This window comes from Myxocyprinus asiaticus, chromosome 24 (genome assembly GCF_019703515.2).
Source record: "Myxocyprinus asiaticus isolate MX2 ecotype Aquarium Trade chromosome 24, UBuf_Myxa_2, whole genome shotgun sequence".
NCBI lineage: Eukaryota > Metazoa > Chordata > Actinopteri > Cypriniformes > Catostomidae > Myxocyprinus > Myxocyprinus asiaticus.
In genome coordinates, this window is record NC_059367.1 from 38,738,627 (window position 1) to 38,882,805 (window position 144,179).

Genomic DNA, 144,179 nt, shown 5'->3' on the forward strand with positions numbered 1-144,179 from the left:
CTTAAACAGGCAAGAGTGGAAAATGATTAGCAAAAAATCATCATTTCATGTCACTTTTTATATCATTTGGACTTAAGTAAAACATATCCAAAGGAATTTGTGATATATTTGATATATTTTGGATTTTATGAGTTGTTATCTCCCAGGATACGTTGCCCTATTAAGGTACAAAAAAGTAAAAGTCATCAATATTTCTGTTTTATTTGATGCAAAAAATTTGTAATTTTAAAACATATCATACGTGTGTGTGTGTGTGTGTGAGAGAGAGAGAGAGAGAGAGAGAGAGAGAGTGTGTGTGTGTGTGTGTGAGAGAGAGAGAGAGAGAGAGAGAGAGTGTGTGTGTGTGTGTACAGGTTTTACTATCCTTGGTCCCCACAAGGATAGTAAAACCTGAGATCACCTACATTGTGAGGATCAGCCAGTGGACCTCACAAGGGAAATAACATATTAAATGATGTTTTTTTGAAAATGTAAAAATGCAAAAAGTTTTCTGTGAGGGTTAGGTTTAGGGGATAGAAACTATAGTTTGTACAGTATAAAAATCATTATGTCTATGGAGGGTCCTCATAAGGATAGCTGCAGCAACACGTTTGTGTGTGTGAGTTAGAGTGTGTGTGTGAAAGTGTGTGTGAGGGAGTGTGTTTGTGAGTGTGTGTAAAAATACTGAGAAAAGTCGCATGTAAGGCATGTGTAAGTGTAATAAATGTGTACGTGTAGTATTGTGGATTAACCCTTTTTCTTCCTTTAATCTGGCAACGTATCTCAGGGGATACGTACACAAAATGTGCTAAATAAAAGCATGAACAACATATTACTTCATTTTCTTCTTCCGCATCTTAAGACAATGTTTACAATTAATATTAGCAGTTTTTTTTTTTTTTTTTTTTTTTTTTGCTGAAGAAAATTTTAATATATTATTAATCACAAGGTCAGCATGTCCTGCACAATGGGTGGCCATGTTGGTTTTAGGTCAAGCTGACTTAACGATCACAGAAAATTTTAACCAAGTCATGTGACCCACATACTCAAAACAGACCCAAATATGATCAATGATAACACAATTGGGTGAGAAACTCTTTCTCATACCCCCTATAAGAAACTAAGGAGTATGTATTTTGTGGTGCATGTTGCCTGTTTAAGGGCTAACAGAAGAATTAAAGGAAGTGATTTTATAAAATTATAAGCTTCACATTTCTGCCCTTAAACTCTCCAAAAATGTACCCCATTAACTTCCATTGTAAATATACAGTTTCATTAAACTAAGGCCTACTGTTGTGTTTTTGTGACATGGTGTACAATTGTCAAAAGTTTATATTTTTGGAATGTTGCTATTTTTCTATAATTTGGTAATTTTGAAAATAAATACTTAATTTGATCCAGAACAGTCAGCAATGATGTCAGAAGGAAGTGAACATGTTGTGTGACTTTGGCATGCTTGGATGTAAAATTGTAAATATGTTCCTGTCAAACTTGTTGCTCTGATACAATGTCAGACAGTGAGCTGCTGTTTTAACCCATACCCAGAGTGAGAAAAATAATTGCTTTCAACATGTTTTTCAATTTTGCTACAGTGTGTCCATGAGGGTTTAGAAAGAGCCTATAAACACATATTATACCACCCCTTTCTGCACATAATTTTTAAAAAGCCAGTTTGTCGATTTTTAATGACTTACATTTATTACCATCATTTCAGCAGTTTAATGATCCATTTCTCTCAGGCGCTTTGCAGCTGTAAAGAAATACTGTCCTGTGCAGTAAACATTTTAATGACACTCTTTTTCTCTTTTTTCCCAAATCAATTAAATCAGATCCCTGAAAGCACACGTACATCACCCAGACGTCTATTTGATGTGTGTGTTTACATCTAGAATATATATATTTTAGGTTGTTTGCTCGCCTGCAGTACACAGCATTTCCTTGCGAATGTAAAAAAACAAAACAAACAAACAAACAAAAAAAAAAAAAACATTCAGCAGATGTCTTTGAGATGTTTATGATTTAGAATGTGAGAGAGTATGTCAGATTTGTAAATCTGATCTTTTTAAGATGTTTATCAGATGTTAATTAGAATTTGATGCCTTCCAGATGAAAAGATCTAAAACAGACATTTTGGAAATGTACGTGGCCTATCTGGGGTATACAATGGCAAGAATAATTATGTAAAACCTTTGGAATTAGCTGGTTTTCTGCATGAATTGCTCATAAAATGTGATCTCATCTTCATTAAAGTCACAAGTATAGATAACACACAAACAATTATAATCTTTCACATCTTTATTGAACACATCCAACCTGGTCTCATAGTGAAAACGTAACTCTATGTTTTTGCAAAACTTGTTATTTGTGTCTCCAGGTACAATTCCCTGCAGTTTCCAGGTGAAATGAACACTAGAGGCACTACAACAACTGTGTTTTCTTCGCTTTTACTCAAATCATGACTTCAGTGGCTGATTATGACTTTATAAACACTTATTTTTGTCTCTGTTATTCAGATCCTGCTATGTTATGATATCAAGACACTTTTACGCTACGCATTTTTGAAAAATTATATATTTTAACGCTTGTATTACAGACCCACCTACATATATACACTTATTCCAATATGATTAGCTTGCACAGAAGTGCACCTCATAGAGTGTTGGACTTTGGACTCGGAGGACTGTAGTTCAAAACCAGACAAGAACTCAAATTGGCACGTGACACGACAGACGCGCGACACAAATTGACGTGGTTGCTTCAGAAAACGTGCTTTTCATTTCGCTTCAGCATTTCTGCATCGGTTAAGGTTAGGTCTTGGTTAAGGGTAAGGATGTCTGTTTTGTTAAACTCTCATTTCTATATTCGGATACTATTGGTTAAGTTCAGGGTAAAGTTTTAGGTTAATGAGGTACGTTTACTAAAACCTCCATCTAAAAGTCACCTTAAAAACCTCATCTGATTACAACCACATTTTGCTCGGTTTTGACAACCCCTGCTGGACATTTCACTTAAAAAGAGCAGCCAAACGTGTTATGCAGCATGTAATTTCAGTTTTTCAAAAACTTTGCAATGCTCACATAAATTTCATGAGACCAGGCAGATTACATCCCATTAAGCATCAACAGTGCTGTGGAAAAAGTGAATCCCTAGAAAAAAAAAAAAAAAAAGCTAATTTGAGTCAGGAGTTGGCAAACCTGGCATCCAATTAATGAAACGAGATTTGAGGTGTGGGTAAGAGCTACTTGTAATAAGCCAAAGCACAAAATAAATTTGAGTTTGCTATTCATGAGAAGCATCTGTTGATGTGGACCATGCCTCACTTAATATTTAAGAAGACCTACGATCAAGAATTGTTGTTTTGCATAAAGCTGAAAAGGGTTTCAAAGTTATCACAAAGAGCTTAGATATTCATCTGCACACAGTTAGACAAACTGTCTATAAATTTAGATGATTTAGTACTGTGGCTGCTCTCCCTAGAAGTGGCCGTCCAGCCAAGATGACTCAAAGGACACACCACAGAATGCTCAGTTAGGTAAAAAAGAACCCTAGAATGACAGCTTGAAAAGAATCATTAGAACTGGTTAACATCTTTGTTGATGAGTCTATTATACAGAAAACATTAAACGGGCATTGTGTTCATGGCAGGACAACACGAAGGAAGCTGCTGCTTTCCAACAAAAACATTGCTACGTGCCTGAAGTTTCAAAAGACCACCTTGACACTACACAGCACTACTGGTTAAATATTTTGTGGACTAATGAAACTAAGGTTTAATTGTTTAAACCAGCACTACGTATGATGTAAAAAGGGCACCGCATACCAACATGAAAACATCGTCCCAACAGTGAGGTACGGTGGAGGGAGCATCATGATTTGGGTCTTCTTTGGGGCCTTTACCACTTGCCATATTCGAGGGAAAAATGAATTCCTAAGTTTATCAAGATATCCCGTTATTAAATCCAAGGGTTCACTTACTTTTTCCACAGCACTGTGAATGTTTAATGGGATGTGTTCAATAAAGACATGAAAGATTATAATTGTGTGTTGTAAGCTTAAGCATATTGTGTTTGTCTATACTTGTGACTTTGAAGTTGAGATCACATTTTATGAGCAAGTAATGCAGAAAACCAGCTAATTCCAAAGGGTTCACATACTTTTTCTTGCCACTGTAACTGAACGAGCAAAGTATCTTATTTGATCTAGACCACCAGCAAAAAACAAAAAGATCCTTTAATATCTATGAATTTTGCAAAAACAGTGTGTTCACATAAACATTTTGAATGATGAAAGCCAGTATGGAAATAAATACATAAAAAGGAGAAACAACAAAGAAAATAATGTACAAAATGAAATGCCAAAGAATTATGAAAATAACACAAGGTCAAGGTGTAAGGTCAAGTCTTCAACAGTCTAGAGTAGATGCTGTTCTTGCAGGTTGTAAGGCATTTATCAGCAGGTGAGTCTTTAAACTGGGTTTATGTCTATAGGATCCTTGGAGAAAAGCATTTCCCTCAGTGCATCTGTCTGAGCCTTTGGATTCTCATGTTGATGGCCATTGCAGCTTCACATATCAAACATTTCAAGGAGCTTCTGGTCACTGTAAGGTGAGAAATTGATGGACAAAAATAAACATCTTTATAAACTATTCAGAGCCATTTTTGCAATGACTTGCAACCAACTGGTGTCGAAGTAATTTCAATTTTCCAAATAAATTTTGTGTTTATATATATATATATATTAACGACATACCTCAAAATGTGTGGTCAAATATAATATTAAATTGAAAGAATGAAAGACTTATGTATCAAAAGCATTCTTATATCAGCAAAACTCATTATGAATACCTAAGTGATCTACAGCACAAGTGACAATCATATAATTATGCTCTTTAGAGCGATTAACCAAATAATTACACCTCATCTCTGCCTGGTCAAAGATACGGTTGCTACAGCAACTGTTCTGATGAGACTAATTGCTCACACTGCAGAGGATGAAAAGCTGTGATTGAACAGTGGGGGGGACAGTGAGTAAACAGCATTTGACAGAAGAAAAAAAACAAAAAACTGATTAATCAGTGTTAATGAGGATCCAAAATGACTTTGAGGAGTAACTCTGATTTGTCACAAGAACATGAGAGCCAAAGCAAAGGGAGTCAAAAAGCCAAAGAGAACTGAAGTGTTTGGACTGGATTACCTGTTCTGTAGGCTCTGATGCTTAAATCATATAAAGTAAAATAACAGACTGCATTATATTAGTTTTGTGGAGAATCGCAGCTGTAGATCACACACCTGGTTCTCAGGTGCGCTGTAAGAGGGCGCTGTCGCCCCAGAGTGGCTGAGAGCGGCTATTCTGCTGGGCTGACCTCGCAACGTCACCGTGATAGTAGTAGGGGCTTTCAGCCCTGCTGACAACCACACACAAAATAAAGACATCTTCATTACAATATTAAATAATTATTGACAAGTGTAAAGTGGAAGTAACTATTGTAGAGCTTATTCAGAGTAGCGCCATATTTATTGTTTGACGGGAATGAAAACGAGTCTCTTCAAATATACTGTAAAGCTGTATACAGCTCCTCGATCACATTTAATTTTAACAACTCTTGTTTTTGTAACCGGTCCTACTCAACCTGCTCCAGCGTCTCCGGCATGGGAGGCGGGCACGCTAACGAGAAGGCTAAAGGCTACAACCCCCAGCGTCAGTCGCTAGTGCGCCTCTTGATGCCAGGGGAGTGAGGTTTACACATTACACAGCTATCTTACCAGCTGGCTACCCTTACACTCACCCCCCTAAACCTCACTCCCATCTGGGTCATGGCACCACTGTCACCAGTCCTGCTCTGCCCGCTCCAAACAGGACAGCTACCTTACCAGCTGGCTTCCATTACATTTTCTTGAATTTTTGTTTACTGAAAGTTTTGGAAATATGTTTTTTGTTCAATGTTTCATCATCTATGATCAACACCTCCTTTATTGAAGAGTCTGTAAGCCTTTTCCACACAGCATCGTTTTCATTTTCTGTCAAAAATGTAACATGGCACTGTGTGAATAAGGTCTATAGACAACTGGTATGATCCCTATTCCCTATTTTGTTATCAGTATCAAAATTATATGTTACCATTTATATAAATCCCCATCATTTTAAACAACTTCTACCAGTTGAAATGAATTTTACAAGTACTTATTCCATGTAGCATCTCAATAAAAGCTGCATGCACAGTAATTATAGAAGAATCAACAAAATGCTGTTTAAAATAGTTTGAGATCGGAGTATAGCATGTAATGTCGAAGGACCCGTCTACTTCAAAAAAGGATTGAATGTCAAACACCTAACAACAGTAACTATATGTTGTTAGAAACCGTTAAATGTAAAAATGTGGAATAAAGTGGTTTAAAATATATGCTACTTCTCAAAGTGTTCAAAAAGCACATTAGGTTTACGCTTAATTAAATGTCAACATCTTGAATATTTCTATTTTCTTCTAATTGTATGTGTACATTGGTATAAAAGGGACATGGAAAATACATTTTGTCGAGGGGCATTCTACACTCAAAAATAGCTCTTTAGCTGAACTTGATTCAATTGTGGACAGTGGTTTCACATGTTTAAAATTTAGAGTTTTCTTAACTTAAAATTACTATGTAATCTCAACACATTGTGTGTAAAAAGAACATAGCTGAATTGGGTAATCCCAACAAAATTAGATGTGTCAATTTAACTCAAATGAGTTTATTTTTTTATGTACTAACTAGTAAGTGTATGTTAACATGCTAAATACACGCTGGTTTGAAGCACTATAAAGTGTAGTTTATTAACTAAGCTATGGCACAGCATTTGCTCAACGCAGTGAGCAATCATTATTATGTGAGGCAGGTTCCTGTCCTCATCTTTAGCTCAAGCTCCACTCTTCACCACAATGGAAACCCACAAAACTCAAACATAACAGAAACTCTTCTAAATCTCAACATAAAACACTAACAAGTATCTCACTTTATATTCATCTTGACACATTAAATAACACTTAATTTTAACATACTTTTCCTTTCGAGTCATGCTGAGAAATGGAAATCACCTGCCCAGTTTCATCAGTGCTACATTAACACCACAAAAACTATTCATGTAGTCCCAACTCAAATGGATTAAGTAAACTTCCATTTTACTAATTTAAATGGATTGAACACAATGAAATCAAGTTGTGACAAAATGTTCTAGAATTGTGTTGCTTTAGTTCATTTTAATTAAATAAATTGAACAAGCATCAAAAAGTGTACTTTTATCTTAAAAAGAACTTATAGTATTTGCCAATCATTTTTAATATGGTAAAGGCTATAATAAATCATATTTATTATAATAAAAAGTTCCCTCAATACACTTAAAATGTATTTTCAAGATTACGCAATTTCCTAACAAATTTCAATCAAATTGAAGAGTAATCTTTAACAAAATTAAATAACAATAATAAAAAAACGATTTTATTAAAGATGACAAATTTAAAGATGCAAATTTGTAATGAAATTGAAATGTGTAATTCTTAAAAATAGGCTTAATTGTTTTCAGTGTATGAAAAGTGAAAATGATGTTTTACACATTCTTTTGACTTTACCACCACCCATCCCCTTAGTTTTAAATTTGGATTGAATTTAATTAATAAACTGCTGAAAACTCTAGTGTATTCATTCATGCATGCTGGGAGAAGATGAAGATCAACAAAAGATGCAACAATAAAAACAGAGGAAGAAAAATGAAGCAAAAAAGAGGTAGAAAAACTGACAGTTTGCTGTTGGGCATTTAATGAACATCTGTGAGTGAAGCAACCCATACTTGTTACACCAACAAATCAAAACAGATAATAAAAATGAACAAAACAAATAATGGAACATAAAACAAAACAATGAGGTGGTAATATTGAGTGCATCAGACAAATGAAGCTGATAATGTGTATATTTACCAATTTAAATTATCAAAATTTAAAATTTTTACAGTACTGATTGCCATATTAATATTTTGGTCCAGCTTTAGTGAAATATTAGCCCCTAGGGGCCACTACAAATAACAACGTATGTAAATCAAAAAGTACATTAGAATGCAAGCAGGTTGACTGAATTAGCCCTATCATTGTAGAATATCACTAAATACACCAAATGCTCTTTGCATGTATTCACCAGAAAATTTTTTTGCGTTTTTGGTACATATTTACATGCTCAGATTACTGTATACTGCTCCAAGTAATAACTTATCAAAACTTCTACCAACCCACACTTTTTACCCATCACTTCTGGATTTATTTCTGTTTCCTGGTTTTAAATGCCCTATTTAGACTGTTAGCATTACTGTGCTAACTGTATAAGGGCGACTTTTGACCTGATTGCTACATTAGTGACTACAGTCCCTACTCATCGCGGCCGTCGCTGTTTGGAACGCAGTGTCGTCAGTGGCGATGCGGACGTACCCGTGCTCTGACTAGATATGTGGGCCAGTCCTGGCAGACTATTGGCTAGTTTGGCCAGGCCGCCGTTGGTGAGAAGATGATGAATTGCTGTGGTTTTGGTCATCCCAGAGTTGGTTGACACGACTGGTACTGCACGAACTAGAGTGCCACTGCCTGGGCTGAGAGAGCTCAAGACCTGTCCCTGACACTGTGGCTTCCCTCCTGACACCTTATGAACATGACAAACAGACGAGAATGGATTAAGGTATTAAATGCATCATGAAACTATTATGTTCATGCTTATTAAAGTAAAAAATGTAACTTGAGGAAAAAAAATAAATATCAGTTTTATATAAATATCAGAAGGGACAGTTCACCAAAACTAATGTCTTAATTTACTCACCCTCACGTCATTCAAACTTGTTTGACTTTCTTCCATGGAACACAATAGAAAATACTGCAGAATATCCAGAGTGCTCTTTTTCCATAATGGGACTACAGGTGCTGTCAAACTCCAAAAATGACAAAAAGGCACCAAAGACATACTATAAAAGGAGTCTTCTGAAACCAGGCTTTCTATTCAAAATAGGGAGTTAAAAACTGTCCAGCAAAGTTTGTTGTCAGTGACCAGTGACTTTTGTTGTTCTTGACATCAAACTTGGTATGACGCGCCTTTCGCACGGCATTCGAACTCGCAATTCCAGGGACGGTAGTCAGCGCCTTTGCTTGCTGAGCTACCCAGGCCCCCATATATATATATATATATATTCACTATTCAAATTTCCAGGACTTTTGAGATTTTATTAATTTCCATTTTAATGTTCCCTGATATTTCCAGGTTTTCCATGACTGTGGGAAACCTGGTGCATGACTATTGGACTATGGACTATTTTTATTCTGCTTTTTTTTTTTTTTTTTTAATAACGTTTGGAACTCGACACCATCCGTCCCCATTAACTTTCAATCACCATGTTTATATGCACTTAAGAAAATGATTTATTACCGTGTTTTTCCAGAAAGCACTGTTCTAAAACGTCATTTAAACGAGAACACCGAATTCCTTACGCCGTTTAAGAGATTAAGAGAAAGCGGTTTCGCACCAAGGTTTCTGCTTGAGAATGTGACTTAATGTGGCCATGTAAACACATAAACCACATTCTTAAAGGTTTTTGAGGAGTGCGCATGTGCTTGAACAGACCAGATAACTAATATCATAAGATGGAGCCCAACAACAAGTCAACACAGTGGAAAAATTCTACATTTCTGGGTATACAGTTGGAAAAGCACATACACTATAAACTACACCCATTTATACACACCAATGTAAAATATCGACTTTCCCTTATGTTTGCGTATATGCACTTGTACATTGGGGGAAATCACGGATTTTAAAGTAAGAGGGAAACACCATTATTGCAGCATAATTCTGCTTCAGGTATCGATGGAAAGTTAAGGAAACAAACACAGCAACAACTCTGGAATATCTGGAAATAAAGTGAAGCAACAGAGAATAAGATAAAGTATCCTTGGATGCCATGTTTGTTATTTACACAAGTGTTGTGGGGAAATTACATTGCAGTGAAGAAAGCTGCTTACTGACTGAGCTGCATGTATACGGGAGTAAAGAGTACAATGCTTATACAGTGCATATAAACGGGCAGGCTGCTTTCTCGCAATATGCCACTTTCTGGTGTCCATGTAAACATAGTCACTGTATTGAAAAGAGCAGTGTTAACATTCTGCTCATTGTTCTCCTTTTGTGTTTCATGGAAGGTTTGAGATGAATGAAGGTGAGTCATTACAAGAACTTCCAGTATTCCTTTATCAATTTTTGAGACTCTTGGTTCTCATCCAAACTCAGTGAGAAAGTTACTGAGCACTGATGACCTAAAAACAAAAGGGTGCAGAATCTTAAATATTTCCTGCCTCAAAACATTTATTTCCAGACTTGGATTCTAAATTAGGGATGGGCATTAATGAGTACTTTTGTAGTAGAGTACTCTAACCCACAAAAACTAAGTAAGCGATTACTCGTTACTTAAAATGGAAGTTAAACAGATTTTCAAATTGGACTCACTCTTTGGAATCCCACTGTATTTCGTGTGATGACTGACCAGTTCAGTGAGACATGTGCAAGGGATATTTGGAAACTGCTGCATTTCAGATTGTGCATGCTAATTACAGACAGGCTAAATTTGAGCATACAGATATCAGACCTAAAGATATTATTTGTGACTTGATGGGGGTGCCATGTTCGTGTTAAGCAGCAGGGCTGGCACCTGTGTGGTGGAGGGCACGCCTGGTGATTTAGTGTTGATCTCTTGCAGACTGAGGCTGAGGCCCTGCAGCAGGCTACTGGCAGAGGGAGCTGAACAAACACAAACATACAACAATCAGAAAGGATTTAAACTAAGACCTCACAGATGCTGGGCTGACAGATTCTGAAGGCTGCTGTACCTTGAGCAGTTGCAGTGGCCTGAGTCTGGACAGGAGAGGAAGAACCCGACATCACTCTGCCCTGTAGGCTATGAAACAACCCATCACTTGAACCCAGAGCTCCAGATACCTCTCCCAGACCACCTGACCTAGAAGAGCACAGGACACCAGCTCAGAATCAAGCCACCATAAATACTGCACCATATTCTACACTTTGTAGCATTTTTTTCCCACTTGTACTATTAGTTTCTTGCACTAAATACTGTTCAGTTTAATATTACATGCTGTTTTTCTACTGTATTTTAAAGACTTCTATATGTAAATGACCTGTTGTTATTGGCCAGACTCTTTGCATGTGAAATCGACCAACAACACTGCCATGTTGCTGAAGGCTGAATAGATGTTGACATGTAAATATGAATGGTCATACGTTATGCAGTTTAGTTCTATAAATGGTTCAGTTGGACTGGGCAGGAATCTTTGTGTTGTTAATGTTAGAAAATGTCTGCATGGTACATGAAAATCTTGCTTCAACAGAGCAAGGGAAATAATATTTTCCATGATATGAGCCCTTTAAGTTCTGTTGACGGTTCCAAGTACATCTGGAAATGTACAAACTATAATCTGGTTGCAAATGGAGTCAAAGTGTGGCCACATTATCTGACAGCAGATGTCAATTTTTTCGACACTGCATAAATCAGGCAAACATTTCCATGTAAACAACAACCATCCAAGTCTAACAGTTGTGCAGTGTTGTCATCTCTTTATTACACAAGACCAAAAAGCAGCACTGATCATTTCTTCAAGCTTAAAGGGATAGTTCACCCAAAAATGAAAATTCTCTCATCATTTACTCACCCTCATGCCATCCCAGATGTGTTTGACTTTCTTTCTTCAGCTGAACACGAACAAAGAAAAATATCTCAGCTCTGTAGATCAATACAATGCAAGTGAATAGTGACCAGAACTTTGAAGCTTCAAAAAGCACATAAATGCAATATAAGTAATCCATACAACTCCAGTGGTTTAATCCATGTCTTCTGAAGAAATTCAATTGGTTTTGGGGAAGAAAAGACCAAAATGTAACTCAGTTTTCAATATAAATCTTGACATTTGCAGTCTCCTTGGCGATCATGATTTCATGCTTGATTACACTTCCTAGCACCAGCTAGCGCTCTGCGCATGCATCAAGCAGTAGGAAGTGTAATCAAGCTTAAATGATTGTGCTGCAAAGGCAAGATGTACAGTGAAAGATTTAGTCTTTTCTCACCCCAAATCGATAAGATTGCATCACAAGACATAGATTAATCAACTGGAGGCTTTTGGTTTACTTTTAGCTGCCTTTATGTGCTTTATGGAGATTCAAAGTTTTGGTCACCATTCACTTGCATTGTATGGACCAACAGAGCTGAGATAAAAAATAAAAAATAAAAATTCTTCTAAATTTTGTTTGCGTTCAGCAGAAGAAATTCATACACATCTGGGATGGTATGAGGATGAGTACATGATGAGAGAATTTTCATTTTGGGTGAACTATTCCTTTCATGGTCTCTGCTTCAGTAAAATCTATCAGTGAAAAAGGAAAAAGTACCTTTGTGCATTGAGCAGCTCAGACAGTTCTTTGGCTCCCGATACCGTCTGGCCCACAGTCACTCCAAGGGGCTTTCCTGACAAACCCACAGCAAACAAAACACACAAATTCAAATGTCAACACATTCAGGTTGTAACCAGCTGTAAGTTTGGTGGCCATGTAGAATAGACGTTTACCACCTTCAGAGTAATGCTAAGCCTAGTGCACACTACAAAACTCAAGCTCGTCTCCTTTGATGTTTTAAGTTGGTGACTGGTCCGCGATATGTCTCAGATCCCACGACCGATGGTCGTGTAGTTGTGTCCGCACTTCTGCGACATGCCCTGACTAGTTGCAGACACTATGACATATCAAAACCCACTTAATATCTAGACGTGTTGTTATCAGGTGTGTGCACTGTTCCAATGATCGAGAGGCAGAAAATTAGCAACAGCCAATAGAATACAGAGAGAGCATAAGAGGAGAGCAATACATTGAGAAGCAAGAGACCAAAAATAATAAGAAAATAAAATAACACAATACCAACATGTCTCTACCCACTGTCTCATTACTTTAATTTTAATTGCAAGTATAATTAAGAGAAACCGTGTGCGGTTTTTTTTCTTCTACTTTTTGCAATTTATTATCATGCAGTAATATACTGATGGATTGATGTATGCCGTCATGAAATCAGAGACTTTTCCCTTGAAATATGAACACATGTGGTCAAAAGAGAAGTGGTCTACTTGTGATCGGATCAGCCAAAACGCATCTTCTATACCCTGTGTAAACAGGGCTTCAGCTGGGGACAAATGGTCGTGTAGTTGACACAACCAGACATGTAGTGTGCACATCACCATGCCCAAAACCAAAAAGACTGCGAGTTGTTAAGAGTGTGCAGGGCCCTGAATGCAAAAAATGGTGTGCTCTTGGCTTTATGGTGACATATTTGTGAATACTATGCCCTGATCAAAAGAAAATTCTAAGAAAAAGACCTGTTCATGCTTATTAGGTTGGAAAGATTCTAATCCACAGACACATATAAACACAGAAGAACCCCACAATCTGACTTTCCGGGGGTGTTTGTCCAATAAAAACCCTCCAAGAACACACTATACAATAAACAGGGAGTCATAAATCACCAATGGGTAACGTAAGAATTTACAGAGTTTGTGAGCATCAGTAAAATGTTAATCAAGAACAGACAGTGTGGAAAAACATGTTTTGCAGAAATCACTGCTGTTATAAGTGATGCCACCAGTTACTCAATGCAGAGATGTAGATGGTAGCTTAAAAGAATAGCTCACCCAAAGATGACAATTCTGTCATCATTTACTCAGCCTCATGTTGTTCCAAACCCATATGACTGACTTTCTTTCGTGGAACACAAAAGATGTTTTGAAGAATTTTCATGCTGTTTTTTTTAATATAACAAAAGCATACTGTGACCACAGGTTTTAAGTTCCAAAAAGTATTATAAAAATGGCATGAAGTAATCCATTCTTTTGGATTAGCAAGTACACAAAAGGCTTTAAAGTCTGGACCTCCAAGACTATTTAATTACTTATTTTTAAACATAATTCACAATTGTATTTTATCATACAACACAATGATGACTCTAAGACATTATAGATATTACAGTTTCATTTTTTTGTTAATGCATGATTTTCTGTAAAGCTGCTTTGAAATGATGTGTGTTGTGAAAAGCGCTATACAAATAAAAATGACATGACTTATGGACAAATTATGAAGTTTCCCTCCTCTGTTTGAATGATGTTTGAACTTAGGAAATAAATGGGATAATAAATATAATGGGCTCATATAAATAAATAGGCTCATACACTTTTAAAAGGGTGGAGAGAAAACTTATTTTTGTTGTTGGCATCAATAATAATGTCACTTGATGCATACCCTTATACTTGAAAACCATGAACAAAACAATGCAAGTTAAAAGAAAATCCGACACAGGATACATCAGGTCATATTTTTTACTATGGTGGGTCGCCACTTGATGTCCAGTGTAAAATCTGGGTCCCGAAGCAAAGCCAGTTGAGAACCACTGGTGTATACAATGCATTCTGACTAGCGTGAAAATAATAATAATAATAACAACAACAACAACAAGTCATGCTGATCAGCTATCACACTCAGCCACATGTCATCACAAATACAGATTTTAATCCATAGTGATTCCGTCACCAAGTGTTTTCCTGGTGTTCTCCTAGACTAAAATGAAATCAGAGAGCAGAGGCACTACAGTCTGTCCTTACAGAAAGTAATTTCTTCACTGAAAGCTGCATATGGACATACGGAAAGCCTCTAGGGGATAAATAAACAAACACATTACCAAGGTAAAGTTACTCCATAAATCACATCCTAAATCACCCTAACACAACTGTTTATGGCGAGCTCCAAAATAACAATGAGAGTCGTCATGTCTGTACTCCTCCATCATTTTGTATCGGCAAGTGTGACCTCTGACTGAAGAGAGCGAGATCTCAGCAAAAAAGTTGGCAAGTGTGACAGCCACGGCCAAAATAGAGTTTGGAGTGTGCCAGTGTGACGCTGGCTTAAGGGAACTACCCCGGCATTTAGTGAACTGTCAGTTAAAAGCAACTTTTAAAGACAATAAATGCTTGCTTTGTTTGTTCAGCTATGTTTATTTGTTCTATTCCCATGTGTTACAAAGACAGCAGGAATACTGAAAACAGGGAGTTAATAGTGGTGAGACTTTCTCAGAAAAAGGAGATAATTGGCAGTGCATGCTAAGTGGATTTTAAATCATTACTGACAAACTTGGCTTAAACATTCGAAGTTGATTAAAGCAATGTCTTAACAAAAGGATTTACAGTAGCATAAAAACCAACTATGCTGTCAATCTAGTGATTCAACTATTTAAATCCAAATTTCATTCTGCACAAATGCACCAGTATGTCTCCACATAGTTTAATCAGCAGCTCAATGGTTGAATGAGGACTTTGTTTTTATTACCTTCCTGAGTCGTGGAGCCAGCTGTGCCCCCTGCTGTGTCTCCATGAGAGACGATGGTGACTTTGATCTTGGCTCGTTTTGAGGTGGTGGGAGTGGGACTTGGAGTCTGTCTCCTCTTTAGGTGGAGCCTCGGGTCGTCTTGGTCCAAACCCCCCATCTGCTCACTGGGCACTGGCACTGAAACACACAATGCTCACTGGTTAGGGGCCAATAGTCTCCAATAGATTGAAGCGCAATAGCTGCGTTTCCACTATCGGGCCAAAAGAGGGCGTGCTAGTGCGTGCCAGTTTCTATCCCACCATCACTTCTGGGGCTTCATCATACTGCCTCTGGGATTTCTCGGGGCCAACGGCAAATGGCCTTTGGCCTGCTTTACCCTTGGGGCAAACGAGGCAAAATGGGGGTTGAGGCGGGGTCAAAGGCGGAGTTTCGCTGAGTCAGGTCAGAGGGTCAGCACCAACAAGCCAAGTTTTGCATCCAGCGCACAACGGTAAAGGTTTGGGAAAAATTAAAAAAATTATGGGCAAAGTACAAATCCGTTAAGACTTGCTTGTGCAGTGGGCGGGGTGTCTGACGTTGGCACCAGGGCAGTGTATTAAGGGCAGGCTTTAGGGCAACACTGTGGTGCTATTGGCCCAATGGTGGAAATGCAGATTGATTTTGGTCTTGCGTCTCGAGGTCAGAGGTTACTGGCCCCAGCTGACCAGTTGATATCCCTGGCCGGATAGTGGAAAAGCAAATATTGAGGGGTTCAGAAAGTGCCAATACAGACAATATGTTTTGCTGCTGAGGTCAATGATTTATATGCTTTCAAAAGACTTCACACAAGAGCTTTTCACTGGCTTAGAATAGATGACGTGTACCGGTAATTTTGCCGAGTAACACATTTCTCATTGCTACTTGTCTCTCCAGAGCTGAGTGACTCAAAATTGTTTGCAATTATTGCAATTAATTCGCAGCAGGCAGATGCAAGAGGCACTCTCCGTCTGTTAAGTTCTGGTAGTAAAACCAAAAGGCACAAAATTAGTGGTTAACCAAGGAGTCAATGGCCGATGCTGAAACCGATATCTAGAGGCAAATAAGATCACGCATAATTGATGAAATTAAATGTAAATTTATGAGGGCAGGGGGGAGAGAATTGGAATCAAACTCAGGTTCAGACCAAGCAACTGAATACAGAGTGAAAATAGCACTAAATGTGTTGAATTAGCAAGGGACATTAGCCAAAAAATATACACCAACCCTATTAGGGAACATAAATAAAAGTAATGAGAGATTTTTAAAGAATGCAGGCAAATCTGTTAGTGCTTTATTTTGCACTCTCCACCAGATTTATGGTGCCTTCGGTCAGGAATACTGTAAATATGTAAGCAGTCAATTTTTCAAACATTCACTATTGTTATTGACTTAAGCAAACAGAAGCAGGTGAAATATTTAGAGAAACATTGACCCAGATGATATGACAGACAACTAACTTTTAGCAGAGAAAGACAGGGAGATGAAAGGGGAAGAAAAGACCCAGACAAAAAGGAAAAAGATAGGAAGAGATACTTACCAAAAAGACAGGAAGGGCTGCCAGGAGGAATGCTTTTCCTCACCAGCATATTATGTTTCATAAAAGCAGCAAACTGAGCTGTAGCGAACGGAAGACAAAGATGGAGAGTGAAGAAGGAAAGGAGAGGGGATAGAGAAGAGAGGAATCACACACAACATTACTGCTGGATGGGACTTCAGATTCTCCTCAATATAAGGAGGATTTCACTGTACATTCAGGAGGGTTAACGTCAGTTCTCAGTTCAATGGTTAACTGCATAGCCCAGGGGCATTGCTAGACTTCACTGACATCTGGGGCTTAGCCCACAGGGCATATTAAAATATAAAAATAAGAAGAATTCTTCCTTCCATGACTTAAATTACCACCCTACCTGTCAAACAATTAGGGCCTATATTAAATGCACAACACTGACACCTGTTCAAAACTTTAAATGAGCAAATGTCCATTAGCACCAATAAATGGATCAAAAAACATTATTTAAATTGCGAATCAAAATGAAAATTACAACATTTGTTAATTGTGCAAAAACTAACTCTAACAATAAAATCAACGTAATTTAACAATTTAAATTTGCAATTGTCATTTATCATAATATTTTGAGAATAAAGTAAAAATTATGGGAAGAAATTTGAAGCAGTATGAGGTTAAAGTCGTAATATTTTGAGAATAAATCAAAAGGAAAGTGATGTGGTGGACAACAGCAAAGTGGAGCATCTGGGTGTTTACATACAACACAACTAAACAGGGAAATAACTTGGCTATGCAACAGAGCTGAATTTGTGGGAAGTTTTTGTGAGCTCTCTGTTCATAAATGAGGGTGTGCATTGACATGCCTGTCAATGGAGGCGTGAGATACAGGCTCACAAACAAGTGAAGTGAAAAATAATTGGAACTGCTGTGAATTATATACAGTAGGTCCATTTATGACATTGTATATGGTAATATCCCCTCAGTTACAGTACTGTTTAGAGAGGAAAACCCCACAACAACGCAGAGCAGAACTGCATGTATCAGTCTGGTTCTTTCTCCTGAATAAATTACATTTCCTACATAACCGCTGCAGAGTCCAGATACTAATAAATCTGTACTGGTGAGGCAAAAGACCAAGGATTTTGTTATTGCTAAATCCTAAACTAAAGTTTTATGATTTACAGTTGAAGTCAGACATTTACATACACTAAGTTAACTGTGCCTTTAAGCAGCTTGGGAAATTCCAGAAAATGATGTCAAGCCTTTAGATAATTAGCTTCTGACAGGAGATGTTCTGAATTGGAGGTGTACATGTGGATGTATTTTAAGGCCTACCTTCAAATTCAGAACCTCTATGAAATTCAATTCAAAAGAAATCAGCCAAGACCTCAGAAAATAAATTGTGGACCTCTACAAGTCTGGTTCATCCTTGGGAGCAATTTCCAAACAGCTGAAGTTAACACGTTCATCTGTACTAACAATAGTACGCAAGTATAAACACCATGGGAACACACAGCCATCATACCGCTCAGGAAGGAGATGCATTCTGTCTCCTAGAGAGTGCAAATCAATCCCAGAACAACAGCAAAGCACTTTGTGAAGATGCTGGAGGAAACAGTTAGACAAGTATCTATATCCACAGTAAAACGAGTCCTATATCGACATAACCTGAAAGGCTGCTCAGCAAGGAAGAAGCCACTGCTCCAAAACTGCCATAAAAAAGCCAGACTAAAGTTTGCAAGTGCACATGGGGACAAAGATCTTACTTATAGAGAACTGTCCTCTGGTCTGATGAAACAAAAATTGAACTGCTTGGCCATAATGACCATCGTTATGTTTGAAGGAAAAAGGGTGAGGCTTGCAAGCCGAAGAACACCATCCCAACAGTGAAGCATGGGGGTGGCAGCATCATGTTGTGGGGGTGCTTTGCTGCAGGAGGGACTGGTGCATTTCACAAAAGAGATGACATAATGAGGAATGTGTGGATATATTGAAGCAACATCTCAAGTCATCAGCCAGGAAGTTAAAGCTCAATCGCAAATGGGTCTTCCAAATGGACAATGACCCCAAGCATACCTCCAAAGTTGTGGCAAAAAGGCTTAAGGACAACAAAGTCAAGGTAAGAGTGGCCATCACAAAGTCCTGACCTCAATCCGACAGAAAATTTGTGGGCAGATCTGAAAAAGCATGTGTGAGCAAGGAGGCCTACAAACCTGATTCAGTTACACCAGTTCTGTCTGGAGGAATGGGCCAAAATTCCAGCAACTTTTTGTGAGAAGCTATTCTCATTAAACAATTTAAAGGCAATGCTACCAAATACTAACAAAGTGTATGTAAACTTCTGACCCACTGGGAATGTGATTAAAGAAATAAAAGCTGAAATAAATAATTCTCTCTATTATTCTGACATTTCACATTCTTAAAACAAAGTAGTGATCCTAACTGACATAAGACAGGGAATGTTTTCTACCATTAAATGTCAGGAATTGTGAAAAACTGAGTTTAAATGTATTTGGCTAAGGTGTATGTAAACTTCTGACTTCAACTGTAACTACATCCTCTACATCCATCTCTTGCATTAATGAAGCTGCAGGCTTGGCATCTATCGTTGTGATAATGACACTGTTTACCTAATATTGAGATTTTTTCCCCTCTAATATACTACTTTATTCTCACATTGCAATGACTTTATTCTCATACAAAATGTAATATAATGCTATGATTTTATTCTCAAACTATTAAGCAAACTATTACTATTTAATCTCATAATGCTTCAACTTAACTCGTCATTTTTACTTTATTCACAAAATATTCAGACTTTATTATAATTTTTTTCTTTTTTAACATGGCAGCAAAACTCCATCGTGGCATCACAGAGTAAAGTTAAAAATAACTTTATTTTTTAAAAACGCATCTCAAAACACCTGCGTTGGGTTTCATGATTCCAGGTTGTTTTTAACAAAGCAAAGTTTCAGTGCTTGATAAACAGTAAGACTGGTGTGCAGACTTAAGTACAATAATTAGACAAGTTCAATGTAATTTGATTTTAAACCATTTAAAAATTAAGGCACCCCAAAGAGGCTTTTTAAACACAGTAGTGTAACTCCACGCACATGACATGGAAATGTGAACCAGCCCTGGCAGAGTGTATATACAGGTAGTGACAGTGTGATCATTTTTGTTTGACTTTAATTTGTGATTTATAATTTTAAAACTTTTGTATTGTGCAATGTAGGCTTATAGCTCACGGTCCTGCTATTTTGAGTTGCGTTTGAGGAAACTCCATTGCACTAAACATTCTTTATTCCCGCATAGCCTACTGATTCCCAACTAAACCCGAATAACCGAACAAGTTGACTGGGGCATGCATTAAAATCTACTTGGTGTGTGGATTGTTAAAAACAAATGAGGCTTATAGAATATATATTTAGAAATAAGTCTTGAGCAATAAAACCTGATTCAGAAAAGCTGCACCCCTGTGAGAGAAAATGGAAAGCTCCCACTCGAAGGCGTTCGTTACGTTTGATGAACTTGAGAATGAACAGGAGGTAAATGTCAAAGTGCGAACTGTCGATTAATGCAAGTTGGGCTCACTGATCAGAATTAATTTACATTTAAACCCAGAATTGCAGCCTGCCTTGTTGCTTTTGTACCCTGATGTAATGTGATGTAACATTAAGCCTTAATCTTTTTATTTTTATTAATCACAAATAAAACATTCAGGGCTATTAACAAAAGATCTAGGGCTTCAGCCAGGGTTACTGGCATAGCCCTTGCCATTTACCACACACAGACAACAGCAGAACAACTCAATTGTTAAAGATGGGGGGCATACACACAGGACAATAGGCGAGGTGCAACGGAAGAGAAAAGAACACAAAACAAACGGGTTTTAGGCATTTTTAAATACCCAGGCTTGTCACCAGGTATCCTTAAAGTAATAAAACAAACATTTCTCTCCAAACTCTTATTTCTTAAAACGGTAATATGTTGTACAACTCTAGGTAACTGGTCACTGCCACGATAATAACCTACTCTGACACTGTAGTAGCAACTATAACATTTGTCAGCTACAAACACTCATTGTGCTAGATATGCTTATCCCGCCCTCTGATTGGTTCTTTTCTTTAAAAACAAGGCTGCACCAGACTGCTTAACAAGAGGAACGTCCATGGTGCAAGATGTTGGAAAGTCAAAACTGTGTGAGTCATAAGTATGTGGACCACCAAAACAAGATTTCTACCTTTTTGGAGACAACATGAGTGGTGCTTCCCTGTGCAAAAGATGCCACCATGATGTGATAGTGATATTAGCCACTGTGTGAATGCCCCCTTATAGCTCTGTGACCAACTTTGTGTGTTTATACCTGAAAAGATACACACCTTGGGCTTGTTTGTGTGTGAGCACAGCTCCTGAGCGATGCATGTGGGTCTTCAGGAGCTGTGTGGCAGTAATGAGGCTGGATTTCTGAGCTGGAGACAGACCAATGGTCTTGGGTTTGGGACTGGCAGTAGGACTACTGCAAACACTGAACATATCCTGAAGGGGACACATTATTGCAGGTGAATGAATTACATCAGTGACGAGGTGTTCCATAGCGACGATATTTTGGCTGGAACTATACATGTGACTTCATATTCTGAAGTAAATAACTACATTAAAATAAGAGGACAAGAAGTATAGTTTAGGAATCTATCTCTACAAAACGTTCTTCTGAACCTGATGGGGAGATAGGTACCCTCACAGCAGGTGAAGAGGGTCGTGATCGTTCAAGGTCAAAGGGCAGCTCACGACGTTGTTTCTTCTTCTTTTCTGCATCCAGATCTCGTGTTTCACCTGAGCCATGTCCATGACTCTCAGTGTGGGTCAAAACTCCGGTCAGAAAATCCACAATCTCGTCCTGAAAACAAAGGGGGGGGGGGGGAGAGCATTACAAAACGAATCACCGACAAATGGCCTTTTCACATTAAAAGCAAGGTGAATGATTGGCGTTAACACATTCATGCCTTTACAATAGGTGGCGCTAATTGACAAGCAAATTTACCCCAGCTGGTCTGCACTTCGCCCATCACGGATGAGATGAACTACTTGACAAGTTCAATAGTATGCAAACATGGAATCATAATACGAAAGACAAGCAAGCTCTCTAACAAGCCGATCGAAAAAAGAAAACGTATCTCCGTGGTGACGAGTGTGTTGTTGATTTGCTCAATGAGAAAGAAAATATTCGAGACACTTCACAAACTAATGCAATTCACCTGCTGGAAAAATCGGCTGACAGTATTATCATGTATACACAATCTAAGGGGTGATTAGAAAGAATAGTGTAAAAAAAATATTAACAGTTAAAAAATTTTATCAATTGGAACAAAACTGATCTTTTTGGCATGTACACCTACTTGTATTATACACTCACTGTTACCACTTTATTAGGTACACCTGTACACTACTTATTCATGTGATTATCTAATCAGCCAATCATGTGAAAGCAGTGCAATGTATAAAATAATGCAGATATTGGTGCCAGATGGGCTGGTTTGAGTATTTCTGTGACTGTTGATCTCCTGGGATTTTCACGCACAACAAACTCTAGAATTTACTCAAAATGGTACCAAAAACAAAAAAACATCCAGTGAGCTGCAGTTCTGCGGACGGAAACACCCTGTTGATGAGAGAGGTCAATGAAGAATGGCCGGACTGGTTCGAGCTGACAGAAAGGCTACAGTAACTCAGATAACCACTCTGTACAAGAACAGAAAGCTGAGGCTGCAGTGGGCCTAACATCTGTTTGCCTCAGCAGAAATCAAGATTTATCAGACCAGCCTATGTTTTTCCAGTCTTCAACTGTCCAGTTTTGGTAAGCCTGTGCCCACTTCTGCCTCCGCTTTCTGTTCTTGGCTGACAGAAGTGGAACCTGACGTGGTCTTCTGCTGTTGTAGTCCATCCGCCTCAAGGTTCGATGTTTTGTGCGCAGAGGTGGGTAGTAACGCACTACATTTACTTGAGTAACTTCTTGAAGAAGAAAAAAAAAATTACTTTTAGAGTAGGTTTAAAAGTGGGTACTTCTTACTCTCACTCAAGTAAATTTCAATTGATTTTTTTTTACTTTTACTTCTTTACAATGGGCGGCGTTCCTGTCGTTACATTACTGGGTTTAATTTAATGAATGCATAATTTATTGAGGGATTACTGACTTTTACAAGAGTGGAAGTTCACACAGCTGAGCGTGCACAGACTGTCACTCAATCACTGCTGCAGCATCAAACTCTTCAAAGTCAAACACTTTCTTCGCTCCGCACAGTGAAAAAAAGAATAGTTTCATCATGCAATGCCTTCATTTAACACCAAGACAAGCGGGTATTTCAAGCTCAAAAATCACAGCTTCAACTTAAGGCAGCACGCTGAGGTAAGTTTTGGCTCTAATCCTAACATGGGTTTTTCTGTGTAATGTGATGGTCATTTTCAGGGTGATTCTGTAACTGGGCTCTTATGACATCAGTTTTTAAGTGTACATTTTTAAATCAGTGCAGCAATATATCAGTGCGCTTTGTCCCGCATGTCATGAGCAGTTTTTACATATTTACCCCGCGCTCTTGCGGGGGTACTGGAAACTATCGCAGCTACTTCAGGCGGATTAACTATAAATCCATGTAAACATCCAAGTTAAGTGTAAATAAATGCCTTGGCTCTGCTGTTCGTGTGATTGACAACTGGAGCGAAAACAGATAGCATTTCTGCGCATGCACAGCGAGGTATGCGTGGCATGCACGTGAGAGAGATGTGCGGGACTCGAGGTGATCGTATGGCTAAGAGAGTGGCTGTGTCCGAAATCGTTCACTCATTCACTATTTCCTATACAGTGAATGGCAGTGAGTGCACTATATCTCAGCAGTGAGTGAACGAAATGAGTGAATTCGGATGCTGACGTATACACCGAGCATCGGAGCTCTGGGGCTGTCACAGAAACAACATCACATATGAACTTTTTAAATACTTGGGCCTTACTTGTTATTCTTATAAAATAATATATTAATACAATAAATCTTCATTCTGTTTGTCATTTTTAATATATCCTGTGTTAATATAAAGAGTAAACACATTTGATCAAATAAAGAGTACATTTTAAAATGTATCTGTATGTTTTGCCTCTCTAAATGTTATGTTATTTTAATCAAGTAATGATTTGTCAAAAAGTAAAAAACATTGCAGGAGTGAAGGAAGCAGTAAACTCCCAGCTCGTACGTCTTCCCCACGGTGGATTGTGGGCAATTAACCGCCGCGTGTACAACAAATGTACACTTGAAATTAGAGTGCATTGTGGGTAATAATGAAAGTAAGGAACAAGTGGCTCACTCAGAATTCAGACAATCCTACAAAATGGCGGAACACTCGAAATAGTGCACTATATAGTGGATGGGGGCAGTTTCAGACACAGCGAGTGTTCCACGACTGGGATTGGTGCCCTACGCACTAGGCTGCATACTTTGCATTTAGAGAGCGAAGGTACTGCTGTACAGAACTAATGATCTAAATACAACACTGAAAACTGTAACTACACTGAAATAAGAATCCGCGCAGAACTTTTAAAAGCTATGAAATAGCGAAAGAAGGCATTAATAAAGCATGATCTTGCTTTGGTTTATATTTCAGTATTATATATAATGTCCTTGTGGGACATTTTCACTGAAATAATTACTAGAAATGTTTCCAAACCTCTCCTATTGACAAATTCATCCAGATCTGACAAGAGCCCTTAAAGGGATAGTTCACCCAAAATTAAAATTCTCATTATTTACTCACCCTCATGCCATCCCAGATGTGTACGAGTTTCTTTCATCTGCTGAACTCAAATGAAGATTTTTAGAAGAATTTCTCAGCTCTGTAGGTCCATACAATGCAAGTGAATGGGCGGCAACATTTTAAAGCTACTGGAGTCTTATGGATTACTTTTATGCTGCCTTTAGGAGCATCAAAATCTTGGCCTACAGAGCTAAAATATTCTTTTAAAAATCTTAATTTGTGTTCTGCAGAAGAAAGGAAGTCATACACATCTGGGATGGCATGAGGGTGTGTAAATGATGAGAGAATTTTAATTTTTGGGTAAACAACCCCTTTAAAGTGATAGCTCAGCTATAATTGAATATTCTGTCATCATCTCCCTACCCTCACGTTGTTCCAAACCAGTGTGACGCTTTGCATTATGTGGAACACAAATATTTTAGACAGAATGTTAGAGACTGACAGTCTCTGTCACCATTCACTTTCAAAATATGGAGAAAAAAACAATTCACTGAAAGTAAATAGTGACTCACTCTGTCTAATATCTACTTATTATTTCCATTAATAATAATAATAATTCTGTAATACATGTTAAATGTGTATTATGTAATGGAATATAGGGGAGTTAGTCCATTATGTCATTTGTGAAAGTAACGAGTTACTCACTACTTGAGTACTCTTAATTGGATACTTTCTTACTCAAGTAATTACTTATGTTAGTACTTTTACTTCTATTTGAGTAATTTTTTTTTTTTTTAAGTAATTGTACTTTTACTTGAGTACAGTTTTTGGCTATTCTACCCACCTCTGGTTGTGCATTCTGAGATGAAATTCTGCTCACTACAATTGTACAGAGTGGTTATCTGAGTTACCGTAGCCTTTCTGTCAGCTCGAACCAGTCTGGCCATTCTCCATTGACCCTCTCATCAGCAAGGTGTTTTCGTCCACAGAACTGCCGCTCACTGGTTGTTTTTTTTCCTTGTTTTTTTTGCACCATTCTGAGTAAACTCTAGAGCAGTGGTTCCCAAACTTTGTAAAACAACTCCCTTATATTAAACATGTTATATTTTTACATGTTTTGTACATGTTATAATAATCATATACATACTGAATAAATTGCTTACCGATTGAGATGGGTATACTAGATATGATATAACTGCATAACTTGAAAACTCCCCCCTCATTGCATCGCGGTATGCAAGAATAGTGTTTGGTTCTTTGTCTGGAATTGCGCATCATTGCAGGTACGGCATTGCCGGCCGAATTCGAGCATTGCAGGTATCTGTGCAATTGCGCGGTCAGCTCAAGGTGATTTTTTAATGTCACATGTGACACTGTTAGCAAGGTTGAGCTCATTTGCTGAAATAACATCATGCAACAATGTAAAAACAGGTCTCTAGCGTGCGAGCAAATGTGAGTGAAAATTACTGCGTGTGTGGAAAATTATTTGGTAGCACTGAATGTCTGATACCTGTCAAAGCTTTTGAACTTATACCATCAGAAACAAAACTCCCTATGCATCTAACCTTAAATAAAATTACTTTTTAAACTGCGAAAAAAAAAAACCCTAAACTAAAATCGTGGACGACTGACATGTACGAGTCTGGTAAAACAGTGAAGTATATCACTTGCTTTCACTAAGCTATGTCACCTAGCAGTGTGCTGGGCTGGCGAAAAAAGATACTTGTGTGACGCACGACGCATGAGTAGATGCATCTTTTTAACCGCAAAAGATAGGGTTATTTCATTGCATATTTATCTGACCTTTATGACAACCATTTTGGCGTTTCTACACTAGAGGGCACATAAAACTATTTTGGCCAGTGAGAAATACATGAACTGGGTTTGAATACTATTTTAGACTGTGATAAAATTGAAAGAATGGTAAATCTCACAATGTTATTTGCGTACCCCCATTGTATCCTCACGTACCCCGGTTTGGGAAACACTGCTCTAGAGACTTTTGTGCATGAAAATCCCAGGAGATCAGCAGTTACAGAATTACTCAAACCAGCCCGTCTGGCAATAACAATCATGTCACGGTCCAAATCATGGAGATGACGGTTGATGTGAACATTAAATGAAGCCCATTACCCGTATCTTATATCACGATAATGATATATCACAATATAGTTACATTTTTTTTTAAATATTCCAGTCAGTGAATTAAATACTTTATAAATAAAAACTGCATCTTATATAATTTTCTTTATTTGCAAGTTGACAAACATAAAGTAAAAAATAAATAAGTAATATATATTAAAAAAAAAAAAGATTATAATAATTATTATTATCTTTCCTCAAGAAACTTAACATCTCAAATCAATGCAACAAAGAAAATAAATAAATTATCCATAAATAAACACTTAATTAGGCTCTTAGTGTTTTTAGTAATCTATATAAAGAAAATATAAAGTATCTGAAGGAAAACACGGTATGGATGGTTTGCTTCCTGATATCAAACATCATTCAAACTGAATTTTAGAAAGGGTTTTGATGTGTACTTAAAAACCCAAATGACATTGAGAGAAACCAGAATGAGTAGTGGGTGTGATCTGCGCTTTTTCTGTCACTGGAACACAAATTAAGGGAATGGGATGACCTCAAGACTCGCGCGCACTTGCATGTTTCAGACTGCGTGCGCAACACTCGCACAAAACACAGCTGCGCTTGTTTGGATGGGAGGCATGTTTGGAGCACAGGATGAATCTCATTGAATTTGCTTTGACGGTCACGCAAGCAAAATTTCAGGCCTCAGAAGCACATTCAGTGACATTTTCTTGTGTTCTAGACATGCTTTTTATCTAATGACAAGTGCGGCTGTCAGTGAAAAACCATTTGTTTCATAATTTCTCTCAGTCTCCAGAGAAGCCCTGACCACTGATAGACACGCGCACATGGATATTTACATATATCGATTCGACATACACAATGTACAAACCTTGCAAATCACTGTTTTCTGCTCTGTATCATGTATTCTAAAGCCAAACCAATTTCCTTCATAATCTCCTCTTATCTTCTCATTCAAATGAATTTGAGGAACGAACAGTTGCTTTGACTTCCTCCATTATCCGACAGAGTGTGTAATGCGTGCGTGTTATGTGCTGTACACATTTCTCGTGTGGCAATTTTGCGTTACCGCAATAGAGATTATAATCCAAATGTTTCCAAAATGGCAAATTTCTACCGGTTTATCATGTCTACCAGTATATCGCCCACCCTTATCAGATAGTTTTTAAAAGGGGATGCAAGGCAGTGATGCAGCAATATCTTTTACATGCTAAGAGAACCCATGAGATGTTTTTTTTTGTTTTTCTTTCTCCAGTTTATAAGGTATTTGATGCAAATGAAAAACACATCATTTGAGTTTTTGTGCTTTAATGTCCCAGTTGCACTGGTTTTGGTAACTGCAAAAAACAAAACAAAAAACAAGCTAGCTTTATCAGCGTGCGAATGGTCGCTCCATGTGTAAATGGCTTCATAGGAATCCACTGTTTCTATTCAAAATGTTAATGTTTGGTGTGCAAGGCCTTAAGGATGAAAAACAAGAGATCTTGTATGTACCAGAGCTAACTTTTAGGACTAGGTTCCCCTAAAAACAGACTCAGAATAGAGTGTGCTGGAGAATTCAACTGAAAATAACATTAACAGTAATTGCAGTTATCTAATACTGCATGACTTAAGAAACTTAGTACTTCTCTTTTTTTCTCTTTTTTGCTCTTATTTAAGTAGTTTGTATTCTCATAACACAATACAAGCACTTTCTAGTTATTTTACAGAATTATTTAATAAAATGAAGGAAATGTTTGTAAACATAAATGTTTTGTTGATTTTATTATCATTCTTTCTAAAAATCACAACTTGGTTTGCTGGATATGTTTCAAAATATCTTGGCTTAAACCAAGATTTTCTGTTTTCAAACCAAGCTCAAGGTATAGCCAGCTATGCTAACAGAACCACCTCATCTGACTTCTCTGAACTGTTTACTGGTAGCCTAACTATTCCAGTTAATATCCCAGGTGTGTGCCAAGTTATCCTGAACTTATCCGGGTAAGCAAGTAAACAATATTTAAACAATGGGACCTACATTTTGGGGAAGAGAAGTGAGAAATACTTACTTGAATGCAGCGATCCACCATGGTCTGGGTCAGGCCCTCTGTCTTCATCTTAGTGGAGTTGATTCTGTAGACAAAGCCAAGTGCTTTAAGTCACAAACTCTGCTGGGTGCTTCCCAAATAAATAACAAATTTCTGTATCTGAATGTATAAAAACATGCACACACAAACCTCAGGTTGTCATCCGCCCCTCCGACAACTACCATGCTATTGTCGGCTCGTATTTTTTCCCTGAACTCCTCCATGTTCTCTGGGCTGCACTGCAGTGCGTTCTGACCGACCACAAACAGCACTGGAGTCTTCATGTCCAACAGCGGATCATCAACATCCTGCCAAACAAAATATAAACATTAAAGGCACGGTCACATTTACCTTTGCATAGCGAAAATCCGCGGACGGAGCGTTGGCGGACATTGAGCATGTGTGAAAGCAGCAAAAACTGATAAATAATTACCATTGAACATTGGCCAAATATTTAAAGAGAGCAACAATAAAAGTAGAAGATAAAAAGAGATACAAAAAATAACTACATATAATAACATGATGCTATTTTGTACATTTTTTGCACTTTTGTTTTTGCAGTTCAAAACAACAGAACTCACATTTAACATGCATGTACTGCATATGATTTAACATTACAAATTCATACCATGCATATGCTGGGCAATTCCATGGAAATGTCAACCACATCATGGAAAAATTAAGCCAAAAGGACCAATACCCTCTTTCAGGGCTCCAGACTAACATTTGAGAGCTGTGGCACTGGTGGCACCAGCACCTCATTTGGTAGCACCGGTGGGGGGTGGGGTTCTGGGGCCTATAAAATGAAAAATTTTAAGACTGAAACTAATAATAAAAGTGATATTATTATTATTATATTACAAAAATAAGTCTGATATACTCATTCAACAGAAAGGTGTTGATTCTGAGTTGGTATACAGATGTAAATTTACTGGTATTAACAACAGGAAGGTTATCTATAACATTGATAAAAAGTTAACACCTAATTTATATAGGGCTAAATTAGTTTTTTAATAGTTTTAACAGTGGTTAATCAAACCATGGTAAACACAGGTAAAACCAAGCATTGATCGTCACTACTATGGTTAGATGTAACATGTTTTCTATAACAAATTTAAAACTATAAATACATAAACATAATACATAGTTGTAACAAAAATGTATGATATTCCCTCACTCCCCTAATGTAGCCTATTATAAATTTAATAAAGCTATAGCAGTAGTATAATATTTATTATGAAAATATTTATGCCTAAAATACTAGTTAATAAAGTTAGTGTAACTATACTAAATACATGGTAATTCTTTAAAGAGTGCTGATGTTTGAAAAGTCTTATTTATATCTGTGCTTCTGTTCATCTTGTCAGCGCTGTTCAGTTTGTCCGGCTATTTAATGTTTTAAACTAGTTTACTCACCGAGGGTTTTCATAGAGGTTTGCACCACAGAACTCTGTGCTGAATTAAAATAGTTTCCGGACTCGCACCAAACTTCTCACTGCTTCTCGCAGCGCTGTGCGTTTGAGAGCTCGAGACTGGATCCGCGAGTAAACGCACATTTTCTGCACTCGCTTTGTGCTTCTCACTGGTCCTCACGGTGCTGTAATGATTTTACGCTTTGCGAGTGAATGCACCTGTTCTGCACTTACACCGCTGTCCATTGAGCCGTGCTGATAATTAGTCCGGATAGAAGATATAGCACTGCTTTGTTCCATTTTGATGCATTTGCCATTTGATATTGCTTAATAGAATACGACAGCGCATAAACGGAGAGAGAGTAAGAGGGAGAGTTGGCAAACACTGTAGTCGCACCAGTGTGACCTGTAACAAAACTTAGTCACACAGGCGGGAAAAACGGTCGCAAAATGCGACCATTTAGTCGCAGTCTGGAGCCCTGCCCCCTTTTAAATTCTGTATTATAGTGGTATAATGGATGATGCCATCCAGACCGCTAGAGGGCGCCACTTGCTCACACAGCGCTGAATGCAGACTATATTTTAAAATGCAGCCTTTTAAGGTTTAGTAATTGCGCAAGGCCATATTGCAATCTTAATCTTAATTTAATCAATCATGCAGCAATAATGGACTACAGATGTCTCAGAAGTTAAAGTCCGCTAATTTCAAAGCCATTTAGATGGTTTCCCTCATCATGTAGCCTATAGGCAAGTGCTGCTTTCACAACTTCACATTTGTTTATGGCGGGTTATTTAGGAGTGCCAACCCTTCTACATATTGTGACAATTATTATTGCTGGATTGTGCATTTGAATTCACAGAGCTTTTACAAGTGTGTTACAAATGATTTATAAATCAACAATCGTTTTTTCATATCAGTGTTTTCATGCTAACAACCAATATGCCGATGGTTTTAATTTGGTCAATAATTGGCCGATACATATTCGCAGCCAATAATAGGAACTTTCCCCATATGCAGCCTTTTTTTCTTCCTTTTTTTTTTTTAGTTTAGAGGTCATGTATGAAGAGGACTTGTGAAAATGCCAGCATATCAACTCTGCACATTTGCCACCTTAAGAAGCTGTAACACCTCCAGAGAAGTTCAATATAAATGTAATGTGCAAAGAAAACACAGCACATACAGCTGTTGTTTGTGTGAATGTGGTACCTACACCACAGAAGTTAATCCTACAATTTAATGGCAATTTAACAGGTTTACTCTGGACTGCATTTCCTCTTACCCCTCGTGGCCCATTGACTGTTTGAAGCGGGAAACCCAAACACACAACTGCCGTCATGTATTCCATAAGGGACACCTGGATGCAAAAACGGACATTTGTCTGTGAATTCATCAGCACCATAGCAGATCATATGAGACAAATCATAAAGGAAACTCATGTTGAGATGGACTTACATGGCAAGCCATCAGTGCCCCCACATTCCAGCCCACCAAAATGATCGGTTTGTGAGGAAAGTGACTGTGAACCTGCAGCATACAAACAAAGTTCCTCAATTCTATTATAGATCTATAAAAATAGACAAACATCTAATAGCACTGTTTGAAACACTTGCACATGTAGTCTTCCATTGTATGTGCATTCCTGTAAACTATTTTCCCTCCTTTTAAACAAACTAAGGGGTGAGTCAAAATGATTTCTGTGAGAAGCTTAAGTTTGAACCGGAACATACCTTTAATTTGAGACATTTAGACGCCATGACAAATAAAGGGCATGGCATTTCAATTCTATAATTTCTGTAAAGTGTATATGCAAGCATAATTGGCAAGTTAAAGTAGTGTTTTGTTGTTGAATGAGTGTTAGTTTGTACCTCGATGACTTTTCCTCTAATTTTGCCAATCATATGCTCTAAACACTGTGTGATGCCGATGTTAGCTCCACTACCCACGTGAACGTTGATGGGAATAACCTGAATCGCCAACAAACAGAGTACAAAAACATTTCAATTCCTTTAAGGAGTTTAATTTCAACACCAATAGAGAATTGTGCTAAATATTAACTTCAGCATAAATATGTTTTACAAAAGAACAGCTTGCATAAGTGCAACATTTAGTTTATAATTAATGTTATGCTCAATGGAGCAAAGTTCTATATCAGAAATAATAGTGGAGATCACTATACCAAAGTGGTCGTGCCGAGTCCTGTTCAATTATGAAATTGCATACCTTCCCAAGACATGAGAGCTGAGACTGCCAGAATCTCATTCGTCGAGAGGTAGAGAAGGTGGGGTTGGTTGGTCCTGAAGGAGCTAACAGGATCAGAGGGGAACCAGGAAGTTTACTCTGAAAATATAAACATGCATACACCGATTAGAACTGGATAATAATCATGATGTCCATTCGATGTATACAAGGCATTTCCTATTTTTTTTTAAATGTATATCCATCATGAATATGCTAAGTATCCATTCGTACACCAAGACTGTTTGTGCCACATTTAAAGTCAACATTAAATCGCATTCACAACACATTTTACTTCTATGATGTAACATATTTATAAATGAAGTAGAACATTCAAGAAAATGAACAAGACAAGAAATTACAGGGCGGAATTTGATTTTATCCTTTGGGAAATTAATGGAGCGTCAGTTCTATACCGGAACGGACAAGTGCAGCTAGGTGAGCATGGTTTCTATGCGAGAGGTGGTTTAAGGAAGAGCAAAGTATTACATTTTTATTTATTTTCTTTCCTTTGGAATAACATAAAGAGTAAAATTTAATGTTGACTTTAAATCCTACTTAGAACCGATTGGTCTTTCACAAACAAATCTTTCCCATTCTCAAAGACAGCAAAGAAGCCAACAAGTTCAGACACGTACTGGTTTGTTGTGTGAGAGTACGCCGACAGCAGGGTCCCATGGGCGTTTGAGGAGCAGAGAAAGAGCCTCGGCCCCTGCTGCTCCTGTTTTCACTGAAGATGACAGCAACATCCTGTCGATCAGCGAAGGTACCTGGAATTTGGAGATGCCATAATTAAAAAACAACAACATTTTTTAAAATGCATTCCTATAACACTGAGGAGTGTTCCTGCTGAATCTGCAGCCCCACAGCAAAATTAATTTTAGCTGCAAGTTGTGATCTTGCAGTCATTGTTAATGTTTTACAGTTTCTTGTTTCAGTCATAGTTTTTGTTTAGTTGCAAATAACCTCTACATTTAGGATTAGGGTCATATTAATTCGTTTTCAGTCTATTATAATGGGAAATTCCGATCAAGTTGAAAATATGCATTGTGAAAACACCTTATTGTGAAAACCTGAGCTCCTGAAATAATAGAATGAGTATAATAAAGTATACTCATTATACTAATATGTTTAAGACAGTTTAGGCCATTATAATCGCTCATTATAATCATTATATCTCACATTAAAATCAACAAAAGGAATCTACAATGGAAGCATCCATCTGCGACACAGTTTGCTGAGTAGACTACAGTTTTCTGCTTGGTATCGGATTGTTTCAATTGTGCCACAGATAAACGGTACAGCCGAATCTCTAACTGTTGATCAATTTCTACTGTCACACAGTATATACGGCCCACACTAATTTAATCTGGTTACTTTAAAAGAAAGTGCTCAGGCAGATTCATTCTTGAACTCACAATTTATCAGTCTGAATCTGTCCCATACCTCAGTCACTCACTGAAGCACAAGTCAACAAGTGCAACTGAGTTAAGTGTACATAAGGATCATGAGCCTTACATCAGTCTAAATAACATGCAGTTAAATGGATGCTTCCCGGCCAAAACAAAATCGTGTTGGGGAAAACATCTTAAAGGTTCTAACAGAAGCTCTGACAGAAAGAGCATTCACTCACCTTGCTTTTGAGTGTCTGCAGCACATCAAGATAAGCAGCCAGCATGGCAAGACTCAAAGACTCAACCAGTGTACTATGGAGCCACTGAGTAAGCTTTAAGTCCCAGCTGACACTGGCCAGAGCGTGGCGGACCTTACGAGCACATTTATCTACAGCTATCCTGCGCAAGACAGGCTCATTACAGGCCTGTGGAGAGCAGAACAGAGATACTGAGAGTGAGAGAGAGAACACAACATGCAGAAATTGATTTACCACTGTCTGTCGAATAGAACAGCTCTCTATCATTTTATTGTATAAAGTCTGCTGTTTGCAATTCAATAAACATATACAAATATCAAAGGAATTTCAACCAATACAATTTCTACCATTTACATAAATCTGAACAAAAAAAGATTTATTTTTTTTGTCAATAAAGTCAATATGAAATGGCAACCACAAACCATTTAACTTCAAGAAGAAAGTATGAAAAGTGGTCTATATATGACAGGTGTTTGGAGGGGAGCGCTTGAATAAGATAGCAGGACTGTGCATTTGCCTGCCGTGGGCAACGCTGAATGGTACGAGAAACTCGGAAGCTTATCAGACCAGTATTTGTGAATGTGTGTTGAATAATACAATGTGAAAAAATATGATACCCTTTTTATGTAGACTCAGCGTTTATATGTGCATTACCCAAATGCCCTCAGTATTGGTTTCTATGTAAGCTCTGAGTGAGTGCAAATGTTTTTACTGTTATTTCTGGATCTTTTTTTATTTTTTATTAATGCATATTATTCATTTTTCTTTCCCAAAAGAAAAGCATACCTTGAAGTTAGTTCATTTTGAAACCGTTCTTTGTAACATTTGTGAATAAAACAAAATATACATTTCACATACGTGCAACGCTTGATATTTTTAACTGACATTTTAATGTACGACTAATCTTTTTTTCTTTTTTTTTGGCTTTTTTTTTTGTGGGTTAGAGTACTCAAATACAAAATTATAAAAAAATGCCCTTCCTTAATATAAAGATAGAAATGCACTAAAATAGCACCACTGAAATAACATTAAACATATACCGATATGTAAGCAGGAGGTTGACTAAATGAAAGAATAAGTCCCCATTGGTTGAGTATTCATTGCAATGGGCATTAAATCTCTTAAACCCTCATCCTCCACAATATTAAATCAAGGTTATTCAAAAGTCGCATTCATATGGTTCCCGCCGACTAGAACTCCACATGAAAAGTGCTGCAGAGAATGTCTTGTTTTGCTCCGAGCGCTGGCACTGCGCACATTAATAATACTTCATCTGAATTGTCCCACAAGACCAAAGCACAACACGGCGCTGGGGAAATGCTAATGCTTCACTCCAGTGAGTCATGTGAATGCAGCAGGTTTGTTTTGTACAAAACAATATGGTTAAGAGGTCCTTTCTCTATCACTTGATCATTTACAGAAATCGCTGTTGGGGGTGTGTGTTTGAGATGTGTATGTCAGTGTAATGATGACTCCCAGACACATTGCAAAGGTTTCACCCTATTCCAACCAGTGTTCAGCACTCACATGGAATGGAATAAAATGTTAGAACAGAATGTGAAAATGGGTAAATGCGTTGAAAAATTAACGCGTTAAACATTTTTAATTAATCGCATTAATTTCAAAAGCTTAAGTATTAAGAAATGTAAATAGGGTTAGTTTTAATTTGTATGTTGACTATAAGAAACAGCAGCATTTTACAGATCTGAAATTTTACACCCATTTTAAATACTCACACCCTCATTGGCCAGTCTGCCTAGTCTTTCTGCTTGAAGGGCCTTCAGTACTTTATTAAAGAGCTTGTTCTGTGCCAATGACCAGCCAGCCCTAAAAGAGATTCAAGAACAGTGGTATCACACATTTTGCATATATAATAGCTAAAGTGGAGAAAACAGCAGACAACCAATTAACTGATTGAGAGTTTTTTGTTGTTGTTTTTTATTATTATTGAATGAAAAAATGTGTAGTTTTTCCTTACAATGACATAACAGTCTGGACAGGACATACAAGAGTTAAAAATTAATAAAATCTCAAATGCAGTTTATTATGTAGATGTAGAATGATGTATCAATTTTACAGATTAATTGGTGCCGATAGTTTCTTTTTAGAACTATCATTATCGGCAAACAATCTCTGCTGATAGGTTTTTTTTTTATTATTATTATTCCACATCAATAAACCTCATCTGGAGAAATATATATATATATATATATACACACACACACAGTTGAAGTCAGAAATTTACATACACTTAGGTTGAAGTCATTAAAACTCATTTTTTTAACCACTCCAACAATTTTTTACAGACAGATTGTTTCACTTTTAATTGACTATATCATAATTCCAGTAGGTCAGAAGTTAACATACACAAGTTAACTGTGCCTTTAAGCAGCTTGGAAAATTCCAGAAAATGATGTCAAGTCTTTAGACAATTAGCCAATAAGCTTCTGATAGGCTAATTAGAGTCAACTGGAGATGTACCTGTGGATGTATTTTAAGGCCTACCTTCAAACTCAGTGCCTCTTTGTATGACATCATGGGAAAATAAAAAGAAATCAGTTCAGAAACAAAAATTGTGGCCCTCCACAAGTCTGGTTTATCCTTGGGAGCAATTTCCAAACACCTGAACATACCAGGTTCATCTGTACAAACAATAGTACACAAGTATAAACACCATGGGACCACGCAGCCATCATACCGCTCAGGAAGGAGACGCATTCTGTCTCCTAGAGATTAACATAATTTGGTGCGAGAAGTGCAAATCAATCCCTGAACAACAGCAAAGGACCTTGTGAAGATGCTGGAGGAAACAGGTAGACAAGTATCTATATCCACAGTAAAACGAGTCATATATCAACATAACCTAAAAAGCTGCTCAGCAAGGAAGAAGCCACTGCTCCAAAACCGCCATAAAAAAGCCAGACTAGAGTTTGCAAGTGCACATGGGGACAAATGTCCTCTGGCCTGATGCAACCAAAATGCAACTTTTTGGCCATAATGACCATCGTTATGTTTGGAGGAAAATAGTGAGGCTTGCAAGACGAAGAACACCATCCCAACCGTGAAGCGTGGGGGTGGCAGCATCATGTTGTGGGGGTGCTTTGCTGCAGGAGGGACTGGTGAGCTTCACAAAATAGATGGCATCATGCGGAAAGAAAACTGTGTGACTATATCGAAGCAACATCTCAAGACATCAGCCATGAAGTAAAAGCTCAGTCGCAAATGGGTCTTCCAAATGAACAATGACCCCAAGCATACCTCCAAAGTTGTAGAAAAATGGCTTAAGGACATCAAAGTCAAAGTATTGGAGTGGCCATCACAAAGCCCTGACCTCAATCCGATTGAAAAATTGAAAAAGCGTGTGCGAGCAAGGAAGCCTACAAACCTGACTCATTTACACCAGTTCTGTCTGGAGGAATTGGCCAAAATTCCAGCAACTTATTGTGATAAGCTTGTGGAAGGATACCCAAAACATTTGACCCAAGTTAAACAATTTAAAGGCAATGCTACCAAGTGCATGTAAACTTCTGACCCACTGAGAATGTGATGAAAGAAATAAAAGCTGAAATAAATTATTCCTCTACTATTATTCTGACATTTCATATTCTTAAAATAAAGTAGTGATCCTAACTGACCTAAGACAGGCAATGTTTTCTACGATTAAATGTCAGGACTTGGAAAAAACTGAATTTAAATGTATTTGGCTAAGGTATATGTAAACTTCTGACTTCAACTCTATATATACACACACACACAGAGTATATATACAAAACTCTTCATCTGGTGAATACAAAGGCTATAAAAAGCTTCATTTGGTAAATACTTCCATTTAGAACTTATTAGAAGTCCAATGTTATGCACCAAATTAAAATTTTTCTGGTTATTATTGGGACTTTTGCTGCTTACCAAACTGTTTTTGGGATTTTATTAATTTTGGACTCTTGTAGCGTCAATGTCTGTGCCTGTCATAGTGAGGACAGACTAAAAAATGTTTAATCATTCTATAAATCGATAAAATAAAAAAAAACTACTATTGGCCAATTAATCAGTTAACGGCAAAATCCACTATCAGTCAACCTCTAGTATAATGCAACCAAAAATCCCAATGATAACCAGAAAAGACGAAGATTTCGGTGCACAATGTGGGAATTTTAACTATAAACAAGCCAAACAAACAAATGAGAGAAACAAAATATGCACTCTTCCAATAATCTACAATGTATTACAATTAGGGCTGAAATGATTAGTAAATAAAACAAAATATTGTCGAAAAAAAAATTCATTGTCGAATTGTCCTTTGATCTCATTTAACGTAACATGAGATCAGATATGAAACTTATGATGGCGCACGAGAGCAGCACTGCAGCTCGCGGATGACTGAGGAGAGGAAGAATTACACAGCTCACAGTCCAGATGCACTCTAAACTTATACAGCTTCAGTTGATGTAGATCGCAAAGTAAGTAAATAAGGGGGCAGTGGTGGCTCAGTGGTTAAGGCTCTGGGTTACTGATCAGAAGGTCGGGGGTTCAAGCCCCAGCACTGCCAAGATGCCACTGTTGGGCCCTTGAGCAAGGCCCTTGACCCTATCTGCTCCATGGGCGCCGTATCATGGCTGACCCTGCACTCTATGTGAAAAAAAAAATTTCACTGTATATGTGCAAAAAATTTATAATGTGTGATAAATTATTAAATACAGAAGCACTCTCGATGTGGAATAAGTGGAGCTCCGCTGTAGCAAAACATGCATGTCAAGAGTCTTTAAAGGAAACACCCCAGCATTACATCTTAAATGCAGTTATATTTCATGTGTAATAGCTTTATTAAAGTTCAAATAATAAGGAAGCAGGTCATATATCGGTGCGGTCAGCGCCTCTTCTATGAGTTGCGTGAAGTGTCCCGATCTAAGGGGTAAGAGACTGAATCTTCTCCCGGCTGATGCAGTCACGGGGACGCTCATTCCTCGAGCGTACATAATCGTTCTAATAATCGTTAGACTAGTTGATTATCAAAATAATCGTTAGTTGCAGCCCTAATTACAATAAAAACACTATAAAGTAAACACTGTCACATAGTAGTTCATCAGTGATCACTCGTCTTAAATATCCAGTGATCAAGTATTATTAAAACAGACTTTTTCCTTTTATCAAGGAATACATCAGTCAACATTCAAGCAACTTAATCAATAATGGTTTTATAAATAAACTTTTTTAAAAAATGCCCACGATTCATTCATTTTTAATTTTATCGAAATTAATCGATTGAAAACTCAAAGATTAGTTGTCATGTATTAAAATGTTTTAGGAAATAAATATGTAGGCAAATAAATATTGCTATAACCTCCAATAAATTAAATTCTCATTCATTCTCATTGAAACATCTGTGATCTTGTAGTTAACCTACAGCAATATCTTCTTACTTGTTAATGTGTTCCTCCCAATCATCCGGAGGAGGTGGTCCGTCAGCGACTGTTCGGGCGAACAGAACGTGACGTTCACACTCGTTCATCACACTACGTGCTTTTTGATTGTCATAGAGAGGCAATGCTGTAGGTGTGACCGTCTCCACGTCAATGGAAATGTCTGAATCACTGCAGAGAGTAACAACACACCACAACATCTTTTAATCATCCAAGATGAGTTTGATGTCAGCCTCTATATAGCCTCTTTGCTGTCAATCATGTATGTTAGGGCTACCAACCTCTCTCATCTGCTAGTAAATATGGCTGTCAATCCCAAACACTGACTGTGTGAACACAGCCTTAGTAATTTGACACAACAGACACTAATGAAAAAACAAAAATAAAAACTTTACTCACACAGATGGGTCAGGCTGCCGTCTAGGTGTGACGAACAACATATGGGTGGGCCGTGCACTGCTGGCATCGGGGTGGGCATTCCAGGGCTTGGCATAACTGTGGTCAAGGAACACAAGGTCCAACTCTCGCTCATGAACAGACAGCTGGAAGAGCAGGGACGTTCCCATCCTTCGAGCCGATGTTTGGAAGTCTCTCTCTCCACCAGGACGGAACATGGTCCTCTAGCCCCACACAGGGGCTCTGTAGTTTTTGGAAACAGGGGCCGCTTGCACCGCAAACATGAACCCTAGAATTCAACAGGCCTCAGTTCAGTGTCAAACATCACATTAAATACTACAGTTCGACACATATGACGTCAGAGTCTTTATTTCATATGTACTAATGTACTGCAAAGAAACAGCAACCTAGTGAACTACCTAGACAGCATTTTTGGGCATCATAGGTCCGTGAGCTCGCCTATGATGGCTCAGAAGCTTTCAAATTATTGTCATTTGATACATTTCTTTATGAAGACAGTGCCGGCTATATAACAAGTTACAGTTTACAGTAGTAACTGGCAATTTGACGGAAACATTACCATGGTAATTTTTTGAAAACGACACTGTCACTAAGAACCAGTGTTGGGTGTAATGCATTACTAAGTAATGAACTACTGTAATTAAATGACTTTTTAATTGAAACAAAAAAAAAGGTATTACACAACTTTTCTGTAATTTAATTACAGTTACTTCTGATGTAATTGCGTTAAATACTGTATAGATTCTAGAACAATTCTATATAAAACAATAGTGAATTTAGAATAAAAATGTTACGTCTAATGTTAAAATATATGTTTTTAATTTAATGCTGCCCACTTAAATTCTTTGGCCAGTTCATGAATAATTTATTTGATTTTATATGATTTATTTGAAATAATTAAAAGAAGAGTTTCATGTCTTTCCTTGTATTTTTCATCTTGTCGAGGTTGTTACAGGTTTTAGAAAGTAATTAGTAATGTCATGCAATTACTTTTCAGTCAGAATAATTAGTACAGTAATCTAATTACACTGTTGAAGATGTAATTATTAGTTAGTAATTAATTACTTTTATAGAGTAACTTACCCAACACTGATAACAACGAATTAATGCACAAAAGTGCCTTAAAAGCAAAAGAACATGCTGCAAGTTGTTCCTGAAAAAAACACAACATACGGGAGTTATGATGTCACGGGCCTATTTATTTAAAATGACGTAAAACTGTCAATTAATGTTGATCGGTTTCAGCTGAAGGGCTGATCTTGTGGCGCGCCACGAGCCTGTCGCGAGGTTTCTCAGTCATGGGCGTTAGGCCCACACCACACAAGGCGTCAAATGCTTTGGTCTATTAAATAACAAAATGCACCAGAAATACTCTCATCCCCTGTATAGGTTGACCTACAAACCAATATATATGAATATATGCGTTTAGTATGCACCAGAACGCGTGGCTTGGCTCGTAGCTCTCATGCTAACTCATCATTCCACAATACTCACTGTCCAGTATCAGGCTCCTTTCACGTCATAACGGTTCGAAGAATGATCTTCTGAATGATTCAAAAACTACTGAAGATCACAGGTTCACACGGCGTGACAAGAAAACCACTCCAGAAAAATAATATCCACTCTGTTAACGTTCGGCAATGGCCGACTGCCTTTTGTTTTACTATCGCGCCACAGCGGATAAACAGAAAACCCGGACTGGAATTCATTTGGTCGTTTCTAGAAGGTAACTCCCCAGTTACCTACAGTCTCGCGAGAGCCACATTTAACGATCACACACTGGCTGTGTCTCATTTGGAAGAATGCTTCCTCCGGAGGTCGCATTTGTCGGCCGTATACGTCATCGAGGCTGTCTCGTTTCAGAAAAGCGAGTAGGACACTTCGTATGCGACCTGTTTCACGGGAATCCGGAGGATGCATGAGGTTTATCCTTCGTGGGCTCTCACAACCCACAATTCTTTGCTTCAACGGAAATGTCTAAAAAAAAATGACAACGCCAATTTGAACATAAATATGATGTTCAAAAGCAAGTAATGTTAATACCCAAGTTGAAGTACCTCAGTAGATGGGTGCAGAGTATATAATATGTATAATTATATTAATATATAATTAAAATAAAGTATTAGATTAAAAGTACACCTGTAAAATCTATTTTCTTTTCTCTTTACATCTTTATAACTCTCCTAAAATTTACCTCATACATTCCCTTCTAAAGGGACTTTGTTCCCTTCTCACTCAAAGCACTCGCGCTTGTTAAAGAGTGGCGTGCTGTCATAATAACCATGTTACGTTCTGTTTCCGTGTGTCCTACGAAGGCCGTCTCGTTTAAACGAGATTTGTTTAAAGGAGGACGCTCGGTATACTGCAGCCTTCAAAGGACGCGTCCCACCTAGCATGCAGCCTTCGAGACAAGACACAGCCACCGTGACTTTTGTGTTTATTTAGAGTCCTACAGAAACCCTACACATAAAGCTACCCCTATCCTTAACCCTACCACTATAACATGGTTATTTGTTTTATTTGTGTACTATTATGTGCTTTTCTGTGTATAGTGAAATAGTTTTCCTACCTAGAAATATAAATTGAAATTATTTGATATCACAAGAAAAAGGCACCAATGACAGCAGTAAAAGGCAAAAAAGAAAAAGAAAAAAGAAAAAGAAAAGAAAAAGACGTTTGATATAATTACTGGACACAGTTGTTCAGCATCAGCGAAGAGCATCAAAAACTAGCACGAGTGCAATAACATGCAGTATTTTCACAAAGATTCATTTATAAGTTAAATTTAAAAGTATGTACAGTCCCGCCCCTTACTGAAACAGAAAATATGATTGGTTAGCAAATATCCAATCGCATCTAAAATGAACGTTTTGATTGGTGGATCAACTTAGACGGACTGTCTGTCTTGCCCTTGCCATCAGTTGTGCTCCCACCTCCCACAGCTCTGCGTGCGTTTAGAGAGAATCTCTGTACACTTATTAAAATAAAACAAAAAACAGACACAATTCACTCAATGGTGCTTCTGCATGGCATTAGTAGATTGAAAAAGTTCCAGATCAAAAGCCTACTCCTTGTTCTGGCGGCCATACGTATCATCAATTATTTTAAGTGGGCATAAGCAAAATCCTAAGAAAGATAGGTGGGCATATGGCGTATGCCTGCGTATGCCCTAGACTATACTAATGAACCTTAGTAACAACGAATGAGACTCTCGCAAGACTTAGGCTGCCAGGGGGTTACCTTTTATGGAGCTATAAAATACCTTTTAGACACAGCCACTGGAATTCAACAAACTCCAGCAATGGGGGAAACCCTGACTGGACTTCACACTGTTGTAGGCTATTTTCGGAATGGAATAGCAGCTTGCTACTTATTGACTGCTGAACAGTACTGTATACTGCCTACTATTTTTATAATAAATAGTGAAACAGTGGGCATTATTCGGCTACATTGTTTTCACATGACCTCATGGTGTTGCATGTGAGAAGCATCCATTTATCAACTTGGTAATTCAAACTGTTTTGCATTTTGGATGGAAGGAGAAGAAATAAGTGCATTGTTTCTGGCAGGGCTGTTTCTAGCTATGCGAGGCATAAGGGGACGCATAGGGGCCCCAGAGCCACCAGGGGGCCCCGCAAAGCAAGGTTGTTATTTAATTTTTTTTTGTATATAGTTATTTATTGTTATTTATAGACATTTATTGTTCATTTGTATTTATTGATAATTTATTGTTAATTTTTGTTTTTTTGAGTAATTAATAATTTAAGTTAATATATTCAAATTTGTTGAAGACTCTATTGTGGTGTCATTTTTGGGTAGGCCTGGATCAGAGTAAGAATTCACTTAGAGCTCAGAAATGGCACTGGCTTTGTGTAGAATACAGTATTCTGTGCAGTCTGCTCATTTTGGAAAATGAACTATAATTAATGAATTATAAATGAATGAATTAAAAAAAATATATAATGTTATTCAGATTCATTCGGATTCATTTTTGAGTGAACTATTAAGTAACTTATTTCACAGGTCACAAAGCTTAATGCACCTGAAAAACAACAACAACAACAAAAAAAACTTTACAAAGCAGATAAGCAAGCATTAAGGTCACATTGTTCCATCTGAGGCCTATTTCTCACATTGCCCACTTTTGTCTCAAAGAGACAAGTTCCTCAGATGGCTATTCAAAAAATCAAATCTTGTTTACCTTACATTCTATCTTTTACTCATTACCATCATCTTCAAGGTTTATCAGAGCATAATTAGCATTCAAAGCGTTATCAATGATCCTATTGACCAGTGCTTTAGCACATGGAATCACACAACAAATCAGTAATGCTATAACAAGTAAAATTACTCCTATAGGTATTAAAGCATTAAAAAAAAAAAAAAAAAAAAAAATTCAACCATTTAACCATGTCAATAAGTCATTGACATCATCTACAATTTCTCTCGCTGTCAAGTCCCCTGCTATCTTCGTCATGTTTTTCAGGCCAATTTCTACGGCATGTCCATCTTCATTGTTTTCTGGAATGAAAGTACAGCAACTCATTCCCACGACAACACATAATCCTCCACTGGCAGCTGTTAACTGGTCAAGGACCAGTCTATTTTGTAGCGCTGTTAATCTTAGGCCTTTTAGGTTTTGGCATACTGCATCAATCGTTGTTTTTGCCGAATTTATGAATGATATCAGTTCATATCTAGTCATTTCAACTTCTTGCTCTATTACTGCAACACCCACTTGTGGGAACAGTGCTCCAAAGAATTTCTCTGTTCCTGTCCATAATCTGTGTTGTCTCTGTGTGTTATTGGGTCTATTTAGACTATTTCTCCTTCTTCTGTTTGTTGTTTTCTCAATAGCTCAGACCACCATGGTGCAGTCACTTAATTCTAACATGGCACATCTACCTGTCCACAATTTCGGCAGAGCAGTGTACCTTTACGGCTGGTGTAGATGTACTATGCAGCATATGCACACATACATAACAACTACCTTTCTTTCCCGCATTTTTGGCCGTAAAGTTAGCTAGTTTCCACCACAAATTGGTAGCATAGGTATGAGGTGCATCATCATCATCTATGCATGTCTCATTACCACTAGATATACGAGCTTCGACTACTGTCATAAGACAGAGCGACATTATAAAGAACTTCATTCTTCGTCCCTTCTAATTCTCAAGTTCCTGGTTAGGCACTGGCACTGCATGTTCAGAACCTCCAGGTCTTTCACCGTTCACTTTCGAAATACTCAGGCTCTCCCCAAGTGCAGGTTTCATGCGGCTTGCGTGTATCCACTGTGGTTGCAGATGTGTCAGTATCCCCGTCCTGGTTACCACCAGAACAGTTGTTGGACCCAGATACTTGTGTTCACTGAGCTTCGTTGGTTTCAGACACTTCACTAGGACCTGCTGGTTTGGAACAAATGGGTGAGTGGGCTTTTCTATGGGCATAGGGATAGAAAGAGAAACATCACCATTTATGACTATTCAATGTTTTGACAAGGGAATCCACGTAATCAGCTACTACCACCTCCAAATCACCTGTGGACAAAGAGCATGCAGGGCCTTTGACCCAAGGGGTCGGGAAAGGCCTACCAATTAGTATTTCAAATGGAGACAGTCTTGTTGTTGCTGATGGAGTCATTCTTATCTCTGTTAAAACTGCTGGTAGTATATCTACCCATTTTTGGCCTGTTTCCAGGCATGCCTTAGTCAATCTATCTTTTATGTTCTGTTATTTTGTGCACACACTAAGCACGTGTCTACAGTTAAAGAGACTGTTTTTCTCACATTTGCAATGCAATACAATTTATTGATAGTCTGTATCACCTATTCTTTTGAAAAATGTGGTATGCCATGATAATGTCTGCACTACAGCACTATAAGTATGCTTCAATAATTTGATTGGGTAGCTCTGTAATTGCGTAACCACACCAGTACACATTGTCATTTGGTTTATAGCATGAGCCAACTACATACCAGTGTCTCCCCTCTTGCAGAGCGGATGCAGAAACATCCGGTCTGCATTCAGTGGAAACCTGTATTCTCTCCATACAATCGTGTGAGTCATGCTCGAAAGTGCCCTGAACCAACAAATTAGGCAGATGGATTGTTGGTCTGTGGACCACATTGGTTGGTTTTAGAGTCAAATTAGCAATAGATGTTAAAATAGCTTCATAACTAGACCGTCTTTGTGCAGTCATGTGTTGTGTTGGAATATTGTGCATAATAGCACCTACCTGGTGAGTTGTGTGCACAGTCAAAGGGTGTGAAAGCACAACTTGTTCTGCATCCTGTACCATCATCGCTGTTGCAGCCACTGCTCGTAGACAACCAGGGAAGCCCTTTGCAACCAAATCCAATGTTTTAGATAAATACGCCACCGGGAAGTAAGAACACCCGTGTTCCTGGGCAAAGATTGCAGCAGAAGTCCCCCCAGCCTCATGCAGGTACAGATGGAAAGGCTTGCTGTAGTCTGTAAGACCCAGCACTGGTGGTTTCCCAAGGCATTACTTCAGATGTTTAAATGCCAAGTCCTTTTCCGTAGTCCATTGGATTGCATCATCATTGTTCAGTGTTGCAAATTGTCTTGATTCGATCTGCAGACATGCATACAGTCCCCTTTGTTACCACATGTCCAAGGTATTCAACCTTTTGTTTGACCCACTGTAGCTTTAATTAATAATTAATGCTTTTCTGCAATCCTCTGATGTTTCAGCAGTAACCAGGATGTCACAGGCATATGTCAGGTGGCAACTTCACATCCTGTAATGTACAGTGCACAACAGCTGATAAGACAGATGGCGAATCTCTGTACCCTTGTGGCAATCTCGTCTATGTATATTGTTGGCCCCCGTAGGTGAATGCGAACAATGGCTGGATCACAGGAGAAACAGGTACACTGAAAAAGGCAGAACATAAATCAATTACAGTAAGATTACCATGTGTTGATGGTATTAAATTAATAATTGTTTGTATGTCTGGGACTATTGGAGAAAGTGGTTCAATTAAATCATTCTTGTGTCAACCTCCAAGTTCCGTTGGCCTTTCTCACAGGATTTATTGGAGTATTGTATGGAGAGTGTGTTGTATTAGAATACCTTGTTCAATCAATTGCTCAATGATTGGCCTAATAACAACAATTCTTCCTTTTCAATCAATAGTGCAACAGGATGCCATTTATTTAAGCAAGTGATTTTGGATTGCTTTGGTACAGGCACAATGGTGGACGTTTTAAAGCATGTGGGGACTACAGACAAAGAAAGGGAAAGGTTGAAAATGTCAGTAAAAACAGTTGGTTCATGCGCGCTCTGATGACGTGGCCCGGAATGCTGTCTGGACCCGCAGCTTTACGGGTATTCACTCGTCGGAAGGATCGGGATACGTCCGCTACAGAGACGGAGAGTGAACGAACCTCTGTAGCTTCGGCCGAGAGAGCTCTCTCCGTGAGGGTGGTGTTATTTCCCTCAAAACAAGCATAAAAAGTATACAGCTCATCCGGGAGAGAGAAAGCGGTGTTCACGGTGGAGTTTTTATTCCCTCTGAAGTTTGTTATGATATTAATTCCCTGCCACATGCTTCTAGAGTCGGTGGTGTTGAACTGTCCTTCAATCTTGTCCCTGTACTGGCGTTTGGCTGCTCTGATAGTATTGCGTAGAGCATAACTTGCTTGTTTATGCTCCTCCGCTTTCCCAGCATTAAAAGCGGAGTATGTATATAACATATAATGTTATAACAGTAATGTATTAACAATAATGTTATATACTGTAAATAAGACCACTATATTGTATACTGACCTGATGGGATGAACTGGATCCCGTATCGCCACCATCACAATGTGTACTGGCTGTTGTGTGTATAAAGATAATTTAATACTTCTTAAATATGTCTTTGCATTTATTTTGACTTAAGTAACTTCTTTATCAAATTAAAATATTAAGTTTGATGAACATTAAATATTATTAACTGTACCAATAATTTAAGCAGCAATGGTGCATGTCATGCCATCACAAGCTGTTTTTAATGCAACAATCAGAAGTTGTTCAAATATATAGGGTGACAAATAAAATTAATTGCAATCAAATTATATATGACATTTGTAAATAATATTTTATTTAGATGGACAAGGAAAATGAAGAACTCTGTTCACATGTTTTTAGTACTATACAATGACAGTTCTCACCTAAAATTAGGAATTTCACCCAATGGGGAAGAAACTTCAAGTGGGATTCTAATTTGGTGAACTTTGGCGGACAAGCAAATTTGCATTGTTGGTTAGGCAGTGACCTCTGCATAGGACGGTCCTGTATACATACAATTGTGCTCAAAAGTTTTCATACCATGGCAGAAATTGTGAAATTTTGGCAATTATTTTGAAAATATGACTGATCATGCAAAAAAATGTCTTTTATTTAAGGATAGTGATCATATGAAGCCATTTATTATCACACAGTTGTTTGGCTCCTTTTTAAATCATAATGATAACAGGAATCACCCAAATGGCCCTGATCAAAAGTTTACATACCCTTGAATGTTTGGCCTTGTTACAGACACACAAGGTGACACACACAGGTTTAAATGGCAATTAAAGATGACTTTTCCCACACCTATGGCTTTTTAAATTGCAATTAGTGTCTGTGTATAAATAGTCAATGAGTTTGTAAGCTCTTACGTGGATGCACTGAGCAGGCTAGATACTGAGCCATGGGGAGCAGAAAAGAACTGTTAAAAGACCTGTGTAACAAGGTTATGGAACTTTATAAAGATGGAAAAGGATATAAAAAGATACCCAAAGCCTTGATAATACCAGTCAGTACTGTTCAATCACTTATTAAGAAGTGGAAAATTCGGGGATCTCTTGATGCCAAGCCACGGTCAGGTAGACCAAAAAAGATTTCAGCCACAGCTGCCAGAAGAATTGTTCGGGATACAAAGAAAAACCCACAGGTAACCTCAGGAGAAATACAGGCCGCTCTGGAAAAAGATGTTGAAGTTGTTTCAAAGAGCACAATATGATGATACTTGAACAAAAATGAGCTGCATGGTCGAGTTGCCAGAAAGAAGCCTTTACTGCGCCAATGCCACAAAAAAGCCTGGTTACAATATGCCTGACAACACCTTGACAAGTCTCACAGCTTCTGACACAATGTAATTTGGAGTGACAAGACCAAAATAGAGCTTTATGGTCACAACCATATGTTTGGAGAGGGGTCAACAAGGCCTATAGTGAAATGAATACCATCCCCACTGTGAAGCATGGTGGTGGCTCATTGATGTCTTGGGGGTGTGTGAGCTCTAAAGGCATGGGGAATCTTGTGAAAATTGATGGCAAGATGAATGCAGCATGTTATCAGAAGATACTGGCAGACAATTTGCATTCTTCTGCATGAAAGCTGCGCATGGGACACTCTTGGACTTTCCAGCACTACAATGACCCTAAGCACAAGGTCAAGTTGACCCTCCAATGGTTACAGCAGAAAAAGGTGAAGGTTCTGGAGTGGCCATCACAGTCTCCTGACATTAATATCATCGAGCCACTCTGGGGAGATCTCAAACGTGCGGTTCATGCAAGATGACCAAAGACTTTGCATGACCTGGAGGCATTTTGCTAAGATAAATGGGCAGCTCTACCACCTGCAAGAATTTGGGGCCTCATAGACAACTATTGCAAAAGACTGCACACTGTCATTGATACTATAGGGGGCAATGCACAGTATTAAGAACTAAGGGTATGCAGACTTTTGAACAGGGGTCATTTAATCTTTTTCTTTGTTGCCATGTTTTGTTTTATGATTGTGCCATTCTGTTATAACCTACAGTTGAATATGAATCTCATACGAAATAAAAGAAATGTGTTTTGCCTGCTCACTCATGTTTTCTTTAAAAATGGTACATATATTACCAATTCTCCAAGGGTAACTTTTGAGCACAACTGTATATGCAGGTTTCACACTCGCATCACATCCAGTGGTCAGTGTGACTGAGCCTTTATCTGAACCTGATCAGATCACCTGATTATATTTAATTTAACAATTTTTATTTTAAAAGAACAAATTTGCTTTTGGCCTAGTTCACATAGTTTAATAGCACCAGGGAGATTTATTATTATTATTATTTTAATTTTTATTTTTTTACCTAGCTCCAGAAATTTTGTTTCAAAACATGGATCAAAAGACAAATGCAATGCAATGCTTCTGCAAAGGACACAATGACATTTCAGTTTTATAATAATCTGATTTGATTGCCAAAAATGCCCATAGGCCCAATGTTCTCTTTAACTCTCTTTTAGTGCTTATACTGTTGCCACCTCTGAGACCTGTGAGCAATTTTCATATTTTGTTATGTTTCAGCCTTAAGCTAAAATGCTTTAAATTATTTAATTGTTGCTGCATTCTATACCCCATAATGACAAAGCAAAAAACAGATTTTTGATAACTTTGCAAATTTATTAAAAAGAAAAAAAGTGAAATATCACACTGACGTAAGTATTCAGACCGTTTGCTATGACACTTGAAATTTAGCTTAGGTGCATCCCATTTCTCTGTAACATCTTTGAGATGTTTCTACACTTTGATTGGAGTCCACCTGTGGCAAATTCAATTGATTGGACATGATTTGAAAAGGCACACACCTGTTTATATAAGGTCTCACAGCTTAAAATGCATATCAGATCAAAAACCAAGCCATGAGGTCAAAGGAACTGCCTGCAGAGCTCAGAGACAGGATTGTGTTGAGGCACAGATCTGGGGAAGGCTACAAATAAAATTTGGCTGCATTGAAGGTTCCCAGGAGCACTGTGGCCCCCATAATTCTTAAATGGAAGAAATTTGGAACAACCAGGACTCTTCCTATAGCTGGCCGCCCAGCCAAACTGAGCAATCGGGGGAGAATAGCCTTTGTAAGAGAGGTGACCAAGAACCCGGTGGTCACTCTGATTGAGCTCCACAGATCATGTGTGGAGATGGGAGAAACTTGCAGAAGGTCAACCATCACTGCAGCACTCCACAGATCTGGGATTTATTGCAGAGTGACCAGACGGAAGCCTCTCCTCAGTGCAAGAAAGCAAAAAAGCACCTAAAGGACTCGCAGGCTGTGAGAAACAAGATTCTCTGGTCTGATGAAATGAAGATTGAACTGTTTGGCCTCAATTCCAAGTGTCATGTCTGGAGGAAACCAGGCACCGCTCATCACCTGCGCAATACCATCCCAACGGTGAAGCATGGTGGTGGTAGCTACATGGTGTGGGGGTGTTTTTCAGCAGCAGAGACTGGGGGACTGCTCAGGGTTTAAGGAAAGCTGAATGCAGAAAAATACAGAGTAATCCTTAATGCAAACCTGGTCCAGTGTGCTCAGGACCTCAGACTGGGACAAAGGTTTACATTCCAAGACAATGACCCTAAGCACATAGCCAAGACAATGCAAGAGTGCCTTAGGGACAACTCTGTGAATGTCCTTGAGTGGCCCAGCCAGAGCCTGGACTTGAATCCAATCGAACATCTCTGGAGAGACCTGAAAATGGCTGTCCACTGATGGTCCCAATCAAACCTGACAAAGCTTGAGAAGATCTGCAGAGAAGAATGGCAGATAATCCCCAAATCCAGGTGTGCAAAGCTTGTTGCATTATACCCCAAAAGACTTGAGGCTGAAATCGCTGCCAAAGGTGCTTCAACTAAGTACTGAGTTAATACATGATATTTCAGTTTTTTCTTTTTAATAAATTTGCAAAGTTATTAAAAATCTGGGCGCAAAGCCACTTGCTTTTTTCCTCCAAAATAGGTATTGTGCTAAGATGTTTCAAAAGCAGGTCTTATCTCAGTGCAAAGTCCAAATTCAGTTCCTGCATTTGCAGTTTGAAGATTCAACCAGAATGTGGCAATAATGTTAATGTCCAAACTCTGAAAATATAGTAGAACATATTTTTATCACCCTAGATCTATTGCTAAATTAAAACATTTTCTCACACGTAAGGATTTGGAAGTAGTGGTTCATTCTTTAATTACTTCTCAACAGGATTATTGTAATTCCCTGTATATGGGCCTCCCTCAGTCTGCTCTCTCCCTCGATTCCAAATGTTTCAAAATGCGGCAACCAGGTTTCTAACAGAGACCAAGAAACAAGACCACATTTCTCCCATACTGGCCTCTTTGCATATACCAGTTAGTTTTAGAATTGATTATAAGATCTTGCTTTTTGTTTTGAAGGCACTGCATGTACTAGTGCCTCAATATATTAGTGATCTCTTGCAATCTTACTCCCCCTTGAGGACACTCAGGTCAAGTAATCAATTTCTCCTTATGGTGCCCCGTTCAAGATGTACACTGATAAGCCAAAACCTTATGACCACTCATAGGTGAAGCGAATAACGTTGACCATTTCCTATCAAGACCATTTCCTATCAAGGTGGTAGATTAGGTGGTAAGCGAACAATCAGTTCTCATAGTCAACATGTTCAATGCAGGAGAAATGGGCAAGAGTAAAGACCTGAGTGACTTTGACAAGAGCCAGATTGTTATGGTCAGACGACTAGGTCAGAGCATCTCTGAAATGGCAAGGCTTGTGGGGTGCTCATGGTCAGCAGTGGTGAGTGCATACTGACAGTGGTCCGAGGAGGGACAAATCACAAACCGGCGACAGGGTGTTGGGTGCCCAAGACTCATCGATGCGTGAGGGCAACAAAGGATATTCCATCTGGTCTGAACCGACAGAAGGTCTACTGTGACACAAGTCACAGAAAATTAAATGATGGTGTAGAAGAGGACGCAAGAAGCAGTTTTCCTTTTTCAGGTGATGCTTTATTTCCCCTCTTCCTCGACACCACTTTACAGTTACCTTTATACGCTCTTTAAACACTAACACACACACTGTTTCTACAAATAACTTCCACTACTCGGGAATCGTTGCTCTGGCTCGGCTCTGTCATATCCTGTCTCTCCGACTGAGCGTTGTGTCGCTCTCTTTATGCCGCTCTCCCCATGCTCACTGAAATTAGAGACAGGTGTTAGACAATTTAGCTCAGGTGTAAGCGCCCTTACCGCTTTCTCTCTCCGGAGAGATGCTTGACCACGCCCCCGCTGCCACATATCCTCACCGCCCGACTCAGGCCGGGGCGACATCCGGCCTGCCTACCACTCCCCCCATTCCTGGAAAGGAAGTCGGCGACAGCCATCTGCGCCCCCGGTCTGTGGACCACCCTGAACTTAAACGGCTGAAGAGCCAGATACCAACGGGTGATCCGGGCGTTAGTATCTTTCATGCGGTGGAGCCACTGGAGTGGGACGTGATACGAGCAGAGGGTGAAGGCCCGCCCCAACAGGTAGTATCGGAGAGTGAGGACCACCCACTTGATGGCAAGACACTCCTTTTCCACGGTGCTGTACTTAGTTTCCCTTAACGAGAGCTTACGGCTAATGTACAGCACCGGGCGCTCCTCCCCCTCCACCACCTGCGAGAGCACAGCCCCCAGCCCCCTGTCTGAAGCATCTGTCTGTAAAACAAAAGGGAGAGAGAAGTCAGGTGAATGTAACAGCGGCCCCCCGCAAAGTGCGGCTTTAGCTTGCGTGAACGCCCGTTGACACTGCTCCGTCCACTGGACCGGATCTAGAGCTCCCTTTTTAGTGAGATCAGTCAGCGGGCTGGTGACGTCCGAATAGTTAGGCACAAACCTTCTATAATAGCCAGCCAGCCCCAGGAACTGTCTCACCCCCTTTTTGGTCTTGGGTCTCGGGCAGGTCGCAATCGCCGCTGTCTTGTCAATTTGGGGACGCACCTGCCCGTGGCCCAAGTGGAACCCCAGATACCGTACCTCAACCTGCCCAATCGCGCACTTCTTCGGGTTCGCTGTGAGTCCCGCTCGGCGCAGCGATCTCAGAACCGCCCTCAGGTGTTGCATATGCCGCTGCCAATCATTGCTATAAATGATGATGTCATCTAAATAGGCAGTGGCGTAAGCTGAATGCGGCCTGAGGATTCGGTCCATGAGACGCTGAAACGTAGCCGGGGCTCCAAACAAACCGAACGGAAGTGTCACAAATTGGTGTAATCCAAACGGTGTGGAGAAGGCGGTTTTCTCACGGGAAATTGGTGTCAAGGGGATCTGCCAATAACCCTTCGTCAAATCCAATGTCGAATAAAACCGAGCAGTGCCCAACCGATCGAGCAACTCATCAACGCGAGGCATTGGATACGCATCAAATTTAGACACCGCGTTGACTTTTCTGTAATCCACACAGAATCGCACAGACCCGTCGCTCTTAGGCACTAGAACAACTGGGCTGGACCAATCACTGTGGGATTCTTCTATTACCCCCATATCAAGCATCGCATCCAATTCTTCACGAACAATTTTCTTTTTGTGTTCGGGTAGTCGATAGGGGCGGCTACGTACCACGACCCCCGGCTCGGTCTCGATGTGGTGATGGATGAGGTTTGTACGTCCCGGTAGAGGGGAGAACACATCTGCAAACTCCTGTTGCAACCTGGCAACCTCCGCGAGTTGGCTCGGTGAGAGGTGGTCTCCGCAAGTGACCGGGGTGAACTGTTTATGTTTTGAACTCACCTCCGGTCCGAGCTCCGCCTTCTCAGGAACCACCGTAGCCAAAGTCACGGGGACCGCCTCCCTCCACAATTTTAGGAGATTGAGGTGGTATATTTGACGTGCGTCCCCTCTATCGGTTCGTTTAACCTCATAATCGAGATCTCCCACTCATCGTGTGACCTCAAAGGGTCCTTGCCACTTGGCGAGTAATTTAGAGCTCGATGTGGGAAGCAATACAAGCACTTTATCTCCCGGTGCAAATTCCCTTAGCTGAGTTCCCCTGTCATACAGTCGGCGCTGTCGTTCTTGAGCTTGGAGCAAATTCTCCTGTGTTAGTTTCCCCAAAGTGTGGAGTTTTGCTCGAAGATCAAGAACATATTGAATTTCATTTTTACTGTTTGAAGGTCCCTCCTCCCAGGCCTCTCACATTACATCAAGCATGCCGCGTGGGCGTTGCCCATATAGCAGCTTGAATGGGGAGAAGCCAGTGGAGGCTTGCGGGACCTCTCGTACTGCAAATAACAGGGGGTCGAGCCATTTATCCCAATTTCTAGAATCATCGTGCACGAACTTACGAATCATGTTTTTGAGGGTTTTATTAAATCGTTCCACCAGGCCATCCGTTTGAGGATGGTATACACTGGTGTGAATCGATTTAATATTTAATAGTTCGTACAGCTCACGTAGTGTCCGTGACATAAACGTTGTGCCCTGATCAGTGAGGATTTCTTTCGGAATCCCCACCCGGGAGATTATTTTGAAGAGTGCCTCCGCAACACTGCGTGCTGAGATGTTGCAAAGAGGCACTGCTTCCGGATATCGCGTTGCATAGTCCACTAGGACCAATACAAAGCGATGTCCGCGTGCTGACCGTTCTAATGGCCCGACGAGGTCCATTCCAATTCTCTCAAAGGGGACCTCGATCAAAGGGAGAGGGCGCAATGGCGCTTTTGGGGTGGCCGGTGGGTTAACCAGCTGGCATTCGCGGCATGCCGCACACCACCTGCGGACATCGCCGCCAATGCCCGGCCAATAGAAACGGGCTATTAGACGGTTCAGTGTTTTCCTTTCTCCTAGATGACCTGCCATGGGATTATAATGAGCCGCCTGGAATACCAAAAGTTGGGTTGTATCCTCTTTGGTTCGAGTGTCCTGTGTCACTCGATACAACCGCTCATTTATAATTGCAAAATAGGGGTATGAAAGTGCGATGTCAGGCTGGAGTCCTTGACCATCGATGACTCTCACTTGGTCAAAGGCATGTTTGAGGGTTTCGTCTCGCGACTGCTCCAAAGGGAAATCCCCCTCAGGGAATTCCCTGAGAAGGGGAGGGGCTGCAGCCTCTCCCCCTCTCTCGTCATCATGACGTGGAGCTGTCGAGGACGGCCCCAGCTCCGCCTCCCCTGCCAGAGCATCGCACATCACACATCTCCCCATTTTCACACAGGACCCATCCGCGCAAATTCCCTTTAATAAAACTCTAAAATCAGGCCAATCAGTCCCCAAAATCAGCGGATGGGTGAGGCGGGAACTAACCGCAGCCTCCACTCTATGCTTTTTCCCCCGGAATTTAATTGTCAGGGTCACCACCGGATACTTGTGAATATCCCCGTGTACACACTTCACCTTCACCGTTTTGGATGTGACCAATGCCTTGGGTTGAACCAGGCGTTGGTGGATAGTGGTTTGATTACACCCGGTATCCACCAACGCTTGGTGAGTACCCCCCTTGACACTTACCGGTATCCGGTATGCTCCGGCCTGGTCGGGGGCAGCCTGTGGGAGGTCAGAGACCCGCACCACCATCCCCAGCTCCATCAGAGGGCACTGATCTCGGAAGTGGCTCGGGTCTCCGCACCTCCAACAGGCCGGCCCAGGCGCTACGCCCGCACTTGCGTCGGCGTGCGCCCCCCCCTGAAGGGGAGAGCGGTGGGGCATTGGAGTAGGGGAAGGTGTCGCCTCCCACAGGGGCTGAGTTCCTCCTCGCCTGCGTGGGGCAGGAACGGGACCTGGAGAGAGAGCAGACGAGGGAGAGAGAGGGGAGGGGGAAGAAACAGAGGGAGGAGAGAAAAGGTAGGAGGGATCTTCCGTCCTCGGGATCGCCGCCATGTGGTCCTCCGCAAGTCGGATAGCTTCCTCCAACGACGCCGGGCGGTGGCACTGGACCCACTCCGCCATTCCTTTTGGCAGTCGAACTATGAACTGTTCCAGTACCACCTGGTCGATAATTCCCTGGACGTCGCGATCCCCTGCTAGCAGCCATCTTCGGCAGGCGTCACGGAGCCGCTGAGCAAAGGCAAACGGGCGGTCAGAGCTTTCCAACTTCAAGCTCCGGAAGAGTTGACGACTTTCCTCCGGAATGCGACCAACCCGTTGCAAGATGGCTTTTTTTAGATCTCCGTAGGCCAGGAGGCTCGACGCTGGCAGTTGTTGAGCCGCGAGCTGGGCTTCCCCGGACAATAGTGGGATCAGTCGGGCTGCCCATTGGCCGAGCGGCCAGCCCCAGATCTCGGCGGTGCGCTCAAACAAATCCAGGAAAGCCTCGGGGTCGTCCGCCACCCGCATTTTCTGTAATGCTGGCGGGGGTAACGGCGTGGGTGTGTCCGGGGTTGCGGCTGAGGATGCCCCCTGGCTGAGGAGGCTCCGGATCGCCTGCCGGTCCTCGGCTTGAGCATGCATGAGCTTGACAAACCGGCGGTCTTGATCTTGTCGGAGCTCAAGCAGCGTTTCTTGGTGGTTCCGATGTAGGCTGGCGAGGGCTTGGAGGATCTCCGCCAACTGGGAGGACTCTACGGGACGACCTCCATCCATCTTCGACCCAAACTTCAATTCCCGGGTTTCGGCACCAGTGTAGAAGAGGACGCTTTATTTCCCCTCTTCCTCGACACCACTTTACAGTTACCTTTATACGCTCTTTAAACACTAACACACACACTGTTTCTACAAATAACTTCCACTACTCGGGAATCGTTGCTCTGGCTCGGCTCTGTCATATCCTGTCTCTCCGACTGAGCGTTGTGTCGCTCTCTTTATGCCGCTCTCCCCGTGCTCACTGAAATTAGAGACAGGTGTTAGACAATTTAGCTCAGGTGTAAGCGCCCTTACCGCTTTCTCTCTCCGGAGAGATGCTTGACCACGCCCCCGCTGCCACAGATGGTTATGGGAGGAATGTGTCACATCCTCACACAGAGCATCGCACCCTGCTGTGTATGGGACTGCGTAGTTGCAGACTGGGCAGAATGCCCATGATGACCCCTGTCCACCATTGAAAGCACCTAAAATGGGCACGTGAGTGTCGGACCTGGACCTTGGAGCAGTGGAAGAAGGTCGCCTGGTCCGATGAGTCCCATTTTCTTTTACAGTACATCACGTGGATGGCTGTGTATGTATGTGCCATTTACATCAGGAAGGGATGGCACGGGGATGCACTGTGGGAAGACAACAAGCCGGTGGAGGAGTGTGATGCTCTTGGCAATGTTCTGCTGGGAAACCCTGTGTCTGGCCATTCATGTGGACGTCAAATTGACATGTGCCACCTACCTAAACATCATCGTAGACCAGGTACACCCCTTCATGGCAATGGTATTCCCTTATCGGCAGTGACCTCTTTCAGCAGGATAATGTGCCTGCCATAATGCAAACATTGTTCGGGAATGGTTTTAGGAACATGGTGAAGAGTTCAAAGTGTTGTCCTGGCCTCCAAATTCCCTAGATCTCAATCCAATTTAGCATCTGTTGGATGTGCTGGACCAACAAGTCTGATCCACAGCAGCTCCACCTTGCAACTTACAGGACTTGAAGGATCTGCTGCTAATGTCTTGGTGCCAGATAACACAGGACACCTTTACATTTACATTTATTCATTTGGCAGATGCTTTTATCCAAAGCGACTTACGAAAGAGGAATACATTATAAGTGAATCATCTTAAGGAGACAGTGGTACGAAAAGTGCTATATTACAAAGTTTCAATAGCATCAGAATAGTAGTAATCAAGACAGATTAAAGTGCATCAAGAATGTTTTTTTTTTTAGTTTTTTTTTTTTTAGTTCTCATGGAATAGATGTGTTTTTTTTGAAGACAGAAATTGAGTCAGCTTCACAGATGGAGTTGGGAAGGTCATTCCACCAACATGGTATGATGAAACCGAAAGTCCGGGAAAGTGTCTTGGTGCCTCTTTGTGTTGGTACAACAATGCACCGTTCCTTAGCTGACTGCAGGCTTCTGGTGGGAACGTAGCTCTGCAGAAATGATTTTAGGTATGCTGGAGCAGACCCAGTGTCTGTTCTGTACACATGCCAGATTTGATACATGCATCAACCCGCAGCCAGTGAAGAGAGACAAGAAGTGGTGTAACATGCACTCTCTTTGGTTCATTAAAGACCAGACGTGCTGCTATATTGTGGATCATTTGCAGGGGTCTAATTGTGCATGCAGGGAGGCCTGCAATGAGAGCGTTACAGTTGTCCTGTCTAGTTATGACAAGTGACTGAACAAGAAGTTGTGTGGCATGTTCAGAGATGAAGGGTCTTACCTACCTGATATTGTAGAGTGTAAATCTACATGATCTGATAGATGAGATGGTCTTTGAGATGTGGTCTGTGAAATTTCGTTGGTTATCGATGGTTACCCCTAAATTTCTGACTGTTTTGGAAGGCGTTACAGTAGTTGAACCCAGCTGCATGGTGATGTTGTGTTCAACAGCAGGGTTGGCTGGAAAGACAAGGAGCTCAGTCTTGGCTGGGTTAAGTTCTAAATCTTACACATATGTAGCAAGACTCTTACATTTTGCAATTTTTGTTGCGCATTGATATGGCCTTAAGATGCAACTTACACCAAACTCATCCCCCAATTTTATCTTGTACACTGCAAACAAAATGAAAAGATAAAGAACAGTCTTTTCATCCTTCCACAAGTGTGGTTTGTAAAAGATAAGCTGAGATATGTTTTAGAGAAGTTTAAAAATGCAAGATCACTTCTGCAAAAACATCCTGTTGATGAGTTGCACTAAGTTAAAGCTGAATAATTTCAGTTTTCTGATAAGACAATATAATTTATGACAGTCCAGTGTAAGATTAATAAAGTGCAGTGCTGATGTATTTTGATCGTGAGAGATCAAGAGTTCAAAATTCTGATTGCTTGGGGGAAGAAGCTGTCATGGAGTCAGCTGGTGTGGGTCCTGATGCTGCGATACCACCTGCCTGATGGTAGCAGTGAGAGCAGCCCATGGCTCGGGTGGCTGGAGTCTCTGATGATCCTCCGAGCTTTTCTCACACACCGCCTGGTATATACAGTATGTCCTGGAGGGAGGGAAGCTCACCTCCGATGATGTGTCTGGCAGTTCGCACCACTCTTTGCAGGGCTTTGCGGTTGAGGGCAGTGCTGTTGCCATACCAGGCGGAGATGCAGCCAGTCAGGATGCTCTCTACAGTGCAGGTGTGGATGGAGCATGTGAGTTCCTCAGTGATGTAGACACTGAGGAACTTTAAGCTGCTGACTCTCTCTACCAGTTCTCCACTGATGGTGATGGGGCTGTGTTCTCTGACTTTTCTCCTGAAGTCCACCACAAGCTCCTTTGTCTTACTGACATTGAGGGAGAGGTTGTGCTCCTGACACCAGCATGTTAGAGTGTGCACTTCCTCTCTGTAGGCTGTTTCATCATTGTCAGTGATCAGACCTACTACCGTCGTATCATCAGCAAACTTAATGATGGCACTGGAGCTATGTGTTGCCACACAGTCATGTGTGTACAGGGAATACAGGAGTGGGCTGAGAACACAGCCGTGCGGGGCTCCAGTGTTGAGGGTCAGTGATGAGGAGATGTTGCTGCCCATTCTAACCACCTGGCATCTGCTTGACAGGAAGTCCAGGATCCAGTTGCACAATGAGCTGTTTAAGCCCAGAGCCCGGAATTTCTCATCAAGCTTGGAGGGCGCTATGGTGTTGAATGCTGAGCTGTCATCTACAAACAGCATTCTCACATATGTGTTCCTTTTTTCCAGGTGGGAGAGAGCAGTGTGTAGTGTAGATGCAATGGCATCATCAGTGGAGCGATTGTGAGGTGAGGTGGGCAGCACAGAGCAGATGTAATCTCTGATTAGCCTCTCAAAGCATTTGCTTATTGTTAGTAAAATACGATTCGGATGCTTTATTCTGCCTTCCTCGCAGTCACTCTTCGATCAGGAGATGAATTCACCAGTGGGAAAAAATACACGGACACAGAATGTCACAAGCAGTTCTTCGATTTATTAAAAGCAAGCAAGGGGTTTATATGGTTCTTGTCACACAAGGCTGGTTACACCCATTACCTTGAACTTTCTCAATCCTCCATATATGGGGTTGTTCTTGTCAAGTACATTTTGTGATCAAGACAGTGCCGAAAATATACAAAGCAGATAAGCAAGCATCAAGGTCACATTGTTCCATCTGAGGCCTATTTCTCACATTGCCCACTTTTGTCTCAAAGAGACAAGTTCCTCAGATGGCTATTCAAAAAATCAAATCTTGTTTACCTTACATTCTATCTTTTACTCATTACCATCATCTTAAAGGTTTATCAGAGCGTAATTAGCATTCAAAGCATTATCAATGGTCCTATTGACCAATGCTTTAGCACATGGAATCACACAACAAATCAGTAATGCTATAACAAGTAAAATTACTCCTATAGGTATTAAAGCATTCAAAAAAAAAAAAAAAAAAAAAAAAAAAAAATTCAACCATTTAACCATGTCAATAAGTCATTGACATCATCTACGGTTTCTCTCGCTGTCAAGTCTACTGCTACCTTCGTCATGTTTTTCAGGCCAATTCCTATGGCATGTCCATCTTCATTGTTTTCTGGAATGAAAGTACAGCAACTCATTCCCACGATAACACATACTCCTCCACTGGCAGCTGTTAACTGGTCAAGGACCAGTCTATTTTGTAGCGCTGTTAATCTTAGGCCTTTTAGTTCTTGGCATACTGCGTCAATAGTTGTTTTTGTAGAATTTATGAATGATATCAGTTCATATCTAGTCATTTCAACTTCTTGCTCTATTACTGCAACACCCACTTGTGGGAACAGTGCTCCAAAGAATTTCTCTGTTCCTGTCCATAATCTGTGTTCTCTCTGTGTGGGTCTGTTTAGACTATTTCTCCTTCTTCTGTTTGTTGTTTTCTCAATAGCTCAGACCACCATGGTGCGGTCACTTAATTCTAACATGGCACATCTAACGTGTCCACAATTCCGGCAGAGCAGTGTACCTTTACGGCTGGTGTAGATGCACTATGCAGCATATGCGTACATACATAACAACTACCTTTCTTTCTCGCATATTTGGCCATAAAGTTAGCTAGTTTCCACCACAAATTGGTAGCATAGGTATGAGGTGCATCATCTATCCATGTCTCATTACCACTAGATATATGAGCTTCGACTACTGTCATAAGACAGAGCGACATTATAAAGAACTTCATTCTTCGTCCCTTCTAATTCTCAAGTTCCTGGTTAGGCACTGGCGCTGCATGTTCAGCTCCTCCAGGTCTTTCACTGATTGCTTTCAAAATACTCAGGCTCTCCCCAAGTGCAGGCTTCATGCAGCTTGCGTGTATTCACTGTGGTTGCAGATCTGTCAGTACCCCCATCCTGGTTACCACCAGAACCATTGTTGGACCCAGATACTTGTGCTCACTGAGCTTCGTTGGTTTCAGACATTTCACTAGGACCTGCTGGTTTGGAACAAATGGGTGAGTGGGCTTTTCTGTGGGCATAGAGATAGAAAGAGAAACATCACCATTTATGACTATTCAATGTTTTGACAAGGGAATCCACGTAATCAGCTACTACCACCTCCAAATCACCTGTGGACAAAGAGCATGCACGGCCTTTGACCCAAGGGGTCGGGAAAGGCCTACCAATTAGTATTTCAAATGGAGACAGTCTTGTTGTTGCTGATGGAGTCATTCTTATCTCTGTTAAAACTGCTGGTAGTATATCTACCCATTTTTGGCCTGTTTCCAGGCATGCCTTAGTCAATCTATCTTTTATTGTTCTGTTATTTTGTGCACACACTAAGCACGCATCTACAATTAAAGAGACTGTTTTTCTCACATTTGCAATGCAATACAATTCATTGATAGTCTGTATCACCTTTTCTTTTAAAAATGTGGTATGCCATGATAATGTCTGCACAACAGCACTATTGCTGATGTTGGTAGTGCTAATCATTTTTGTTTTTCCATTTAGCAGTCCCCTATCATCTGATACCTCATTGGCTGCCCAATGCTCTAAGTCGTGTGCTGTTGGGTTTGCTTGCAAAATTTTGATGTCTAGATCACTAATCAAAGTGGAATGCATCATTGGTGTGATGCCCACTTTGGTATCTCATTCACCTATGTGTGGGCTATGAATTTCTTCTTTTGCTGCCCACTTTGCTACTTCATCTGAAAGCCTGTTGCCCTTTGCATCTTCTGAGTCACCAGTGGCATGGTCTGCCACTTTGATTACTGCTAATTTGGAAGGCAGCTGTGCTGTTTTAATCAAATCAGCTACCACAATGTGATGTGATACTGGTTTTCCATCCGAAGTTTTATAATTTCTTTCTTCCCACAATTTTGCAAAATCGTGCACTACCCCAAATGCATACTTTGAATCTGTATATATATTTATGCATTGGCCTTTTGCCAATGACAGGTTCTCGTTAGCACTACTAGTTCAGCGGCTTCCGCTGATTTGTATGGTAACGAGTATGCTTCAATAATTTGATTGGGTAGCTCTGTAATTGCGGAACCACACCAGTACACATTGTCATTTGGTTTATAGCATGAGCCATCTACATACCAGTGTCTCCCCTCTTGCAGAACGGATGCAGAAACATCCGGTCTGCATGCAGTGGAAACCTGTATTCTCTCCGTACAATCATGTGAGTCATGCTCGAAAGTGCCCTGAACCAACAAATTAGGCAGATGGATTGTTGGTCTGTGGACCACACTGGTTGGTTTTAGAGTCAAATTAGCAATAGATGTTAAAATAGCTTCATAACCAGACCGTCTTTGTGCAGTCATGTGTTGTGTTGGAATATTGTGCATAATAGCACTTACCTGGTGAATTGTGTGCACAGTCAAAGGGTGTGAAAGCACAACTTGTTCTGCATCCTGTACCATCATCGCTGTTGCAGCCACAGCTCGCAGACAACCAGGGAAGCCCTTTGCAACCAAATCCAGTGTTTTAGATAAATACGCCACCGAGAAGTAAGAACACCCGTGTTCCTGGGCAAAGATTGCAGCAGAAGTCCCCCCAGCCTCATGCAGGTACAGATGGAAAGACAGACGGCGAAGCTCTGTAACCTTGTGGCAATCTCATCTATGTATATTGTTGGCCCCCGTAGGTGAATGCGAACAATGGCTGGGTCACAGGAGAAACAGGTACACTGAAAAAGGCAGAACATAAATCAATTACAGTAAAATCACCATGTGTTGATGGTATTAAATTAATAATTGTTTGTATGTCTGGGACTATTGGAGAAAGTGGTTCAATTAAATCATTCTTGTGTCAATCTCCAAGTTCCATTGGCCTTTCTCACAGGATTTATTGGAGTATTGTATGGAGAGTGTGTTGGTATTAGAATACCTTGTTCAATCAGTTGCTCAATGATTGGCCTAATACCTTCTTCCTTTTCAATCGATAGTGGATATTACTTACAGTGCTGGAGTGGTTACAGCTAATTTAGCTCTATATGGTTTCACATCTATAAGGCCAGCTTCATCTTTGTGCTGAGCCCATAGTCTGTGGTTAACTATTACTTCATCAGCCTCCAGCAGTTGCTGTCTGCTTACTTTCTCCCCCACACCTCCTGTTGGCACAGTGACTGAATACACAGCAGGAAACATGAGTTGCAGAGAAGCATTGTCAAAAACTATTTGTGCACCAATTTTATGCAATAGATCTCAGCCCAGTAAACAAAATGGAGAGTCTGGTATGATTACAAAAACGTGCATTTTGAGCAAATCTGGCAAAAGATCTTGTTTACGGTCTGATAATTTGATTAGAAAATCTGTCATATGTCTGAACATCTCTGTGTTAGCCCATTTAAAATCTAGTGTTCATTTTAACATTATCTCACCATCTTTCCCTTTTTCTTGAGATCTTAATTTCGTGGATTTGGTTTCTTCTTCAGTTTTATTCCCAGTAGATCGTGCGTACAAGCCAGTTCGGGGACTTTCAATTAATTCTTTCTCAGTCACCTCAAATGATTTTTCATATATTTATAATCCCATTCTGAGTCACCCCATCCTTTGTTCACCATTGAATTGCCATTGTCTAAATCTATCTTTTTGATCGACCCCTCTCGTGGAAAAGGATCGAATTGCGTTTTTCCCTCTGACCATCCGGCCAGGTTACTGACAAACGGTTCGGTTCTGAAACTTTTGTTATTTCTAAACATCCAATGTATGGGTGATTCACCTCGTATTGGTCTACTTATCGTTTGTCCCATTTTGTTCAAACAACAAAAATGTCTCTTGTTTTGGTTTTTGGTATGAATAATTCTCTGATTTCATCAAAGTTCATTCCTATCACGAGAGTGAATGCAGCAGTAAAACTCCTACTGAATCTTAGTGGAATCTGCCAGACTTCATCCACAGGACTGGCCCTTTTAACAGTCTTCAACAACAAAGATCCTCACCTCTCATGTGATCTGACCACGGTTTTTGTGAATTATCATTCTGCGACTAGTGACACATACCATGTCACAGATGGATCCTGACCATCGTAGAGATACACAGAGTTTTACTTGAATAATTTTATAACAATATTTAATAGATATCTCACAAACAGGCAGATCAATTATAAAAAGATCTTACCTGTCCGGAGATACCCCTCTTTCTGACACCAGGACTGTTAGTAAAATACGATTCGGATGCTTTATTCTGCCTTTCTCGCAGTCACTCTTCGATCAGGAGATGAATTAACTGGTGGGAAGAAATACACGGACACAGAATGTCACAAGCAGTTCTTCGATTTAATAAAAGCAAGCAAGGGGTTTATATGGTTCTTGTCACAGAAGGCTGGTTACACCTATTACCTTGAACTTTCTCAATCCTCCTTATATGGGGTTGTTTCCTCTCGCTTAAAGAAGTACATTCTTGTCAAGCACATTTTGTGATAAAGACAGTGCCGAAAACATACAAAGCAGATAAGCAAGCATCAAGGTCACATTGTTCCATCTGAGGCCTATTTCTCACACTGAAGATGGGGGTCAGAGCAACAGGATGCCAGTTATTTAAGCAAGTGATTTTGGATTGCTTTGGTACAGGCACAATGGTGGATGTTTTAAAGCATGTGGGGACTACAGACCAGCCAGTTGGTTCATGCACGCTCTGATGACGTGGCCCGGAATGCTGTCTGGACCCGCAGCTTTACGGGTATTCACTCGGAAGGATCGGGATATGTCCGCTACAGATACGGAGAGTGAACTAACCTCTGTAGCTTTGGCCGAGAGAGCTCTCTCTGCGAGGGCGGTGTTATTTCCCTCGAAACAAGCATAAAAAGTATACAGCTCATCCGGGAGAGAGAAAGCGGTGTTCACGGCGGAGTTTTTATTCCCTCTGAAGTCCGTGATGATATTAATTCCCTGCCACATGCTTCTAGAGTCGGTGGTGTTGAACTGTCTTTCAATCTTGTCCCTGTACTGGCGTTTGGCCGCTCTGATAGTTTTGCGGAGGGCATAACTTGCTTGTTTATGCTCCTCCGCTTTCCCAGAATTAAAAGCGGAGTATGTATATAACATATAATGTTATAACAGTAATGTATTAACAATAATGTTATATACTGTAAATAAGACCACTATATTGTATACTGACCTGATGGGACGAACTGGATCCCATATCGCCACCATCACAATGTGTACTGGCTGTTGTGTGTATAAAGATAATTTAATACTTCTTAAATATGTCTTTGCATTTATTTTGACTTAAGTAACTTCTTTATCAAATTAAAATATTAAGTTTGATGAACATTAAATATTATTAACTGTACCAATAATTTAAGCAGCAATGGTGCATGTCATGCCATCACAAGCTGTTTTTAATGCAACAATCAGAAGTTGTTCAAATATATAGGGTGACAAATAAAATTAATTGCAATCAAATTATATATGACATTTGTAAATAATATTTTATTTAGATGGACAAGGAAAATGAAGAACTCTGTTCACATGTTTTTAGTACTAAACAATGACAGTTCTCACCTAAAATTAGGAATTTCACCCAGTGGGGAAGAAACTTCAAGTGGGATTCTAATTTGGTGAACTTTGGCGGACAAGCAAATTTGCATTGTTGGTTAGGCAGTGACCTCTGCATAGGACGGTCCTGTATACATACAATTGTGCTCAAAAGTTTTCATACCATGGCAGAAATTGTGAAATTTTGGCAATTATTTTGAAAATATGACTGATCATGCAAAAAAATGTCTTTTATTTAAGGATAGTGATCATATGAAGCCATTTATTATCACACAGTTGTTTGGCTCCTTTTTAAATCATAATGATAACAGGAATCACCCAAATGGCCCTGATCAAAAGTTTACATACCCTTGAATGTTTGGCCTTGTTACAGACACACAAGGTGACACACACAGGTTTAAATGGCAATTAAAGATGACTTTTCCCACACCTATGGCTTTTTAAATTGCAATTAGTGTCTGTGTATAAATAGTCAATGAGTTTGTAAGCTCTTACGTGGATGCACTGAGCAGACTAGATACTGAGCCATGGGGAGCAGAAAAGAACTGTTAAAAGACCTGTGTAACAAGGTTATGGAACTTTATAAAGATGGAAAAGGATATAAAAAGATACCCAAAGCCTTGATAATACCAGTCAGTACTGTTCAATCACTTATTAAGAAGTGGAAAATTCGGGGATCTCTTGATGCCAAGCCACGGTCAGGTAGACCAAAAAGATTTCAGCCACAGCTGCCAGAAGAATTGTTTGGGATACAAAGAAAAACCCACAGGTAACCTCAGGAGAAATACAGGCCGCTCTGGAAAAAGATGTTGAAGTTGTTTCAAAGAGCACAATATGATGATACTTGAACAAAAATGAGCTGCATGGTCGAGTTGCCAGAAAGAAGCCTTTACTGCGCCAATGCCACAAAAAAGCCCGGTTACAATATGCCTGACAACACCTTGACAAGTCTCACAGCTTCTGGCACAATGTAATTTGGAGTGACAAGACCAAAATAGAGCTTTATGGTCACAACCATAAGCGCTATGTTTGGAGAGGGGTCAACAAGGCCTATAGTGAAATTAATACCATCCCCACTGTGAAGCATGGTGGTGGCTCATTGATGTCTTGGGGGTGTGTGAGCTCTAAAGGCATGGGGTATCTTGTGAAAATTGATGGCAAGATGAATGCAGCATGTTATCAGAAAATACTGGCAGACAATTTGCATTCTTCTGCATGAAAGCTGCGCATGGGACACTCTTGGACTTTCCAGCACTACAATGACCCTAAGCACAAGGTCAAGTTGACCCTCCAATGGTTACAGCAGAAAAAGGTGAAGGTTCTGGAGTGGCCATCACAGTCTCCTGACATTAATATCATCGAGCCACTCTGGGGAGATCTCAAACGTGCGGTTCATGCAAGATGACCAAAGACTTTGCATGACCTGGAGGCATTTTGCTAAGATAAATGGGCAGCTCTACCACCTGCAAGAATTTGGGGCCTCATAGACAACTATTGCAAAAGACTGCACACTGTCATTGATACTATAGGGGGCAATGCACAGTATTAAGAACTAAGGGTATGCAGACTTTTGAACAGGGGTCATTTAATCTTTTTCTTTGTTGCCATGTTTTGTTTTATGATTGTGCCATTCTGTTATAACCTACAGTTGAATATGAATCTCATACGAAATAAAAGAAATGTGTTTTGCCTGCTCACTCATGTTTTCTTTAAAAATGGTACATATATTACCAATTCTCCAAGGGTAACTTTTGAGCACAACTGTATATGCAGGTTTCACACTCGCATCACATCCAGTGGTCAGTGTGACTGAGCCTTTATCTGAACCTGATCAGATCACCTGATTATATTTAATTTAACAATTTTTATTTTAAAAGAACAAATTTGCTTTTGGCCTAGTTCACATAGTTTAATAGCACCAGGGAGATTTATTATTATTATTATTTTAATTTTTATTTTTTTACCTAGCTCCAGAAATTTTGTTTCAAAACATGGATCAAAAGACAAATGCAATGCAATGCTTCTGCAAAGGACACAATGACATTTCAGTTTTATAATAATCTGATTTGATTGCCAAAAATGCCCATAGGCCCAATGTTCTCTTTAACTCTCTTTTAGTGCTTATACTGTTGCCACCTCTGAGACCTGTGAGCAATTTTCATATTTTGTTATGTTTCAGCCTTAAGCTAAAATGCTTTAAATTATTTAATTGTTGCTGCATTCTATACCCCATAATGACAAAGCAAAAAACAGATTTTTGATAACTTTGCAAATTTATTAAAAAGAAAAAAAGTGAAATATCACACTGACGTAAGTATTCAGACCGTTTGCTATGACACTTGAAATTTAGCTTAGGTGCATCCCATTTCTCTGTAACATCTTTGAGATGTTTCTACACTTTGATTGGAGTCCACCTGTGGCAAATTCAATTGATTGGACATGATTTGAAAAGGCACACACCTGTTTATATAAGGTCTCACAGCTTAAAATGCATATCAGATCAAAAACCAAGCCATGAGGTCAAAGGAACTGCCTGCAGAGCTCAGAGACAGGATTGTGTTGAGGCACAGATCTGGGGAAGGCTACAAATAAAATTTGGCTGCATTGAAGGTTCCCAGGAGCACTGTGGCCCCCATAATTCTTAAATGGAAGAAATTTGGAACAACCAGGACTCTTCCTATAGCTGGCCGCCCAGCCAAACTGAGCAATCGGGGGAGAATAGCCTTTGTAAGAGAGGTGACCAAGAACCCGGTGGTCACTCTGATTGAGCTCCACAGATCATGTGTGGAGATGGGAGAAACTTGCAGAAGGTCAACCATCACTGCAGCACTCCACAGATCTGGGATTTATTGCAGAGTGACCAGATGGAAGCCTCTCCTCAGTGCAAGAAAGCAAAAAAGCACCTAAAGGACTCGCAGGCTGTGAGAAACAAGATTCTCTGGTCTGATGAAATGAAGATTGAACTGTTTGGCCTCAATTCCAAGTGTCATGTCTGGAGGAAACCAGGCACCGCTCATCACCTGCGCAATACCATCCCAACGGTGAAGCATGGTGGTGGTAGCTACATGGTGTGGGGGTGTTTTTCAGCAGCAGAGACTGGGGGACTGGTCAGGGTTTAAGGAAAGCTGAATGCAGAAAAATACAGAGTAATCCTTAATGCAAACCTGGTCCAGTGTGCTCAGGACCTCAGACTGGGACAAAGGTTTACATTCCAAGACAATGACCCTAAGCACATAGCCAAGACAATGCAAGAGTGCCTTAGGGACAACTCTGTGAATGTCCTTGAGTGGCCCAGCCAGAGCCTGGACTTGAATCCAATCGAACATCTCTGGAGAGACCTGAAAATGGCTGTCCACTGATGGTCCCAATCAAACCTGACAAAGCTTGAGAAGATCTGCAGAGAAGAATGGCAGATAATCCCCAAATCCAGGTGTGCAAAGCTTGTTGCATTATACCCCAAAAGACTTGAGGCTGAAATCGCTGCCAAAGGTGCTTCAACTAAGTACTGAGTTAATACATGATATTTCAGTTTTTTCTTTTTAATAAATTTGCAAAGTTATTAAAAATCTGGGCGCAAAGCCACTTGCTTTTTTCCTCCAAAATAGGTATTGTGCTAAGATGTTTCAAAAGCAGGTCTTATCTCAGTGCAAAGTCCAAATTCAGTTCCTGCATTTGCAGTTTGAAGATTCAACCAGAATGTGGCAATAATGTTAATGTCCAAACTCTGAAAATATAGTAGAACATATTTTTATCACCCTAGATCTATTGCTAAATTAAAACATTTTCTCACACGTAAGGATTTGGAAGAAGTGGTTCATTCTTTAATTACTTCTCAACAGGATTATTGTAATTCCCTGTATATGGGCCTCCCTCAGTCTGCTCTCTCCCTCGATTCCAAATGTTTCAAAATGCGGCAACCAGGTTTCTAACAGAGACCAAGAAACAAGACCACATTTCTCCCATACTGGCCTCTTTGCATATACCAGTTAGTTTTAGAATTGATTATAAGATCTTGCTTTTTGTTTTGAAGGCACTGCATGTACTAGTGCCTCAATATATTAGTGATCTCTTGCAATCTTACTCCCCCTTGAGGACACTCAGGTCAAGTAATCAATTTCTCCTTATGGTGCCCCGTTCAAGATGTACACTGATAAGCCAAAACCTTATGACCACTCATAGGTGAAGCGAATAACGTTGACCATTTCCTATCAAGGCCACAGGTCAAGGTTTTGGTAGATTAGGTGGTAAGCGAACAATCAGTTCTCATAGTCAACATGTTCAATGCAGGAGAAATGGGCAAGAGTAAAGACCTGAGTGACTTTGACAAGAGCCAGATTGTTATGGTCAGACGACTAGGTCAGAGCATCTCTGAAATGGCAAGGCTTGTGGGGTGCTCATGGTCAGCAGTGGTGAGTGCATACTGACAGTGGTCCGAGGAGGGACAAATCACAAACCGGCGACAGGGTGTTGGGTGCCCAAGACTCATCGATGCGTGAGGGCAACAAAGGATATTCCATCTGGTCTGAACCGACAGAAGGTCTACTGTGACACAAGTCACAGAAAATTAAATGATGGTGTAGAAGAGGACGCAAGAAGCAGTTTTCCTTTTTCAGGTGATGCTTTATTTCCCCTCTTCCTCGACACCACTTTACAGTTACCTTTATACGCTCTTTAAACACTAACACACACACTGTTTCTACAAATAACTTCCACTACTCGGGAATCGTTGCTCTGGCTCGGCTCTGTCATATCCTGTCTCTCCGACTGAGCGTTGTGTCGCTCTCTTTATGCCGCTCTCCCCATGCTCACTGAAATTAGAGACAGGTGTTAGACAATTTAGCTCAGGTGTAAGCGCCCTTACCGCTTTCTCTCTCCGGAGAGATGCTTGACCACGCCCCCGCTGCCACATATCCTCACCGCCCGACTCAGGCCGGGGCGACATCCGGCCTGCCTACCACTCCCCCCATTCCTGGAAAGGAAGTCGGCGACAGCCATCTGCGCCCCCGGTCTGTGGACCACCCTGAACTTAAACGGCTGAAGAGCCAGATACCAACGGGTGATCCGGGCGTTAGTATCTTTCATGCGGTGGAGCCACTGGAGTGGGACGTGATACGAGCAGAGGGTGAAGGCCCGCCCCAACAGGTAGTATCGGAGAGTGAGGACCACCCACTTGATGGCAAGACACTCCTTTTCCACGGTGCTGTACTTAGTTTCCCTTAACGAGAGCTTACGGCTAATGTACAGCACCGGGCGCTCCTCCCCCTCCACCACCTGCGAGAGCACAGCCCCCAGCCCCCTGTCTGAAGCATCTGTCTGTAAAACAAAAGGGAGAGAGAAGTCAGGTGAATGTAACAGCGGCCCCCCGCAAAGTGCGGCTTTAGCTTGCGTGAACGCCCGTTGACACTGCTCCGTCCACTGGACCGGATCTAGAGCTCCCTTTTTAGTGAGATCAGTCAGCGGGCTGGTGACGTCCGAATAGTTAGGCACAAACCTTCTATAATAGCCAGCCAGCCCCAGGAACTGTCTCACCCCCTTTTTGGTCTTGGGTCTCGGGCAGGTCGCAATCGCCGCTGTCTTGTCAATTTGGGGACGCACCTGCCCGTGGCCCAAGTGGAACCCCAGATACCGTACCTCAACCTGCCCAATCGCGCACTTCTTCGGGTTCGCTGTGAGTCCCGCTCGGCGCAGCGATCTCAGAACCGCCCTCAGGTGTTGCATATGCCGCTGCCAATCATTGCTATAAATGATGATGTCATCTAAATAGGCAGTGGCGTAAGCTGAATGCGGCCTGAGGATTCGGTCCATGAGACGCTGAAACGTAGCCGGTGCTCCAAACAAACCGAACGGAAGTGTCACAAATTGGTGTAATCCAAACGGTGTGGAGAAGGCGGTTTTCTCACGGGAAATTGGTGTCAAGGGGATCTGCCAATAACCCTTCGTCAAATCCAATGTCGAATAAAACCGAGCAGTGCCCAACCGATCGAGCAACTCATCAACGCGAGGCATTGGATACGCATCAAATTTAGACACCGCGTTGACTTTTCTGTAATCCACACAGAATCGCACAGACCCGTCGCTCTTAGGCACTAGAACAACTGGGCTGGACCAATCACTGTGGGATTCTTCTATTACCCCCATATCAAGCATCGCATCCAATTCTTCACGAACAATTTTCTTTTTGTGTTCGGGTAGTCGATAGGGGCGGCTACGTACCACGACCCCCGGCTCGGTCTCGATGTGGTGATGGATGAGGTTTGTACGTCCCGGTAGAGGGGAGAACACATCTGCAAACTCCTGTTGCAACCTGGCAACCTCCGCGAGTTGGCTCGGTGAGAGGTGGTCTCCGCAAGTGACCGGGGTGAACTGTTTATGTTTTGAACTCACCTCCGGTCCGAGCTCCGCCTTCTCAGGAACCACCGTAGCCAAAGTCACGGGGACCGCCTCCCTCCACAATTTTAGGAGATTGAGGTGGTATATTTGACGTGCGTCCCCTCTATCGGTTCGTTTAACCTCATAATCGAGATCTCCCACTCGTCGTGTGACCTCAAAGGGTCCTTGCCACTTGGCGAGTAATTTAGAGCTCGATGTGGGAAGCAATACAAGCACTTTATCTCCTGGTGCAAATTCCCTTAGCTGAGTTCCCCTGTCATACAGTCGGCGCTGTCGTTCTTGAGCTTGGAGCAAATTCTCCTGTGTTAGTTTCCCCAAAGTGTGGAGTTTTGCTCGAAGATCAAGAATGTATTGAATTTCATTTTTACTGTTTGAAGGTCCCTCCTCCCAGGCCTCTCACATTACATCAAGCATGCCGCGTGGGCGTTGCCCATATAGCAGCTTGAATGGGGAGAAGCCAGTGGAGGCTTGCGGGACCTCTCGTACTGCAAATAACAGGGGGTCGAGCCATTTATCCCAATTTCTAGAATCATCGTGCACGAACTTACGAATCATGTTTTTGAGGGTTTTATTAAATCGTTCCACCAGGCCATCCGTTTGAGGATGGTATACACTGGTGTGAATCGATTTAATATTTAATAGTTCGTACAGCTCGCGTAGTGTCCGTGACATAAACGTTGTGCCCTGATCGGTGAGGATTTCTTTCGGAATCCCCACCCGGGAGATTATTTTGAAGAGTGCCTCCGCAACACTGCGTGCTGAGATGTTGCGAAGAGGCACTGCTTCCGGATATCGCGTTGCATAGTCCACTAGAACCAATACAAAGCGATGTCCGCGTGCTGACCATTCTAATGGCCCGACGAGGTCCATTCCAATTCTCTCAAAGGGGACCTCGATCAAAGGGAGAGGGCGCAATGGCGCTTTTGGGGTGGCCGGTGGGTTAACCAGCTGGCATTCGTGGCATGCCGCACACCACTTGCGGACATCGCCGCCAATGCCCGGCCAATAGAAACGGGCTATTAGACTGTTCAGTGTTTTCCTTTCTCCTAGATGACCTGCCATGGGATTATAATGAGCCGCCTGGAATACCATTTCCCGACGGCTCCTTGGAATCAAAAGTTGGGTTGTATCCTCTTTGGTTCGAGTGTCCTGTGTCACTCGATACAACCGCTCATTTATAATTGCAAAATAGGGGTATGAAAGTGCGATGTCAGGCTGGAGTCCTTGACCATCGATGACTCTCACTTGGTCAAAGGCATGTTTGAGGGTTTCGTCTCGCGACTGCTCCAAAGGGAAATCCCCCTCAGGGAATTCCCTGAGAAGGGGAGGGGCTGCAGCCTCTCCCCCTCTCTCGTCATCATGACGTGGAGCTGTCGAGGACGGCCCCAGCTCCGCCTCCCCTGCCAGAGCATCGCACATCACACATCTCCCCATTTTCACACAGGACCCATCCGCGCAAATTCCCTTTAATAAAACTCTAAAATCAGGCCAATCAGTCCCCAAAATCAGCGGATGGGTGAGGCGGGAACTAACCGCAGCCTCCACTCTATGCTTTTTCCCCTGGAATTTAATTGTCAGGGTCACCACCGGATACTTGTGAATATCCCCGTGTACACACTTCACCTTCACTGTTTTGGATGTGACCAATGCCTTGGGTTGAACCAGGCGTTGGTGGATAGTGGTTTGATTACACCCGGTATCCACCAACGCTTGGTGAGTACCCCCCTTGACACTTACCGGTATCCGGTACGCTCCGGCCCGGTCGGGGGCAGCCTGTGGGAGGTCAGAGACCCGCACCACCGTCCCCAGCTCCATCAGAGGGCACTGATCTCGGAAGTGGCTCGGGTCTCCGCACCTCCAACAGGCCGGCCCAGGCGCTACGCCCGCACTTGCGTCGGCGTGCGCCCCCCCTTGAACGGGAGAGCGGCGGGGCATTGGAGTAGGGGAAGGTGTCGCCTCCCACACCCGGGGAACTGGTCTCAGGGGCTGAGTTCCTCCTCGCCTGCGTGGGGCAGGAACGGGACCTGGAGAGAGAGCAGACGAGGGAGAGAGAGGGGAGGGGGAAGAAACAGAGGGAGGAGAGAAAAGGTAGGAGGGATCTTCCGTCCTCGGGATCGCCGCCATGTGGTCCTCCGCAAGTCGGATAGCTTCCTCCAACGACGCCGGGCGGTGGCACTGGACCCACTCCGCCGTTCCTTTTGGCAGTCGAACTATGAACTGTTCCAGTACCACCTGGTCGATAATTCCCTGGACGTCGCGATCCCCCGCTAGCAGCCATCTTCGGCAGGCGTCACGGAGCCGCTGGGCAAAGGCAAACGGGCGGTCAGAGCTTTCCAACTTCAAGCTCCGGAAGAGTTGACGACTTTCCTCCGGAATGCGACCAACCCGTTGCAAGATGGCTTTTTTTAGATCTCCGTAGGCCAGGAGGCTCGATGCTGGCAGTTGTTGAGCCGCGAGCTGGGCTTCCCCGGACAATAGTGGGATCAGTCGGGCTGCCCATTGGCCGAAGCGGCCAGCCCCAGATCTCGACGGTGCACTCAAACAAATCCAGAAAAGCCTCGGGGTCGTCCGCCGCCCCCATTTTCTGTAATGCTGGCGGGGTAATGGCGTGGGTGTGTCCGGGGTCGCGGCTGAGGATGCCCCCTGGCTGAGGAGGCTCCGGATCGCCTGCCGGTCCTCGGCTTGAGCATGCATGAGCTCGACAAACCGGCGGTCTTGATCTTGTCGGAGCTCAAGCAGCGTTTGTTGGTGGTTCCGATGTAGGCTGGCGAGGGCTTGGAGGATCTCCGCCAACTGGGAGGACTCTACGGGATGACCTCCATCCATCTTCGACCCAAACTTCAATTCCCGGGTTTCGGCACCAGTGTAGAAGAGGACGCAAGAAGCAGTTTTTCTTTTTCAGGTGACGCTTTATTTCCCCTCTTCCTCGACACCACTTTACAGTTACCTTTATACGCTCTTTAAACACTAACACACACACTGTTTCTACAAATAACTTCCACTACTCGGGAATCGTTGCTCTGGCTCGGCTCTGTCATATCCTGTCTCTCCGACTGAGCGTTGTGTCGCTCTCTTTATGCCGCTCTCCCCGTGCTCACTGAAATTAGAGACAGGTGTTAGACAATTTAGCTCAGGTGTAAGCGCCCTTACCGCTTTCTCTCTCCGGAGAGATGCTTGACCACGCCCCTGCTGCCACAGATGGTTATGGGAGGAATGTGTCACATCCTCACACAGAGCATCGCACCCTGCTGTGTATGGGACTGCGTAGTTGCAGACTGGGCAGAATGCCCATGATGACCCCTGTCCACCATTGAAAGCACCTAAAATGGGCACGTGAGTGTCGGACCTGGACCTTGGAGCAGTGGAAGAAGGTCGCCTGGTCCGATGAGTCCCATTTTCTTTTACAGTACATCACGTGGATGGCTGTGTATGTATGTGCCATTTACATCAGGAAGGGATGGCACGGGGATGCACTGTGGGAAGACAACAAGCCGGTGGAGGAGTGTGATGCTCTTGGCAATGTTCTGCTGGGAAACCCTGTGTCTGGCCATTCATGTGGACGTCAAATTGACACGTGCCACCTACCTAAACATCATCGTAGACCAGGTACACCCCTTCATGGCAATGGTATTCCCTTATCGGCAGTGACCTCTTTCAGCAGGATAATGTGCCTGCCATAATGCAAACATTGTTCGGGAATGGTTTTAGGAACATGGTGAAGAGTTCAAAGTGTTGTCCTGGCCTCCAAATTCCCTAGATCTCAATCCAATTTAGCATCTGTTGGATGTGCTGGACCAACAAGTCTGATCCACAGCAGCTCCACCTTGCAACTTACAGGACTTGAAGGATCTGCTGCTAATGTCTTGGTGCCAGATAACACAGGACACCTTTACATTTACATTTATTCATTTGGCAGATGCTTTTATCCAAAGCGACTTACGAAAGAGGAATACATTATAAGTGAATCATCTTAAGGAGACAGTGGTATGAAAAGTGCTATATTACAAAGTTTCAATAGCATCAGAATAGTAGTATTCAAGACAGATTAAAGTGCAAAAAGAATGTTTTTTTTATTTATTTATTTTTTTTAGTTCTCATGGAATAGATGTGTTTTTTTTGAAGACAGAAATTGAGTCAGCTTCACAGATGGAGTTGGGAAGGTCATTCCACCAACATGGTATGATGAAACCAAAAGTCCGGGAAAGTGTCTTGGTGCCTCTTTGTGTTGGTACAACAATGCACCGTTCCTTAGCTGACTGCAGGCTTCTGGAGGGAACGTAGCTCTGCAGAAATGATTTTAGGTATGCTGGAGCAGACCCAGTGTCTGTTCTGTATACATGCCAGATTTGATACATGCATCAACCGGCAGCCAGTGAAGAGAGACAAGAAGTGGTGTAACATGCACTCTCTTTGGTTCATTAAAGACCAGACGTGCTGCTACATTGTGGATCATTTGCAGGGGTCTAATTGTGCATGCAGGGAGGCCTGCAATGAGAGCGTTACAGTTGTCCTGTCTAGTTATGACAAGTGACTGAACAAGAAGTTGTGTGGCATGTTCAGAGATGAAGGGTCTTATCTACCTGATATTGTAGAGTGTAAATCTACACGATCTGATAGATGAGATGGTCTTTGAGATGTGGTCTGTGAAATTTAGTTGGTTATCGATGGTTACCCCTAAATTTCTGACTGTTTTGGAAGGCGTTACAGTAGTTGAACCCAGCTGCATGGTGATGTTGTGTTCAACAGCAGGGTTGGCTGGAAAGACAAGGAGCTCAGTCTTGGCTGGGTTAAGTTGCAGGTGGTTTTCCTTCATCCAGGCCGAGATGTCTGCCAAACAGGCAGAAATTCGAGCAGTCACCGTGGTGTTGTTGGGCTGGAAAGACAAGTAGAGCTGTGTATCATTGGCGTAGCAGTGGTAAGAGACATTATTTGCCTGAATGATGTGTCCCAGTGATGTTGTGTATAAAGAGAAGAGATGTGGCCCAAGCACTGAGCCCTGAGGTACCCCAGTAAGTAGCTGATGTGACTTGGTCACCTCACCTCTCTTTACCATGAAGGACCTACCTGAGAGATAGGAATTAAATCAGTCAAGCACAGTTCCTTTGATGCCCAGAGTAGAGAAGGTGGAGAGTAGGATCTGATGGTTGACTGTGTCAAAGGCTGCAGAAAGGTCCAGTAGAATCAGGATGGATGATCTGGATCCAGCTCTGCCTGTCTTAGCGACTCAGTGACAGAGAGCAGGGTAATCTCGGTGGAGTGTCCACTTTTGAAGCCTGACTGATTGTCATCCAGCAGCTTGTTCTGTGAGAGATAGGCAGATATCTGATTGAAAACTGCCCTTTCAAGTGTTTTTGCATGAATGGGATGAGAGAGACTGGTCTGTAGTGTTCTACTTGTGTGGGGTTAAGTGCAGGTTTTTTCAGCAGCAGGGTTACTCGAGCCCACTTAAATATAGTGGAGCAAATGCCTGTAAGTAGAGATGCGTTAATTATATGTGTGAGTGCAGGTAGGATGGATGGAGAGATGGCTTGGAGAAGGTGGGAAGGAATGGGGTCAGGGGAACAGGTGGTGGGGTGGTTGGAGAGGAGGAGTTTAGAGACCCCAGAGGAGAGAACATAGAGACAGAAGAGCTGCACAGATGCTGTCTAGACAGGTTGTTAAAGTAGAGCTTAGTGTTTACATCCAGGGTGGAAAATAAGTTTTGTGTGGGAGAGAGGTAGAGACAGCAGTGGAAAGGTGTGAGGGTGAAAGAGAACGGAGGTTACAGCGAAAGGAAACCAAAGGCAGAGTCTGTTTTAATATAGATGGGAGAGTCATGTTGAATTGAACAAAGTAGTGATCAGAGACATGTAAAGGAGTAACAAGAATATTTGAGTTGGTACAGTTACGTGTAAAAATGAGGTCCAGCTGGTTGCCCGATCTGTGAGTTGCTGTAGTGCTTAGTCTTCCAAGTCAATCAAGGCCAGAAGAGCATGAAGTTCAGTGGCCTGGGGCTTGTCTTGGTGTATGTTGAAATCTCCAAGAGCCACAAGTGGCCTACCATCTTTAGGGAAGGAGGACAGCAGTACATCCAACTCCTCAAGAAAATTTGCCAGCTGACCTGGAGGGCGATAGATGACAACAACATGGACTTTTGTGGGTTGCATTGTAGGAATAGCATGGATTTAAAAAGAAGTATTGTTACATAGATAGGAGTGTGGTGAAAATTTCCAGTTGTTTTGAATGAGCAAACCTGTTCCCCCACTCCTACTGGTGTGTTGAGGGGTGTGAGAGAAGGAGAAGTTTCTTTATCCTCTGGACGTATCCATGTTTTTGTCAGTGCAAGGATGCTGAGGGTGGACTGTGTGGCGAAGGCTGGAATGAAGTCAGCTTTAGGGGTCTTGTAGAGTCCATGCCTCAGCGGGTCGGAGCTGTTTTGGTGGCATGCAGAGGACCAACAGAATATTAGGCAGGTGGTCATAATGCATCAGTGTTAGTCAAATGGAGATCAGGTTTTTTGGGTCAACTTCTGTTGTTTTAAATTTGCTTTAGAAATAAACTTGGCTTGACTTGTCTATTAACCTCTTTCTAAATCTTATAGGTAGGTAAATTAGCAAGGTTCTTATTAGCAAGGTTTTAGAGAAGGAAAAAATTCACAGGATTCCGAGTGATCTCACAAGAAAATCTGCAATCGGTTAAATTTGTTGTCTGCTAAAATATTTATAGGCCTATGTTTTCAGAATTTTCAAACTGCAGACAGACGAAGCGATGTACTGCACAAGACATGAGCCAGGGCTGTTTCTAGCTATAAGTGGTATAAGCAGCCACTTAGGGTCCCAGAGCCAACAGGAGGTCCCAAAAAGCAAAGTTGTTTTTTTAAATATATTTTTTATATAGTTATTTATTGTTATTTAGTAATTTATTGTCCATTTGTATGGTTATTTAAAGGAGCAATATGTAACATTAACATCAAGAGTTTAAAATGGGTACTGCAGTCCAAATTTTAAATGTTGGAGAGAGTTGTCTCCCCCACCACCTCCTCCCCAGATTCAAAGTTCACACGGGTTGCCAGGTTGAGGACACACAATAGGAATGGGCAAACTGACAATGGCAAGCGACGAGCCTTACACTGTAAATTGATCAGCTAAATCACTACATTTGCAGTGTTTTTATTGTTTAGATTTTTGTCAATGTTAGCTAGATGTATTGCTGGCTTCCATGGCTGCAGCGGGCTGTGTTTGCCCGCTAACTTGTTTCAAATCTGGCAATCCGGGGTAATGAAATACTATTGGGAAATGGGCAGTGGGCGGGATCACACAGGCCAAAACACAAACATAAATTCCGGCCTGGAACAGACATTTCAAAGTAGAATATACTGGCTGTAGCATTGTTTTCGAAGAAGCCAGTATTTCAACTTAGCATGTTTCCTAAATCTCTGATAACTTATTATGATAATTTTATGCTTTAGTACAGTAAATATATTGCATAATGCACCTTTAACGGTAATGTTTTAAATTGTATTTATTGTAAAAATATTTGCGTTTTGTGTAATTAATATATTCCAATTCTAAGTTCATATATTCAGATTTGTTGAAGACTGTATTGTGTTGTAGGAATTCACTTAGGGCCCTTGTATGCTCAGAAATGGACCTGACATGAGGAAACATTATACAAATGAAACATTTGAGTAGATTACATTAATATACTCCAAACCCAAACCCCAAACCTAACACTACTGATACCAAAATTGTGTTCTTTCACTCCTTTTGAAAAGATGTGACATGAAAGGCACAGAGTGTTTACATTAATATACTTATAACTTTAACAGTACTGAGACCAAAACAGTGTTATGGCACTGCCCGCAGTTAAATCCAAATAAAAAACTTTATTTTATTTAAAGGCCAATGGAAGACAAAAATTGACACATACAAAAAGTGAGAAGTGACGGAACATTTTCGCCCCTTCTTCAGTGTCAATGAGCCAAACATCACCAAATCTATGTATAACCCAAATGTCTACTGTAATTCTAATGCATTAAAAACATATATTAGGTAGAAAGTTTCAAACAATAGATGTGATTTTTAAGTCATCAATATTTTTGGTCAGTTTTGTTTTTAGTCAGAATCTGCAGCGATATGTAAAACAAGCCACATAAAAATCATCTCAAATGATGATCAAATGATGAGCAGAGTGTTATAACTGGCCATATATCCAGATGTGCGATCTAGTCAAAAATGTATAGTTTAACTTAGTTAAATTGTGGACATTGGTTGCACACAATAAAAATGAGTTGATATGAAATGAAAATATAGGCTCTACTCAAATACTTGTGTAGCAAAAACCATAAATGAATTGAGTTAACTTTACTTAAATTTGATCTGTTCAGATAACTCTATTGACCTTTGCAGCTTGTTGCTAGCTAGCAACAACAAACATATTAACATATTATAATTATATATTTTTGTTCTGTATAACAATTATGGTGCTGCTGAATGTTTACAGATCCTCAGTCAGTCATCCTAGTGATAATCCCTCAGTATTTGCTTTATGAACCCCCCCAACAATAAAAAACAATAAACACTGATTTCTTAGGAGTGATGAACCCAACCTTGTCCTACCCAGTTGCTCTACTCTTCTCCACAATGGTACTTTCCAAAAAATTAAACATGACAGAAACTCCTCTAAATCTCAACTTGACAACCCAGATAGCAAGGAGACGTTGATTCAACATCTATTTTTAGTTGTAAAGGTCGGGATCAGTCATCGATCAATTTTCAATGCTGAATCAACATTCACTATTTGGTCGGTACATCAGAACGTTGTTAGGTCAAAAATAGAACATATATTCAACATCGAATCTACACCGGGCCAACTGTCAGTAGATGCTTCGCTAGAAAATGGTAAGCATAAATGTACTTTTATTCATCATTTTACACAATGTTTTGTCAGTCTATCATTGAATATCACTTTAGATTTGAACTGTTTTATCCTTCAGTGTTTTAAAAACATTTCCGCTTGGTAATTTTGTAATTAAATGCCCTATTTACATTTACAGAGTTCTACTCGGCCATCATTGAGTCTGTCCTGTGTACATCTATAACTGTCTGGTTTGATTCAGCCACCAAATCAGACAGAAGGAAAACAACATACAGTCAGGACTGCTGAGAGGATTATTGGTGCCCCCCTGCCCACCCTCCAAGACCTGTACGTCTCCAGAGTGAGGAAACGTGCAGATAGAATCACTCTGGACCCCACACACCCTGCCCACTCCTGAACTGTTGCCCTCTGGCCGGTGCTACAGAGCACTGAGCGCCAGGACATCCAGGCACAAGAACAGTTTTTACCCTCAGGCCATTTTCCTCATGAAAAATTAAACTGCCTTCAGGACTCCCCCATAGTGCATTAATGTAAATAAATATCTCATGTACATATATAAATTCACATATTTAATTAAATAACTGTACATACTCCTACACTGCACATACATTACCACTGTACATATGCCATTCTATGTTATATGTCCTATTTTTAATTTTTTTTGTATATCTATTTATATTCTTCCCTTGTTTTTCATTCTGTGTCTCACTGTAATGTTCTGTGTGCACTTGTTTCTCCTATCACCCAAAAAAAATTCACATTCACTAAACCATCACTTTCAGTCAGCAGCAGTATATGCATTCACGAGAGCGCTGCGCACATGTCTCTCTTGTGATGAATTTACGTTGGCATGTTGAGTATACAAACAGATAAATACAGATCTAAACCAAAACCAATGAAGCTTCTGTACAGCGTTACTTCTACAGCGCTGCTCTTCTGGGTGTGTCATACGTGCGTCAGTTATTGCATGAACATGCCAACGCGATTACGTCAGAAGCACTTACTGCTGCTGACCGGAAGCGATACTCTATATTTAAAAAGTATTTTAAATATTGATCTTTTTCATACCAAAAGCGATCGTTTCGCTTTAGAAGACATTAATTTAACAGCTGGAGGTGTATGGATGACGTTTATGCTGACTGTTCTTTTTGGAGCTTCAAAAGTCTGATCACCATCCACTTGCATTATAAGGACCTACTGAGCTGAAATATTTTACTATTTTTCTTCAAATGTGTTCTGCAGAAAAAAGAAAGTCATACACATCTGGGATGGCATGAGGATGAGAAAATGATGAGCGATTTTTGGGTGAACTAACACTTTATTTTTGCTCCCTCACAATAAATTAACCATGGTTTTACTAGTAAAATTTCTAAAAAAAATCTTGTAGTGATGGTTTTCAAATACCATAGTTAAACAAAGGTTTCTGTAGTAAAACAAGGTTTAATTTTCATAACGGTTATTTATTTATTTATATATATATTTTTTCCTGCAGTAACAATAGTTTAACTATGGTAGTAAAACCATATGAACCACAAAATTCTAATTTTATTACAATACTTTTTATTGTCCTGTGTTATTACAATGGTTTCACTGCAAGTGTTATGGTTAAAATATGGTTACTACTAAAACCATGGTAAGTTCTGTGGTTATGGTTTTACTACAAATACAATTGTTCAACTATGGTTACTGTACTAAAGCCACAGTTATAATTATTTTATTTATTTTTTTGCTAGGGAATGCAAAACTATTGCAAAGGCATGCAAAATATTTCAGGGGGGAAAAATCCCCCCTCTCTGTCCTCTTAAGGGGCTCCGTATGTTCCAAACCTGTATGTTATTCTTTTGTGAAACACAAAAGAAGATAATGCAATATTGAATTTCAGTCAACCACTCACTTTTATAGAAAAGAAAGATGCAATGAAAGAAAATAATTACTGAGAATGTCAGTCCCTAATGTTCTGCCTTATATCTCCTTTTGTGTTTCACAGAATAAAAATGTCTAAGGTCCAGAACAACATGGGTGTGTTTGATGACAGCATTTTAATTATATGGATAAACTAACTTTTAAAATATGTAAAATTGGCACTACCTTTAAATTACCCTGTAATTTTTTATTATACATCCATTTGTGAATGCAACAGTGTTTAGGCATTTTTCTATAACTGGCTGTTAAGTAGTAAGATTTATATAATGTAGAAAAAGTTAACCCCAAAGAATTATGCATTTGTAAATGTATATTTTGTATAGTCTAAATAAAACAATGAGTAACTGAATGTGTTGTGTGTTTAATAAAGAGTACATATATAAAGGCTGATTTATTCATTTTTAAGTATTTTGGATTTTAAAAAATGTTTTAGAAAATATATTGATTGTATAACGTCATTTCACCCAACTGAAATCAACATTGTTTCAACATCAGGTAAGCAAACCAATTAGATCAAATATACATTGAAACTGTGTTGATTCTATGACATCGTTTCACCCAACTGAAATCACCATTGTTGCAAAGTCAGGTAAGGAAACCAATTACATTAGTTTTATGTTAGTTTTCAATGGTGTGAACGACGTAGATTCAACGTGACTTCGATGAGCAAAAAGATGCAGAATCAACGACGGAGAACAACGTCATTTCAATGCCGCGAGAGACATCGATTCTACGTTGATTCTATGTTGGTTTGCTATCTGGGAACTCTCCTACTTGTTTAATTTTTTTGTAGAAATGTATTAAAATAACACTTAATTTTAAAATGTACTCTCCCAATCCAGTCCCATGCCAAGCATGTTAGGAACTGGAAATCCCATGCCCAGTTTCCGCAATTCATTGATGCAACAGTAGTATTCACATTGTCCCAACAAAATTGGATTAAGTGAACATAAATCTATTGTACACAATGAAACTAAGTTGAGACCAAATGCTAAAGAATTGTGTTGCATTAGCTCATTTTAAATAAGTTAATTGAGCAAGCCGTAAAAATCACGTTGAGTGATCCGTTAGAAATTTGAATCCATTTGAACATTTCATGTGATCAGAGACTAAAAACGGTACAAGGGACAAAACGATAACCGAAAATGAACAAACGTTTTGAAAAAAGTACTTTTCTCAGTTGTTTCCAAGTCTTTACTGAATTATTGTGAGATATGATGCATTAATACAGATTTGATATTGCTGGGTTTTGACTCAGAAGCAGATCTTTAATTAATATTTTACTTAACTGTTAATAAACTGTATGCTTATGATTTCTATTGTGATAAATCGCTAATTTCTTGAGGCAAGTGGCTTATTTTGAACTTGTTTTCCAGACCAGATTGCTTGCTTCTCTTGTGAGATCTGGCATCGCTGCAATTGGTATTTCACTCATCCCTTAGCGCAGAGTACTGTCATTTTAAAAAGAACATTATTAACCGTTCTTTTATTTTGTTCTAACTGGTTACCATTTGAAAAGGAGGCTGTGGAAGTTTTGAACCGAAATGAAAAAAATACAGTTTTTGTTCAGAATGAACTGAAATGAAAAACATTTCGTTTTTAGTCCCTGTATGTGATCATATCCCTTTTTGACGACAGCGTTGAATATCACTTGGACTTTACACAAAAAAATTATGTTCTCATCTCAAACGTAAATGTATTAAGTTACTGGTTTAGTATTTTTAATAGAGCTGCTTTCCCTTTTTTTTCAGTGCACTTTCTTTTGCTTAAAGTTTGCATCATCCTCCACAATCTAGCAACCAGAAAGATAGGGAATTGTGGCATGCAAATTAAGTTCAGCAATAAAGCACTTTGGGCATGTTTGTTACCTGATTTGAATAATTCCATTAGTGAATTAGGTGCTAAAACAAAAGAGACAGTGCATGCAAAAAAAAAAAAAAAAAAAAAATTTGTGAATTTTCCCCTCAGTGTAGCTCAAGAGGCCCCCATTAGTGCCAACTGAGCTCATGATCTTTATGGTCACGCAGGGGCGTACTGTAGTTTAGAGAGTTTAGTTCCAGATCTGGATTTAATTTGGATCCTTGGTTGCCAAGTAATTGAAGTATGAAGAGAAAACGTCTCCGGTTACACAAGTAACCTCGGATCCCTGAGATGAAAGGAACGAGAAGCTGTAAGCACTATGAGGAGTGTCCTTCTTCACGACCTTGCTGAATCCCTTATACAATCAAACCAATCCTCTGATTGGCAATGGTGTCTGAGCCCCGCCCCTTCAGGCACACAGTTGGTCTATATAAGCGGGCGCTCAGTCACCATCTCTTCAGAATTTTCTGACTGAATGACAAGAGTGAGTCACTCGTATTATGAAACTCTGAAGTAGTAGTGCGGCCAGCTTTCACAATGCCCCGTTCCCTTCATCTCAGGGAACCGAAGTTACATGTGTAACCGGAGACGTTTGATTCGGTCCACTCGACATTGCATTAAGCACTATGTAGAATGGTATTCCATCACACAGCAATACGTGACATTACACTCCCAGAGTTTTAACACTAAATAGATATATTCATAAGGAGTTACAGGCCACAGGCCGATGACTTATAAGTCATATTTAAGTGTATAAGAATATTGGCGGAAGCCCACATGGCGGACACAAGATGGAAATTAATGTAGTCTGAGATATATATGAACCATATAGATATACACAGTATGGTGTATTAACCTTCTCACAACATGGTTGGAAAAGTAGCTTTTATTTATCCAACAGCCTTAACTGACGGGTGCACTCGACATATGTATGTGGTATCCTCACCGGGCATACCATATGCATAAATTGCTCTTCATCCAAATTAAACGGTGGGGAAAAAGGCTTGCAAACAAACCACCAGAGCCCTGAAGTGTGTTGATAAAACCTTAGGCATGTAGACTTTTCTAGGTTTAATGGTGACTTTTGACAGATCTGGACCAAACTCCAGGCATGAGCTGTAAGTCGACAGCGCCTGCATGTCACCCACCCATTTTAATGAGGCCAAAGCCAATAGGAGTGCGGTCTTTAAGGAAAAGCACCCGCAGCTCAACAGATTCCAGTGGCTTGAACGGTGAGTTTGTGAGTGCTTCATTACAAGACTCAAGTCCCAAGTCGGCACCATAGCAGGGCGAGGGGGGTTCAAACACCGGGCACCGGGGGAAACACATACACTATATTGCCAAAAGTATTCGCTCATCTGCCTTTAGACGCATATGAACTTAAGTGACATCCCATTCTTAATCCATAGGGTTTAATATGACGTCGGCCCACCCTTTGCAGCTATAACAGCTTCAAATCTTCTGGGAAGGCTTTCCACAAGGTTTAGGAGTGTGTTTATGGGAATGTTTGACCATTCTTCCAGAAGCGCATTTGTGAGGTCAGACACTGATGTTGGACGAGAAGGCCTGGCTCACAGTCTTCGCTCTAATTCATCCCAAAGGTGCTCTATCGGGTTGAGGTCAGGACTCTGTGCAGGCCAGTCAAGTTCTTCCACACCAAACTCGCTCATCCATGTCTTTATGGACCTTGCTTTGTGCGCTGGTGCGCAGTCATGTTGGAACAGAAAGGGGCCATCCCCAAACTGTTCCCACAAAGTTGGGAGCATGGAATTGTCCAAAATCTCTTGGTATGCTGAAGCATTCAGAGTTCCTTTCACTGGAACTAAGGGGCCAAGCCCAGCTCCTGAAAAACAACCCCACACCATAATCCCTCCTCCACCAAACTTCACAGCTTGCACAATGCAGTCAGACAAGTACCGTTCTCCTGGCAACTGCCAAACCCAGACTCGTCCATCAGATTGCCAGATGGAGAAGCGTGATTCGTCACTCCAGAGAACACGTCTCCACTGCTCTAGAGTCCAGTGGCGGCGTGCTTTACACCACTGCATCCGATGCTTTGCATTGCACTTGGTGATGTATGGCTTGGATGCAGCTGCTCAGCCATGGAAACCCATTCCATGAAGCTCTCTACACACTGTTCTTGAGCTAATCTGAAGGCCACATGAACTTTGGAGGTCTATAGCGATTGACTCTGCAGAAAGTTGGCAACCTCTGCGCACTATGCGCCTCAGCATCCGCTGACCCCGCTCTGCATTTTACGTGGCCTACCACTTCGTGGCTGAGTTGCTGTCATTCCCAATCACTTCCACTTTGTTATAATACCACTGACAGTTGACTGTGGAATATTTAGTAGCGAGGAAATTTCACGACTGGACTTGTTGCACAGGTGGCATCCTATCACAGTACCACGCTGGAATTCACTGAGCTCCTGAGAGCAGCCCATTCTTTCACAAATGTTTGTAGAAGCAGTCTGCATGCCTAGGTGCTTCATTTTATACACCTGTGGCCATGGAAGTGATTGGAACACCTGAATTCAATTATTTGGATGGGTGAGCGAATACTTTTGGCAGTATAGTGTATATATAAATGATAAAGTAACTCCAGCCGGAGCGCTGTGGGAAGCCGGTAGGAGCTGAGGTGCCACGTTGATCAACGACAAGCATCAGAACTGAATAACCCATTCACCGAGAGTGTCTTCAATGGCGATGTGGAGAACTCTTCACCGGAACACACAGGGGAGTGGTAAGTCTCTCGGTGCAGGTGCTGATCACAGGCGACGTGTCGTCCTGTTCATGTCTTGCCGAGAACTTCCGTCCACTGTAAGTGTATCTCAGCAAAAGTAGAGAGGGTTCCAAGATGAAGACGAAGTTCACAGTCTTGAAGGAAGAAAATTCTGAAGAAATGGTGACTGAGCACCAACTGTACTGTAGGCCAACTGTGTGCCTGAAGGACACAATTGCAATCAGAGGGTTGGCGTGATTGTATAAGGGTTTCAGCAAGGTCGTGAAGAAGAACACTCCCCATAGTGCTTACAGCAATTTTGAGTGAACTGAATCAAAAGGGAACCCAAATTCATTGCATCCTCCACAGACCTGTGAGCTCAGAAATGGCTAACACATGTTGTTGAAATGCATGACAAGAAAAGTCAAGGTTGAAAGTTGAAGTTTGTTGTCCTCTGTATTTTGAGTGACAGGAACAATGTTTGAGGTTTTGCAGAATAAAAGGGACAGTGCAGAGTTCAAGTGACAGCCTGAAGATGTCTGTTCACACAGGAAAACAAACAAGTTGATCAATCAGTTATGGTTTTGCAACTGTTTAAAAGGACACGTACACATTGAAATCAGGATATCTGGGTTGAAATCAGTAGCCAATGAGGCCATGTCAGCAGTTACGCCCCTTTTTTTGCTTTTATTTAAAACACCTCATGTAGTATTTGTTGCATTTTCTCAGACCAGCATCTTTACTACACTTTCAAAAATGGTAAGTTTAATAATGTTACCACTTGGTATAGCATTTATACATATAGAGGTGGGTCCAAATCACTATTTATTAACAATTAAATTATCAGCATTACAATAAGAGGAAAAAGTTTTAAAGTTTTAAAGACAGCTATAGCATGGACTATGAGACTAAGTACAAAACCTGGTAATCCATGTTATTTCTGATAATCCATTTAGAATTATTTGAGAATGTGCCAAAGTGGTCAATGTCACAAATATGCTCATGTGATTAGTGATCTAGAAACTTTACGTCACAGTGTTTCTTTGCTTTAAATTGGTAAAAATCCTAAAATTGTGTTTATTTCCAGGATTAAATTAGATTTTAAATTCTAGACTTTTGGACCCCACTATATAACTGTAAATGTATTGTTTTCTATAATACTTTACTGTTTGTTTGTTTTTTGTTTTTTTACAGGGATTTTTGGCTCTGGGTTTGGTCTTTTGTGCCCTTGTTTCTTTAAGCGATTCTTACTGTTTCATTACCGCTCCAGCATTAGGTAAAATTAAAACACATACACACAATACAAAATACTTTTTTGACCTCACACACTGTGAAAGTATGACTGCAAAGACCTTTTCTTTTAAATTCAACATAAACATGAAATCAAAATTGAATCTATACTTTCTTAATACACATTTCTTAATGTCTTTGTGCACATTATTTTGAGCAACAACAAAAGGTTATATTTGTTATCTTTCATCAGAATTAGAGCTGTCAGAATTAACATGTTCACACATGCTATTAATAAAAAAAAAAATTTACACATTAAATTATCTTAATCGCGATAATTGCTGATAGATGATGCTCTTTTTAACTGAATCATGTAATTTAAAGGTGTACTCAGTTGAAGTGGCTTGTATTGGCTTACACTGACACCTAGTGGCCTGGATGCTGCAAAATTGAAGCACAGTAATTTGTAGTTACCAATGCCATTGTAGAAATTCACTTTGCACAGTAAGCCAGGATTAATGAGTTAAAATGTCAAACAGCAGGGCGGTTACTGAGATTAAGAGAGTAGTATTCAGCTGTGATGCTAACATGGCTGCCCCCATAAGACGCCCCTGCTCCATATAGAATAAAACAGCTTTTATAAGATTACTGATATGATTGAAATCTTCATCTCACATGAGTGGTCATAATTTTATACGTATGCTTCAAAATTGCTATTAATTTCTTTAGAAATTAGGTAAAAAATTACTGAGTGAACTTTTAAGAGATGGTGACTTTTTTCCCCCTTATAAAAGCTTCAGTTTAGTCAGCCATTTTTTGTTAGTAGCTCACTGTGTAGCTAACTACAAACTTGACTATACTGTTGGCAAAGGCAAGACACTGTAACTACTGCACACATATTAAAAACTTACTACACATTGAGTTACAATCGATATTGGGTCTGTCAATGACAGACAGTTTTGGCTCATCTTTGCTGAGATTCAGAGAAAATGGAGTATGAAAATGTTATGAGGCACATTTGGCTGGACAATCAAAAATCTTTGAAACCATTTTCTCAGTTTCAGTGTTGGCTTTACTGAGTTTTGCCTTTGTAGGCCAGTGTAGTACTTTAAATAAGAAGTGGCATATAGCTTGGCAAGCTATGATATGAGAAATAATTTTAACATTGAAAATATTATACAGATTAGCTTTAATGGGGAGTAATGATGCCATCCATGATGCAAGAACAGCAAATATTCAGCAATAAAATTAGGTTAAAATTATATATATTATCCAAACATTTATTGAGCTACTCTTTTGTGTTTAAAAACACACATTTACAGTAATACATGTTGTATGTCCACTTATGGGAAGTTAACTCTTTATCTTATTGAATTTAAATAGGGGCGGAACATTGTGTTGATGATGATGATAAGTCATTGCATTCACCGGGAACTACCTGGACAAACAGCAGATGCATCAGATGTACATGCTTTGACAGTAAAGAAATGAGATGCTGTGACAGGTAATACATTTAACATGCTAATTTTGGTATACATTTAGACATTTTGAAAACCATTTGTGGCTGTCGATTACCTCAGAGATGAATTTCAAAGATATTACACTTGGTCATTTAATATGTTTTTACTGATTGGATAGCTATCAGATTGAAAAAAGACCAAAACTGAGTTCGGAATGGCACATCTGTCTATTACAGAACTATTAAGAGTAGTATGGTATGGAATGTATGCCATTCTGAACTCGGCCCAGCCAGCATTATTATCATCACAGAAGTGAACTCTGATATATTTGCATATACATTTACACATTTACATTTAGTCATTTAGCAGACGTTCTTATCCAAAGTGACTTACAAATGAGACACATAGCAAGCAAAGTTTAACAACATCTGCAGTATAGGACAGCTAAGTTCTCACAGTGGCTGGAGTAGTAAAGATGCTAGCACAGAAGACAGAGACAGACAAGATTTTTTTTTTTTTTTTGTACATTAAGTGCAGGTTAAGTGCAGTAGTAAGTGCAATTAGTGTGGGTTGGCTAAGTGCTCGCGGAACAGATGTGTTTTTAGCTGGTTCTTGAATGTTGGGAAGGTAACAGCAGAAGGTAATGCAGGAATAATAGACCAGATTTATATCCGTTTCACGAAGACAGATTTATGTGGCACAAGTGTAAATGGAATATGCATACCCAATTAGATCAATCCAATCAGTCAAGACACATTAAGTTACTATGTCTACATAGCTTACAAAAGGTGTTTACAGTAATGCATTTATAATAGAGCACAACAGTCTGGTTCCAAAAGTAAAAATCCCATTAATTTATCCCATAGACGAATTGATTTTCAACGATAATTAATAAAACTTTAAAGACAGACCTACAGTGAGCTCCGAGGTTGTTCATCAATGGTATACGCTTCTGTTGAAGCCATCCGTCCACGTTATCTCAACTTCATTGTTTAAAAATCATGTTTGATAGCGGAATTCATGGTAAACAACTACATTACCCATGGTACAGCAGAGAAAGATCCACCAATCAGAGAACCGCAGCCAACAAACCCACGAAACATGCCTCGGAGTGACCGCCAACTTCCATGATGCACTGTGAATGACGTAATCGAGTCGGTCTCCCTTCACCCTTAAACTACTTATATATTTGTACATATCGGGATATTTTGCAATAAACTGTAAATATATTGTTTCTATACTTATAAACAACAACCTAAAATCAATAGTTTTATATATTTTAAATTTATTTTTCAATGACCTAATTCGCAATGCTTCATGGGATTGTAGTTTGTGCCCTCAAGAAAGATGGTAAGTACACAGCTTTGTACCTTTGTCTCGTGATTCACCTCGGAGCTGGTTGGTTTGGTTCATAGCTCACGACTCTTTTATAAAGGATTTTATGAAAAGTCTATGGAAGAAATTAATGGGGAAAATACTTCCGGAACACAGACAGCTGAAAAAGTGGGCGGGCACTGTTGTGCTCTATTGAAGGTTAGCATGCAGCAGTGTAAATAAACATTGAAAAAACACGACTACCACACTGTTTTTAAATAATATTACATGTGTTAGTATAAAACTGGTGTGATAAAATCGATAACCAATCATGTCTGCAAAGTTATATCCAATCTTTCAACCCATTTTATGTGCAGCTAAACAAGCAAACCGGTTACTTTCGTTTGAAACATGTACAGTAATGGACGTGATGTGGCTATCTGTATAAAGCAAAGCACACAAGGAACAAACTTCACGCATCACGATGATAACGTATGTGCAACAATCAGAATCCCACCTAAATAGGATGATTTAGACTTTACAGCTCATATAACAAAAATATTTTCAGTGAAAATTTCAAGTGATTAAAAAAAAAAAAAAAAACTTCACATTTTTGCTTTTAAACCCATGGGGTTTGATATGTGTAATTTGTAAGTGCATTACTGTAAATAAGCACACTTGTCAATCAGCAGATATCAGAGTGACAGCATATAGCCTATAAGTTGTGTATACAATGGAATATTCCCTGAAATATATAAATATATATATATATATATATATATATATATATATATATATATATATATACAGGTGCATCTCAATAAATTAGAATGTCGTGGAAAAGTTCATTTATTTCAGTAATTCAACTCAAATTGTGAAACTCGTGTATTAAATAAATTCAATGCACACAGACTGAAGTAGTTTAAGTCTTTGGTTCTTTTAATTGTGATGATTTTGGCTCACATTTAACAAAAACCCACCAATTCACTATCTCAAAAAATTAGAATATTTTGACATGCCAATCAGCTAATCAACTCAAAACACCTGCAAAGATTTCCTGAGCCTTCAAAATGGTCTCTCAGTTTGGTTCACTAGGCTACACAATCATGGGGAAGACTGCTGATCTGACAGTTGTCCAGAAGACAATCACTGACACCCTTCACAAGGAGGGTAAGCCACAAACATTCATTGCCAAAGAAGCTGGCTGTTCACAGAGTGCTGTATCCAAGCATGTTAACAGAAAGTTGAGTGGAAGGAAAAAGTGTGGAAGAAAAAGATGCACAACCAACCGAGAGAACTGCAGCCTTATGATTGTCCAGCAAAATCGATTCAAGAATTTGGGTGAACTTCACAAGGAATGGACTGAGGCTGGGGTCAAGGCATCAAGAGCCATCACACACAGACATGTCAAGGAATTTGGCTACAGTTGTCGTATTCCTCTTGTTAAGCCACTCCTGAACCACAGTCAACGTCAGAGGGCTAAGGAGAAGAAGAACTGGACTGTTGCCCAGTGTTCCAAAGTCCTCTTTTCAGATGAGAGCAAGTTTTGTATTTCATTTGGAAACCAAGGTCCTAGAGTCTGGTGGAAGGGTGGAGAAGCTCATAGCCCAAGTTGCTTGAAGTCCAGTGTTAAGTTTCCACAGTCTGTGATGATTTGGGGTGCAATGTCATCTGCTGGTGTCCATTGTGTTTTTTGAAAACCAAAGTCACTGCACCCATTTACCAAGAAATTTTGGAGCACTTCATGCTTCCTTCTGCTGACCAGCTTTTTAAAGATGCTGATTTCATTTTCCAGCAGGATTTGGCACCTGCCCACACTGCCAAAAGCACCAAAAGTTGGTTAAATGACCAAGGTGTTGGTGTGCTTGACTGGCCAGCAAACTCACCAGACCTGAACCCCATAGAGAATCTATGGGGTATTGTCAAGAGGAAAATGAGAAACAAGAGACCAAAAAATGCAGATGAGCTGAAGGCCACTGTCAAAGAAACCTGGGCTTCCATACCACCTCAGCAGTGCCAAAACTGATCACCTCCATGCCACGCCGAATTGAGGCAGTAATTAAAGCAAAAGGAGCCCCTACCAAGTATTGAGTACATATACAGTAAATGAACATACTTTCCAGAAGGCCAACAATTCACTAAAAATGTTTTTTTATTGGTCTTATGATGTATTCTAATTTTTTGAGATAGTGAATTGGTGGGTTTTTGTTAAATGTGAGCCAAAATCATCACAATTAAAAGATCCAAAGACTTAAACTACTTCAGTCTGTGTGCATTGAATTTATTTAATACACGAGTTTCACAATTTGAGTTGAATTACTGAAATAAATGAACTTTTCCACGACATTCTAATTTATTGAGATGCACCTGTATATATATATATATATATATATATATATATATATATATATATATATACTGTATTTTTATATATGTGTATATTTGTTTTTGTATTTTTTCCTAAAAGAGTCTTTGCTTTTTGTCATAGCATGGGCAGGGCTAATATCGAAACAGAAGGCTGCATTGTGAAGTATGATTTCAGCACCTGCACATTTAAAGTTTTTCATGAAAAAGACAGCACCATCAGGTGTGAATATGGGGTCGTTGGAAAGTAATTTCCATTGATTGAGAATATAAAGATACAATTTCTTCAAATAAGTGATGTGTGTAATCATGCAATGTTTAATATGTCCTGTTAACACAACCCTTCTGGAAAAAAAAAAAAAAAACCTTACCCCAGCCTAAACTGGTTTGCTGGTCTTAGGTGGTCTCACAGCCTGGCCAGGCTGGTGTTTAACTTGTCAGCCAACTGGTCTCCCAACTTGACCTGCTGAAAAATATCCCAAAACCCTCTAAAACCAGCAAAGTTGAACACAGACCAGCCTGACAAGGCTTAGCAAACCAGCTTAGGCCTTGGTTTATGCATTTTTTTTTTTTTTTTTTTTTTTACAACAGGGAACAGAATACAATTACATAGCTAAACATTAAATGTACACTGTCATTATCTAACCAAATTGTTATAAAATAATGTCTGAAATACACATTCAATGTGTTATTAAAGGAATAATTCACCCAAAAATGAAAATACTGTCATTATCTACTCACCCACATGTTGTTACAAACTCATATGACTTTCTTTCTAATGTGGAACACCAAAAAAGGGAGAGAAATCATCTCAATACAATGGTTGTTGAAAGAGAGACTAACTTGAAAGTGTAAAAAGCACCATAAGTGTAAGTAACAGAAAAGTAGTTTAAGTCTTCTGAAGTCTTCTTAGAGAGAAACAACCTGAAATTTTAGTACATTTTCAGTTACATTTTCAGTGAATTACTGACAAGCACCATCACCCAGACACATGTTCTGGTCCAGTTGGAACCAGGAAGTAATCACATTCACATAAACAAATTTGAGTGCCATTTGGAGGTTGCATTTTCCCTCTTAGATCACATTTTTACTCCACTGATGGTTAGGTTTAGGGTTGGGGTTTGGGTTAGGGGGTAGAGTTAATAAAATACTCAATCCTGTTGACTGATTCACATAAAACTAAAATTACAACTTGCTTTTGGTGCTACTCTGTAGACATTTCTTCTGGAAACTGGAGCGAACATGTTCCCACGTCTTCAACAAGACTTCCAGCTTTGGCCACTTGGGGCAGAACATTTGACATACTGTTGCCAAATTCACAATTCGATCAGTCTGAAAGCTGTCACTTTATTTTTTACTGTAAGTTCTGGCAATCACAGCTGCCTATTTTGTATTATTGAAAATATACAGTATTTTATATGATTTTATTATTGGCAAGGAAAAACTAACATGTTATATTGATGTGGAAGAAACTTTGAGGGGAACCAAGACTCAGCTGGGGAAGCCCAATGATTTTTCATCATTTTATAATTTGTAAGAACAAAAGGATTAATCTAAATTGTCTAAATTCTTATAAATGAAACACAAATGAAGGTAATTAAATCTATTCTGTCCTGACTATGCATCACCCCAGATGTTAAATTTAAACCTATATTCTAACCATTTACTTAAAATTGTAACATTTGTTAATTCATCAGCAGTTTATTTAAAGGTGCACTCTTACACTGACACCTAGTGGCTTGGATGCAGCATCATTTAAAATCAATAGTTTTCCGTTTCTGATGCCATTTTAGAAATTTAGTATTCACAGTCAGCCATGATTACTTTAATCAATGAGTGGACGTGTCAAATAACAGGAAGGTTACTGAGATTAAGTGAGTAGTATTCTGCTGGTCATGTGATTCTAACATGGCAGCCCCCATGTGCAGACCCTCTCCATGTAGAATAAAACAGCTTTTATTAGGTTACTGATATGACTGGAGTATTCATTTTGATGTTAGTGATTTCCTACATATATTGCAAAATTACAATTCATGTCTTTAGGAGTTAAACTTTTTTAATGAGGAAAAATTACTTTGTGCACCTAATGCTTGGGTAATAATAATTATGGTTATTGTTAAAATATTTAGCAATTGCATTTTAAAATACAATTAGATGATACAGAGTAGTTGTGGTGAAAGTTACATGTTACATTTATGTATTGTGCTAAGTCAATTGCAAAAAAAAAAAAAAAAAAAAAAAAAACAGCTGTAAAAACAGGCTTTGAGTTTGAAAATGAATGTATTTGAAATAGTAAATATGAGGTGGTGACTGCATTGTTCCATTTGAAAAACTGACCCCTGAAATATCATCAAGCTGAAATTTGCAGAAACAAAAAGTCCCAATGTTCAAGCATGCTGAAAGCGACTTTTAATAAAAAAAAATAAAAAAATTGTAAAAATTTTTTTTTATTGATTCCATCTACAAGACAAATATACACAACATAAAATACGGAATCAGTTAAATAAATTAAACCCCTCCCCTCGAACAATTTGAAAAGCACTGAAGTGGCCGATTAAAAGCCTTACCTGAGCCTGGAAAAACCCGCTTCCCTGTGTTCTCCTTCCCTTCTGCTGTGAAGTTTTTTACACTGGACCGAATCCTCAGACCACATTTGGCACCAGTGTAACAAACTGCACAGCAGAAGGGAAGGAGAACACAGGGAAGCGGGTTTTTCCAGGCTCAGGTAAGGCTTTTAATCTTGCCAGATTAATCTGTGCCAGACTCTCTCTCTCTCTACTGGTGGCGTGGCTGCTTATATGCGCTCCTCGCATTTAATGAAAGCATGCGCTTGAGCTAGCATGATATCCAAAAATGTGTGCAAAATCTGATGATCAATGTTATCCCAGAAAAATTTAAGAATGTTCCAAAATCTTATGGCATCTTAAGCAAAAATTTAAATCTGACCTTTTATACAAAGAAGTTAACATGTTCAATGTCACAAATTTGCTTATTTGATCAGTGACCTATGAAAAGTGCAGAATCATAATTATTTCTTATTCCTTTTACATCATAAAAATACTTTTCATTTTTCAAAAAAAAAAACAACAACAACAAAAAAAAAAAACACTGTTTGTTTCCAGGTTTAAATTAGATTTTGAATCCCAATTTTTCAATGTGGACTTTTGAACCCCACCGTATGCTTGTACACATTATTTGTTTGTTTATTAGTAGGAGTGTGTGTTTGCTTCAGTATATGGCAAATTAAACAAACGTTGGTAAGATACATAAAATGAGCCTATATTTTGAGTTGTGCAGGTATACTCTTTTTTTCGAAATATTTTTTTTTCCCATAACTTGCACCTCTGAATCTAAGGTGTGTGTTTACTTAACTGTCACTTCCAAAGTAAAACTTTTTTTTTTTTTTTTTTTTTTTGAGTAAACAGCACCCTACTAAGGCATCATATCCACAAGTGAATCAAGACCATAGCCTGCACCTGACTCAAGTGAGTTCTTTTGAGTATATCCAAAGACAAAGGCAATATATAATCACTGAGGAATCTCTATTTTTTAGAAGTATTAAAATCAAGGAATTCTTTAGTGCACAATCTGACCACTCTGATTCCCAAATATCAGTAAACAGTGAGAATGATGTAAGACCCTTTAGAATTAAGAGTTCCAAATGGAAATACATCTGTTGAAACTTACTGTAGACTTGATGAACATGATGTTGAGATCCTGTTAAAGGATAAAAATAAAGGTATGAGATATAACAATCTGACATTTCATTGGTTCAATAAAATGAGGAAGTGAGAAACAGCAATTCAAACTCAGGTATGTCACTTTTATTTTATAAATTAAACACGTCCACCTCAAGTGTGGCGGTAAAGCTTTCAAAACAGCCAACAGCGGCCCACACACACACGCCCACACACACGCCCGCCCACACACACACACACAGCTTGTCAGCTGGGTTCTCTCTCTCTCTCTTTGGGGTTCTAGGCAGCCTTTTATCTCCCCGCCGCTCACTGTGAACATAGAAATCACAATTAGCAGCAATTCATCTCAGGTGAAAACCCTTACCGCTTCCTCTCTCCCCAGACGAACGCTCGGCCATGCCCTCGCCTCCACATTCACATTTTCAAAAATGTCAAACTTTAACTTGGCTGAGAAGCACGAGACAGAGAAGAAACATGGCGTTCAGGAGAAGGAACCAATGGATGAGAAAATAAGGAATCAGTCAACCAGAATCCAATATCTCATCACTCATATGCTCGCACATACTCAGAAGATGAAAATATAATGGATGTTTCAACTTTGGGTCCTTCTGTCCCCAAAAAGGTAAAACAGAACCGTCATTTACAGTAGTTCAGGACAATATTGTGAGGTTTTTGACAGAAAATATCAACACGAGAGTAGATGGACTTGAAGAAATGATAAGACAAAACACATTGACAATTGAAGTATTTTTATTCAAAGAAGTTAATGGCATCAAGACTGAAATAAAATCTGAGCAAAGAATAATCAGTGAACAAGAGAAGAGAATTACCGAGCTTGAGGCCAAAGTGAACAACGCTGAAAGATATCAGAGAAGATGGATCCTAAGACTCTATATGGATTACCTAAACAAGACAGTGAGGACATTAATAAGTGATTGACATCTGTTCAGCTGTTCTCCCCGAGATAAGAGACACTCTGCACAGTGCTGTGGACATTGTTCACAGACTTGGAAAAAGAGATGGCACCAAGCCAAGTCCAAAAATTATGAGATTTACCGCAAGATCCATAAAGGAGCTGCTGTGGAAGAGAGTGAAGAAGAATGAATTTCTGCTCTCAAGGAAGCTACCCCTGCTGTAAAGACCAGCTTAACCAGCATGCAATTCCCATGATGGTCTAGGCTGGTTATGCTGGTTAGTGCTGGTTTGGTCCTGGTATAGCTGGTGGACCAGTATAGCCATGCTTTTCAGCAGCTAAATTTTGCTAGTGAAGCTTGTTGACCAGCATGGTCTTTCTGATTATGTTGTTTAAGCTAGTTTAAAAGCCTCGTGGGGACACCAGCACACCAGCATTTCATGCTGGGGAACCAGCACCCAAAACACAATATTAGCTGGTGACCAGCAGTGCTGGTCTTTTCAGCAGGGACAGTTTGCAGAGGACCTTGCAGCGAAGGGTAAATACGCCCGGATGCAGCTGTGGCCGCAGATGGAGGCAGCATGCAAAGAAGGGAAGAAGGCGTTTTTTTGTTGGAGCTTGTGCGTTCATCAACAGAAAAGAGATAAGAAGAAAATCTTGAACTAAGACATCATACATGTAAGGGCTTCATTTCTGTTCAACTCCTGGTTTTGGTGAGTTACTAGGTATTTTTGTTGAGACGTTATAGTTTGGACGTGTTGAGGATGAAACGAGGACAGATGGTTGGAATATCTGAATATGGAAGTGTGAGAATGTCCAACAACCATTTATGGCTTTTTGGACATGAAATTGTTGAATGAAAATTCAGTTGCATTCAATATATTCAAAGGTGGGAATTCGTTTTGTTAGCAACACTCTTTGTTATCAATATGTTCAGTACATGTTAGGGGTATCTGTAATCTTTTGAAAAGAAAAGCAATTTTTTTGTTTTTGTTTTGTAAGAGGTTTAAAGCAGTTTTCTATTTTCTTCAAGAAACACAAGCAGATTTCAATTTCTTAAAAAAAAAAAAAAAAGCTTACCGAGGACGCTTGAGCGAGGAAACACCGGGGGTGCTTCTCATTTCCTAAATTTTGCTTCCTCGTTTCCTTGCCCCTCTGTCCTCGAGCCCGTGACCCGGAAACCGATCAAAGTCCACTATCATGAAGGACGTATCAATTCGCTAAATGTACCACGAGGAGGCGAGGACCGAGGATGCTTGAGCGAGGAAACACAGGAGCTTCCTTTGCGGAAGACTTTTTTGTTGAAGCACATGAAGCATGTATTAATTCTCCTCCCCTTCACATCTGACACAACAGTTTTAATTCATGATTCACCTTTGCAGTTAAAATAAACCAGAATGACACATACATCAGTGCATCTTGAATTACTGGATTATGAATATATTAATAAATAAAGTTCCAATAACATACGGCAAGCGTGCTGAGGTACTGCAACAGCGCAAAACGCTCTCTGAAATGACGCTTGAGTAAGCAGGACTTTTCATTTTACAAATCCGTCTTGCTTCGATTCCTCTGTCCTTGTTTCCTTTCCTTGGATCCTTTCCTCATTTTCTAAGAGGGTGAGCCTAGGAAGCAAGGAAAGGAAGCAAGGAAAGGGAAAGAGGATGCACAATTTTAGAAATGAGAAGCACTCAGAGAGCACATGAGGGCAAGTAGCAAACAAGGTTAACAAGCTGGGGAACAATCAGAGGGAACAAGGAAGGAACAGAGACAAGAAACTAATACATGACTTCAAAATAAAAGTCCACACATATAAGAAAGTCTTAATGTGTTACACTAAAATGGTGATTTTGTTGTCTTGTCGATGTCATGAATTGATACTTCTGTATGTCTTTGAATTGTTATACTGGGTGACTTGAACTAATTTTCAATGTGTCATCGTGTTGTAAATGTCTTGTTGTATGTTTTTAAATGATGTCTTTCTTGCTATATGCAACAAGATTACTCTTTTTGACTGCATTTTAAAGCTATAAACTGAAGCTTATAAAATAAAAATAAAATAAAAAAATACATTAAAAAAAAAAAAAAAAAAAAAACTGGCATGCTTGTTAGCCAATTGGAAACTTCTATTATGATGTAATTGTCTTCACCAGATGGTAATTGCTGACTCTATATATGTTTGCTTTCCATTGTAATGACATCTTACTTTGAAAAAGGCTGATTGCTGAAATATTGGTAAGATATATAAATTAGCCTATATTCTGAGTTGTGTTTCCCCCCACCTCTGTATCTAAGGTGTGTGTTTATTTATTGTCACTTCCAAATTAAATCTTAATTATTCACATTGTTCCTCCCTCATCTGTTGACTTCAAATACAGGCACTGTGATTTTTGGTTTAAATAAAATCAGATTTCTTTCTGCTCAAACATGGTAAATTGCCATCATGCAATTTCCTTTGGCAAATATGTTTTGCTTCAAATGCATCGATTTATTATTTGGATGATAAAGGCTGCGATGTCACTGCAATGGAAAATATGAATTCCTTGAAGACATTTCTTTTGCTTTTTTTTTTTTTCTGGCCACTTTAGCACAAGTTTAGTCTTAGACATATTTTGTGGTGGGAATTTCAAATAATTGTAGTAGAAAGCTGGTTAAAGGAAAACATTGTGGACCAAAATGTTTTTTTTTTTATTTATTTTTTTTTTTTTAAACTGTATTTTCTAACATCTTTAAAAGCAATAGATCTTTTTCACGGACAGTGATGCATTTCCACCTTATTTAACAGCATAAATCTAGCAAACTTTTTTTATTTTTATTATTTTTATAAAAATATAGAGTACGTTTATAACATTATGCTTTGTGTTATATTACTCTGGAATTCGTTTTAAAAAATGAATCGCCACAGCTGTGAGAGGGTTTCTATTACAGCTGCTGAGAGAGTGACAGTAAATTTGGCATTCTCTCTCGTCTTATTTGACCACTCTTTATATTTTTTTTCTTCTGGAAAGTTATTCAAATGTAGTGGTGTTTTTAATGGTGTTTTTGCATTCAGTAGACTTGAGATATGATACACGAGTCAAATGGACCACTTAAGGCACTTTTGTATGCTTTTAAGCTTTAAAATTAGTTTCTATCAGCTGCTATTGTTTGGAAATCATCTTGGTTACTTTCATAACCTCCGTTCCCTGATGGAGGGAACGAGACTGTGTCGATGTAGTGACACTAGGGGTCACTCTTGGGAGCCCCAAACACTTCTGATTTTGAAAAAAGGCCAAAGGGAATTGGCGAGTGGAATTTACATACGGGTATAAAAGGAGCTGGCTAGCAACCACTCATTCAGGTTTTGTGCTGAGGAGCCGAGATAAGGTCCCGGCCATTTCAGCGGGTAGTTCAGTATTGTGGCAAGAGGGACACAACGTCTCGTTCCTTCCATCAGGGAACGGAGGTTACAAAAGTAACCAGGACGTTCCCTGTCTTTCACTGACTCGACGTTTAGTCGATGTAGTGACACTAGGGGTCCCGATACGAAACACCACAATGAGCTGAACTGTGTTACGTGGACTGGCGGTGCGAGATGGGCAGACCGCTGTGTGCCTCATAGCCAGCACACCAGGCCATCACGTAACCTCCCCCAACACTCTTATGAGTGTCGAATGGTCCTTTGGGAACAAGTGGACTTACCCAACAAATAGGGATAGGCTAGCCCAGCCGTTTTTCTCCCCAAAAAGAGTGGAATTTTGTTTACCGGCTGGGGGCCATAAGTGTCTACATCGGGGGGGGGGGTGTCACTCCCAAGGGGAAGACACCACGGAGACCACACCCCGCCCGGGGGGGGGGGGGGGTTTGAGTGGAAATACGTCACATGGTCTTACCGAGTCTTGTCGGAATTATGTCATGTGGCGAAGTCCCATGGTAGGTCCCACCCAAAGGGGGAGGAGCTCTACAAACACGGTGAACCTCTGCCCAAGGAAGATGCAGTTTACCGACAGGGAAACAATTTAGCGGAAGATATATCACATGGGGTCACCTATGGGGAACCAGTGCATGTGGAGCACCTACTCCAGTACAGGGCTTAGTTAGCATATGTACTGGGCTGGCAGCGAGTTTCTCCACAAACTCGTCTGCCACAGGGCTAAGGAGGAAAGTCATCCAGGGATCACAACTTGTGAACACGACTGGGACTCAAAAGTGCACGTCTTCAACTCAGGGGAGTGGAAAGGTGCTATGCGCAAGCGGTACACCTGGCCAGCTGTCCCGGAACTTACCTGCTCGTACCTGACAATACACGGGACGAGACCGACTCAACCCGGAGATTATAGAGCCTCGCAAAGGTGTTGGGTGTTGCCCAGCCCGCTGCTCTGCAGATGTCTGCTAAAGAGGCACCATTGTTCAGGGCCCAGGAGGCTGCCACACTTCTAGTAGAGTGGGCTCGTAGCCCCACAGGGGGCCCTTTCTGCTGTCTGGCAAAGCAGACAAAGAGCTCCTTGGAACTTCTAAAGTTCTGCGTGTGATCCAGATAGATGCTTAAGCACGGACCGGACACAGCAAAGCCAAGGCTGGGTCTGCCTCCTCCTGGGGCAGCGCTTGCAGGTTCACCCACCTGTCGTGGGAACCTTGGGCACACAGCCCGGTTGGGGTCTCAGGATCACGTGAGCGTAGCCCGGACTGAACTCCAGGCACGTTTTGCTGATAGAGAACGCCTGCAGGTCCCCTACCCTCTTGATGGAAGTGAGCGCAGTCAGGAGGGCAGACTTCAAAGAGAGTGCCTTAAGCTCAACTGACTCTAGGGGCTTGAAGGGAGCTTCCCGTAGACCCTGAAGGACTACAGAGAGGTCCCACGAGGGGATGAGGTGTGGTCTAGAGGGATTCAACCTCCTGGTGCCTCTCAGGAACCTGATGATCAAGTCGTGCTTCCCCAAATACTTACCATCTACTGCATCGTGATGTGCCGAAATGGTGGCTACATACACCTTCAAGGTGGAGGGGGACAGCCGCCCCTCCAGCCTCTCCTGCAGGGCTGATCCGAAAGCACTGATCCGACTACGCATCTCTGGGGGTTTTCGGGTCAGGAAGAACACCACTTAGCGAACAGACACCACTTCAAGACATACAGGTGCCTCGTAGAGGGAGCCTTAGCCTGTGTGATCGTGTCTACCACCACAGGTGGTAGGCCACTTAGGTCTTCCACGTCCCGTCCAAGGGCCAGACGTGGAGATTCCATAGGTCTGGTCCCGGGTGCTAGATGGTGCCCCTTCCCTGAGAAAGAAGGCCCTTCCTCAGAGGAATTTGGGCTGTTGCGAGGAGCGTGAGGTCTGAGAACCACGTCTGGGTGGGCCAGTAGGGTGCTACTAGGATGACCTGCTCCCCATCCTCCCTGACTTTGCACAGGGTCTGTGCAAGTAGGCTCACTGGGGGAAATGCGTATTTGCGTAGTCCCGGGGGCCAGCTGTGTGCCAGCGCGTCTATACCGAGGGGTGCCTCGGTCAGGGCGTACCAAAGCGGGCAGTGGGAGGATTCCCAGGAAGCAAACAGGTCTACTTGTGCTCGACCGAGTCGACTCCAAACCAGCTGGACCACCTGGGGGTGGATTCTCCACTCTCCCCTGAGCGTAACCTGTTGTGATAGCGCATCCGCTGTGGTGTTGAGGTCGCCCGGGATGTGAGTGGCTTACAGCGACTTGCGGCACTGCTGACTCCAGAGGAGGAGACAGCGGGTGAGTTGTGACATGCAACGGGAGCATAGGCCACCTTGGCGGTTGATGTACGCTACTGTCGCTGTGTTGTCCATCCAGACCAACACATGCTTGCCCTGGATCAACGGCCAGAGCCTCCACTGGGCGAGCAGTACTGCCAACAACTTGAGGCAGTTGATGTACCAACGCAGCCGCGAGCCAGTCCAAGAGCCGGCAACTGCATGCCCATTGCATATGGTGCCCCAGCCTGTCTTAGAGGCATCCGTCGTAACCCCGATGCACTTGGAGACCTGCTTTAGGGGAATTCCTGCCCGTAGAAATGCTAGGTCGGTCCAAGGGCTGAAGAGGTGGCGACAGATCGGCATGACGACCACGCGATGTGTCCTGCGGTGCCATGCCCATCTTGAGACTTGAGTCTGAAGCCAGTGCTGAAGCGGTCTCATATGCATCAATCCGAGCGGTGTGGCCACCGCTAAGGATGTCATATGCCCCTGGAGCCTCTGAAAAAGTTTTAGTGGAACCACTGTCCTCCGTCTGAATGCCTTCAGACAGTTCAGCACCGATTGTGCATGCTCAATCATGAGGCTCACTGTCATCGAGACCGAGTCTAACTCCAAACCAAGAAAAGAGATGATCTGAACCGGTGTTGACTCAAAGTCTTCTTCGGGTACTTGGCGGCCGGCCGTGAGACAGGTGGCGTCTGCTTCCCGCAGTGGGCTCCATGCCGGGGCCGGGCCACGGGTGCTGGCTGCGGCGGAGCCTGTGTTGTTGCTCCAGGAGGACGCCCTTGGCGATGAGCAGACGGGGTGCGGGGTGTTGAGCCACGCCGGGGCAGGACGTGTTGAATAGCCTCTGTTTGCAGGCTTCACCGCCGAGAACTGCTGGGCAAAGTCCTCGACGGTGTCACCAAACAGGTCAACCTAGGAGATGGGGGCATCAAGGAACCACGCTTTTCATCCTCTCTCATCTCGACCAGGTTGAGTCAAAGGTGGCGCTCCTGGACACCAGGATGGACATCGCCTGCACAAGAGACCGCGCTGTGACCTTCATCGCCCAGAGAGCGAGGTCGGTTGCCGAGCGCAGTTCCTGCATCAATCCCGGGTCAGAACTACACTTGTGCAGCTCTTTTAGCGCCTTGGCTAGGTTTTCCTGCTGGAGAGCCATGGCGTGCAGGGCGGAGGCAGCTTGTCCAGCAGCACCATAGGCCTTAGTAATCAGAGACTATGTAAACCTACAGGCCCTGGATGGGAGCTTCGTGTGCCCATGCCAGGTGGTGGCGCTATGAGGGCACAAGTGCACCGCGAGTGCCTTATCCACCTGGGGGAATCACCGAATACCCCCTGGCCGACCCACCATCGAGGGTAGTGAGAGCGAGGGAGCTGAAAGGCTGGGATCAGGTAGTAAAAGGTGCCCCCCACGATCTTGTCAGCTCCTCATGCTCCTCATGCATCTCCGGGAAGAAAGGGCCGTGAGTGCCGTTCTGGGCCCAGGAACCAATCATCGAGCCGTGAGGGTTCAGGGGAGAGTGGAGGGTTCCAGCTCCACATCGGCCTGAGACTGGGCGACCATACCCGAAGGAGAAAGCCCCGCCGAAGTCTCCACATCAGACTGGACGGACCCGCTCTCCGATGCTGCGATCGAGAGCTCATTGTCTTCCCAGGCTCCGAATAATAGGTTGAACTCGCCCTGAGAAGAGCTGGCAGTCTCATCCGAGAGCCCAATCAGGGCAAGTGAGCGTGCTGAGGAATGGGAGGTCTGTGGGGGGTTACCCGGCGGAGGTTCTCCCATTGAAGTCCCCAAATCACCCCCAGTGCTAACCGATGCGGCCTCATACCCGTAGGTAGAAGGACAGAGGCGTGGAGCCACTGGGGTGGCTTGCCCTCTTACGAAGGAAAGCCACGACTGCAACGTTGCCATAGTCATGTTCTCGCAATGAGGACATGACCCATCCACGAACGATGTCTCCACGTGGGCAGCGCCCAGACACGTAAGACAGCGATCTTGGCCATCAGAAGTGGAGAGATAACGACCGCAACCAGGAATAATACACAGACGGAAAGGCATCTTTAAAAAGAATTTCCGTGAGTGCCACTCTTTTAGTTAGAAAATATACTCTTTTTAGAATATATTATTTTGTTCTGCCGAAGCGCCCAGGGGCGTTCTCTGCACTCCACGGGTGCAGAGGGGGAGAAGCCACTGAAATGCGCCTTAAGATCCAGCAGTTTAAGGTGAAAGTAGCGAGATTGGATTCAGTGCACTGAACGCAATCGCTCGGCTCCGAAGAGAAAATCTGAATGAGTGGTTGCGAGCCAGCTCCTTTTATACCCGTATGTCAGGGGGGAGTGGCATGCAAATTCCACTCGCCAATTCCCATGGGCCTTTTTTCAAAACAGAGGTGTTTGGGGCTCCCAAGAGTGAACCCTAGTGTCACTACATCGACGCAACATCGAGTGAATGACATATAGGGAACAGTGATTGCAACGTCTTTAAAATTCAGTCTTTGTGTTCCACTGCAAAAAAAGGACGATGAGTAAATTAATGACAATTAGCATTTATGGGTGCACTATTCCTTTAACTTGACTGAATGAGATTGGACTGAGTATGAGATTTAGAGTGACATGATACATGTTTATTCATTATAATTTTAATTTTTTCATGTTTATAGGATGCCAACACCTGTTAATTATTAACAATAATTGCTTCCTAACTTCCTAAGCAACCTAAGTTAACTTAAGTAACCAATTGGCCCGGTTGCTAGGGTGGGTAGAGTCACGTTGGGTTAACCTCCTCGTGGTCACTATACTGTGGTTCTCGCTCTGTGGTTCTTGACTGTCTCAGATGTGGAGGCAACTGAGATTTGTCATTTCTCCGTGTATACTTTTTCCTTTGCGATCACTCTAGTTTACCTTGGATCTCCGTAGAAGACCATTTCACAAGTAGAACACTCGTTTCCTCCACATTTCCTGAATGCTTTTGATATGACATTTTTGTAGGGGTTTTATTGTGAAAAAGTACTCGTTGCTGCAGACGGTAGCAATTGTTGTTGTTTGGAAACTACTTGGTGATGAACATAATCTTATGCTATCAAAGAACTGACAGCCCATGTTTCTTCATTGACCAAGCATCTAGCCCAGATGATCAAGCCCACTAAGACTGCGAAGTCAAGAGACTTCAGCACACATACAAGTCGTTCTCAGCCACCAATAACTGAGATGAGAAGTAAATACCCTGACTGTGTCAAAAAAGATTTTGCACCCACTGCAACTCCGCCAAATTATCGATTCTGGATCTTAAGACTGTTAGTTTCTTAATTTTTTTGTCATCTCCTTGTTTTTTGAGAAAATGACCTCAAAATCGGCCCGATGTCAAGGCTATTGCAGAGAGTGTTATGGAGAAACAACGTGAGTTCTTTGAACCGTGCCTTGCTCAAAACAGGAGATGGGAAAGGACACTGACTCAAAATTGACTGCTATTCAGTCTGAACTCTCTACACTGACAACAAGTGTTAACTCAATAACGTTATAGATTGGTCAATTGAAGGCTGACATTGAGAAAAATACCGGTGCTGTAAGTAACCAAGAAAAGATAATTCGTTCAATGGAACTCAAAATGGCATAAGGGTGAAAAGAAAAATTACACTGAAATATTTAAATAGAATTGTTCATATAAACTACTGTTTTCGTTCAGATTCCTCATCTTTCATCTCAGCTGAACAGCACAGACTGTTATTAATTTAGTAACTTTGGCACCACCCTCAGGTATAAGCACTCTGTTATGCTTTCTCTGATTCAAAGCATTGTTTACCGCCCTTTCATTCAATACTGTACGTTCATTCAAATTAATAACACCTGCAACTACAAATGGCAAAGGTAAGCATGCTTACCAAAGTGAATAAGCCAATCAGAATCTCCTTCCTTCAGTCACGCTATCTGATAGGGTAGATTTTGGTTTTGCTTCAGCATGTTCAAGTTCACGTAACTAACGCATTAAGCGCAAAAATGGATATCTGCAGTGTAAGCATCGACGACATACACGGATTTGGCAAAGTTAATTTCAATTAAAAATCGAGAAAGAGGCTATCGAAACTTCAAAAAGCGGGTGACTTTTGCAATAAAGATGTTCATTCGCAAGGAAAGATGCATGGATTTTGTGTTCAAGTAAAGGTAAGTTAATATTTATAAAAAAATCTGTGTTATTGATACTAGGTCTTTGTTTCTGTTTAGTCTGAGTCTATGAAGTGGTGATCTGGCAATCACGTCCTTCTTGTGTTATGTCTGTTTTATATTTATAAGGTTAGGGCGCAGTGTCTGTTTTAAAAATAAAAATAAAATTATGGGATGTAGACTGCCCTGTTAACGTTACATTTGCCTTGTGCATTCAGGTTAAGACTGTTGTCTTTGGTGGTCAGATTAGTTAATTGCTGCTGTCCATTCCAGTGGTTCTTAACTGTGGGAAGAGTCTGGGGCCTGTGATGTTGAAACATATAGCCTGCTAGTAACTGGCAATATTTTCTTTTTGTTGTATGTCAAAACAAGTTCTTCTGGCACTATGGTTCACTGTATGATTTAATGGATATAAACATTCTCAGGCCAATATATGACAATCTTTATTTTGTGTGATATGAGCAATATTACTGTCCTGAATTTAAAAAATTTGGTCATGAAGTTCACCACTGTGACATAATTGCTTCCACTGACTTGTGGGTTCTAAGGCAACAGTTTACATCTATAAAATTTCTGCGGCATTACACTAACCTGTATAATGTTTTTTGGACACAGCGTTTAATAATGTGTAATAAATCCAGTCAGGCTTCCTAAGCAACCAATTGGCCCGGTTGCTAAAGTGGGTAGAGTCATGTTGGGTTAACCTCCTCGTGGTCGCTATAATGTGGTTCTCACTCTCGGTGGGGCGTGTGGTGAGTTGTGCGTGGATGCCATGGAGAATAGCGTGAAGCCTCCACACACGCTACATTTCCATGGTAACGTGCTCAAGCCACATGATAAGATGCGCGGATTGACGGTCTCAGATGTGGAGGCAACTGAGATTCGTGCTAAAAAAAATTGAGGCGAGTCACTATCTTTGATGCTTGTCCAGTCTCAAAGCCCATGGCACGTGGCTGCGATGAAGCGGCGCCAAGATTTTGCCCAAGTGATGAACGCAGCACGAGCCAGGGGTGTGGAGTTTTAACTGCTGTGTCCCGTGACACTGAAAATTAAGAACAGAACCCAGCACCGGGCTTTCACCTCACCTAAATCTGAGGAGTTCCTGAATTCATTCACAGATCTGCAGCCGGTGCCAATGGTGGCTGATAATATTTGATGACAATGCGCTTATGTCGACATCATTCTTATGCCGCAAACTTTACTGTGTTGTTCTGTTTATGCTGTTTTTTGTATTTTGTTTGTCTTATCGAGGGATTGATACACTATATTGCCAAAAGTATTCGCTCACCCATCCAAATAATTGAATTCAGGTGTTCCAATCACTTCCATGGCCACAGGTGTATAAAATGAAGCACCTAGGCATGCAGACTGCTTCTACAAACATTTGTGAAAGAATGGGCCGCTCTCAGGAGCTCAGTGAATTCCAGCGTGGTACTGTGATAGGATGCCACCTGTGCAACAAGTCCAGTCATGAAATTTCCTCGCTACTAAATATTCCACAGTCAACTGTCAGTGGTATTATAACAAAGTGGAAGCGATTGGGAATGACAGCAACTCAGCCACGAAGTGGTAGGCCACGTAAAATGACAGAGCGGGGTCAGCGGATGCTGAGGCGCATAGTGCGCAGAGGTCGCCAACTTTCTGCAGTCAATCGCTACAGACCTCCAAAGTTCATGTGGCCTTCAGATTAGTTCAAGAACAGTGCGTAGAGAGCTTCATGGAATGGGTTTCCATGGCCGAGCAGCTGCATCCAAGCCATACATCACCAAATGCAATGCAAAGCGTCAGATGCAGTGGTGTAAAGCACGCCGCCACTGGACTCTAGAGCAGTGGATACGCGTTCTCTGGAGTGACGAATCACGCTTCTCCATCTGGCAATCTGATGGACGAGTCTGGGTTTGGCGGTTGCTAGGAGAACGGTACTTGTCTGACTGCATTGTGCCAACTGTGAAGTTTGGTGGAGGGGGGATTATGGTGTGGGGTTGTTTTTCAGGAGCTGGGCTTGGCCCCTTAGTTCCAGTGAAAGGAACTCTTAATGCTTCAGCATACCAAGAGATTTTGGACAATTCCATGCTCCCAACTTTGTGGGAACAGTTTGGGGATGGCCCCTTCCTGTTCCAACATGACTGCGCACCAGTGCACAAAGCAAGGTCCATAAAGACATGGATGAGCGAGTTTGGTGTGGAAGAACTTGACTGGCCTGCACAGAGTCCTGACCTCAACCCGATAGAGCACCTTTGGGATGAATTTGAGCGAAGACTGTGAGCCAGGCCTTCTCGTCCAACATCAGTGTCTGACCTCACAAATGCGCTTCTGGAAGAATGGTCAAAAATTCCCATAAACACACTCCTAAACCTTGTGGAAAGCCTTCCCATAAGAGTTGAAGCTGTTATAGCTGCAAAGGGTGGGCCGACGTCATATTAAACCCTATGGATTAAGAATGGGATGTCACTTAAGTTCATATGCGTCTAAAGGCAGATGAGCGAATACTTTTGGTAATATAGTGTATGTGCACCTTATTCGCACTGTCCTTACAGAAATGTTCTACATGGGGTCTTCTGATAGATTTTAATGCACCATATATAATCGGAATAAGTGGAGTTAACTTCAGTATGCGCATGCTTTTGTTATAGCTGCAGGCACTGTTCCAATTTTGATGATCTTTTAGAAATATAATTTAACTTATAAGTGCGCTTACTATTCTAGTTTGGAACTGTGGTGGTCTGCGCCCCTCACAAACGTACCAGCACACTAATTATTGATACTGTATTATGCATTTATTGAGCATAGATGTTGGGCACCTTGCTAACAAATTTTACCACTTAATTGCTGCATCTTCTAATTAAAAGACTAAAGGTTTAGCTATTGTTTCCAGACATACTCTTAAACTGAGAGTCCTGGAGACATGGGCAGATGCTGCAGGCAGAATAGTGACTGCCAAAACGGAAATTTGTCGTAAAAAAAAAGTAGCATTTATTTCTGATTATGCTCCTAATGTATTAGATAAATCTTTCTATGACACAATCACTGAAAAAATATTAGAGCTGACTGATCATTATTTTATTGTAGGCGGAGATTTTAATGCTGTGTGGGACCCGCTATTACTGTCTAAAATTCTCAAGAGAGCAGGGATCGGCCACATCTGCCCAACAAGTCTTATTGCCAATAGCTCTATCATACCATAAGGGAGTTCTCTGCTTTGCCACTCTAAAGCTTTAACTCTTCGTTATTGAAGAATGAATCATACTGTGCACAATTTGTAGTGGAATTTCAGGAAGTTACAAGATCTCGAGGCAGACTTTAAACGATTGGATGCTGATGCCCGTTTAAATGTATTTAAGATAGCACTACACACTACAGATAAAACAGCCGTGCACAGTGGGCAGCGCATTGAGACTATTTATTTATTTATTTATTTATTGAATTAAATCGCAGCTCTCGCGGTTTGAAAATTGCACAGGGTCATATCGCGATTTCGATTTTATTTCAAATAATCGTTCAGCCCTACTACATCCTCTCAGTCTTCTGAATTCCAATCTTAAAATTTACGCAAAACTCCTGGCTCGTCACCTTCAAGACTATTTGCCATCATTAATAAACTGTGACCAGATAGGCTTCATAAAATCAAGATTTGCAGCAGATAATGTTAGACAACTCTTACACATTATTGATGCTGCAGTGGATATTAAGACCCCAGTAGCAGTACACTCTCTTGATGCCATGAAAGCCTTCGACTGTTACGCCCACTCCAGTCTCTCCCTCACTCACCAGATCAGCCTCTGTGCTTCATTGGACTCACCCGTTCCCCACTATCCCCATAGCTAGTGTGTATTTAAGTTGCTCCATTTCCTTTGTTCCTTGTCAAGTCATTTGTGTGCCAGCCTGTCATGGCACACAAAAGTGTCTGACCCTCTTCATCGTTGTTTTCAATCAAGCTAAGTGTTATTTGTTGTCTTGTTTCAACCCCACTTGTTTGGTGTTTGCTTTGTATTCCGTTTCTTTTATTTGTTTTATTAAATACTCCTGCATTTGGATCAAAACAACCTAAGTCTCCTTTCATCCTTCCTCTCGCCTGACGTTGACAGAGTTGAATGGTCATTTCTATGGTCTGTGTTGTAGGTGATAAGGTTAAGTAAATGTTTTATCTATATGATTAAAGTCCTGTACACCAACCCGTCAGCTTTGGTTTTAACTGGTCAAATGTACTCTTCTCTCTTTCCGGTCTCTAGATCCTCTTGTCAGGATTGCCCACTAAGACTTTTTGCAATTTCCCCTCAAGCCGTTAGCTCAGATAACATCCCTCCCAGCCAATATTCTGATTCTGATTTAGAAATATATTTTTTCCTTCGCCATCTCATATTGTTAGGTATAATTATTGAGATGTTTTAAATAATGTTCGGGGAGAATTAGACGGATGGATCTCTCTTCCTTTTTGTCTTCAGGCCAGTATTTCTGTTATAAAAATCAATGTTTTGCCTAGAATTAATTTAGTCAGTTCTATGGTCCATCTTTCTCCCCCACTTGATTACTGGAACATCATTCATTCCACCGTCTCTAAGTTTGTTTGGAAGAAAGAATGTCCACGCCTTATCAACTAAGTTATCTACTCTTCAGAGAAAGAAAGAAGAAGGTGGGCTGGCAGTACCTAATTTTAAACTTTATTTTGTGTAACATTTGTGCTTAGGCCTTTACTCATTTGGTTTAACCCACACACCGCTGTGGCTTGGCACACACTAGAAGAAAATCAGGTGCACCCTTGGAGACTCCAAGATGTCCTTTTTGCCAATCTGTCAAGCAAAAAATGTTGACTTCATTTTGGTCCTGTTGTGTCTTCTCTTATACAGATATGGCAGAAAGTTTAAATACACTGTAATATCTCTTTCAAATGGCTTACTCTTTCTATTGTTATATTTAATAATAGAGGACTACTCATTGGTGGGAGACCTATTTCTGCTCCTCATTGGGAAAGTAGAAATATTCATTGCATAGGTGACATTTATGATGATAGGGGGCTGCGTTCTTTTCATGATATTAAGAATTTATTTGATAGGCCTAGTTCTTCTTATATTTGCAACTTAGGTCATCTATGAAAGTGTATGGTGTCCCATGGCAACAAGCCGTAGCCTTTCATCCAGTCTACAAGGTGTTTTCTGTTCAGAGGAATACTAATCAGGGCTCGACAATAAGGACTGTCCAATGGCCCGGGGCCAGTGTGAGAGAGATTCGGGCCAGTTGCTAGAACTGTCACTTGCCTGAACGGGTCAGTGCTGCATTTATAACATTAGTGCAAGAAAACAACAAATGAGAGAGCACAAAAATTACACTGAGCGAACCAAGTATTCTAACCGACATGCGAGTGCGATTCTATTTAGCTCATAAAAATGCGTGAGCGCATAATATACTGGACGCGCCACAGTCGCATGCAAACACCGAACGCACTCTCCTAGCACTGTCCTCGCTCTTTTCCAAGTGTCTTACCAGCAGCTATTACCAATGTGTAGAAAATAGAAGAAGAAAAAAAAAACACTTAAAGAATTTCGTAGTGGGATTGCACGTCTTGTGCAACATTTTAAGTATCCCCGCACATTCCGTGTTCACAGTGCGTGAAATCCCCACATTTTTCATTTTTACATGTTGGTGAAAAGCAGTAATCCACACATTGGAACACAAGAAATCAACAGTTTAATTCTATAGGACTGAAAATCCATGTCTCTCCATGCATATGTCTCATCATCATATCTCTCTGTGCAGCGTAGACTGTTTAACATGCATGCGCTCTCGTAAAGGGACAGAGCGCTAGTTTTATTCCCACTGTAAAAAAAAAGCACATTTTCTCTCATTAATTTGCCTTTAGAGATGAAGTGCCAAATTAAACATAATAAACTTTGTTAAACCCCAGTTATACACGTGCCTGGAAATCACGAGCTGCTCAATATCCAAAATGTAAGTATAGATTTAATTAGGTTAGTTTCAAATTAATTAATTCGACATTATAACAGCTTTTGATATGAAAAGAAGCAAGATCACTATGGCTATTAGGCTATTATTATCAGAGCTGGTTAGCTGCAAATTTCTAAATTTTGGACCGTACCGGTATTTTTGTTTTTGTTATTTGTATATCAGTCAGTGTTGGTCTTGTTTGGGTTGTCTGATTTCATGTTATATACACATTCCTAATTCACAGATTAGGTCTAATATCTCCCTAATGTACATTACATGTCACAACCGATTTGGTAGCAAGTCTCTTCTCAGGGATTCATATATTTATTACATTAAGCCAATAATCACATCTTTAACTCAGTGATTCAATCTTTGATCCTGTGTGTGAATACACTACACATGGCCAAAAGTTGCATGACAGCATGACTAAACGGGTGACCGAAAACCCATCATCTGCACAACAGAACTCTTCACTTAAAAACTCGTGTAAATGGCAGGACGTTGAGGCTGATGTTAATATGATGTATTCATGAATTTTATATCTGTAAAGCACTTATATGGGATTACATAAGGCATAAATCATATCTTGCAAATTATAAATGTGATTCAGTTTGGGAGGACATTGTCTTAAAAACATAATATATGTAAAAAATTATTATCTTTGGACACATTTTTAAAGCCATGATTGTGAATCTGAAGCACTGGCCCGACTGGGCTAGTAGAAAAAATCCTTAGTGTTGAGCCCTGCTAATGTCATTGTATCCCTGTTAGATAAGTTTTTGCTGGAAGCATCTTATGTCACACTCCCTCTGGATAGGGTATGGAGGCAAGACTGCCAAACTTTAGACCTAAATTTTGATTGGGATGCTGTATGGCGTAATATACAAGTCGCATCCTGTAATCCTGATCATCAACAGATTCATTTTAATTATATACACAGAACAATCTGACCACTCTCAAACTACACCGTATGAAATATTTAAATTATTCACTGTTGTTTGATTTATAAACATCTGTATGTGTATGGTAATTTTAAATCATGGTTGTATTTCTCTTACTACAATTTCATTCTATTGACTGTGGAATAATCACATGTGTTTGTCATATACAGATATATATTTACAACTTAATAATTCTAATAAAAACTTAACTGCAAAAAAAGAATTGAAAATTTAAAAAGATCAACTGCTACAAAAGGGATAAACAGGACGGCAGTGTCTACTACTGGGGAAGGAACAACTGCAATCATCTGACCTGACATCTCTTTCCTCAACTACTGCCTCTAGTTTTTTTATCAGTCGGTTGACGCACACGGTATAACACAACAGCATTGAGAAGACGTCCTTCACATATTATAGGTGGGGAAAGGAGACAAACCGGAGGCAGACCATGGACCCGATCTCGGATGACAACCAGGAAGTGACAGTTTTCAACCTTTCTTGTAAGACATTGAATACATCTCAGATTTTGGTTCTTAATAAGGGGCTATAAATTGTACCAACATCTGAAGTAAATGATTTTGACATTAAGGTTGATCTGTTTACATTTTTTAGAAGTATTAAAATCAAGGAATTCTTTAGTGTACAATCTGACAACTCTGATTCCCAAATATCAGTAAACAGTGAGAATGATGTAAGACCCTTTAGAATTAAGAGTTCCAAATGGAAATGCATCTGTCGAAACTTACTCTAGACTTGTCGAACATGATGTTGAAATCCTGTTAAAAGGATAAAAATAAAGTGATAAGTGACACAAACTTGGTCAAAACTGTGAATTTAAATGCACAATCCAGAAATGATAATATCCACATAATGTAGAGGGGTTGGCACTCCAGAGAAAATACATTTAATTTCTATTCATTGTTATTTTCACATTAATGTGGAAAAAACAATGTTACAAATGTGGCAGTGACAGTAAAAGTAGCACTTACTGTATAATAAGGGGAAACTCATTCAAAACACATCCTACAAATTTGGACTTCTGAGACATCGCATACTGATAAATACATCGATGTTTGATTATTTATTTACCTGAGGATAGATAGTGCGCGGTGCACTATCTATCCTCTATCCCCCACCCCCACCCCCACCCCCCCACACACACTCCCTTCCGTATTTAAGGAACTCAGTCCTAGTTCGGACAGACATATAACAATAACTAAAGTGCTTGGAGTGTTCATTGCCAAAGTTTTGTTGCCCTACTCTGTTGATGAAAATGTGTGATTTCCACGTATGATTAAAACACTCGTGTTGCGTTACGACATCCCTTCTAGCATCCATTTTAACAGCAAGGTTTTTCCTTCTATGATGATGTACAACTTCTGAATGTTGAATATATGTTGAGTTGAGTATGAAATGCACTTTATGTTGATGCATGTAGCATAATTGCAAGTATTAAGTTAAATGTTGAGTTAGTGATTAGAGAAAATGTTTTTTAAGTTAAGGACACTAACGAAAATTAACCATGGTTTTATTCAGTAATACTGTAGTAGCCATACAGTAACCATGGTTTTACTATAGTGATATTGTAGTAGCCATGACTAAAGTAACAATGACTGCTGTCACCATTGTTTTCTTGGCAGAAATCATAGTTTTGATACAATTAACCATTGTTTTACAACAGTAATACTGTAGTTTCCATATTGATAAATCTGTCTTTGTTCAGGTTTTACATATTCAACACATTATCATTCATGTTCATTCTCTGCAAAATCTTGCACTCTGTGTAGTATTTCAGTAGCAAAACAACTAAACATGATATTTGGGAGGGTCTTACGAACAAAATGAGCCCACCCTCAAAATTTTCTATGAAGTTGTCATTGGGTAGTCACTCAAAATAACCAAACAGGACAGTCGACACGAGTGATGTAAAGATCTGCGCTATCCATATTTGTCTCTGGATAAAGCCGGCCAATGAAAAGCTAGATCATTTTTGACTGATGGGACGTGTAGCTAATGAAAAGATGAAAACAATGATATGAGGGTTGTTTTTTTTCTCCCAATTTGGAATGGCCAATTCCCAATGTGCTTTTAAGTCCTCGTGGTCATGTAGTGATTCACCTCAGTCCGGGTGGCGGAGGACAAATCCCAGTTGCCACCGCATCTGAGATCGTCAACCCGTGCATCTTATCATGTGGCTTGTTGAGCACGTTGCCACAGAGACATAGCGCGTGTGGAGGCTTCATGCCACCCACCGCGGCATCCACGCTCAACTCACCATGTGCCCCACCAAGTCACTACGCCACCACGAGGACTTAGAGTGCATTGGGAATTGGGCATTCCAAATTGGGGAGAAAAAAAAAAAGAAAAAAAACTGGTACTTTTAGAGAATTGTTAGTCAATAAGGATGACCTTACTGTTAAAAAGTTAAAGAGATTCTTGCACTCTCACATCAGAGACAAAAATGTAACTGAACTCTTTCAGGAACTAATCAGTGCTTGACAGAATGACAAAGAGAGCCCACAGCAGTTTCTTTATCGAGTAATGGTCTAAAGCAGCAAGTTCTTTTTGAGTCACAGCAACATGACACATGTCACAGCACACATTGTCACAGCATGACAAAAAGCTGGTTCAGGGAACTTTGCCCAAGTTTCTTCACTGACTAAGCATTTAGCTCAGATGTCCATGCCCACTGAATCTGTAAAGCCTAGAGACTTAAGCACACATGCAAGTCGTCCTCAGCCACCACAAACTGAGATGAGAAGTAAATGCCCTGACTGTGTGAAAAAGAACAATATGAACTGTCCCCAGTGTTTTGTTTGCGGCCAAGCAGGATATTGTGCTATTAGCTGCCTCAACCGGAAGCGGTCAGGAAATGGGAAGAGGTCACTGGAGAGGGGCAGCCAGTGACCTTGAGCAGTGATGAGCCCCGTGAAAAGGCCAAAGTGCCCAACCTCTCACAGTCATGCCCACAGTCTCAGCCTAACCCAAAGAAAAGAGTAGCTCAACTGATCGGTAAGCGATGTATGGTCTCTTGTTCTATTAATGGTGTGCCTCTTCAGATACAGCTTGACTCAGGGGCCCAAGTGACAATGGTGAGCAGAGCATGGATAAAAAAGCATCACCACATATCAAAATACAGCCGCTTGAATCCCTGTTCACCTATCATTCTCTTGATATTTTTTCTGCTAACAATACCCAGGTACACCTTGAAGGATGGGCAGAGATTGTCCTTCAGATCTCTAGTCAGCATCATGGACAAGTGACTATCAGAGTGCCACTCCTTATCAGTCAAAACTGTAACTATCCCATTCTATGTAGCAATGTCATTGCAGAGATTATCAAAGAAAAAGCTATCAAAGTATAAATGTTGATGTTACTGCTATACTAAAGGAAGCTGTGAGTGTTAATAAGAGCACAGTAAAAGCACTGGTCTATACTCTCCAGACTATGACACCTGCTGAGACACCCCTGTGTAATTTATGTCTTGGCAAGAAAGGTGTAATCATCCCTGAAGGAAAGATCCATGAAGTTCAATGCTCAGTTCGGGATGGCCCGGTGGAGGTACAATGTTGTTTCAGCCTAACCAAGAGAATCATTGCCCTGAAGGTTTAGAGCTGTTTCCAGCTTTAGTTGATGTTCTGAGTGGCTCATCAAAATGCATTCAATTTCCAATTCCGAACTCCACCAAGCATGATATCTATCTTGCAAAGAGAACAGTCCTTGGCACTCTCGAAGATATCTTTGATGTGAAACCAGTCAAGCATCCCTCCATGAGCTCTAAGTCTATGTATCACTCATATTTTATACTGCTCATATATGCTCAGTTCAAATGTGTTCTGATGAACAGACTTGCTTAAGGAAAAATAAAGACAAACACACAACCATGCAAAAGACCAAAGAAAAATGGCATCCTCCTGTTGGCTTGTCTCAGTTAGGAGAGGAAGAACAGGATATAGTCAGACAGATGTTATTCAATCAGTCAGATGTCTTTGTGGAAAGATTATGCTGATATAGAGCGGTAAAGGAGTATGTGCAAAACCTGCTTGACCGTGGATGAATAAGGAAGTCCACCTCACCTTATTCTTCCCCTGTGGTCTGTGTTAGAAAAAAGACTGGATTTTACAACTTTGTGTTGACTTGCATGGATTAAACAGTAAAACGGTCCCTGACTGCCACCCACTTCCCCGCATTCAAGACCTACTTGATAAGCTTGGGGGTTACTCATGGTTCTCCATATTTTACCATGGTAGTGCATACCACCAAGGATTTGTCGAGGAAAGCTCCAGACACCTGACAGCTTTTAGCATGCCTTCAGGGCTGTGTGAATGGATCCTTCTTACCTTAGGCCTTTCCAGCACCCCGGCAGCTTTCCAAAGGTGTATGGAAGGTGTGCTGGACAGTCTGAGGGACGAATGTTGTTCTCCTTACCTAGATGACGTATTTTGCTTTTCAAAATCATTTCACTATCATGTTAGAGTCTTGAGAAGAGTGTTCTGTCACTTTAGAGAGCATGATGTCAATTTACGGCCAAAGAAGTGTGAACTATTCAAGCATCAAGTGAGAAATGTAGGCCATCTGGTGATGAGTGAAGGCATCCAGGTAGATCCCAAGGACTTGGAAGCTGTGCTGCAGTTAAAGGAAAGGGAACCTCTCCTCTCTACTAGCAGTAACTGCAGGCAGTGAAACACATCAGCAGCAGAGGGAGGAGGACAGGAGGAATGACTGATACTGACTGATGTCTGTTCTTCATTCTTTCTAAACTTCACTCAGTATTCTGATGTCAGGAATATTATTTTATTGACATTTTAGATTTGTTTCAAGTGAGATACTGAGTTTATATTGTGACCTTTGCTTAATTTAAATATTATAATATTAAATTTAATATTTTAATATATAAAATATTAAAATATTATCTCTCCAGTGCTACTCAATTATCATCGGATCCGACATGAATGCTGTGCTTGACTCAGTTTTGGACTATTCCAACCCTTCGGTTTCAGTAGCACAATCTCAGTCTTCTACAGCACTGAGATTATTCACTAAAGATCTAGATGTGTGTGATGCTTGGCGACTACATAATCCAACAGCTAAGGTATACACCTATTTCTCCCCAAATCACAAATCATTCTCGAGAATTGATTATATTTTACTTTCAGGTCTAATCAATATTGAATTTTTACCACAAAGTGTTTCTGATCATAATGCGGTATTAGCACATCTTCAGATGAATACACCCTGTAAACCATCCAGATGGAGATTTAATACTTTTTTTGTTGCAAACTGAGAGCAGGATTGAATTTATCAAATTAAACCAGGACTCTGTTTCCAATCAATATATGTTATGGCCGTCCATCAAGGGGTTTTTAAGGAACAATGGTATCTCCTTTTCTGCTAGACTTAAAAAGGACTATCTTTAACAACTATTTGTATTAGAGAAAAGATGTGGGGAACTAGATGAGGAATTGGGTCATCAATTTTCCAATGTTACACAACAAAAATTAAAGGTGGAAAGGGCTGCACTTAATGATTTGCTTCAAAGAAGAGCAGAATATTTAATGCATATTACAAAACATAAATATTACATAGATGGAAGCAGACCAAGCCAACTCCTTGCGCTTACTTTGAAAAAACATGAGCGACGTTTTAAAATCCAGGCGATCAAAAGTTCAAGTTCAAAAAGTGGTCAACAAAACATTCGTCATTTTTTGAAAAATGATATACCTCAGAAATGCAACCCAGTACTGACCAGTTAAAAAAGTTTTTCGAGCAGTTGAAATTAAACATACTTTCAAATGAGGAAGCTGACAGCCTTGACTCTGAAATTACTTTAGAAGAACTACACAATGCAGTGTTATGTTCAAATAAAGGAAAGTCCCCGGGAATCGATGGCCTCCCAATAGATTTATACCTGGCGCTGTGGGATCTACTAGGCCACATTTGGCTACGCACTATAAATGAGGCTATATTCAAAGGCAGTTTTCACAAAGACCTCAGTACAGCTCTAATTACAGTTTTACCTAAACCCGGCAAAGATCATTCGGACTGTGCTAATTACAGGCCCATCTCCTTGATTAAAGACGATGTAAAAATGTATGCTAAAGTTATTGCCAGACGTCTACAGTCAGTGATACATAAAGTAATTGATCCAGATCAATCAGGTTTTATTATGGGATGTTTGGCTTCAGACAATGTTCGTCAAGTGTTACATATCATTGCCGAATCCAGGAAATTAGAAACACCCAGAGGCCTCCTATTTATTGATGGCAAAAAAGCTTTTGATCGGCTGGAATGAAGCTATTTATGGTATATGTTGAAAAAGTTCAATTTTGGAGACCAGTTTCTTAGAATGATACAAACTCTATACACTAATTCCATGGCCAGGGTATCTAGGGGTGGACTTATCTCGGACACTTTTAATATTTGCAGAGGCACGAGACAGGTGTACACTTTCCCCCCTCATGTTCGATTTATCAATAGAACCTCTAGCGCATTACGTTAGACAGTGTAAACTTGTTACCTCGATTCAGGTAGGCTCATCAAGCCATTCTATCTCTCTATATGCGGGTGATACTTTATTATTTTTATCCGATCTTTAACGCTCACTTCCTAATGCCCTCCAAATCATAGATGAATTTGGCACACTATCTGGATTTAAAATTAATCATTCTAAAACTATTTTGATGCCTCTTAATTCAGATGGTTTTAATTTCTCTATTCCAAAAAATATTCAGATATCAACACAAGTCAAATACTTAGGGACTGAGCTGAGACCCACTTTACCCCTCATTTCAAAAGATAATTATACGTCAATTTATGGAAAAGTTGAGTCTGATATTCAAAGATGGATGTGTCTGCCTTCATCACCATCTGCCCGATTATCAACAATAAAAATGAATATTCTGCCCCACATTAATATTATTAGCTCTATGCTTCCTCTCCCCTCACCAGTAAATTACTGGAAAAAGCTAGATTCTTCGCTGATAAAATATATTTGGTATGGAAAGTGTCCCCGCATTAAGTGGTCTACACTTCAAAGAAGTAAATTAAAAGGTGGAATGGGCTGCCCTAATTTTAAATGGTATCACTGGTCCTTTATCCTTCTCTCAGTTATGAAATGGTTTGATCCTTGTTCACAGTCTTCATGGAAGCAAATAGAAAAAGAGTGCATTTCACCAATTTGTTAGCAAGATTTTTTATTTTCAGGCCTTTCACACAGGAAGTGCTCATTATATTATGGTCCTATACTTTCCTCTACTCTCCAAATATTTAAAAAGATAGAAGCCTGTTTTCCATCAGAAACTATATGGCACACTCATACTCCTATTTGGCACAATTTGAATTTACTTTCCGGCGGACAACCTTTTGTGCAGCCATCCTGGGCTATAAAAGGTATTCTAACATTAAATGATGTAAAAGGAGAGGAATCTATCCTGGATTTTCGTGACTTCATTGAAAGATTTAATATTTCGCATAACACTTTATTTTTATATTTTAAATTACGTTCTGTGTTAATGGCCCATAAGGTACCTTGGGGTATAAATCTTTAAACTCACCCGGTGGTGAATTGGATTTGCAATGCACCAAGCACAGGAACTTGCTTGGAAGTTCTTATTTTTATTGTTGCTTTTTAAACCTTAATACAGATAATTATTAAAGCTAGAGCCTGGTTATTGGACCTGAACACTTCTAACAGAATCATCGAATGGGAGGCAGTGTGGGATAATACATTTCATGCATCCACGAACCGTAACCACCAATTCATTCATTTTAAAGTTATTCACAGGGCATATCTAACCACATGCATATGACATGTTATGGGTTTAGTACCCCACCCATACTGTAATTTCTGTGTTCCTGGATGTGTGGACACTTTGATACATATGCATTGGGACTGTCCAGATGTGAAAAAATTCTGGGATATGGTGCTTGACATTTTGTACAAGGCTTCTAGGATTCGTTTTTCCAAAGATCCTGTTATTTTATTGTTGAATGACAATTCTCAATTCCCTCTAAGTGAGAAGGAACAGAAATTTTGGCTAGCTGCCATGACTGCTGCTAAGAAGCTACTTGTTCAGCGTTGGAAACCTCCTCACGACTTTTCTACCAAGCATTGAGATACTATATCTGGAGCTGTCATCTGCGCGGTCTAATCATGCTAAACCTGTGACATTGTCTATGTGGAAGAATTGGATATCTATAGTCAAGGAAATTTTGGATAGTTAATTTGCAGGTACTGCTTTGGCTGTTAATTAATATTACTATTTTATTGTTTTTCTATGTATTTATTTTACTTTATCCCATTGTATTTATGTATCTGTCTAAGTCCTGTAGTGCAATGTGTTGGGTGAGGGAAGGGGGGAGATTATGGGGGTGATAGTGTTCAAATAAGTTTTCTTTCTTTTATTGCAAATTGTTTTGCATATTTTTTTAAAAATTCCATTCAATATTTAAAAAAAAAAAAAGCAATTATTTAGTAATGAAAAAGAACCAATAAGAGTATCGATAAAGAACCAAACCGATAAAGAGTATCAATAAGAGTAGTAGTATCGATAAAATCCTAATGATAACCACCCTGTTGCAACTTTATAGCTGATGGTCAACTAAGATTAAAGGAAAACTAAATGAGTAAAGCTAACTGATCTATAAATGCAATGCAGTAATGTAACTAATGTTATGTGCATCATAACTTTATCATGGAAAAACAGCCTTGTTCTCATCGATTTTCTGCTTTCAAGCTAATGTTAAATTTTAGACACTACAGTTAAGCTAATGAAATACATTAGCTGCCAAATTCAAGTTTGGATGGTGGACGTGCAAGCTTGTTTTAATTACAGATTCCCATAGATTTACGTCACGGTCCTGTCACGCTGTCAGTCTGCATTTTTGTCTGACAGGACCGTGGCATTATCTGCCCATGTCTGTCTTTGTGTGAGTGAGTGAGTTATATTCCCTGCCATGCACTCTTCAATCTGTTCTGTTTCATGTCTGGAGTGTGGTGTCTGGGTCCTGACTTCCTGTTTCGTTCAGTTTCGGTCTGTGTTGGGACCCAGACATTCATACTTGTCTGTCTGTTATTCACGTGGGTGCATCACGCTTGCGTCATCTTGGCTGCATGCACTCACGTCAATAATTTATGTCTGTCTTTGTGTCTGCCTCTCACGACTGGGGACGTGCGTTGTTGCGTGCTTTGCACTGCGTACCCAGGTCAGGAGCTGTTTTCTTGTTGTGCTGAGGTTCAGTCACTTCGATCTTAGGCATCGGGTGCATGTGTGGCCGGACTATCACACCAATGTCTTGTTTGTCGCCTGTTGTGTGCATCTCGTGGCGTTTGCCTCACGATGTATGCTCAGGTTTCATTTTGTGTGAGAATGTGTGGCACTGCCTTGTTTAGTGCATTCTTGTGTCTTGTTTGTCGGTTGGCATTAGTATATATTGCCCCATTGTCTGGGCAATGTGTGCTCATCATTCGGATGTTTGCTGTCTTGTGAGAACACTCGGCTTTGTTATTGTTTCTGTATCGCTGTGTGTTTCTTTGTCTTACATCATACCCCACCTTCCTTGTTTGCTCATTATTAGTTTATTAGCCTCACCTGTCCCCTGTTAACCTGTTTGATTTCGCTCCCTATTTTAGACTCCTCGTGTGTGCTGTCCAGTGCCAGTTCATCTTGTTTCCTGTGGTGCTCGTTAGTTTGTGTGTACAGTCGGTCTGGTTCCCTGTTCTGTTTGGTGTGGATTTCCTGTCAGCCCTGTTCCTGTCATCGGTCCAGTCGGTCCTTTTCCCCATCACCTCTTGCCCAGCCTAGATTACATTTCCCCCCTTTGGGGTTGTTTATGTTTGTTTTTCCTCCTCGTCGGAGTTTGTGTTTGTTTTGTATAAATAAAGTATTTTGGTTTTTTAACTCTGCGTTTGGGTCCTCTCTCTGCTAATCCTTAACAAATTTATATTATTTTCCATTTTAGGGTGGCCTAGGTCCTATCTGTAATGTGTGATAAGAAAAAAAAGCAACTTTCAAATTAGAAATGAACATTTCTGTCTCTCATGAATGTTTGTATGGAAAAGGCCAAAAGGTTTGCATGGATTGTCTAAACCAGAGGTGCCCAACCTAGGACCTGCCATAGATGACAAAAGGGGGGAACAAAAATATGGCATTGATGCAGCTCTTTGTTTTAATTAATCTTTTTGTTTGTTTAATTTTTGCATTATAAAAACTATAGCTTATTTGAAAAGTAGATAGTATAATGACTTCATTAAAAAAAAAAAAAAAAAAAAAGTATATGTATATTTCAATGACCTTTAAATAAGTGCTGTCGGAAAGTTCACTCCATTGGCCATCCCAGGTGCCACCCCAAAATCTTCACTATGATTGGCCATCTCCAAAGTCAGAAGTGTGCCTTCAATAATGCCAGACAGAACCTAGTTGGTTTAAAATGGAGCAGGAACTGAAGCAGTGTCAAGAAACGACAGGTAATTAGGTGGACTCGCAGAACAGTGCGTACAGTCATCCAAACTGAAATATGGCTTGAACACGCACTACACGTTGTGCAGCATTTCATATCCACGTGAACACAACCACTGAAGAATGTTGCATTTGATTTAATGAATGTTGCAATTATATAGCAATTTTTGGACACTACACTCAAAGCGCTTTACACAGTGAACATGGGACTCTCCTCAACTGCCACCAGTCTGCAGTATCCACCTGAATGATGCGACAACAGCCATAATGTGTCAGAGCCGGGAACTGAACTTGTGTTTCTGGCGCAAGAGCCTTAATTTCTACCACTGAGCCACAGAAGGGAGATGAACCCAATAGTCAGACGTGCTCTTAAAAGAACTCAGAGTTTAACAAAAACAGAAAAAGAGTACAAAAGCAATTTCTTACTGACAATCACAAAAAACAGAAATCTTTCATCCAGAAAAGGATCTGAAAGGAGGAAAAATAATCTCCAAAAAACTCAGGAAAAAGACATAAAAAAAAAAACAGCAAAAAATAAACACGGGGAAAGAACAAACCAAAAGGCTTATAAAGTTTAGTACTTGGAACTAGAGAAAACTTACGGCAGTAACTGGCTAAGAACATCAATAACCAAGCAAAGAAACAAAGGAAGTGAACAACTTAAATACACAGTCCAGAACCAGGCACAGGTGAAAACAATAACACATGATAAAATGGTGGGGAAACTGAAATGAAATACAATGAGGGCCTCTAGTGGCCAAAATAAAACATTAAAGCAGAAAACTCTGACATAGTGCAGCAGTACGCTCACCACATACCAGCTATTGGTGGTGAGGCGAGAGTAGAGTTATAGAGCCAATTTATGGCTGAGAATTATTAGGAGGCCATGATTGAGAAGGGCCAATGTGGGGAATTTGGCCAGGACACCAGGGTTACACCCCTACTCTTTTACAAGAAGTGCCCTGGGATTTTTAATGACCACAGAGAGTCAGGACCTCAGTTTAACATCTCATCCAAAGGACAGTGCCTTTTTTCTGATCTGCCAGCTTGGCAAAATCGATAGTGCAGTAAACTAATTCTTCATATGTCATCTTATTCTGACTAAAACCTGTTTTGGGGTGTGTATAACATCTGTGTGCATCATACTGTAATTCGTTTGTCAAATGTGAGGATATCTCATTTACTTGCAGCTATCTGCCTAAAAACAGATAGCTGTAAGTTTTTTAATAACCATAAGATACAAAACTGCACAGAACTACCATGTTTTCAATGTGAGGAGATGTGCTGTTCTTAAAGAGACAGTAACCATGTTTTAAGAGGCGCTTACATTTAGTTGTTTAGCAGACATTTTATCCAAAGTGACTCACAAATGAGAACATGCATAAAAATTATATTGAAATCAGTTATGTGCATTGTGCAAGTATAGGAACCTTGATATTTTTAATTTTAGAGTTCTGTGTGTTTTGCAGTATTAATATTTAATTTTAAAATAATACAGTTTGATATATGCAATTTTTACTCTTGGCCCACTGCCCTCAATCAAGTTTGATTTTTGGCCCTTCATAGGAAAAAGTTGGGCACCTCAGGTCTAAACAAATGCCTGTTTCTCCATAGGTGGATAATCAGGGGTAGGCCTATTTAAAGGATTAGTTCAGCCAAAAATAAAAATTTGCTAATAATTTACTAACCCCCAGGCCATGTATATGACTTTCTTTCTTCATCTTCATCTTCATTTTTAAGAGTATTATCCCAGCTCCAATGCAAGTGTACAACAACCAATTTTTGATGGCCCAAAATGCACCTTTAGGCAGCATCACAATAATCCACACGACTCCAGTCAATCAAGTAACGTATTATGAAGTGAATCGATACATTTGTGTGAAAAACAAATCGCTAATTAAAACATTTTAACTTTAATTCAGAGCATCCGGTTAGCTCTCTGTAGCTGTTTGAAATGACCTAGCTCTCGCGTGATGTTCGTTCCTCTGTGGTAAACCTAATGGAACATCTGAATTCTTGCATGAATGCGCCAACGTGATGTCACGCGACAGCAACATGAGGCATCGCGTGTTTACAGGAAGCAATTTTTTTAAAGTTAATAAAGTTTTAATTTGCTATTTGTTTTTCACACAAATGTATCGATTCACTTCAGAAGATGTTACTTGATCGACTGGAATCTTGTGGATTACTTCGATGCTGCCTAAAGGTGCATTTTGGGCCATCAAAATTGGTTGCTGTACACTTGCAATGATGCTAGGATATAACTACTAAAAATTTTAATTTCTGTCATATACACCTTGGATAGCCAGAGGGTGTGTAAATTATCAGCAAATTTTCAGTTTTGGGTGAACTAATCCTTTAAGGAGGCCCCAGCAGCCAGGTGAGAGTGAACAGGCAGTTTGAAGTCATCTTACAACAGTTTCTCATGCACATTGTCCACATTGAATGTATCCTAATATGATTTTCACATTTGCTGCATTTGCCCTATTATCAATCCTAAGTAGAACAGCTGTTTACTGCCATACCCTTGATCTGTTGTAAAATCTAACTCTGAGGAAGCCTGGATAGCTTATAGACAATTAGGAACCATTTTGTAAATATAGACCTTTATCTACATCAGAATTCCAATCCTTTGTCACAACAACAGTGTTGGAATAACTAAGAGATTCTCGGAAGAGCTTAAAGGAGCAATTCGCAATTTTTGGATAATATATATATATATATATATTAAAAAAATTTTTTTTTTTTCCTCCAATATATTGACATGGGGATTCAAAGTGTTTTGTTGGTTTGGAATGAGATTTTTGATTCTATTCTATTTCATTTTATTCTTCGTTTTGTTCTAGAATGTTAGAATACATTTTACTAGAAACCAACTGAATGCAGGGGCTGAAGGCTCATTGCATTATAAACATATGAAGAGATCATTTACAAAAAAGAGATGCGACAATTGTTATCAACTGATATTTATAATAATGTGTTCAGTGTTTCTCCTAGATTTTTTTCAGCAGCGGTGCTGTTGTGCGCACCATATGTCCACAAGCATGCGACGCCGGCCCGTATTCACGTGCGTCGGAATAGCTTAAAATTAATAAAATGACCTCATGGTCATTATAGATAGGATTATTCATGTTTGCCTTTTGTGTCTTAATTTACTTAATTTTGAGCTTTTGACATTTATCTGTAGAAATTTCTGTCAAACAATGAAATGCCACAACACAGAACATTATTTACACCATTTACTTACAATGAAGTAAAATGTTAACAAATGTTAACAAACATTTTTTCAAGCTAAAACATGGTGAAATAGGCATTTTATTTTTCTGGGCCTTTGGTAGAAGAGCTCCAGGGCTTTTCTAGAGGAGAATTGGGTGGTGGGGGACCCATTGATGCTCACACGTGTGCAAGTAGCCAGATGCTCTACACGTAGCCTTTGAAAATTGAAATATATGTGTACAGGACAAACTGTGCACCAGTTTAGTCTAAGCTTGTACCTGATGTTCCTAACACTGGACAAGTAGGTAGTAATATGATGCAGCTAAGTCAAGTAAATAACGTTGCTTCCCATAAATTTAGCTAACATTACATAGCAGCCAAAAAACTTTACACTACTGTTAGGCTTTCCTGCTCAGCTTCCAGACCGTAGTCGGAAGCACAGGGGAGATGTTTGCTAGGGCTAATCCCCTTCACTTTTCAACCCTCATTTGAACTAAATTTCTAGTTGAGAATTTCTGGTTGACATGCTGGTGTGTGTGAATGGAATACAGAGTATTTCAAAATATTTATTTATTTTGTGATTATTTTGTGGAAAGACTGTGCTTGTGGAGATCTACAGCAGATGACCATGGCAATGCAGGTGTGGAAAGAGTGGACTGTTTTTAAAATGAAATCGGCATAGTCAAAGATTGACAAGTCTTCTGATGCCATACAATCACTTTGAGAGTGGCAAAAAATTTAATTTGATCTATACTGTATATCCATTATCCAATAATATCCATTATTATTTATCCATTTGATCCTTGTGGGGCCACTGTGGCTGCACGAGGTTTGGTATTGCAACAGTGAGACCTCCATCTTGCAAGGTTTGGTTATAAGGAAGTAAATACAATGCTAATTGAATTAGTGAATCAAATATTTTTTTTCTACTCACAGAGCGATCGCATGGTGTCAGAAGATTTGGATTATACTACACGAGCCATATGGAGTCATTTTATGGACATTTGTTGTCCATTTTGAAGCCAAAGGGCTGGATTCCATTTACTGCAATTGTTTGGAAGAAAGCTCCCTTGGCAGTAATTTTTAGGTGAATTCCATAGCCTCTGTCACTTTCCTGACAGTAAAATTTTATCTGTGACCTGCACTCATTGCTGGGCACAGCCTCATACCTTTGGTTTATTAACATCAGGACTGGGCCACTTCACTTGAAGTGATATTGAACTTTGTTGAAGTTTGGTTTGTGGAGTTTAGTGGCCATGACATAAATATTGCTGATCGTCTTCTTCAGCTGCTCCTGTGCTTCACAAGTGTGGAACAAAGTATAGCCTCCCAATATACATTCATTTCATTGGGGTAAAAGGTCTCAAAATGACTCTTATTGCACATAAATGGGCAAAGGCAGATTCTGCCTTATTTAGAGGTCGACCGATATATCAGTTTTGCCGATTAATCGGCAACAATAACAGATTTCTGGAATTATCGGTTATCTGCAAAAATCCACACCGATAGATTTCCCCATTGCGTCCGGTGCTGGAGCGGCTGGGAAGGGTCAGCCGTCGTTATACAGTATGAGAGCAGCACTTCACTGATGCCTTGTGGTGTTTGTTTTGACACGTGAGACTACACTCTTCATGGAGTGGAACACTTCAGATGCAGATTTAAAACATCAACGATCAAGGAAAAGGTATGTATACAGTACATTTCAGTACACAATGACATATCATTATAAAGTCATTAATTTGTTGACTAGATGCTGCATTAGTAGAGAACAGCAGTATTTTCTTTTTGCCAGCAAGGCAGAGAGGACGCTAACATTAAAGCTAATCTCAAGCGGTTAGAACAATGTGGCAAAAATACACGCAAGTCCTACCCAAATGTTTAAATATCACGATTGTTACCATCTATTTGCATTAGTTTATATCCAGCTGGTCACGTTTATGCATTCGTTAGCCAGATAAGTTGCATATTTAAAGCTAGTGACGTGAGAAAGCAAATGAATATCTTCATGCAGCCGAGAGAAACGTATTAACAATCAGAAATGCATCTGTTTTCAATTCAGTTTTTTTTATCCTCATTGTAATACGATGACTTCAGATTGATCACATTTTTGCTCTAAAAAAGCTAGACACAGCACAACAAATACAGTTTAATAGAAAGCAGTTGTCTCAATATTCTTTTAAAGTTCTTTTTAATTAGACACATCATCTACAAAACAGCGCTCCTGCAAGAGATGCTGAATAAACAAAAACAAAGGGAAACAAAGACGTACGTCTAGCACGCGTTTACATAGAAAAACAAATGGATGGTTGCACAAGCATTCGGTGTGAACAGCCCCTTACAGTTGGTGGAGGTCTGGCCGTTGTGTCTTGCTCTCTTATAAGCATTTCTCAGATTAAGCAATGAGTTGTTTAACTGCTTTGTCAGGAAAGATGTTCAACTTGGAAATGTGTGTCTGTGTCGAGATCCTCGCGTTCGGTTCCAGTCTGTTGTGTTCCGTCTGTTTGAACAGCCCCTGGCCTGTGCTCATAGTCTGAGCCACTTCACCACTGAGTTCAGTCAAATACCACTGCCGTCTGTGAAAATTGCTACTCTACATACAACTGTACTGAATAAAAAAACAATGTGGTATTTTGCTGTTATATTGAAGCTTGAGTCTGGAGTAGTAGAAATCAGTGCAAGTGTAACACCACGTGAACTGTCTATTTAAGAGTCCCCCCCCCCCCCCCCCATTTTACTTTTGATTTAACATTTGAGAATATGGGCCGACTAAAACTTTTGATTTATTTATTTTATGCACATTAGTTGAAAATGAAATATTTTTTAAACAGCCAGGATAGGAATGTTCTGTGCAATAATATAACGGTGCTGAATGGTTTATGTATTTATTGCGCCCTCTTGTGGACTAAGGAAACAACATCAATTTAAAAATCAGCTGACTTTAAAATTGGAATATTAGTTAATATATATTAATATTTATATATTTATTTCATTTAAAAAAGTACAGTACATTTTCATGGTTCAGTCAGTACTGTTTATTTTTTTAATAAAGTTCAGCACTATTTTACTTTGAGTGTTATTTTTTCATTCAGTATCAATTTTAAAAACTATCGGTTGATTAATCGGTTATCGGCAGGTACTGACCAACTTAGTTAACTGTATCTGTAAAATCCATTATCGGTCGACCTCTACTGCTAATATATGTTACAAAGACTCCTGTAATCATGTCAAATTAGGCCAACTTTTGAATTGTGACATGCCCACTGCTAGAGCAAAGACATTACTGACTCAGCACATAGATGGTAAAAAGGAAATGGTAGGCTAATCTTACCACTTATAGGTAAAAAATATTGCAATAAGATACTTTTAACAGAATCCACTCGGTTTCTGTTTCCAGTTTCACAGTGCAATGAATGTGTATGGAGGGTTATTCAACATAACCTACTTGTGGAGCACAGGAGCAGCTGCTGGAGAAGATCAATATTTTGGACTTACAGCATGGACAGTACAACACAAAGTTCTACCAAGATTCAATATCACTTTAAAGGATAAAGCCGGTGTTATTTTGTATTTTACTTACAGTTTTGTAAACGGCCTGTGAAAAGAGCAAAAACTGCATTGCTGTTCTATTACTAACATCTATGGTCTATCTCGCCAACACCAGAAATACTTCATATCATGTAACTAATTGAACTCCATAGTATTCTTAATTAAAACAAGTTGCAAACTTGCAATTTTGCTTTGGTCTGCATAATATATCGTTACGATGACACTTCATGAAGTTGTTTCCCAGAAAAGTGTAATGATGACTTATGCTGATCAAAGAAAAAATGTAGGTCTGTGACTTGTTTTCACATGTTTTTGGAATACAGTGGATTTCAATTAGTTACATAATATAAGGCATTTCTGATGGTGGCTATATGGGCCATAGCTGAAATGCACTGTAGGTTTTGCTCTTTTCATAGGCCATGGTGACAATAAGTATAAACATACAAACCCCATTTCCAGAAAAGTTGGGATATTTTGTAAAATGCAATAAAAACAAGAATCTGTGATTTGTTAATTCTCTTGAACCTTTATTTAACTGACAAAAGTACAAAGAAAAGATTTCCAATGTTTTCACTGACCAACTTAATTGTATTTTGTAAATATAAACAAATGTTGAATATGATGCCTGCAACACACTCAACAAAAAGTTGGGACAGAGGCATGTTTACTACTGTGTTACATCACCTTTCCTTTTAATTGCACTGTTAAATCGTTTGGGAACTGAGGATACTAATTGTTGCAGTTTTGCAAGTGGAATTTTTGCCCATTCTTGCTTGATAAAAAACTTCAGCTGCTCAACAGTCTGTGGTCATCAGAGGTGGGTAGACTAGCCAAAAACTGTACTCAAGTAAAAGTTCAATTACTTCAAAAATATAATTACTCAAGTAGAAGTAAATGTACTAACATAAATAATTACTTGAGTAAGAGTAAGGAAGTATCCAATTAAAAGAGTATTCAAGTAGTGATTGTTACTTTCGCAAATAACATAATAGATGTTAACTCCCCTATAATACACATTTAACATGTATTACAGAATTATTATTATTATTAATGGAAATTATGTCATCATTCACCGTCATGTTGTTCCAAACCCGTATGACTTTCTTTCTTCCATGCAACACGATAAGGATATATTACACAGAATGTTTGCCTGAGTCACTATTTACTTTCAGTGAATGTTTTTTGTGAGACTTTTTCTGAGACTGTCAGTCCCTAACATTCTGTCGAACATATTTGTGTTCCACATAATACAAAGCGTCACACTGGTTTAAAACAACCAGAGAAATGATGACAGAATATTAAATTATGGCTGAGCTATCACTTTAAAGAGATAGTTTACCCAAAAATGAAAATTCTCTCATCATTTACACACCCTCATGCCATCCCAGATGTGCATGACTTCCTTTCTTCTGCAGAACTCAAATTCAGATTTTTAAAAGAATATTTTAGCTCTGTAGGCCAAAATTTTGATGCTCCAAAAAGCACATAAAGGCAGCATAAAAGTAATTCATAAGACTCCAGTGGTTAAATCCATGTATTCAGAAGTGATATGATAGGTGTGGGTGAGAAACAGATAAATATTTGTCATTTTTTGCTAGATAGCAGGGGGCGATATGCAGAGAAGAAATGTGAATCACCAAAATCACAAGAAGAATGTGAAAGTGATCTGTTTCTCTGTTTCTCATCCACACCTATCACATCACTTCTGAAGATACAGATTTAACCACTAGAGTCTTATGGATTACTTTTATGCTGACTTTTGTTTGTTTGTTTAGCTTTAAAATGTTACCACCCATTCACTTGCATTGTATGGACCAACAGAGCTGAGAAATTCTTCTAAAAATCTTCATTTGAGGTCAGCAGATGAAAGAAAGTCACACACATCTGGGGTGGCAAGAGGGTGAGTAAATAATGAGAATTGTAATTTTTGGGTGAACTATTCCTTTACGGGCTCATCAGCTCTGGATGAATTTGTCAATAAGAAGAGAGGTTTGGAAACACTTCTAGTAATTATTACAGTGAAAATGTACCACAAGAACATTATATATAATGCTGAAATATAAACCAAAGCAAGATCATGCTTTATTAATGCCTTCTTTCGCTATTTCATAGCTTTTAAAGTCCTGTGCGGATTCTTACCTCAGTGTAGTTACAGTTTTCAGTGTTATAAGTATTTAGATCATTAGTTCTGTACAGCAGTACCGCCGCTCTCTAAGCGCAGAGTACACAGCCTACGTAGGGCACCAACTCCGGTCGCAGAACACTCGCTGTGTCTGAAACCGCCCCCTATCCACTATATAGTGCACTATTTCGATTGTCCGCTATTTTGTATGAGTGTCTGAATTCTGAGTGAGCCACTCGTCCGCTACTTTTGTTCACTCATTCTTACCCACAATGCACTCTAATTTCAAGTGTACATTTGATGTACACTCGACAATGGTTAATTTCCCACAATCCACCACGGGGAAGACATACGAGTTGGGAGTTTACTGCTTCCTTCACTCCTGCAATGTTTTATTTCATGCTGAATGTAGTAAATTACTTTTTTGACAAATCATTAATTGATTAAAATAACATAACATATAGAGAGGCAAAACATACAGATACATTTTAAAATGTACTCTTTATTTGATAAAATGTGCTTACTCTTTATATTAACACACAGTATATATTAAAAATGACAAACAGAATGAAGATTTATTGTATTAATATATTATTTAATAAGAATAACAAGTAAGGCCCAAGTATTTTAACATTTCATATGTGAGGTTGTTTCTGCGACAGCCCCAGAGCTCTGACACTCACGTCCGAATTCACTCATTTCGTTCACTTACTGCTGAGATATAGTGCACTAACTGCCATTCACTGTATAGGAAATAGTGAATGAGTGAATTATTTCAGACACAGCCACTCTCTTCGCCATACGATCGCCTCGCGCCCGCACATCTCATACACGCGCGCTCCGCGCACCTCACTGTGCACGCGCAGAAATGCTGTCTGTTCACGCTCCAGTTGTCGATCAGGCAAATGGCAGTGATTTACACTTAACTTGGATGTTTACATGGATTTATACAGTTAATCCACCTGAAGTAGCTGAGATAGTTTCCAGAACCCCCGCAATGGTGCGGAGTAAATGCATAAATACTGCTTATTACATGCGGGACTGATATATTGCTGCACTGATTTAAAAATTTACACTTAAAAACTGATGTCATAAGAGCCCAGTTACAGAATCACCCTGAAAATGACCATCACATTACACAGAAAAGCCCACATTAGGATTAGAGCCAAAACTTACTTCAGCGTGCTGCCTTGAGTTGGAGCGAAGAAAGTGTTTCACTTTGAAGAGTTTGATGCTGCTGCAGTGATTGAGTGACAGTCTGTGACAGCAGCACGCGCAGCTGTGTGAACTTCCGCTCTGGTAAAAGTCCCATTCAATAATCTCTCAATAAATTACACATTAATTAAAATTAAACCCAGTGATGTAAGGACAGTAACGCCACCCATTGTAAAGAAGTAAAAGTAAAAAAATGTCATTAGAAATTTACTTGAGAGAGAGTAAAAAGTACCCACTTTTAAACCTACACTAAAAGTAAATTTTTTCCCAAAAAGTTATTCAAGTAAATGTAACGGAGTAAATGTAGCACGTTACTACCCACCTCTGGTGGTCATCGTTGTCTGATTCTCCTCTTCATGATGCGCTCTACATTTTCAAGAGGAGACAGATCTGGACTGCAGGCAGGCCAGTCAAGCACATGCACTCTGTGTCTACGAAGCCACGCTGTTGTAGCACGTGGAGAATGAGGCCTGGCATTGTCTTGCTGTAATAACTATTGGCTATCCGGGAAAAGACGTCATCTTGATGGCAGCATATGTCTCTCTAAAATCCCAATATACGCCTCCGCGTCAATGGTGCCTTCACACATATGCAAGTCACCCATGCCGTGGGCCCTGATGCACCCCCATACCATGACAGATTTGGCTTTTGCACCTTTCGCTGATAAAAGTCAGGATGGTCCCTTTCGTCTCTGGCACAGAGATCTCAATGTCTTTCCTAAAAACAAGCTGAAACGTGGACTCATCTGACCACAGCACACATTTCCACTGTCTTTTGGACCATCTGAGATGAGCTCGGGCCCAGAGAACTCGGCAGCGTTTCTGCATAGAATTGATGTATGGCTTTCTCCTTGCGTAATAGAGTTTCAAGTTGCATTTCTTGATGCAGCGGCAGACTGTGATAAGTGACAACCATTTTCTGAAGTACTCCCGAGCCCATGTGGCTATATTTTAACACAGTAGCATGACGGTGCCGTCTGAGGGCTCGAAGGTCATGCACGTTCAACAGTGGTTACTGGCCTTGCCCAACACAGATTGAGATTTCTCTGGGTTCCCTGAATCTTTTCACAATAAATAAAGATTTGCAGTCAGTAAAAATTTCTCGGGGATGTATTTTGCAATAATTATTGACATTTGTACATCTTCAAACCTATAACTTAACAACGAATGTGGAAAAGCTGGTTAAATCCTTAAAATGTCTGATTGTGTAAATATACAGAAATTTCTCTTTGAATGTAGCTACTTATTAAAGGAATAGTTTGGTATTTTGAACTCTGGGCCCAAATGTTTTCGATCATGATCGCTATTAGTAGAAACCACAACTTCGCTAGCTCCCTGCTCCATCCGTCCAGTAATGCAGGGAAGCCCCCTCCTACTCAACTGCATGGGCATATGTGACCGTCTTTGAAAACAATGATAAAAGTTGTTTTGCAAGACACGAGCTCGCAGTGTAATCATACCGGTTTCACTGTTATCTTGAAAAAAAAAAAAAAGCTTTCTGTCAGCAGTTATTTTTGGATTCTTCTGGCTTTCGTGGAGCTTATACCGGCTGAGAGGGTTAAGAAGACCAATGCTACCGTATCAAGATAGTACTTTCGATTAGTCCACATATTTCCTTATGTACCCTTAACTGGAATAATATTACCAGTAATCAGAAGTAATGACAAACACTATTTAGATGGGTCGTTCAACATTACGTTGTTCTAAATAATGATTATATTTAGTCCCTACACTCTATGTACACTTAGTTAATGCCAAATAGTTAGTCAGAAAGCTAAGGCTCCAGAAACGTGCTCAACGCTCCGTTAACTCTGGGCCGTTAGTGTGTACTAACTCTGATTGCAGATTTGCGGCAACTAGGACAAATTTCAGAATAAGTCAGAATAAAACCAAGTTTATAAATTTATTTGTCAGGCAAATATGTATCATGCCAATTACATAATTAATAAATTCAGAGCCAAGCTCAAAGATGAATCTTAAAAGTAACAGATGCATACCTGACTTCAGCAAAGTACATAGTGTTGGCACTATGGGGATTTCTGGCTAAGTTGTCTTAAATACCCAGACCAGAGTAAACATCAAAACCAAATGGTAAACAAAAGGAAGTTGGGAATTTATTTAGTGACTCAGGAGGGAGTAATTTACAGTATATTATGAATACACACCCACAGCAGAGACATAATTTCTTTAAATACCAAATCTTAGTTATGAGCAAGTCTACTGCTGTGAGACTGAGACTCTAGTACCAGTTGCACTGAGACCTTTTAAATGATATCAAACTTGAATATTTAGATTTGCTGTGTAAATACAATAAAGTCTTTTTTCATACAAGCATTAGGTGAGCTTAAGGTGATTTTTAGCTGACAAGGGACAGGATGAGCGAAGAAAGGAGAGGGTAAAAAGGAAACAGATGTGGAGGAACAAACAAGGATGAGTAGATCTGGAATTCTCACGCAGTGTGGTATGATGGCTCAGGTAGAGATGCTAATCTATTTTTTATTTAATTTTTTGCTTGGCTATTAGTCTTGGGAACTGCGCATATGAAGTGTCTGTCAAGATGACACTGAGATTGTTTCCAGAATTTAGATTTGGTGTGGTACTTCACATCCAGCACACAAACCACTATGACAGTGACACTCAACAACCACAATTAAAGATAGATATGCACAAGACACATAACCTAAAGGGCAACAAACACAATAACTTCTCCGCAAATAAGCAGCAAACAGTGAACAGGAAAGCAGTAGTTTGCATAATTTACTCATCCCATGGTGCACGCTAGTAACCATAGTCCTGCTTTCAGCACCCCAGACATCACTATTACCTGTTAAGTTCAATTTACAACTTCATTGTGTAGTTTTTGCTATTATAAAATTATACATTATGCTGTGTAATATGAGCAAATATTGACTCATATAGGCTAAGGAAAGAGGTACACTTCATAATATTCACAATTAAATTTGAGAGTAAAGGCACAGAATATTTAAGCAAGGTTCATTTGTTTGAGGATTTCTGGCCTCGCTACTGCTCCAAAAGTGTGCATATCTCCAAGACTGTTGTCCCTGCTACAAATCACATGATGTTTGGATGTCTGTCAGGTCTAATAATAAAAAGCCTTCATTACTTGTATGCCTGTTTGGTTATAGTTGCAAAGAAATGCAAGCCCTCCCCCCACATAAGTAGTAAATGCATCCTTGGTAAATTGCATCACCTCAGGGGGTATACTGAATTCGTCAAACCTCGCAGCAAAGTTTGAATGCATTTTGTTTAAAAATTCTGTCATACCTTTGGTTATTTGTGCTTATCTGTTATGAGCATGTTGACTTGTTGCAAATGTAGCCCATTCTCTGTGAAACAATGTAACCGTATTGAAAATTATTTCACCAGCTGTGTGTACCTCCCTATAGTATGTCCTCACAAAAGCACAAAATATCTAAAAATCTCATGTAGGCTTAGAGCCACTGCAGCTAACATGCAGTCTCTGAGTCAGTGAACATTGTTTTTTTGTTTTTTTCTGAATATGCTATATGATGTGTAAAGTTTCTTTGATGTCATTTGATGTCTTCAATACCATTGGATAGGTATGCTTATGCATTGTAAATATAAAGACATTATTAACAAAGAATACAAATAATATTAATTTGGTATACTTTGATATTTGGTATGGCAACTGAGCTTGATATTGGTGTTTGTTTGTTCATGCATAATATAATATAATAATTAAGCAGTATCACGCAAGCAGGAGTGCTGTATCACAGCACGGCTGTGATCTATAACTTCAGAAGCGATATGACAAGTGTGGGTAAGAAACAGATCAATATTCAAGTTTTTTTTGCTATAAATTCTCCTCCCTGCCCAGTAGGTGGTGATATACACAAAGAATAAGAATGTAAAAAGTGAAAGTGGAGATTTATAGTTAAAAAGGACTTAAATATTGAACTGTTTCTCACCTAAAACTATCATATCACTTCTGAAGACATGGATTTAACCACTGGAGTCTTTTGGTTATAGGTGATTCTGTTGTAAAAAACGTGGAAATAGAGACTCCAGCCACCATAGTAAAATGCATTTCGGAAGCCAGAGCATCTGACATCAAATAAAATTTACAAGTGCTGGCTAATGCTAAACATAGATTTTCTAAGATTGTTATTCATGTCGGCATTAACAATGTCCGTCTTCGCCAGTGTGAGATCACTAAAGATAATTTTAAAGAGGTGTGTGAACTTGCAAAAACTATGTCAGACACTGTAATATGCTCTGATCACCTCCCTGCTCATCGTGGTGATGAGGTTTATAATAGATCAGTGTTACTGAATGGTTTGATATCTGAGTGGTGTCCAGAGAATAACACTGGATTTATAGACAATTGGAAAAGTTTTTGGTGTGGACCTGACCTGCTAAAGAGAGATGGACTCCATCCCTCCAGGGAAGGTGCCGCCCTCCTCTCTAGTAATTTGGCTCATAGTCTAAATAGTGATAATGTTTGACTAACTAGGGCCCAGGTCAGGAAGCAGACAAACTGGCTAATCCGAACATCTGTTAGCTGCCTTGAGAAATCACACAGGTCACATAAACTACAACACATAGAGACTATATCACCTAGATATCACACAGAGACTGTGTCTGTTCCCCGAATTACCAAATACAAAACTTGCACTAAGTCATTTAGAAAAAACTTGAAAATAACAAATAAACTGAAGTTAAAAATCATATAAAGGTAGGGCTACTAAACATTTGATCACTTTCATCCAAAGCACTAATTGTGACTGAAATGATTACAGATCATAGATTAGATTTGCTCTGTTTGACTGAAACATGGCATAAACTGGATGAATATATCGGTTTAAATTAGTCTACTCTCCAGTGTTATTGTTATAAACATGAGCCTCGCTTGAAAGGTTGAGGAGGAGGTGTTGCTACAATTTATAGTGATGTTTTTGGTGTTACTCAGAGGTCAGGATAAAAGTTCAATTCTTTTGAACTGATAATGCTTAATGTGACATCGTCAGATATAAATAAAAAATCTCTGTCGTCTTTTTTTCTTGCTACAGTATATAGACCACCAGGGCCATATTCTGATTTTCTGTCAGATCTAGTAGTTACTGTGGATAGAGCTTTAATCATTGGTGACTAACATTCACATAGATACAAAAATTATACATTGGGATTAGCATTTATTGATATCTCAACTCTGTTGGGGTCAGACAAAATGTGACAGGATCAAACTTGAAAACAACAAAAAAATTGAAGTTAAACATCATATAAAGGTAGGGCTATTAAACATTTGATCGCTTTCATTCAAAGCACTAATTGTAAATGAAATGATTACAGATCATAGTTTAGATTCGCTCTGTTTGACTGAAACCTGGCTTAAACTGGATGAATATATCAGTTTAAATGAGTGTACTCCCCAAGGTTATTGTTATAAACATGAGCCTTGCCTGAAAGGTCGAGGAGGAGGTGTTGCTACAATTTATAGTAATGTTTTTGGTGTTACTCAGAGGTCAGGATATAAATTCAGTTCTTTTGAACTGATAGTGCTTAATGTGTCATCTTTTTTTTTCTTGCTACAATATATAGACCACCAGGGTCTTATTCTGATTTTCTGTCAGATCTAGTAGTTACTGTGGTAAGCTTTAATCATTGGTGACTTTACCATTCACATAAAATAATTATACACTGGCATTAGCATTTATTGATATCTCAACTCTGCTGGGGTCAGACAATATTTGACAGGATCAACTCATCGCCATAATCATATGCTAGATTTAATTCTGTCATATGGAATTGATGTTGATAATATAGCAATTCTGCCACAGAGCGGTGACATCTCAGATCATTACCTCATCTCTTGTATGCTGTACTTAGCAAAGGTCACTCAATCTACACTGTGTTATCGATCAGGCAGAACTATTCTTTCAACCACTAAAGACAGCTTCACTAATAACCTTCCAGGATTTGTCTCAAATACTCAGTAAGCCAAAAAAATTAGAAGAACTTGATGTAATCACAGAAAATATAGATACAGTCTTCTCTAGCACTCTTGATAGTGTCAACCCCCTTTAATTAAAGAAAATTAAAGAGAAAAGCCCCCCATAGTGGTACAATGATCACACTCTCAAGAGAGCAGCTTGGAAAATGGCATGCAAATGGAAGAGTACAAAATTAGAGGTCTTTCATGATGCATGGAATATCTCTAGCTAATGAAAGGCTCTAAAGGCTGCCAGGTCTGCATATTTTAGCAAGCTCATAGAAAATAACCACAATAATCCTAGGTGTTTATTCAGTACATGTTGATAAATTAGTAAGGAATAAAGCTTTGACTGAACCAGATATTCCATAACGGCACAATAGTAATGACTTTATGAATTTCTTTACTGATAAAATTTAAATAATTAGAAACAAAATTAAAATTATGCAGCCATCTGCAATAGCACCTCAGAAGACAGTGTCACATATTATTCTCCCCAAGCAACTTCAATCCTTTGCTGTCATAGGACAGGAAGAGCTAAACAAACTTATCAAAGCATCAAAATCAACAACATGATGTTAGATTCAATACTGAACAAGCTCTTAAAAGAGGTGTTTCATGTAATCTCAGAACTTCTTAATATGATTAACTCCTCATTATCCTTAGGGCATGTCCCAAGAAAATTTTAGATAGCAGTTATTAAACCGCTTATCAAGAAACCACAGCTTGATCCTGGAGAGTTGGCTAATTATAGACCGACCTCAAATCTCCCATTTATGTCGAAAATACTAGAAAAGTTAGTGTCCTCCCAACTACAGGTGCATCTCAATAAATTAGAATGTTGTGGAAAAGTTCATTTATTTCAGTAATTCAACTCAAATTGTGAAACTCGTGTATTAAATAAATTCAATGCACACAGACTGAAGTAGTTTAAGTCTTTTGTTCTTTTAATTGTGATGATTTTGGCTCACATTTAACAAAAACCCACCAATTCACTATCTCAACAAATTAGAATACATCATAAGACCAATAAAAAAAACATTTTTAGTGAATTGTTGGCCTTCTGGAAAGTATGTTCATTTACTGTATATGTACTCAATACTTGGTAGGGGCTCCTTTTGCTTTAATTACTGCCTCAATTCGGCGTGGCATGGAGGTGATCAGTTTGTGGCACTGCTGAGGTGGTATGGAAGCCCAGGTTTCTTTGACAGTGGCCTTCAGCTCATCTGCATTTTTTGGTCTCTTGTTTCTCATTTTCCTCTTGACAATACCCCATAGATTCTCTATGGGGTTCAGGTCTGGTAAGTTTGCTGGCCAGTCAAGCACACCAACACCATGGTCATTTAACCAACTTTTGGTGCTTTTGGCAGTGTAGGCAGGTGCCAAATCCTGCTGGAAAATGAAATCAGCATCTTTAAAAAGCTGGTCAGCAGAAGGAAGCATGAAGTGCTCCAAAATTT

General features: G+C 40.2%; 3 protein-coding genes across 9 annotated transcripts; 1 reads left to right on the forward strand and 2 right to left on the reverse strand.

Annotated features, from left to right (window-relative positions):
- Positions 1 to 991: 991 nt before the first annotated feature.
- On the reverse strand, positions 992 to 59,188 carry LOC127415114 (KAT8 regulatory NSL complex subunit 3-like). Of its 7 annotated transcripts, XM_051653677.1 has the most exons (23): positions 59,043 to 59,188; positions 46,213 to 46,874; positions 39,960 to 40,245; positions 39,561 to 39,731; positions 35,880 to 35,970; positions 34,126 to 34,311; positions 33,131 to 33,262; positions 32,478 to 32,594; positions 32,123 to 32,221; positions 31,710 to 31,781; positions 31,537 to 31,611; positions 28,995 to 29,152; positions 28,827 to 28,890; positions 21,668 to 21,829; positions 21,312 to 21,468; positions 16,960 to 17,037; positions 15,405 to 15,581; positions 12,435 to 12,510; positions 10,865 to 10,992; positions 10,687 to 10,775; positions 8,429 to 8,636; positions 5,268 to 5,383; positions 996 to 4,576 (listed from the first exon to the last, which is right to left on the reverse strand). In XM_051653677.1, the coding sequence occupies exons 3-23, from the start codon at positions 40,172 to 40,174 to the stop codon at positions 4,574 to 4,576; spliced, it is 2,574 nt and encodes an 857-aa protein (XP_051509637.1). In that variant the 5' UTR covers positions 40,175 to 40,245; positions 46,213 to 46,874; positions 59,043 to 59,188; the 3' UTR covers positions 996 to 4,573. The 7 variants fall into 7 exon arrangements, with proteins under 7 accessions (XP_051509639.1, XP_051509640.1, XP_051509637.1 ...); XM_051653679.1 differs by lacking the exons at positions 46,213 to 46,874; positions 59,043 to 59,188 and adding an exon at positions 41,472 to 42,094 and having other exon boundaries at positions 992 to 4,576; positions 21,674 to 21,829; XM_051653678.1 differs by lacking the exons at positions 46,213 to 46,874; positions 59,043 to 59,188 and adding an exon at positions 41,472 to 42,090 and having other exon boundaries at positions 997 to 4,576; positions 5,268 to 5,380.
- On the reverse strand, positions 54,930 to 76,932 carry LOC127415117 (uncharacterized). The gene is made up of 2 exons (XM_051653686.1): positions 75,935 to 76,932; positions 54,930 to 57,307 (listed from the first exon to the last, which is right to left on the reverse strand). Exons 1-2 carry the CDS (start codon positions 75,942 to 75,944, stop codon positions 54,930 to 54,932), a joined length of 2,388 nt encoding a protein of 795 aa, XP_051509646.1. The 5' UTR covers positions 75,945 to 76,932.
- A 12,188-nt stretch (positions 76,933 to 89,120) lies between these two features.
- Positions 89,121 to 95,458, forward strand: LOC127415133 (small serum protein 2-like). The gene is made up of 4 exons (XM_051653706.1): positions 89,121 to 89,237; positions 89,673 to 89,754; positions 91,092 to 91,212; positions 94,971 to 95,458. Exons 1-4 carry the CDS (start codon positions 89,136 to 89,138, stop codon positions 95,095 to 95,097), a joined length of 432 nt encoding a protein of 143 aa, XP_051509666.1. The 5' UTR covers positions 89,121 to 89,135; the 3' UTR covers positions 95,098 to 95,458.
- The last annotated feature ends 48,721 nt before the right edge of the window (positions 95,459 to 144,179 follow it).

What these genes read in the sequence shown, in the direction of transcription:
- LOC127415114 (XM_051653677.1), bottom strand. Translation starts at nt 40,174, where the DNA reads ATGTTCCGTCCTGGTGGAGAGAGAGACTTCCAAACATCGGCTCGAAGG. An exon ending in TTAGAGGAAAAGTCATCGAG is followed by an intron (nt 31,782 to 32,122) that starts GTACAAACTAAC and finishes TGTATGCTGCAG; the next exon opens with GTTCACAGTCACTTTCCTCA. An exon ending in GGGGCGGATGACAACCTGAG is followed by an intron (nt 28,891 to 28,994) that starts GTTTGTGTGTGC and finishes CTTTGTCTACAG; the next exon opens with AATCAACTCCACTAAGATGA.
- LOC127415133 (XM_051653706.1), top strand. Translation starts at nt 89,136, where the DNA reads ATGTCAGCAGTTACGCCCCTTTTTTTGCTTTTATTTAAAACACCTCAT. An exon ending in TTACTACACTTTCAAAAATG is followed by an intron (nt 89,238 to 89,672) that starts GTAAGTTTAATA and finishes GTTTTTTTACAG; the next exon opens with GGATTTTTGGCTCTGGGTTT. An exon ending in GAAATGAGATGCTGTGACAG is followed by an intron (nt 91,213 to 94,970) that starts GTAATACATTTA and finishes TTTTTGTCATAG; the next exon opens with CATGGGCAGGGCTAATATCG.